At 44.7% G+C, this 137,162-nt stretch overlaps 1 protein-coding gene across 1 annotated transcript; it reads left to right on the forward strand.

Annotated features, from left to right (window-relative positions):
• The first annotated feature begins 14,501 nt into the window (after positions 1-14,501).
• Slco2a1 (solute carrier organic anion transporter family member 2A1) lies at positions 14,502-101,818 on the forward strand. Its single transcript, XM_076867724.2, has 14 exons — positions 14,502-14,951; positions 55,473-55,610; positions 59,039-59,201; positions 82,892-83,119; positions 83,795-83,893; positions 86,037-86,173; positions 87,735-87,813; positions 88,190-88,354; positions 88,974-89,163; positions 90,750-90,915; positions 92,873-93,036; positions 96,383-96,447; positions 98,927-99,050; positions 99,787-101,818. Exons 1-14 carry the CDS (start codon positions 14,856-14,858, stop codon positions 99,908-99,910), a joined length of 1,938 nt encoding a protein of 645 aa, XP_076723839.2. The 5' UTR covers positions 14,502-14,855; the 3' UTR covers positions 99,911-101,818.
• The last annotated feature ends 35,344 nt before the right edge of the window (positions 101,819-137,162 follow it).

A 137,162-nucleotide genomic window follows, 5' to 3' on the forward strand; every position in this document is an offset into this window, starting at 1 on the left:
GGTTCAAGGTGAGGCCCTTTCTTCTAAACCAATGACTCTCAAAATGTGGTTGCTGGACCAGCAGCAGCAGCAGCAGCAGCAGCAGCGTCGCCATGGAGCTTGTTAGGCATGCAGAATTTGGGACTCTATCCCAAGCCTTCAATCAGAAACCCCAGGCAGGACTCAGCAATAAGTGCTCAGAAAAGCTCTGGGTGCTTCTGGTGCACACTGAAGTGTGGGAAGCACAGATGTCTGTAGACCTCCCTGTGCCAAGCCCCTGAGTGTTACTGCACAGACTCCGCAGGCCAGAATACTCAGGTCCCCAGATTGAGCCACTGCAACAGCCCAGGCCCTTGCTGATGCCCCCTGTCCTCTCTCTTCCCCTCTTTCACTGAAGTCCCACAGTGTGTGGAAGGCAGAGGTGACTGGAACCTGAGATACGCTCCACAGAGACCTGATGAGCCAACCTCTTCTATGACCCAGGATGCTTCCTCTCAGGAACAGGTAGAAGCAAGAAAGTTCTGCAAGGTAAATTGAAGTCAGGGAATGGATAGATGGCCTCCTTGAATGGTTAGAACAAAGTTAGGCTAGCTAAGAGGGACAAATCTCATACAACTGGGAAGGGATTACCTTTGGCACATGAGCTATGTCTAAGTTATTTTAGGTCTTCAGGTACATCAAAAGGGCGAGAAGTGAATTGCAGCTGGAACGGAGGACATCCTGACAGTTGTCCGACCTCCTCCACCATCAGGAGTCTGGAACTCCCTCCCATGCCACACACACACCATAGTGAAGCTTCTACATAAAGAGGGAATGGCCTTGCCAGGCATGGTGGCACATGCTTGTAACCCCAGGGGCTCTGGAGGCTGAGGCAGGAGGATGGCGAGTTCAAAAGCGAGGTGCTAAGCAACTCAGGGAGACCCTGTCTCTAAATAAAATACAAAATAGGGCTGGGGACGTGGGTCAATGGTCAAGTGCTCTGAGTTCAATCCCTGTTACCCCTCCCCTCCCCACCCCCACACACACATACACAAAAAAGAGGGAATGGCCAAGACTCCCATCTCATGGCGGAGTCGGCGCAAGTTCAACAGGAGCAGAAAAAACATGGACATGCTAATTTCTAGAAGTAAGGACTTCAATAAAATGAGTTTTTAAAAAAATAGAAAGAAAGTGATTAATGGCAGCATGAGGTCTAGGAGGTCCCATATGGCCTACCCTTCTTCACGTCACTCAGTACCCTTCAGGAACATCACAGTGTGGACAGTGAGACCACATTCTCAATGTGCTAGACAAGTTCCAGAGAATGAGTTATGTTCGCCCACATTGACAATACCAGCTTCATTACTGCTGTTTGCCGCTACAAAGATCCCCTGAAACTGCAAAACGTACTGAACACTTAGACGATATTATTCCTACACGTACATGCCCACGATAAAGTTCAACTTGGAAGCTAAGCACAGCAAGAGACGAGCTAATATTAAAATGGAACAGTTATAACTGTAGACTGCAATAAAATTATGTGAATGTGTTCTCTCTCTTTCTTTCTCTCATATTCTCTCTGAAGCCGGGCTCACAGCAGCTTAGTGAGGCCTGAAGCAACTTCATGAGACCCTGTCTCAAAATAAAATATAAAAAAGGGCTGAAAATGTGGCTCAGTGGTTGAGCACCCCTGGGTTCAATCCCTGGTACCAAAACAAACAAACAAACAAAATCTTACCATGCTGTAGTCATTCCTCTCATGATGGTTTGAGAAGTGAGGTCTTCTGACCACACATCAGGAGGACGGTCACGATGCTGGTTGCCTGCAGGTAACTAAACCCTAGGAAAGTGAAGACCTCCAGGGAAGCCGCAGGTCTGTGTTGCGACTTCCTGGCTGCGGGGGATGGGGTGGTGTCAGGTGAGACATCCAGCTCTATGCCTTGGAGCTGTTGGTAGGAAAGACGTGAGCAGGAGGATGCACAGATGTGGGAGAAAGGAGAATGCACTCAGCTTGAGTTCCAGGCACCTGTGGGCTGTCCAGGTGGGAGGTCCAGAGGCCTCTGGGTATATAAGGTTTAGAAGGCAGAGAGAACCTGGGTTGGAGAAAGATGCATGTGAGTCATTAGCAGTAGTAGCCAAGGTCATGGGATGTGGAAAAGAAGGATCAGAGATTTATCATATATGTTTTATGTGGATGTTACTATAGTAGTATGTTAGGTTATACATATAAATGAACATATAGATGCATATATATGTATATATATATATATATATGCTCTACAATTTATAAAAAGAGGAATTTAACAAAATGTCCATACTACCAAAAGTGCTATACAGATTTAATGCAATTCCTATTAAAATTCCAATGATGTTCTTCATAGAAATAGAAAAAGCAGTCGAGAAATTCATTTGGAAAAACATCAGGCCTAGAATAGTCAAAGAAATCCTTAGTGAGAAAAGCGAAGCCAGAGTATCAACACTCGACCTTAAATTATACTACAGGTCTATAGTAATAAAAACTGCATGATATTGGCACAAAAACAGACATGAAGACCAATGAAATAGAATAGAAGACACAGAGACAAACCCATATAAATATAGTTATCTTGTATTGGACAAAGGCACCGTAAACACACATTGGAGAAAAGATAGCCTCTTCAACAAATGGTGCTGGGAAAATTAAAAATCCATATGTCAAAGAATGAAATTGAATCCCTATCTCTCACCCTGCACAAAACTCAACTCAAAGTAGATCAAGGACCTAGGCATTAGGCCAGAGAGAAAAAATGGGGCTAATTCTTCATTATGTCAGTCCAGGAACCGACTCTCTCAATAAGACTCCTAAAGTACAAGAAGTAAAACCAAGAATCAATAAATGGGATGGTATCAAACTAAAAAGTTTCTCCACAGCAAAGGAAACAATCAAGAATGTGAAGAGAGAGTCTACAGAATGGGAGAAATTCTTTGCCACTTGCACCTCAGATAGAACATTAATCTCCAGTACATATAAAGAACTCAAAAAACTTAACACCAAAAACAACAATAACAACAACAACAACAACAACAACAAAAACGAATAACCTAACCAATCAATGGGCAAAGGAACTGAACAGAAGAAGAAATATGATTAGTCAATACATAAATGAAAAAATGTTTGACATATCTACCAATTAAAGAAATGAACACTACACTGAGAGTCCATCTCATTCTGGTCGGAATGGCAATTATCAAGAATAGAAGTGACAATAAATGTTGGTGAGGATATAGACATAAAGGCACACTCATACATTGCTGGTAGGACTGGTCATCTGTGCAATCACTCTAGAAAGCAGTATAGAGATTTCTCAGGAAACTTGGAATGGAACCACCATTTGATCCAGTGATACTACTCATTGGTATATACCCAAAGGGCTTAAAATCAGCATACTACAGTGACTCAGCCACATCAATGTTTATAGCAGCTCAATTCACAATAGGCTAAGCTATGGAACCAACCTAGATGCCCTTCAACAGATGGATCAATAAAGAAAATGTGGTACATATACACAATGGAATATAACTCAGCCATAAAGAGAAATGAAAGTCTGGCATTTATTGGTAAATAAACGGAGCTGGAGACTATCATGCTAAGTGAAGCCACTTCTAAAAAACCTAAGTCTGAATATTCTCTCTGATATGTGGATGCTAACACAATAAGTGGGGAGGGGGGGATAGAATTTCATTGGATTAGACAAAGGGAAAAGAAAGGAAGGGAAGGGAGTGGGAATAGGAAAGACAGTAGAATGAACTGGACATAACTTTCCTATGTTCATATATGAATATATGACCAGTGTAACTCCACACAGTGTATAATGACAAAAAAAAGGCAAATTAAACTCCATGTATGTATGTCAAAATGCACTCCACTGTCACATATATCTAAAAAGAAGGAATAAAACAAAGGAGGGATTTAAAATTACAAGATAGAAAAGAGCTACAAAAAGAAACTGACGTTCTCTGCCCACTGCTCATGGATGGTCCTGTGTCCCTACCGGGTGCACACGCTCCCCTTTGGGAACTGCTGAGATGAGCTGGTGTCTCAGGTTTCCTGGTGTCTCTTGTGTAAACAAGAGGCTTGCTATGTGCATAGCGAGTGTTCAGTAAATATTTGTGAAAGGGACAAATAAACAAGTCAACCCAGGAATGTTCTGGAGCAGAGGCAATTCACAGTGTGGCTAATAGCTTGGACTTTGGAATTGGAAGGACTGCAGCTCACGTTCCAGCCCTGTTCCGCACTAGTCCTGTGATGGACAAGTGGTTTTCTCCCTGAACCTCGGGGCATAAGGACCAGATCTCCCCCGCCCCCGACCCCTGCAGGCTGTTAATGCAAGCTTCCTGCAATGAGCAGAGCCTGGAACACAGGCAGGAGTCATAAAGATGAGCTGTGTTCCCCGCGAGGGGAATAACCCCAGAGCAGCAGCGTTTTCTGGTTTTTTAATGAGTGCTGCAAGCAGCTGAGCTCTCTTGAGGGCAGAGAGTAAGTGTGAATTTTGGCAGAGGCAGTGACTGGGACGTCAGTCGGGACTGGAGGCCGCCCACGTGCCCTCGCCTTGTGCAGAGAAGCAACAGACAGGGAAAAGCAGTGACTCCCCCCAAGTTCATGAAGGTCAAGGCAGGGCAGGACCAGGAGCATCTTCCCTGACGCTCTACCAGCCATGGGATTTATAGTGATTTGCTTCCATTCTCCAATTGACATTCATGGAAAACTACCGTGGGAACAGTCCGTTTTTCCTTTCTTTTATTTTTTTTTATAAAGATAATTGCATTTGTTTCTTTATAAAGGAATATTTATCATAAAAATTAAAATGTTAAAAAAAATTAAAATGTAAAAGACCACATTCCCACCATGGAAAGATAACCTTTTATTACTCTTTTGCTCTGTTTTATTCTGGCCTTAAGTTCTATGTAACAGCATTTTGAAAGCCATTATGGCAATTATTATATATGTTGTGTAATATGGACATCTGTCTTTTTTATTTGAGGTCTTGATATAGGTCTTTTCCTTGTTATCACAAGTCCTTCGTGGGCATAACCGAGTAGCTGTTTTCTGCACGTCTGAAACCCTATGCAGCTCAGCCTCTCCCTGAGGAACTGGGCAGTCCTGTATCTGCCCTGCAGCCACAACACGCCCCCCCAGGGCCTGATCCCCACAGGGGCTAGTTGCTCCTTGACACCTGAGACCCAGCAGGCCAAAGCTTGTGTTCGGAAGACCTGGGTGCCGGATCACCCTATTTTCTTCAACTCCAGCTTTCAGTTTCCCTTCTATGAAACAAGAATCAGACCTGCCACTCATGGCAGCTGTCAGGCTAAGTGAGGTGCCTTCACCGAGGCTGCTGGGTGAACTTCCCAGTGCTCTCCAGACCTTGGTTTGTTGGACGGATCCGAACTCTTCAGATGCTAGCAACAGGAAATCCAGCTCAACAAAACTTACACCATAAAGGGAATTTATGGGCTCACAAAAGTGCAAGGCCCAGATGCAACTGCCCAGTGAAACCAGAGCCCGAAGGACACGGCCACCGGTCTCGGTGACCTCCTTCCCACATTCCCATTTCATCCTGGGGCAGATTCTCCCCAAGACTCCCTAGAGCCTGACACTGAGGGAGGTGCCCCAACCCTGGCAGCCTTAGGAGACAGCACATGGTCCTAATGGCTCCAGGAGAGGGTCAGGCAGCCAGGCCTGGCCCAGGTCCTTGTACCCCGATTGGCATCAGCTCACTTAGGCCACCTAACCTGAGTGTGGCACCCGGACAGAGAGTCTAAGTGCTGTCACCAGAAGAGGGGCAGGTTGGGGGAAGAGCAAACAGCAGCGGTCCACCTCAGTGACCATCATTCTACTGCTGGGGCAGGAGGGAGGTTCTCAGAGCTGGTGAGGCCAGGAGCCCGCGGGCTTGGTCTCCGCAGCCTGCTGCAGTCTGGTTGAAATCCCTGGTCACTCTCCTCGACCTCCCCTCCTGTCAGTCCTGCAGGGAATCAATGAGCATTCTCTTCCCGAATCCCCTGCAACGAGGCCACACCCCCAGGCGCTCCCTCCCTGTGACCATGAACTGGGAGGAGGCCTGACTCCCAGTGACCTCATCAGGTGACTCAGCGCACCGTGTGCAGCCCAGGCCCAGGGTGTGTTAGGGTCCCCAGGCCCAGCGGAAGGGCCCCATGGAACGTTTATAGGCCTGGTGTTTACAGCTCAGAAGGCAGAGCTGATGTTCCCTGGGAGAGCCAGGCTGGGGTGAGGGTGGAGATCCTGCACAGGGAGAGGACAGCGCAGCACAACAGGTGGGGGCTGAGGCTCAGAGCTGGGAGCTGTTGTCTGTTCCCAGTGCTTGGGCCTTAGTTTTGTTCAGCTGGGAAAAAAAAAAAAAAAAAAACCTACGTGATAACCTCATCCCATGAGCCCCTCGTGCCTGAGAGGCTGGGCGAAGCAGGCTTGCTCCACAGATCAGTCCAGCTGTGTCTCCTGCAGTGGCATCCTGCTATCTACACTTGTGTTTGTGCTTGGTCCCTGCCCTGAAGGCTCACAAGCCACCTGATATGGGATCAATCCAAACAGGGCGTGTGCAGGGCAAGGCAGGGCACAGACTCCCTTCTGCAGGCGAGAAACAGGACCCAGTACCCATGGGGGCCATGGCAAGGGTGCAGAGGGAGCAGGAGGGCAGAGAACAGGGTAGTGAGGAGGGCACAGATCTGGACAAATAAGGAGCTAGACCAAGGAACAAGAGTCAGGGGGAAGCAGGAGCCCAGACCTCCATTCATTCCAGTTCACTCCTCGGAACAGCTACAAACAGAGGGTAAGTGGCCTGCCTAAGGTCACCCCGCTGGTAAGCTAACAGTGCTGGGGTAGAGCAAGAGGAAAAGCCCGTTTGAACCATGAAGTTCAAAACCTTGGTCTTGTGGTAAGACTCTCAGTGGGATGTGGGTGGCACACATCCTCTCTGATCTGCTGTCCCCGGTGCTGAGCTCTCTCTGGAGATGAGGTGAGGGTGGGGGTCTGGAGCAGCCACTACCCATCATATTCTTGGTCAGCCTCAGGTGGCAGGGGAGGGAGGGAGGGGGATTAGCCAGGCATGCTGAGCTCCAGAGCTTGGACTGCTGAGGCTCAGAAGGCCCAAGAAGGCCCTAGGGCCTGAGAGAGAGAGGAACTCTACAGCTGGTGTAGTCAGGCCACACCCCCTGGACTGCTGGCCTTCCTCTATAGAGGCCAGCAGGGAGGGAGGCACTGGGAAGAAGAGGGACCTAGGTGGTGAAATCTGCATGAGAAGTGAGTTTGAGTATTAGAGAGAAAAGTGTCTAGAACCTCTAAAGCATTCAAACTCACTGAACTTCTTTACATTTAGTTTTGGTAGGGGAGGTACTAGAGTTTGAACCTAGGAATGCTTTACCACTAAACTACTTCTCCATTCATTTTTCTTTTTTTATTCTGAGACAGGTTTCATTAAGTTGCTGAGGCTGGCCTTGAGCTTGTGATCCTCCTGCCTCAGCCTCCCAAGTCACTGGGACTATAGGCATATGTCATTGTACCCAGCTTTGAACTTGATTACTGAATCCAGTAATTAGACTGCTGGAGACCAGTTCTAAGACAATGGACTTTTTGCACAAAATTATCCATCAAGTCACTATTTGTAAGATGATAGTTATATACACCCTTACCATTCAACACCAGTGGATAGTTATTTATAATTCCTAGCTGCATGCAGTCACACATGAGATGGTAAAGAAGAGCTCCTCTCTTGTGGAATGACACATATTGGAAAAAGTAGAATAACTTACTGTAATTTTTAAGTAAAACCATGCTTATGAGAAAGAATTAGCAAAAGTAGAAAATTCAGCAAAGTTTAAACCCATTAGGCCCAAGCTTTCAATTCTGTGAATATTTCAATGAAACAGCACAAGTTCATTAAGATAGGTTAGAAATCAATATCCAGAGTTTGTATATGTTAATATATTAATGTCACTGTAATTATCATGTTATAATTATATTTTCATCATTACTATTTTGTGTGTGTGTGTGTGTGTGTGTGTGTGTGTGTGTGGTACTGGGGATTGAACTCAGGGGCACTCAACCACTGAGCCACATTTTGTATTTAATTTAGAGACAGGGTCTCACTGAGTTGCTTAGTGCTGGGTCTCTGTTCTCGCAACTAAAAGGCTCAGGGGTCACTCCATTTGAACTGGGCTAATTGGGCTGCACAAAATAATCACATAAGAGAGCAAGAGCACACGCTGACCCCTTTTATTGCGTTTCAAATGAGGCAAGGGGTCAGGTTTCAGGGGCTGAGTCTATCTTCATGATGTCCACTGTCCGTAGGTTGACTGACATCTGGGTAGGCCATACCCAAAGGCACAGTAAGAGAAGGGGACCCACACAAGGCACTTCCATGGAAGATTCTATCCTAAACAGAGCAAAGGGTTATATTACAAAGGAACAGGTGAGCACAGCTTCACCCATGGGGCTTTGCAAGACACACCCATGCATGAGACACCCACCCTCGAACCCAAGAAGGGTGGGGAAAGCTCTGCCACATTTCTGTGACTGAGCATCTCAGCACCCAGCCGGGGAGTGTGACTCAGTCAAGTGCAAGGTTGGTCTCCCACCGCTTAGTATCTCACTTTTGCTGAGTCTGGCTTTGTACTCGCAATCCTCCTGCCTCAGCCTCCAGAGCTGCTGGTATTACAGGCGTGTGCCACTGCGACCAGTTCATCATTATTATTATATCATTGTTACAGATTATATTATTTATATATACATATGTGTGTGTGTGTGTGTATATATAATCTTTTTTTTTTTATACTGAACCTAGGGGCACTTTACCACTAAGCTACATTCCCAGGCCTTTTTTACTTTTTTAAAAATTTGAGGCAGGGTCTCATTAAATAGTTGCTCAGGGCCTCGCTGAGTTGTTAAGGTGGGCCTCAAACTTGCCATCCTCCTGTCTCAGCCTTCCAAGCCTCTGGGATTACAGTCACGTGCCACTGTGCCTGCCTTCTACTGTATATCATGTCTAGCATTTTTTAGGTGTTTCACATCTAGGATGAGGGGCCAAAATGGGTTAAATAGTGATGTGGAATGGTAGGTGAATTCAAGAAAAATTTAACTCTCCCACTAGAGTTGTAACACAGTAAATTATTTTTTGAAAAGGTATAATATAAAAGTTATCAATCAGTTTAAAAACAAGCATCATGGCAGAGATAAACTGTGGTTCCTGTTGGCTGGCTCAGCAATCTGGAGATGGCAGGACACACAGGAGCAGCATGGGACTGAGGACAGGTTAGGTGCATGCTGAATGTGGGTTGAGTGACAGCAGAGATGAGATCCTGCTCAGATCCTGCTGAGTATCACCTAGGAGTGGTGATGAGCTGGGACACCCGAGTTGCAGGCTGGGAATATCACCTGTACCCAAGTGGGTGCAGTGCAGATGGGGCCAGGCTGGGGCTCCTACCCCCTGGGGGAGGTGTTGGCTGGGGGAGTGGACATCAGTGGGGTGTGGGATAGGTCTGTTGGAGTTTCTTCTTTTCCTACCAAAGCAGCAAGTGACCTCTACTGAGTAATACCAGGAACTGGACCAGCAGCGCCAGGCCTTGGGGAAGTCATCATGGACACTGTGGGAACCCCGTTAGCTGTACCAGGCCCTGGGCCAAGCCCAGAGAGAATGCAGAGCATCTGGGGCTCTAGGAGGCAGGACATCCTGATGCTCCAGTGCCCCTCCCTTGTCACACATCATTTTCTTGGTGGCTGGGAAGGGGGAGCTGGAGGGAAAATTCTGCCTGGATTCTGAGAGGGCAGATTGGGGTGGAGGAGAGAACAGCAGGCAGGAAGTGCTGCAGAAACCCATGCTACAGGGAAGAAATGCACAGAGAAGGGAACAGGAAAATGGGGTTCTTGGAGCTGGGCTAGGGAGGGCCTGCCAGTGGCCCCCAGCCTTCATTTAAGGAGGATCTCCCAGATCAGGCATGGTTGTGGTTCTGACAGCAAAGCCTACACCTCTCCTGCCGCTTCAGCCGGCGAGGAGGGAGGCAAGGCTTCCTAAGGGTACAGTAGAGGTCAAGGCACCAAGGTGGACTTCTAACCCGTGAAGGGTCATTGTGTGGGTGGGCATTGGACTTGATCTGCTTGCACCCAGTGTGCAGCTAAGGCCCTTTGATCAGAAACTTAGATTCTGTTCCTGTGTTGCCTGGGTTTGAATGCGTGCTCTGTCATTTACTAGCCATGTGGCTCACCTAATTATTGTACCTTTCTGGACCCTCCATGTCACCAAATGTAAAACACAGTAGAAAAGGAACCTCTCCTGATGGGTTGTTTTAAAGATTAAATAAGTCACATTCCACCAGTCCCTGGCACAGACTGTTAGCACTGTGTGCTTGTTAAATAAAAACATACTTTTTTTTTTAACTTATCAGGAATATATTTATAAGGTCAGGGTCATGGTCAGGGTGGCCCACAAAGGGAGCAGGCTGCCCTACCACTGACAGTGACAATGAGGTGGGGCTCTTGGCTTCAGAGATGTCCTCCAACTCGGGGAGAGGCAGTTATTGGGGAGTTCCCTGACCCCAATTCTTGTCGGTGGATGACTCACAAGGAGCTGGTCACCAGAGTTCATCCACGATACTACTTGGGTATCCAAAGTGCTCAAGAGACTCACACCCACTGCTGCAGCAGTGGGCAGTATGGACTGATGGGCCCACCACCAAGTTCATGGCCAGTCACCAGTGAGGACAGACAAGGCTGAGCCTGGAGACGGTCAGAGGCTTCCAGAAATGGGTTTTGACAGAGAGAGCCATGGCCCTAAGGCCTCAGACCAACGAGGTCTTCCCCAATCACTGGGGTCTTTTTGGAATTCATTTCAGCTTGATATCGTTTACTGAACAGTTTTAAGCAATGAAATAAACCGGGCCAAAAACAAGGAGAACTGACCCAGAAACTATGACCTCAAGTAGCTTATGACTGACTGAGAGGAAGAGACATGGGGTGCAGTTCTGGCATCAATACCACCAATCACCACTGCAAAGACAGCTGTGTGGTGCTGAGCCCTTACTGGGCACCGGGCACTCGCATCTTCTCATACACGCTTTATAACAAACACTAATATTTTCATCTTAAATCAGGCCTCAAGGATCTGAGAGGTTAGCAAGCTATCCGCAGCCTCCATAACCACAGTAGAAACTTGTCTTGGAGTGAGATGGTCCCATCACATTATCCCTTGTCTTGCAGGAAACTAGCAATCATTGTCCCCATTTTACTGAGGAGTAAACTGAGGCCCGGGGCTCTTCCCTTTATCACCCCAGGTCACAGTTGAGGCCATATGCATGGTGGCAAAGGGCACAAACCTTTAGTCAGACAAAGATCCTGGCTTCCCTTCACTGAGGCCACCCCTGCTGTTGCTGTGGTCCATCCTGGATGTACCCCTCAAGACACTCTCCCTGGGAGACTCATTCCTTCTCGAAGTTTACCCACCTCCACGTGGAATCCCCAAGCCACATCTCCAGCCCAGCATCCAGCCTGGCACTGCACCTGTACAGTCACCTGCCTGGGGCACATTTTGGCTTGTGTGGCTCCCCGCAACAGCTGCTGGTCCTTCTAGATTCCCTGTGTCAGGGATGGGCATCGTCCATACTGGTTGCACAAGTCAGATTCGGGGAGTCTTCACTCCTTCTCTGACAGGTGGATGCCATCTCCTTTTGACATTTCTTAAGTCTATCTCTCCTCCCCACCACCATCCCACCACAGCAGTCCAGGCCCGCCTACTAGCTCCTGTGTATCCTTCCTGATGACCTCATTCTTCTCTTACCTGGCTGCCAGAGAGGTTCAGAGAAATGCAAATCAGCCCAGGTCACTCTCTGTATCTAGCTCCCCATTTGTGCTGGGGGCAGGCCTTCATTCTTAGCATGCCACTCAAGGTTCTAGCCTCTTACACATTCCCACCGTCCCTAGTCTCCTGTTCCAGTCAAAATGACACCAGGCAACAGCATGACCCTCTGTCACCCCAATCCTAATCCTCCTAGTTCTTGGACACCTTTTCCAGGGAGCCTTCCCGTTATCCCAGAAGGTTTGAAGGATCTCTTCTCCTGCTCCCAACACAGCTCTGTACATCACGATGCTTTCTCTTCTCTCTTTCCACCTTGAGACCAGAAAGGCTTTGAAGTTAGGGGCTGCTCTTATGCTTTATTATTTTATTTTTTAGTGTTAGGAAATATTTGCTGAAATAGAAAGATGGAAACTCTGGGAGACAGACCCAGGGAGGGTGCTCTTTTAAGGAAATGGGTTACTCTGTGTATAGACACTGAATGGTGAAGATACAATGTCCTTTCTCCTCCTTTCCCTTGAGCCTCAATTTTGCTCAGGAGACAGCATTGGTGTTAAATAGATTTCTTAGCATCCTTTGCAAAGGATGGCTAGGGTGGACATCAAGGTATAAGGAAAAGTGGCTGTGCATGTGCGTAAGATTTGCCCCTTTCATTTCCTGTCTTGCACTTCTAGAATTAGAAAAGGAGCCTGGAGTTGGAGCAACCTTCTTGTGACTGTGAGCAAACCAGGGGGATGAGAACTACACATTAAAGAATTCTGAAGGGGTCTAGGTCATGACCTCTGCACTACCTACTAGCAGACCTATTGCCACCAGCAAATGAATCTCATTTAAGTCACTGATTGAATCTCCATTTAGCTGAACTCCCACCAGAACAGAAATGGAAACTCTGAATAGGCCTTTCCTATGGAGATGATGCTGATCCTGAGAGCAGCCCGAGGTCAAGGTTAACTGAGAACAATGTGAAGGCTGAAGTGGTTGGTCCTCCCTGGAATTCCACTAGAGGTTCATCCTTAGGCCGGAGATTGAAAAAGCAGCTCCAGCCATGGTGGCCTTAATGTGCCTGTGACCTTGACCTGGGCATTGTCTGGTCCCTGCTTGGTTCCACCTGTGAAATGAGGTTCCTGGACTAGACAACTTTTTAAGTACTTGGAGTCTGGGCTTCCACAGTCAGGCAGAGATGATTTCACTAATTTGCTATGTGGTTTTCAGGCAATTTTTAATCGGTCTCCAGCATTCCCATCTGTGAAGCCCAGACTGTAATAGAACCTATCACTGCACAGCTAATCTTGGGGTTAGATAGAATCATGCTTGTGGGTGCTCAGCAGAGCTTGGCACAACCAATCTACCACTGTGTTGCTGTCTGTGCCCAGCACACCTTGAGTGCTCCATGATGGGAACTGTCCTTGGGCCTTGTTCTCCAGCCAGACACAATGTGACCTGGAGTTCCTGCTTGCTCTGGGTCTGGGGCTGCTGCAGGACTCTGGAAAGGCGGTTTGGATACACCTCTCTGTGGAGGAGTGAAGTGGTCAGAGGTTACCCACTATCCAATAGCTTCTGAATCCTGCCATGTCTGAGGTCCTAATGTACTGGTGAACAGGAGAAGCCTGTGGTCACAGGCCAGGCCAGGCCAGGCCAGACCCGGCCTAAATGCATCAGGCCCTGGGTAGAAACAAACAGCCTATGTGGTTCATCATCCTGTGAGTTTGTGACAGTTGAAGTTTCCTGGATATTGAGGGGCGTCTTTTCCTGGGTGTGGGGTGGGCTCAGAGAAATCAGCTCTGTAGGGGACTACAGAAATCAGGGAGCTGGAAGAAAGCCTCTAGCATTGGATTCCTCACTGTAGCTGCTTTTGGCAGATTCTTTTTGGCCTTTGCAAAAGCCTCACCTTCTTTCCTTTTTCTGAGCTTGCAGTCCCAGAGGTTTAAAAAAAAAAAAAAAAAAAAACCTCGGGAAAAATAAACTCGCTGTTCATTCCAACCCTAAGAAGGAGGTCAGTGGGGTGCATCCCGTTTGTCCAGGCCCCCCCCCCCCCCCCCGCCTTTGTCCCTCGCAGCACTCCAGGCCAGACCTAGCCTCGCTGACACTTGACAGCGCTTGCCGTTTACCTTGGCTCAGGTCCAGAGAGTTCGGGCCCAGCCCGGGACGGCCCCCACCCCTCCACCTTGCTACCCAACCCCCTTCTCCAGCGCAAAGAGCAGTTTAAATATAAATCAGCCCGCAGCACAAACAGAGCCTCGGCGAGTCTCAGAGCCATCACCGGAACTGAGGGCCCACGTTTGCCGCGGCGAGTGCAAACAAGCAGAGACTGGCTGCGTAAATCTTCCCAAGTGCGTCGGGCGGGCGGGCGGGCGGGCGGGGAGCCGGGGCTCACCTCTCCAGGAACCCCGGGCTCCCTCCCCCACCTTGCTCCTGCTGTCCCCACCCCAGCGCCCCTTGGACGCTACTGCCCCTTCCACCCGCTGGCTGTGCACATTCCTTTCAAGATCCCCTGTAGTCACCTGCCCGCACCGGCCGCACCCACCTTTTCCCAGGCATCCCCCTACCCGCCTACAGCCTTCCGTCCCTCCTGCCACTAACTCCCTCCTTCCCCCACCCCTCCCAGCAGGCGGGACCTTCTCCCGGGACCGTGAAGCCTCGCGGGTCCGAGCCGAGGTCGAGCCCCGGCGTACCCAGAGCCTCCTGGGCTTAGGCAGCACCGACTCCCGCGTCCCGAAGACACCTGTCTAAGGAGGCGACGGCGGCGGCGCCGGGGGGCGGGGGCTTGCTGCGCTTTGGACACCGGAGGAAGAGAGGGAGGAGGGAGAGCGCGTTTCATCATCGGCGACGACGGCGGCGGCGGCGGCCACTTATAAAAACTTCTGGGCGCGCACTCTCTCGCTCAGTCTCCGCGCCGCGCGCCTCCTAAGGTCAGCGCCCCCAAGCTCGCCATCGACCCGTCCGGCTCCACCAGCCCGCGCGGTCTCTCTCCACCCAGAGCCCGGAGCCTGCAACCACCGCCCCGGCCGGGCGGTAGGGGACGCCACCCCCGTGTCGCTCTGCAGCCCGGCCCGCCGCCCCGTCACCATGGGGCTCTTGCCCAAGCCCGGCGCGCGCCAGGGCAGCAGCGCCTCCTCGGGCGGAGCCGGCCGCTGTCCCCGCTCCGTCTTTGGCAACATCAAGGTGAGCAGAGTCCGCAGACAGTCCCGCGAGGCGCCGGCGTCGGTGCTGTCGAAGGCTAGGGGGGTGCAGGGTGCTCCGACTCCCTCCTTTGCCCCCAGGGCCACTATTCCAGGTCGCATCCCTGGCGCTTGGCGTTACGGGCCAGGGCGCACCTGGACCCGCCGCGCGCGCGATCGTGTGTGAGTGTGCGCGTATTCACATGCCCGCATCAGGCTAAGAAACAGGACATCGGAAGTACCTGTTGTTGTTTGTTTGAGACAACTGTATAGAGATACGGCAGTGAAAGATTGCCATCTTTGCAAAAGAATATCTGGAGGAGCACTGTCTCCCGCAGACAGTTAACTTCGTTCATTAGACGGGCTTGGAGGTGCCCAGTGGGGCCTTGTGGGGATGGGCTGGGTGCCGGATCAGAGCACTCCTGGTCCTGGTGGCAGAAGATGTTCTTCCCCAGGGCTTTCAACTTCTGCCAACGCTGGCAGGGACCGTGCTACCTGGCTGCAGCAACCAACCCTTCTCCTAGGACCAGCTTTCCTGGTCTGAAAATCAGTGGCCCTAGTGGTCAGAAAGATCAGAGCAGGTGCCTCTGGCCAGCAAGTTATGGGGCCACAGGGAAGAGAAAATGGGGGTGTTGGCAGCTCTTAGAATGACAACACTTTCTTCGCCAAGAGTCAGAAACACTTTCTACTCTCTCACAAGTCCAGGAGGACCTAGAGTGGTTGAATCCACACTCAAGTTCTTTGGGGACTTCCTGATAGAGGGAAGCTTCCCTATGAGGAAGTGGAAGACTTCAGAGTCTCTTGAGGGCATATTGGGGTCAGGGTAGAGATTATGGCACAGAGACATTAGGTTGTTTCCCACGATCATACAATCAGATGGAAATGGGTAAAGCCTCCAGTGGTGCAGATAGGGGAACTCAGATCTCACAAAGGCAGGTTGGGACTCTCTGTGGACTGGTTACATATATCTAACAGAAACAGATCTGGAGGTCAGAGGGGATCCCACCTACATACATGTACTTAGATTGTTTCCAGGGGAATTCCCCAATCCTGTTTCTGTTCTTTCCCGCACCACAATAATAAAGGTTAAATTGATCTCATGGTGTAATATAAATAAGACAGAAATTTTGAAATAATTTAAAATAATCTCAAACCTCACCTTTTGGCCAAACCTGCATAGAACACTGTGTGCAATTTCCATTTCACCATTTCCAAGTGTTCTGGAGAAGTTTCAGCTGAGAATTGTGGAAAGTTTGCTATCTTAAAATTAGGAATTGGAAGGAAAGAGCCGGGGTCGGGGTTGGGTAGTCTGAAAGGAGTGGAGCCGTGGCAGGAAACAGGGTACAGGAAATCTAACTCCTTTACCCCCAGGAATGGTGGTAAATCCAGCACAGATTCCTGACAGTGAGGGTGAGAAGGGATAAGGCTTGGCCTGCCCTAGTCCCTAAAACAGTTTATGGCAGCAATTTCTTTGAAGATCTGTAAGAATAAGATAACTTCTCACATGCTGATTATTTGTGCCTGAGGCCTGAACTCTGAGCTCAGGCCAATTGGCCCCCTGAGGGAGTTAAAGACTCATCAGTTAAGAGGTTTTCACCAGTTCCAACAACCAGATTCTCTTAATCATCACCTCTTTGGATGAATAACAGTTTTAAGATCAGAATTTGGAAAAATCTCAACTGAGCTTCACTCAGGAGCCTAAAACTATGGAAATCTGGAATCTGGAATCCCAGATTAGTTAAGTGTCCCTCCCGGAACAGTAATAAGTAATCCAGGGCTTTGCTATTTGAGGGGAAATTTCTTCCTCCAAGTGAGAGGTTGGGCGATGGCTTTGCACTTTCTCAGTAGGATTTGGGCTGCACATGCCTTGAGATATGGAAAGGAAAGGGGACGCTCAACTTGAGGATCTGTCATTTTCCTAGGACAGACTAACCTCTTGGTCTTGTGGACATTCCTGAGAAACCCCATATCAATCACCTACTAACTGTGTGACATAGGGAAGGAAGCATTTCTCACCTTTCCTGATCCTCAGGGTCCTTACCTTGAAAAGTGGATAAAATGAACAATGCCCATGTTGGGAGTCAGCTCAGTAAGGATTAACCAGGATGAGGCATAGGAAGTGGGCTTGGTCAATCCGACATGGCTTCTTCCTTCAACAAACAGAACTGTATGTTCAAATACCATTTTGGAAATTTTGTTCTATCAATTCCATTATGGAATTATTAGTGAAGAAAAACTATAATTAATAATAATGATAATGTCCAAAATAATATTAAGAGTAGCTAACCACAATTGAGCTATATGAATATACCAGGATCTACAGAAATATTGTACCCATATTTTGTCCTCTTTACAACTCCATCAAGTGAACTATTGTCCCCTTTAATAATGAGGAAAATAAGGCTTTGGTAGGAGACCCCCCCATGTCCATGTGTGGACATATAACCAGCAAGGGATGGAGTGTAGAGAGACATGGACTCTAACCACTGTACCATCCAGCCCTCTCATCAGCTGGTTTAGCAGGTGGGGATTCCATGGGTTTCAGTTATGAGGGCTTTCTTCAGGCTCTGGTGACACACAAGTCCCAGCTGTGACCCAGGGGAGCTGCGGTGGCTGCAGGATGTGTGCTCCCAGTGGCTCGCTGGTTTCTACTCTTTCACTCATCATTCTTCACATCCAAACAGCCTGGCGACTCTTAGGGTCCATTTTTTTTTTTTAGACTCTCCTGCAGCAGTAAATATCCTGGTATTTAATTTAGAGACGGTCTCTGACCTCTGACTTTCGGGATTCTTAGGAAGTTCAGGACCTGCTGGAGAATCACTGTTGGAGGGAGTAGTCCAGCGCCCAGAACTCTAAATTAAAAACAGGTCCATTCAGCGATTATGGGGGTGGGGGCGGGTGTTGGTAGAAGGGAGACTTTGTGGCTAACTTATCCTGGCAGCCTCAAAAGATCTGTTTTTCCTTAAAATGAAGCTTTCTTTGGGGGCCAAACTGAGGTTATCTTATAGTGGGAGTGGTCATTGGATCGCTGCTGCCTACGGCTCCAGTGTAGTGAAATCATATATACTTGGTGGGGTGGGGTCCGTTTCACTGGGGGTGAAGGGTGAGGAAGAACAGTGGGAAGAAGGCAAGCTTCTAGCGTGGCCCCAGCAGCCCTGGTAACCTCTAACCTGGGAGAACCAAAAATTGGGGGAGTGTACTTGGTCCTGGCTTGTGTCCAGGCCACACTCTGAGGCCTTCCATTCTCAATCCCAGGGAGGCATTTGGGGCTTTAACTTCTCAGTTTCTAGAACAAAAGACTCTATCCCAGCAACCTGATTCATGCTCCGGAAAACACTCTCAATCGACTCTTCAGGGCCAAAGAATTCCTTCTCTGACTTTCTGAATTAAGATCCCCCAGTCCTCCCCAGGGGGTGGATTCCTCTAAGGTTTAAGATGGGGATGTGGCTCAGGCGGTAGCGCACTCGCCTGGCATGCGTGCGGCCCGGGTTTGATCCTCAGCACCACATACAAACAAAGATGTTGTGTCCGCTGAAAACTGAAAAATAAATATTAAAATTATCTCTCTTTCTCTTTCTCTCTTAAAAAAAAAAAAAAAGATAGCACCCTTTAGCTCTCAGGAATCTGTCCCCCTGAGAGGCCACCCTTGGGCACTGCTTCTGGTGGGGAACAACGTGAACTGTTGGGGTCAGGGCGTCACAGGTCACTCAGACCTTCTCCTGGGTGATGCTTAAAACCCTTCTTGGCTTTTATTTCCTCTCTAGTGATGCTGACACAGAACAAACTGGGGAGTGACTTGCCTTCCACGGCCCGGATGGCTCATCTCTTCCTGATTGTTCTCTTCTGTTCATGATAGTGACTACCTTTTTTTTTTTTTTTTTTTTTCCATTCTGGGAGACCCAGGATGGGGTGTTAGGATGGAAGTCTGGCCTCCCCTTGCCTTCTTTGGTTTTGCTCGGCCAGAAGTCATTATCGTTTATATGGCCTCACCCATTCCTCAGTCTCTCTCTTTGCAGCCTCTGCTAGGTTTTATCCTGCGCCATGCTTTCAACCACATCTGGACCTCACCTGAGCTTCTTTTCTGCCTTGGAGGCACTGGCCTGCTCAGAGCTCCAGTTTATATGCCAAAGCATGAGAGCAGGGACAGTGGACCTGAGAAGCCAGAGATATTCCGGGAGTGAAAAGGTCCTTCAGAGACCCCTGTTCTGACATTCTTAGGTTCATTGATCTTTATATGGCCATTCCGTCCTCAGTTTCTTTTGGAGAATGACATGAAGAAATAGGTGTGTGGGTTTCCATTGTCCATATCCCACGGGATCCACACAGATGGCTATCACCATGGTACTTGGGGACTCTCCTATAAGGGATCATGGGAGAAAGTCAGTTGAGTTCTTAATATAAGACAAAACTTGGTTTATTTTGAGTCTTTTTAAATTTTATTTATTTATTTATTTATTTATTTATTTATTTATTTATTTATTTTTCTGTTAGCTTTTCTTGCTATGACAAAATACCTGAGGGCATGACCCCAAGGACCCCTCCTTCCAACCAAATTATACTTCCTACAATTTCCATCCCCTCCCAATTGTCCGTGAGCTGTGAATCCCTCAATAGGTTAATACATTGATGAGGTCAGAGCCTTCATGATCCAGAAGCCCTACCTCTGAACGTTGCTGCACTGAGGACCGAGCTTTCAACACATGAGCTTTTGAGGGACGTTCCAGATCCTAACCTTAACAAGTTTGGAACAATTATAGATTCACAGGAAAATAGTACTTAAAGGTCTTGGGAATCCTTCACCCAGCTTCTCTTGGTGGTTCCATCTTATATAACTACAATAACTGTATAATCAACATCAGGAAATTGACATTGCTATCATGTGTGTACAGTTCTATGCCATTTTATCACTTGTGTCAGTTCTTGTAACCACTGGTTCACTGCTTGAAGCCACCACAAAGGGTTCTCTTACGTTAACCCATTTAGAGTCACATCCATTCCTCTTCTGACTACTGAATGGCAACTCCTGGCAACCATGAATTTTTTTTCCCCATCTCTGTAATTTAGTCATCTCTAGAATGTTACATAAAGGGAATCATACAAGTCATGACATTTTGAGATTAGCTTTTTTTTCATTTGGCACAATGTCTTGGAAATCTATCCCAATTGTTGCACATATAAAGAATTTGTTCCTTCTTATTGCTGAGTTGTATTCTATGGTATAGATGTACCATAGTTTGTTTAAATGTTCACTCATTGAAGAACATTTGGGTTGTTTCTAGTTGGGGACTATTACAAATTAGTCTTCGATGAACAACTATGTACAGGTTTTTGTGTGGATAGAAATATTCATTTCTCTAGGGTAAATGCCCAGGAGTGTGTTGGTGGGTCAGACGGTAGTTGCAGGCTGAGCTGTTTTACAAATCTGCCAAATTGTTTTTGAGATTTGCACCAGCAATGTGTGAGAATTCCAGCTACTTTGGGCCTTGTCAGCATTAGATGTTGTCACTACTTTTTATTTTAGCTATTTTAATAAACGTGTAATGACATCATATCATGATCTTAATTTTTTCATTTCCCTCATGGCTAATAACAGAACATCTTATATGAATTTCCATTTGTATCTCTTCTTCATTGAAATGTCTGTTCATGTATTTTGTCCATTTCTTTTCTTTTTAAAATATTTTTTTTAGTGGTAGCTGGACATAATATCTTTATTTATTTATTTTTATAAATTTATATATTTATTTTTATAAGTGGTGCTGAGGATTGAACCCAGTGCCTCATACATGCAAAGCAAGTGCTCTGCCACTGAGCTATAGCCCCAGCCCCATTTTGTCCATTTTCAAATTGGATTTTTTTTTTCTGTAGAGCTTTGAAAGTTCTCTCCATATATATTAGATCCAAGTCCTTTGTTGGGTATGTGGTTTGCAAATATTTTCTTCTAGTTTGTAGATTATTTTTTATCATCTTAACCAAGTATTTTATAGAAATAAAATGTTTAATTTGATGAATTCTAATTTATCAACCTTTTAGTTTTCTGGATCTTGCTTTTGAGGGCTAAGGACTCTTCACTAAATCTTAGTTTCTGAGTGCTTTTTCCTGTATTTTCTCCTAAAATTTACTTTTCTAATTTTACATTTAAATCTGTGTTCTATTTCGAGTTAATTTTTTTTATAGGTGTGAGGTTTAGGTTAAAGTTCTTCTTTTGGGGGGTGGAGAGAGCTACTGCAGGCCAGTTGTTCCTCCACCATTTACTAAAAAGACTATCTTTATTTTAGTGATTTGCCTTTGCATTTTGTCAAAAATCAGTTGGTAGACTGGGGATGTAGCTCAGTGGTAGAGTGCTTGCCTAATATGGGTGAAGCCCTAGGTTCAATAACCAGCACCATCAACAACAAAAAAACAAAACAAAAAACTCACCATTAAAAATCAGTTGACCATACTTGTGCAGGTCTATCCCGGGTTTCCTATTCTGTTCCATTGATCTGTGTGAATAGCTTTCTTGCTTGATGTTGTGTTTTGGTTTTGGTACTGGGGTTTGAACTCAGGGCACTCAACCCCTGAGCTACATCCCTAGCCATTTTTATTTACTTATTTATTTTGTTTTGAGACAAGGTCTTTTTAAGTTGTTTGGAAGCTTGCTAAGTTGCTGAGGCTGGCTTTGAACTTGCAGTCCTCTTGCCTCATTCTCCTAAGCTACTGGAATCAGAGGCATGTGCCACCAAGCCTGCTTTGTCTTGATTTTTTTGTAGGTATGGATCAAGTTTCGAAGCTGGGAGAAAGCTTGGCTTTATCCTGCAATTATATGTGTTTAGCTTATGGCTGCCAAATTTTATAACCCATTCGGTTTCCCTTCTACTTTGACTTTTATAAAGGTCTCGGGAATCTTCCTAAAATCCAAGCTTACTTTACTTTCTAAAACAAAGCTCACTTTTGGTAACAGTGTAGGATCTTGTGTATTTATGCTCCAGTTTTTCTTCTGGTTTTAGCTGATCAGTATATCCTTTCTCTTGAACTTGATCTTAGATTTGTTTCTGATTTTTTTTTTTCTTCTAATCTCAACGATAGCCCTGCATTCGAGGTAGCAACATCTTCATCTCACAGTTGGGGAAACCAAGGTTGATTCAAGGCCACATATCCAGTAACTGGCAAAGCAGGAATTTGCACCTGGGTCATCTCCCTCCCCCGTCCCTTTCTGTATCCTCTCATCCTTGACCATTTGGACCTGAACTTTGTGATCTTGGACTTTCTTTTCCATCCTCAGATTCTCATCTCATGCTCTTAAATCACTGATTGAGATGAGACTAGGAACGGGGCCAGCTGAGTCTGATCTTTGCTGGGAACTGTTATGAAACCTGGCAGAAGCCGCCAGGTTGTCCTTGATCAATCCCCAGCTCACTTGGGTTAGAGGACCTTGATTTTCTGGGTGTGCCTTATTGTTTGGGATGGATTAATATGTGCTCACGGGCAGGAAATGAAAGCCAAGCAGAAGTCTCTGAGCGGCCTTCTTCCAGGGCCCATCTTCCCAGGATCTTGGATCACTGGAGGTGAATGCTTAGGAGGTTCTCAGGGAGTCTTGGGCTCAGCCTGGGGGCATAGCCAGGAGCAGCAACCTTGGACTTGGGAACTTTGGGGGCACTCAGTTTGATCAGCAGCATCCCTCACTTCTAGAAACGTGGCCAGCTATCCCCTTGTCAGAGACTGTGTATCTGAGCCCTGGAGAAATCTGGGAGTCTGCTGGCAAGTTCCGTGTTGCTTACCCAACGCTGCTTTCCATACTGCAGACTGTTCCATCAGCACCTCTGGGAGATGCTGCTGTGGACCACCAGGGGCCTCAGTTAGAATGCAGTTGTCATCAGAGGGGACTATGTTGAGCTAGCATTTGTAATAAAAGGCCCTGAATTCTAGAAGATATCTTGGGATGTGGCCTAACCCTGAGCATGACATTTTGTAGATATATTTTTATATTTTTTGTCTGAAACTCAACTGAATTATATATTCTTCTGCTCCACAATCATCTATTTCCAATAAAAGTATTTCCCCCAAATCTTGGGGTAACCTTGATGCTCCAGGAAGCTGTGCCACGTCTAACTCATGTCTCCCAAATGCGGACTCCCAGGGGGAGTGTACCAAGTTTGGGAGGCAACACAGGCAGATGTCAAGTCAGAACTAGTTGATCTGGTGAGTGCACCCAGCTAACTTGTTGGGTGCAGAGGGACTGGCACCTAGACAGTTTGAAGGGACAGATGTGTGGGGCGTGGTGTCCTAAAGTTCCTGGGCTGAGCGCTATGGGACTTCAGGAGAGGAGCCCAGCTAGGGGAACACAGTGAGGCCCCTTTGGGCCTGGGGAAAGGGGCAGTGGTAGAGAGAACAACAGGCTTCCAGAGTCCCGCTCCTCCTGCCCTCAGACTGCCAGAGATCCCGGGATGGGATTAAACTGATCACTTTCTCAGACTATTTTATAAGTCACTCCTCACTTGGGCTCCAGGCGCTTTTGCAACTTGATGCTTTCGCTTTGGTTCACAGTGCAGTTGAGGGAAAGCTGGGAGCTGAGTGCTGGTGTAGGAGCCTGGGTTTTGCTCAGTCACTGAAAATTTATTGAGTGTCTGTAGGTCAGGCGCTTTATGATGTGTGTTGCACTTTTTCCCCCAGCCTCCCTAAGAGGCTTCCAGGTTTCCAAGAAACAATTACCTGCCAAGTTCCCAGCCTCCCAGGGTAATCAGCTTCTCCATTTGCCCAGCACTGAGTGGGTTTCAGGGACCCAGGACTCTCAGCTTTAAGATTGGGAATGTTCACAGGGTATAGTGGCACACGCCTGTAATCCCAGCAGTTTGGGAGCCTGAGACAGGAGGATCACGAGTTCAAAGCCAGCCTCAGCAACAATGAGGCACTAAGCAACTCAGTGAGACTCTGTCTCTAAATAAAATACAAAATAGAGCTGGGGATGTGGCTCAGTGGTCGAATGCCCCTGAGATCAATGCCTGATACCAAAAAAAAAAAAAAAAAAAAAAAAAGTTGGAATGTTCTAAGAAAATTGGAACAAGTAGTTACCTTGTTGCTGCTCTTGCTAAGACATTTTATAAGAACAAACTCCTGCCCCCTGAAAGGCATCCAGGAGGGTCAGAGATGGTGACCAAGATGAAAATGAACCTCAGGGATTCAGGGAGGCAGAAAGGGGTAGCTTCCTGAGAGCAGATGGGTGGGGCTGGGAGGTGGGGCTGGGAGGCAGAGTTGGGCTCTTGCAGAGTGGCAAGGCTGGGTTCTCTGTCTTGTTTCTGTCCTCCTCCTCCTCCTCCTCCTCCTCCTCCTCCTCCTCCTCCTCCTCCTCCTCAGCTTTCCTTCATTGTTGGTCATGGTTTTTATGGTTTTATGGCCTTTTGAAACTTCTCCCTGCACAGAATCTATACAAATGATGACAAAAATCAAGCTACAGAAAGATGGTGCTTCCTGGTGTCAGGAATTATTGAATTTCAGAATTGACCATGAGAAAAGAGCTCATGTGCTCCAAGATGCAGAAATGTCTTGAAGTCCCACCTCTGGTCACATAGCTCCAGGGATGGGGACATCACACTACCTCACCAAGCAGACCTATATCGAACTGAAATCTGTGCCTGTCCTTCTGTGTGTATCCCTCTCGGAGCGAAGCTGGCAGAACCCCTCACCTTCCTGTCTCCACTAGGAAGGTCTCCCCTGTCCCAGAGCTCCTCTAACTGGGGACTGCTTAGCAGGGTTGAAACAGAAATCCAGGTGGCTTGAGCCATGCTCTTCTGAAAGCCAGACCAGGCTGTGAAGGTGGGCATGGCTGGGGTGAGTGCAGTGTGACCCCTGACTCCTGTTGTCCCCGATCACAAAGGTTTCATTGCTTGTCTTATCTCTGCAAAAAGCTCCATCACTACTCATGTGGGTGCCTCAGGCTTGGGGACAGCTGCTATGAAGTGGCACATCTTATGATGGGGACCCAGAGCCCACCAGGCCCTGCAAATTTGTGATGCCCTCACCATCTCTAAGACCTGCTCTTTCCATCTCTCACTCTCTTCCTTCTCACTCCACATCCCTCTGTTCTCACACCCCAGCTCTTACTCCTTCCCAACTTTGGAAGCTTTCACGGAGTGTTCACAACAAGCCCAGAGAAGCCATGGATCAGTCATCGAGTCCAGCCTCTAGACCGACAATGGCCCTCTGGAGGAAGAAGAGAAGTGGACCATATGTCTTGGTTTCATTGCCAGAGGGCCCAACCATGTGTAAACATGTAAAATTTACCAGGAGATGGGCATTAGTCACCCCAGTTTGGGGTTGTCTTTAAATCACATATATTCAGGATTCCCACCCTGAGAATCAGCACATTCTGAGTGGCCTTTATAATTTTCTGAGATATCATCCCCCATGTGGATCTATTTTATTAGGACCCATATGCATGGGGAAACATACAAAGGGGTTTATGGATATTTAGTTGTGAATACATTTGAGCCCTCCTGCTTGGAAGCATCCACTATGTGAAAATTTAGTGACATACTTTGGGCAAGGTTAGGTCCTTTCAGAAACACTACCTGACTAAGCCCCTCTCCCAGTGCTGTGAGGTACTTATTATCCACATTTTATAAGGGAACAAATTGGGAGGCAGCCTCTGGGCATTGCCACATTACTGTGGGGCTCTCCGGGTGACACCGACTCAAGATTTTTTTCCACTATGTTTGCTTTTGTACTTCACCATAAACCCCGAGCCAGAGCGTTGCCACATACTGACAGACACAGCAGAGTTGCCTATTTCTATTTCTTGTTGTGTTTTCCAAGCCAAATTTGGCAATGGTAGTCTTGCAAGTCTTCAATCCTCAGTTTCCTTTCTTGGTGCACAGTCCCTTACCCCTGATTTTGGGCCTAGACCCCCACTTCAGCTGAGCAGCTGCCAGCATTTAGCACTGATGTGGGTGTGGGCAACCTTGAGCTTAGAAACACTTGATTTCTAAATGAAAGAATGAGTGGGAACTGGTCAGCTACACTGTATCTTATCATGTAACTCATCTGCTCAGATACATTGAAGGAGGAAAGGGTTTGTATATGTAGCAATTGGAGAATCATCCAATCAATCACAGGATGTCTATCTACAGAGTATTTACAAATCATTTTTTAAAGTTTTGCTGAAAATAGTTTAAACTTTGGAGAAGAGTCCATCCTCTACTGTGAAGTGAGAGGAAGAATTATGGACGACCGACCATATGTAGAGGTGATCCAAAAGTTTTTAAGTTATTAACATGTAAAGCAGGAAGACTTGAAGGGGGTATATCTGGATAGTGATGAGTCTCTCTGCGTGGAAAGACAGCTTCATTTTTCTTCTTTGTGGATTTCTACATTCTCCATTTTTTCCTACAGTAAATATGTCCTGTATTAAACTCAGGAAAAAACTGTCAATTGAGAAGTCCTAAAGTCTATGGTGACAGCCACCCTCCTCTACCAGGTACACCTGGCCATCTTAATTGTGGTATATGAAATGCAATGTCATTGCATTACCCTCTGGTCCCTAAGGATAGGCCAAAGATGATGCAGCTGAGACTGCAGCCAGGCGGATGTGATTGTCTGCAAGGACCATGTTTCCCAGTATTGTCACCATTCCCACAGCCTTTTTGAATCTATTATTGCATTTGAATCTCACAGTTCTCCAAGGATGGAGACAAAGATAATAATAGTTAAAACCCTTTTTAAAATTAATTTTTAAATTTATTTTAACTAGTTATGCCACAGTCTGGCTGGGCACAAAATCACGAGCCACTCAAGCAGGAACAAACTTTATTTCCAAAACTCCTGCGAATGCACTTCCCCAACCAAGGGAGTCCCGCAGGAGCTCCAAAGTAGCAGGGCAAGGCAGACAGCAGGGGTCTAATCTCCAATTGAATGCACATCTTAACATCATCATTATCATCTCAATGGCTTGCTGGTGTCACCTTTCAACCAAAAATGCCATGCCTCATTCCTACTTGGCTATGGCTCTCAGCAGAGTTACACATGACAGTAGAATTCATTTATGTACTTATCGTGAATTAGCATCCGCATATTAAAGAAAACATTTGGCCTTTGGTTTCGTGGGATTGGCTTATTTTGTTTGTATGTTATTCTCCAACTCCATCCATTTACTGGCAAATGCCATAATTTCTCTCTTCTTTAAATCTGAGTAGTATTCTATTAGTATATATACCACATTTTCTTTATCCATTCATCTATTGAGGGACACCTAGGTTGGTTCCACAGTTTAGCTATTGTGAATTGAGCTGCTATAAACATTGATGTGGCTGCATTACTGTAGTATGATGATTTTAATTCCTTTGGGTATAAACCAAGGAGTGGGATAGCTGGGTCAAATGGTGGTTCCATTCCAAGTTTTCTGAGGAATCTCCATACTGCTTTCCATAGTGGTTGCACCAATTTGCAGTCCTACCAGCAATGTAGGAGTCTACCTTTTCCCCCACATCCTCACCAACATTTATTGTTGCCTGTATTCTTGATGATTGCCACTCTGACAGGAGTGAGATGAAATCTTAGTTTTGATTTGCATTTCTCTAATTGCTAGAGATGCTGAACATTTTTCATATATTTGTTGATCGATTATATTTCTTCTGTGAAGTGTCTGTTCAGTTCCTTAGCCTATTTATTGATTGGGCTATTTGGTTTTTTGGTGTTAAAGTTTTTGAGTTCTTTATACATCCTACAGATTAATGCTTTATCAGAGGTGCATGTGGTAAAGATTTTCTCTGTAGGCTTTCTCCTCACGTTATTGATCATTTCTTTTGCTGAGAAGAAGCTTTTTTTTAAATTTGAATCCATGCCATTTATTGATTCCTGATTTTACTACTTGCACTTTATGAGTCTTGTTAAGGAAGTCAGATCCTAGGCCAACATGGTGAAGATTCGGGCCTATGTTTTCTTCTATTAGGCACAGGGTCTCTGTTCTAGTGCCTAAGTATTTGATCCACTTTGAGTTGATTTTTGTGCAGGGTGACAGATAGGGGTTTAATTCTATTTTGCTACACATGGATTTTCAGTTTCCCAGCACCATTTCTTGAATAGGCTATCTTTTCTTCAGTGAATGTTTTTGGCACCTTTGTCTAGTATGACAAAACTGTATTTATGTGGGTTTGTCTGTGTCCTCTATTCTGTACTATTGGTCTACAGGTCTATTTTGGTGCCAATACTATGCCATTTTTGTTACTGTAGCTCTGTAGTATAGTTTGAGGTCTGGTATTGTGATGCCTCCTGCTTCACTTTTCTGGCTAAGGATTGCTTTAGCTATTCTGGGTCACTTATTTTTCCAAATAAATTTCATGATTGCCTTTGCTAATTCTATGATGAATATCATTGGGACTTTAATAGGAATTGCATTAAATCTGTATAACACTTTTGGTAGTATGGCCATTTTGACAATGTTAATTCTGCCTATCCAGGAGCATGGGAGATACTTCCATCTTCTGGGGTTTTCTTCAGTTTCTTTCTTTAATGTTCTATAGTTTTCATTGTAGAGGTCTTTCACCTCTTTCGTTAGATTGAGTTCCTCCCCCCCCCCCCCCGCTTTTTTTTTAGGCTACTCTGAATGGGGTAGTTTTCCTAATTTCTCTTTCAGTGGATTCATCACTGATGTATAGGAATGCATTTGATTTATGGGTATTGATTTTATATCCTGCTACTTTGCTGAATTCATTTATCAGTTCTAGAAGTTTTCCGGTGGAATTTTTTGGATCTCCTAGATATAGAATCATGTCATCCCTAAATAGTGATCGTTTGAGTTCTTCTTTTCCTGTTTGTATCCCTTTAATTTCTTTCTTTTGCCTAATTGTTCTGGCTAGAGTTTCAAGGATGATGTTGAATAGAAGTGGTGAAAGAGGACATCCTTGCCTTGTTCCTGTTTTTAGAGGGAATGCTTCCAGTTTTTCTCCATTTAGAATGACGTTGGCCTTGCTGAGACTGCAGCCAGGCGGATGTGATTGTCTGGAAGGACCATGTCTCCCAGTACTGTCCCCATTCCCACTGCCTTTTTGTATCTTTTATTGCATTTGAGTCTCACAATTCTCCAAGGATGGAGGCCAAGTCAGATAACAATATTTGAAGTCTTGAAGAGAGGCAAGAATTCAGAACATATTCTGGGAAGATTAGGAGGTGATTCTGTCCAGGAAGTCCTCTCTGCTCTTCTTGGTGCCCACTCTCAAGGGCTGGCTCAGAGCTTAGGAATCCAGCCCTAAGGGTTAGACACACTTCTTAGAGAAATGAGTGTATCTGATTGGCTCCTTGCCCTATAGGAAGAGTGGGTCCAAGGGTGAGGCGGTAAGAACAGAAGCTAGGATAGGATCTTTGAAAGGCTGATTAGGGGTCTGGTCCTGTGCCTGGGGTTGTACACCTGGGAGGATGTGGAAAGAATTCTCAGAGTGGGCTCTCACTGAGTCATTTGGTGAGTCTTGATTGACCACCCACTGTTTGCCAGACAACTCTTTGCTGGTATTCTGAACAGCACGGATTTCTGAACTCTGAGACCACAAGTGGTATTAGGATGGATGCCCAAAAACTCATTTATTCATTCACTTATTATTACTGATCACCTGCCAACAATCATTATAGACCTAATGATGAGTAAAACAACATGGGCTATGTCCTCAAGAGTGAAATAGACAGTGGATAAGTACACAAATAATGCAAAGTTATAAAATATGTCATATAAGTAGGGAAAGAACTATATTTTAGGAGGGAGACCAGGGTGGAAACAGAACTGGATTCTGATTAATACATCTAGATTATGGGCTCTGAATTTTTTTTAAAGCTGACTTCATAGATTTTTTTTTAGATGTTGATGGACCTTTATTTTATTCATTTATTTATATGTGGTTCTGAGAATCGAACCCAGTGCCTCACACATGCTAGGCAAGTGCTCCACCACTGAGCCACAACCCCAGCCCCATGGGCTCTGAATTTTAACAAGTCACCTTTGTGGTTCTCATGTAGATCCTCTGTATGGAAGACCCACAGCCGTGAATTAGGTAAGATCCCTGCCCTCCAAAGGCTGTGGTTAGATGGATTAGGTGGACCATGAAGAGTTATAGTGAGTTATGGGTTCCATCAACATGATGGGTCCACAGAACAGGAAACTCTACTGCAAACACCTAGAGGTGCTGCATCATATAGAACAACACCAAAGGTTTAAACACTAGCTGAGCTTGCAAGAAAGGGCAAAATGAAGAATGGATTAAACACCAGAATAATAAGGGCATCAGCTGATCTTGTGACAGAGTAAAAGGGAAAAATGAAATGTGGTGTGATTAGAACAATAAAAGACTCTAAAGAAAATTCCTCGTGGGGAATGGGTTTTAGTAATCACACAGGTATGAAAGAAGAAGTGGGCAGTTGGAAGGAACTCAAACCCTTTCATAAAGCTGGGTCCCTTGGTAAAAGGGGAACTAATAAACTCATCCCACCACCCTAGGGACAGAGGAGCTTTGTTTCTAACAGGATCCCTGGGTGAAAAAAAAAAAAATTCCTCTGGGAAATTAAAACCTCAAAGCTATTCCACATAGAGTTAGTAACAGAATTTATCCTATCTGTATGGTGGATATATCTTTTACCATCTATAAAAATTAACTCACTGTTGGTCAAAGTCCTGAACGTAAGACATAAAACTCTTAGAAGAAAAGTTGGAGGTGAAGCTTGATGACATTGAATTCGGCAAATATTTCTTGGATATGACATCAAAAGCACAAGCAACACAAGTTAGATAGACAAATTGTTTTATATCAAAATTAAAAACTTCTGTGCATCAAAGGACCCAGTTGAAAGAGTGAAAAAGCAGTCTATATACAAGAAGAAAATATTTTCAAATCAGACATCTGATAAGGGACTGAAAAATTGGCAAAGGATTTGAATACACATTTCTCCAATAATGATACCTGGGTGGGTAACAAGCCCAGAAAAGACGCTCAACATCACTGATGATTAGTGAAATGCAAGTTAGATGGCCACTCTAAAAAAAATAGAACAAAAAATCAGGAAATAAATGTTGTTAAAGAGGTGGAGAAATTGGAAGTCCTGCTGCTGGTGGGAATGTGAAATGTGCAGCTACTATGGAGAACAGCATGGCAGTCCCTTGAAAAATTAAAAATAGAATCCATCAATCCCATTACTGGGGATACATACCAAAAAAAATTGAAATTAGGGTCTCAAAGGGATATTTACATGCCTGTATTCATAGCAGCATTACCAAAAGGTAGAAACAAAATAAGATTTCCACTAAGGGATAAATGAGCCAAGTATGGTATAGACATACAATGGAGGATTATTCAACCTTACAAAGGAATGAAATTCTAACCCAGGCTGTACAATTGGTGCACCAGGAGGGCATTACACTAAGTGAAATAAGTCAGTCATCAAAAGTCAAATGCTCTATGATAGCCAAATTCGTAAAGACAGAAAGTTAAATGGTTGTTGACAGGAACTGGGGGTGGGGAGAATGGGTAGTTGTATTCAACAAATATAGAGTTGTGTAAGATGAAAAGAGTTTTAGAGATGGATGGTGGTGACGGTTACACAAGTGAATGTACTTGATACCACAGAACGTATACTTAGAAATAGTGAAGGTAAATTGTACCCCAATTTTAAAAATATATGGGTAATCATTAAGACAAAAGACATTGGATGCATGTTTTCTTTCTTTTTTAAAAAATTTTTTTGTAGTTATTGATGGACATCATGCCTTTATTTTATTTGTTTATTTTTATGTGGTGCTGGAGGATTGAACCCAGTGCCTCACATGTGCAAGTCAAGGTCTCTGCCACTGAGCTACAGCCCCAGCCCGGATGCATTTTTCCAAGGTGAATAGAATTCAAGGGAGAATAAAGAAATATAACAAAAACTTAAAAAAAAATTAACCAAATAACAGAAGGCTGGAAAAAGGAGAGAGGGAAAGAAAAAAACAAACAAAACCCCTTTATTATAAATGGTAGCATAATATAATAAGCAGAGAGGAATCTAGATTTATCCAGCATTGCAGCACATGCTGATGGACTATTCTTACCATTTCAAAGCTAGAGAATCCCGGATTGGATGTTTAAAAACAGTGCCAATCTAGTCATATGCTCCTTAAAAGAGACATCTAAAATAATATGACACGGAAAGGCTGGAAATCAGGAGGCAGAAGAAGATATACCAGAAGAATGCCAGCTAAAGAAAGATGATTTATCTACTTTAATAACAGATAAAGAGTGTTTAAAGCAAAAAGAATGCCAGTCTGTGAGATGACTGCAGAGTCTAAAACTGACCAGGGACTAATATTTAGAAAATACAAGTAACTCCTGATAATCAACAGGAAGCCCAGTCGCTCAACTTGTGAAGGCTTGGGCAGGTGGGCTGGAGGGCCAGCTGGGCTCCATCTATCTTCTCTCCTTCTCCCTGAATGGCACCTGTCATTATCTTCCACTATAAACCTCTGACTTCCCCACTGCTCAATCACAGCTAGCAGCTAGAGAGTTCCTGATGTTCTTCATTTGGTTCTGATGTGAAAAAGTCCCAGGGTAGGGCTGTGATTGGCTCAGCTGGTTTCTGTGTCCCTCCCTGAGGCCAGGACGAATGCTTGAAGCATGGATAGGTCAAATAGGTATCCTTCTCCAAAACAAAAGGGGAGCTGATCTCAGAGTAGGGCTGAACAGAGAAAACAAATGAGACTTCCCTCTGGAGAAGAAGAGAAGAGAATCAGTGTCTTAAACAGGGATGATGCAAAAAAAAAAAAAAAAAAAAAAAAAAAAAGGCATGGTCCCTGTTAAAAAGGGAAAATTCCTTAGGTCAATTATATCAAGCACAGTTTATTTGAACAAAGAAGTGAAACAAAAATGATTGACAAATCCCAGCAACTCCCAGACCAGAGCAGATTTTGAGAATTCTAGCCAACAATGTGATCAGATAGTATTTATAGAAAAATGGAAGTGAGGCATAGAAAATTAATTAATAGGCTACAGATTAGTCATTCGTTTGGTTACAGCTTATTTATATAGCTATAGGGCCTTCAGCAACCAACCAATCCAGGTTCAGTTACTACAATTAAACTCTGTATTGGTTTGTTTTGTTGTGCCCAGTGCAGGTGGCCTCCTACAAATTTTATTTGTCATTCTGCTACCAGGAAAAAGAGGCAACCTGAATAAGGGCAGTGAGGTAAAGGGAAGGAATCCGCATGAATTGAGGTTTGTGTTAGTTCCTTATTTGCTGCTGTAACAAATGATTCCAAATGTAGTGGCTTCAATCAGCATGCATTTACTATCTTACAGTTTTGGAGGTCAGGAATCCTTGAGTCTTCAGGGAATAAGGAGAACTATACTTCTTCTAGAGGCTTCATTGGAGAATCTGTCTTTGCCTTTTCCACCTTCTAGAGTCATCCTCCTTCCTTGACTCATGACCCCCTTTCTCTGTCCTCAAAACTGACAGTTTAATGTCATGAATTCTCTTCATCTCACCTTTTTCTTTGACTTTTGCTTTCCTCTTATAAGGACATGTGTGATTCCATTGGGCTCACCCAGATGATCTGGATAATCTCCCAATTTAAAATTACTGATCACACCTGGAAATTTCCCTTTGGCCATGTAAGGCACCATATTGAAAGGTTCGGAGGACATTATATTGTACGACTAAGAGTTCAGTCAACTCGTGAATATATACTAACAGATTTATTACAAAGGATTAGTTTGCACCATCCTGGGTGCTGGCTAAGCAAATCCAAAATTCATAAAGTTGGCAGTCGGAAGGGACCGTGACAGGCAGGCTGGAACTCACAGGCATGGGCCAAAGCTGCTCTCCATGAGTGGGATTTCTCTTTCCTCCTGTAATCCTCACCATCTCCCTCACACTCTTAATTGTCAACCCTGCTTTTAAGGTCTTCCAGTTGACTAAATCAGACCCACCCAGATTATCTAGGAGAATTTCCCTCACTATAAGCCAAGGGATGGTACATTTTGATTACATCTTCCGACTCCCTCCCCAGCAACACCTGTGTTGTGATTAGTGTTTGAGTAGGTGGAGACGGTAGTCTAGCCAAGCTGACACATCAAAACCGCTGTCACAGAATCATGAATGACAAAGGCAATGACATTCTGGGCACATACAAGACAGAATGTGGCAGTAGCAGTCGGAGGGCCCCCGGAGTGGTGAGCACCACTTGGCCACAGGGAACACTAAAGGACAGATGCAAGGAGCCAGGGGGCCTTGCTGGAATTGCTGGTGGAAGGAAGGCATGCTTGGGTGAACTTTTGCAAGGGGTCCTGGAATGGGGCTTCCTGTCTGCTCCTCCCCACAGCTTGAAAATCCCATGTCTGGGGTAGGCTTCCCTCTTCTGCACCAACTCTTGCAGAGCCACAGAGATCAAAGGCCCAACCTATCACCAGTACCTAGATTCCCCTTCCTTACCTTGCTTGTCACTGAGGTCACAGGCCCCTGGGCTGTAGACATGAGTCAACCAGTGGTGTTGGAAAGGGGGTGAGCTCATGTCTGCAGCTCTGAGGACCTCAGCTGGTAGGCGTCAAGTATTTGCTTAGCTAATCTTTCCCCACCTAAAGATGCTTATTGATGATTTCACTCAGGAGTTTTGAAACCTACAGGTTAGAAAGTCCAGCCCAAACCAACCAGGTGTGGATGATCAAACCACCTTCCCATGCACTGCCTTCAAGAACTCCAGACCAAGCAGAGTAGTTGGCAGACAGACCAGTTGTTGGGGTGCTCCCAGCCATACCAACAGTGCAGGCCAACCCTCACCAGGATAGAGTCCTCATGCCCAGGGAAGATGGCGGAGGGGAGGAGAGAAGTCAAGGGGTTGACTCAGTTTTACCCTAGAGAAAGGTTTCTTTTTGGCTACCCCATTCACAGAATAGATTTGCACATAGAAGTTGAGGAACGAGGTGACAGGAAAGAAGGATTTAGGCTAGAGCTCAGGAATACCTTCTTGAGTCTAAGGCATGGGCTCTCAAAGTATGGTCCCTAGACCAATGGAATTGGCTCCTTTTAAAGGCAAATTCTTGAGCCCCATGTCAGACCCACTGAATGAAAAACGGGAGGGACCAAGCAAGTTGTTTCAGCAAGTCCTCTAGGTGATTCCGATGTGCCCTCCAGTTAGACAACATCTGCTCTGAGACTAGAGCATCTCGGAGCACTGATTCACATGCAGAGGCCACTGAGATACGTGTAAGATGCTTGTGGCCAAGATATTCATTCATTAAAGTGATTGGGAGGAAGTAATCAGGATTCGATCCAAACATTTGCCAAAGAACAGGAGCTTCCAATGTGGGAACCACCAGGGATGGGAGGAGCTTTGCAGGGGGGGCGGGGACATTCTAGATGGCCAGTGAAGGCTTCCCAGAACCTCCTTCCATGGCTTGGGCAAAGCCAAGGGCTGTGCACCATGAACCCTGAGATCTTCCTGAGCCGGGAGACCTGAGAGTGGGAGGGTGCTGAGATGGGGCCTTCTTACCAAGGAATGGCTGCCACATACTGGAACTCAGAGAATCTCCTGGGGTGTTTGGGGCGCACGGACTCACTGTGCTAGACTGAGTTCCATATCTACCTCTTTTTTTTTTTTTTAATTAATTTTTATTGTTGGTTGTTCAAAACATTACATAGTTCTTGATATATCATATTTCACACTTTGATTCAAGTGGGATATGAACTCCCATTTTTACCCCGTATACAGATTGCAGAATCACATCGGTTGCACATCCATTGATTTATATATTGCCATACTAGTGTCTGTTGTATTCTGCTGCCTTTCCTATCCTCTACTATCTACCTCTTTTTGCCCCCAGATAGTTTGGAAAGGACAAATGGTCTGGGAAGCTGAGGTCAGGAGGGTTCCAAAGAATATTTATAGCTTCAAGTTCAATACTGTAGGTAAACAGGGAATTTGAGAAATTGGCTTGCTTTTCTCTTTGTACCTGCTCTTGGCCTTCTTTCCCAGGCTTGGACTGGACAGCTTACATTGCAGAGAAGTGTTTGATGCCCGGGTTGACCCATCCCAAGCAATGGGTGGGAGGGCCTCACTGTGGCCTACTCCCTTGTTCTCTGGAGCCCTGGCATGGGGGCTGGGAGGGAGTAGCAGAGGGTGTGGGTACAGGGAGGCATGTTTTGGTGGCTGTTATCTAAACACGGGAAAGACGCAAGCATGCCTTTCTTGACCTTCTGCCTTGACCTCGGCATGAACCAGTTTCCTTTCCTTTCTTAACATCAGCCTGGGACATGAAGGAGACTTTCTGAGAAAGGATTTGGGCATTTTCGGTGGTACTGGTGAAAGTCACTCTCTCCTATTTTGTTCAGTTTCTTCCCCCTTCCCCTATCTAAACCTTGCAAATGTTTCTCTTTCCCCTCCTTGCTGAGCTGAGGACTGGAGGGGAGGAGGGAGGGGGAGGGGACACTTGGAGACACATAGGAGAAAGCAAGAGAGGGGAGGCTGTGGAAGCAGCAGCTCCCTGTCTGGAAAGGTCTAGAAATGAGTCAAAGTGATAGAGGAGAGCACAAGCAGAGGCTTCTTGGGGTAAGCAGGTGGCCCAGGCCATGTGCTGAGGTGGGGGTGGGGTGACCACATAAGACCAAGCAGATGGCCTGACCACCTGCTCTCCTGGTGCTGCCTTCACTGACAAAGCCGTCCACACCTGTCCTGTAGAAGGGACATGGTGGGGCCACATTGGCAGACCTCTATCATCCAAAGACCACGCCAGAAACTTGACTTGGCCCAAATTATATATGTTAGTAGGAATCAAGGACTTCCATTAGCTCTGGTTCTTCCATGTCTGAAGAGCTGGAGTTCAGATATGTTAGCGCATCTGTCAATCAATGGGGCCTTTGTCCTGGTTCTTTTGCCAGTTTAACTGGTGAGGTTCTGTCAGGAGGCATCCCTGGGGCTCTGCTTCAGCTAAGTCCTCCACTTACTAATGGGAACATGCAAACATGTGGAGTCTACCAATGAGGTTCTGTTCATGGGAGAAGAGACGAAAGAGCAGAGATGATGGACAGGACTGTTCTAAGCACAGTCTTCCTCCAGGGCACCAGCCTGGAATGAATCCAAATGTAGCTATTGGATTCCCAACTTAATGGGGTTCTTTGGGTCCCATATGGTCCAGAAAGAATCTTCCAGGGTGTGAAGTTGAATAGTTGACAAAAATGAGACTCTCTTTCCCTAGAGCCACCTGCTGGCTTGGCTGAAACCCAGGGATCCCTTCTTGATACCACCGCTAAACAGCTCCCTGCACACTCTTCCCCAGCTATGCAACTCCAGTTGACACTAGCTGTTTACAAGGCTGGAGAGAAGTGGTCTTGTGGCTCCAGGTGGGCAAGAGGTGTCCTGCCTGGCCTCCCTGGATCCGCCCCCACACTCCTCCCTGGAGATCTCCACTATTCTCCCCTCGACTCAATAGTCTCCATCTGCCCCCCCTCTTACCCAACTCCACCTGTCTTTTGAACCCCTTGATTCCCTAACATTACCCTCCCCTCTCTTGGTCATCAGGAGCCCCTCGCCACCCCTGCACCTCCTCAGTCCTCAGGCCATTGCCTTGCCTGAGTTTCTCTACCATATTTCTCCTTGGTCACTACCACCACCTGATGGAGGCTTTTCTACTTTGTCCCTGTACCTCTACCTGTCTGCTCTCTCACCTGTTGCAGGTCAAACTTTCTAAAAAGTCTGCAGCCATCATCCCTGCTCAGAAGTCTTCACTAATGCCAGACGGAGTCATACTTCACCGGAGTATGGTACCTGTAGGGTACCAACCCTCTTTTTATTTGGTTTCGTCCTCTCACCTACCCAGAACTTTCTTAGACTAACCAGATTTTTTTTTTTTTCCTGACCCGTGATTACCTTGTAATCCACTCTTTGTCTTGTGTCCTAGTTCTGGGGAAGGCCCCTCTGTTCCTCTCCACTTTCTGAAATTCGACTTGTCCTCAAAAACCCAGCTCCAACTCATTTCTTCAAGGACCTCTCCCTCATTCTCCCTTGTCATTTGACACCATCACACTGTGTCATCTCCAGTATCTGCTATGTGACCTCCAGAGTGGTTGCTGCTATAGTGTCCACCTGCCTCATCTCATTAACAAAGTGCTCCCAGGATGGGGCGGGGTCTCCTCCTGCTTGATCCTTGGTCTCTCCTGCAATGTGCTTGGCCAAGAATGATAGCCAACAAATATTTGCTCATTATATTAAATGCTCCTTCTGGGCAGAATTAGCAATCACATGCTGCCAGTAACCCTGGATAAAATCTGTCAAAGATTCAGACCCAGGGAATTAAATTTTGAACCATTACCAGAGGAGACAGCCATCAAAGGGTGAGCACTTACCTGGTACTAAGAGCAAGGCTGTGTGCTAAGCACTTTACAAACACATCATATTAGTCTCCAAATAATCCTGCATGACTATTAATGGTCATTACTATTATCATCACTTTACACATGAAGAGACCGAGGCCTCAAAGAAATATCAGTTGCCTATCATCTTAGGGTTCATATACCTGACAAAGTCAAGAATCAAATTCAGATCTCATGCAAACCTCATGCCCTTAGCCCTTGCCTTCAGACCAAAGCCCTGGCCCAGGGTATTGGTTTCTTAGAGCTTCCATAACAAAAAATATCACAAGCTGCATGGCTTAAAACAACAGAAATTTTTCTCTCACCATTCTGGAGGCTAGAAATCCAAAATTGAGGTGCTGGTTCAGTTGGTTCCTTCTGAAGGCTGAGACCTCATTCCATGCCTCTCTCCTGGTTTCTAGGGATTATTTGAAATCCTTGGCATTCACTGCTTTGGAAACACATTGCTCCAATTTCTGCCTCCATTGACACATGTATTCTTCCTCATGTGTTTCTGTATCCAAATTTCCTCTTCTTAAAAGGATATCAGCCAATGGATTAGGGTCCTCCATATATTGGTATGACTTCTCATCTTAACTTGATTATATCTGCAAAGATTATATCTCATTCAGGTCCCTGGATTAAGACTCTGACATGTTTTTTTGGGAGTATGACTCAACCCATAATGCTCATTGAGGAGACTTGGGGACATAGAAAGTCCTGCTGCAAGTTCCAGTAGGTTGGAAAGAGTTATGAAATTTGTTGTGGAGATCACAGCAAAGTATGCTGGGAGTCATGGGTGGATCTGAAGCTAAGAGGCACTTGGGAGGAAGTGGAGATCCACAGGGTGTGACGGAGATGAGCATCCAGTCCTCTGTGCCCAGAGTCATCCACAGGAGATGTGGTCCTTTGGGTCCATATCTTTGGTATTTGTTGTTGGCCAGTGGGTAAACTGACCAAGTTATATGACCCTCCTCTGATCTATAGGAGGTCTTGCTTCATGATCAGGAATGTGCTCCTAGCTTAGTGCTTAGGGAACACATTTCTTTCTGTTGAGTTGTCCAGTGGGACACAGAGATTTGAGTAGTAGACAAAAAGCCTTTTTCTCCTACTTGCCACCAGAAAAACAAGTAGGGATGCCCCCAGAAATGAGGTGTCTTTCCTACATAGGGTCAATCTGCTTTGTCACTTGCCGTATCTTCCTATTTTTTCCCCCCTAAACATCCTATTCCAGCTGCTGAGGACTTGCTTCATAGGACACCAATTTTTTAAAGCGTTGCTCATTACTTTTGGAGTGGCAGTGTCTTGCAAGGTAGAAGACACCTGTGAAGACAGCATTGTTGAGAGTCACAGCCAAAGGGGCCCCAGCAAACTTCCAGCTGCCAGCAAACTTCCAGCTGCCAGCAAACTTCCAGCTGCCAGCTGATGATTGGCTCACAGCAGCCCCAGCAAACTTCTAGCTGCCAACTGATTGGCTCCTCTGCGGTGATGCTCATTGGGTTGTTTCCCTGCCCTTTCAGACCACAGAGCTGCTCATTGGGGGACTTTTTTTGGCTCTGCCCACGCGACCCAGCCAATCGGCTTCAAGAGCAGGTGGAGGGGGGGGAGGTTGAGAGGCTTGTGGGAAGCTGGTGGTGGCAGTTGGGCTCTGAGGGTTTTTCCTGAGGAGCTGTGTGGTGCGGTGTGTGTGTGTTCTAAAAATAAAGTTCATTTCTTTTGACATGTGGCTCCTGAATTGTGCCCAGCCAGACTGCGGCACAGCATGTGGTTATGAATCTGGATCCCTGGGCAGGCAGTCAGGGAAGGAGAATCCAGGTTGGTTAGGACAGGGTGTGGGAATGGTCTTGTGTGGAAACAGATGTCTCTGTCAGTGATAGCCTGTTGCAGGGAAGCCCCTGCCTCTGGGAGTCAGGAAGGAATGGCAGCTGAGCTTGCCTATCTATCTAGGTGCAATTCTGGAATGCATAGCCTCAGGACAGACTCTGACATCTGAGGAGTCAGTGGATACAGTGTTGACCAGCAGCAGGGCTCAGGGCTGTCCCTGGGGGAAGGGCTGTCAGGCTCCTTGACCCTCCATGCCGTCTCCTCTACTGGTGGGCAGCCTGCTGGCCCTGCTCTTAAGCATCTACTACTTGGGGCTCCCATTACAGACTCTTGAAACTTTGTTCTCAGACCTCCACTGTGGCTTTGAGCAGGCTAGGTGTGCTGTGGTTTATCAGGTCTTCCTGGAGCTACTGCTGCCGCAGAGGCTGAGCTGGTGGTGGGTGGATGCAGATGCCTCAGGGCAGGGATTTCCCTGGGCAAGGGTTCCTTCCCCTTCCCGGGGGACACTGACTAGCTCCTGATGAAACTTCCCGGAGCTCCTCACTGGGTGCCTCAGGGACACAGCCTGATTCTCTCCCTTCCTCATGCTCAGAGAGTGAGTCTCCAGTCTCTTGTCTGCCAGATCAAACCTGGTAGAGCCAAAGAGGCAAAACTGGGTCCAGGGCTTCAATTCTCTAAATACAGATGATTTTCTTGGGAGCTCTGGGATGGAATGGGCCTTGGGTATTCTCAAGAAAGTGAAAGAACCTGCAAGCATTTGCTAAGTCATTTCCTATGCCTCCAGAATTTTCTCGGGAGAAAATGGACACAATAAAGGGAAGATATCTTTTTCTTCAATGAATTTACAACCCAATTTCAAAATTTTGTATTTACTCACTTTTGGCTTTTGGATACCTAGGTAACTGGTGGGGTCATTCACCAAAGTTTATTAGTTGATTTGTTCATTCATCATTATTTATAGAGAGGATTGCTTCTTCCACTTAAGATCCCTCCTTATGTCTTTTTGGTGACATATATGCTTTGGGTACCAGAATTGCCACAGGACCCAAAACACTCCTGGTGGTTGTAATTGCAATCTGAACTCAGTGCCCTGAAGGAACAATAGAGAACTGTAACAGGAGGGATTTTTTTTTTTTGCACCAGAAAGATGAGTAGACATTAACCAAAGGAGTGGGTGGGAATAAAGAGCACCCTAAGCAGAGACCATATCCCCCAGCCCCAGAGTCTCTAAGGCAAAGCACCATCTGATGTGGACTCTCAGCTACACATTTCCACTGATTATTACCAAGCCCTGCATATAGATAGATTGGAACCTGAGAGGCAGCCATTGAGGCAGGAAGCTCAGGGAAAGCAGAAGGTGGATGGGACCTGGAGTAGGAAGGACCCTTGGGCTGGATACTGTGCTTGGATTTGAATTTAAGGTGCTGGAAATCCATTGAAAGGGCTTCCACAGTCACTACAAGTTTTGATCTTCATTTTTAGAAGACAGTGCTGATGTATTATCTGATTCTTTGTCTATAAAGTAAAAAACAGATAAACCAACCTCTGCTCTTAGAAGTCAAGAAAGTCATTACCCTGGAGGTAAGGTGGGTGGTTAGAGGGGGCCCCAGGGTGCTTCTGGCAAAGCAGACAACAATCCATTTCTTGCTCTGAGTACCAATCCCTTAGGTATACCCAGCTTGTGAAAATTTTCAAGCCATACTTTTACAATTTATGCATTTTTTTGTGAATGTCATACTTGAATAAATTTTTTTTAAAAAGGTTTCTATGACTGTTGTTTAAAAAATAGATGGGAAGGGGAAGAGAGTGGGCGTAGGAAACAGCCAGGAAGTTATGGTCATGGGCCACATGAGAGCTGCTGGGGATTGGAGGGTGGCAGAGGAGGTGGATATGGCAGCTTGAAGACTTGAAGATAGTAGCACCAGGCAAAGACTGAAATCAGGAGGAGATGATACGGGGGAGCAGTGCCGGTCTGGGGCATGGATGTGAGGGGTGATTGGGAGTCAAAGCTGAAATGTAAGGGACACAATTTGCTAGGAGGGACATCTTCAGGACATAGCCCGGGACTCCCTGTGAGCAGAGGCACAGAGGCAGGGAGACAGGAGAAGCCTCTCACAGGATTACTAAGGGGGAACAGTTGGAGCTAACGAGAACACTAGGAAGTCAAGTGACATTACAAATGGCGAGTGTCAAATCCTGTAGAACTCGGGTAAAGCAACTGTTGGAGAACCTACTGGATGCAGCAACTGGCAACATTGCTGAACACAATTTCCCTGGCACTCCTTCTGCTGAACTCTCATGAGCCTGGGTGTGGTGATGGAACAGAGTGATGGGCTGACTTGGCATCTGTTGGCTGCTACCACCTACCAAATACAATAGGAGACAATTTTCCAAGCTCCCCTGAGCCTGTTTCCTCTTCCATAAACCCAAAGAGTCATTTGTACCTTTCAGGGCAGGTAGGAGGATTGACTATTTCAGCAAGTATTTATTGAGCATTTGTTATGTGCTGACAGCCAGAGGCAGAAGACAGAGTGATCAAGACTGACAAGTGGGGAGACAGAAATGCACAAGTAAATTAACAAATGCAACGACATGAAGGAAATAAGCACCATCTCCGAGAGTGTTTCCCTGTGGCTGTCACCCAGCTTCTTGGGCCTCAGGGCTCCTCCTTTCCTGGTCCACTTCCTTGGGATCAGCTCTTAAGATCCAAGGCTCTCTAAGACTGTGTCCCCAATCCTCACTTTCTCTCTCTGAAAAACTGGCTTCCCTTTCCTTGAAGGCAGGAAGGGAAGGGCTTCATCTTCAAACCCTTCCAGGATGTGAGCAAAAACATTGACATCCCATCTTGTTATGAGAACAAAGAGTAGGAAGGATATAAAATAGCAAAGTTTCCATATTCATAGGGTCTGAACGTCCTTTTCCTGCCCTGAATGGATTCAAAGCAGATCTCCTAATGAGGCCTCATTTTGTCCTAACAAATTACTCCTGAGCCAACTTCCCCAAAAGACAAGACGGCACTTGCTTTCCATAAAGGAGAGCTTTCTTGACTTAAAAAAAAAAAAAAAAAGATTTCAGGAATTTCTGAAGAAGAATTTGGACACATATTTAGATAACTGCCAGTTGATAATTTTGTTTTAAAGTGTTTATTTTTCTTGAGCCCCACATTTCTAGTTAATCTGGTAAATTCATCTAGTCTCATATGCTTATGTTTCATCTCTTGCAGAACTTTTAGTTTTTTTTGCATCTATGACTTCTAAAGCCCAGATCCCAGACCCAAGCCCTCAGGCAATCTCTCACCTTTCGCTCTTCCATTTTATCCTCTCACAAATCTCACTACAAAATCCCAGACACAAGTCCAGCTGTCTACCTCATCCACTTGTACCAAAATCCTAGCCCAGAGGTCTGACACTGGTGGTGGTGGTGGTGGTGGGGGGAGTCCTAATAAATCCTGTCTGGCCACTCGTCCCAAACACCAAGCAGAAAAGTAATCAACACGTCCATACTGGGAAGGCAAAGCAAAGTCTAGTGTCTCAGCCCTGTCTTTGGGGTGCTGACATGAATTTTAGGTTTAAATAAAAGAAGAATTGGGTGAGAACTTGAGAGAGATGCATAATTAAACAATCTTGGCCCAAACTGTGATCTGATGGCTTCTTGTCTCAGGGCTGGTTCTGTGAGATGGCTACAGAGACACCTTTGAGAGACGGCCTTATCACTTGAGGGGGCAATTCCTACAGCTTGTGAACAGCTCAGGATGTTTATCCATCAGGCCTGTGATCTTGGAAGGGGGCAGTTCAGTTCTCCTGAGACACTTACTCCTGCTTGCAGGGAGTCTCATCCTGGGGCGATGTGCCTGCCAGTCTTCCGCTGTTCCTGGAAGACATGGGGTAAGGACTGAAAACGTCTTGGGCCACTCCAGAGTTCTGGAACAGGATGCTATAAATCTTTCTGTAGATCTGGCATCTGTCTTGGAGGGGAATAAAATAGGTTAATTCAGGGCTAATAAACCTTGATTTACTAGTTTTTAGATAAACACTCCTTAAGTCATTAACATGTCTACAGGCAGAGCTGAGCAGGGGCCTGACCCAACATTTAATGTAATAAAGAAGACAGATAAAAAACTAAGGCAGAGATGCCCAGAGCTTTATCCGCTTTCAGTTACTCATAGGACATCTGCAGATCCAGGTAAAGGGTCCCTGCTGTTGGCAAAGGCAGCCCTCTGTAGATTCCTGTCACACGGTCCCACGGCCGCGTATCAGACAGGACACCACTAAGAAAAAGAACAAAACAACCACAGTAGGATTTCTGGTATTATCATGAACTAGAAAGCTTTTCAGATTCTTTTTCATGGCCAACCTTTCAAATGAGATGCCACCATGGAAATGTGCACATTTCATTTTCAGATGGTTCTGATCTTTGTCTTCTAAGGATGCCCAGGATCCTGTCTTATCAAAAGATCTTTTTTTTTTTTTTTTTTTTTTAGTTCATAATAACACAAAATAGTCAAATTCAAAATAACAACAGAAGCCACATACATATGCAGATTAGGACTTCCGGAGTCCATTTTTGTCTTGTCTTTCCTGGTGGCCCCTCAAGTGAGATTTTTGTGTAAGCTGAGGATAGGAGGCTAAAAATGGTTGGAAAACCCTGCTTGGGTCCGATTGAGTCAGGACTCGGCTCAGAGAGATGCCATTGGCTGGGGTCCCCCAGGCAATGCAAAAGGCGGGAAGAGTGTCCCTCTTGGACTCGGCTTACTGGGCCTGTTGTATTTTCCTGTGGCCTTCACTAAGGCCAGACACACCTGTCCTTCCAGAAGCTGTTCTCCAGGGCCTTAAAGGGTGGCTTTTCTAAAGGCCTATCAGGGAGCCCTGTCAGACCACAAAGTCCCTCTGGGATAGTAGAGGCTGGCCAAAAGGGACTGGAGAGAAAAGGGGGGGGGGAGATACTAGACCTTGAGAGAACTCCAAGGGACCTGACTCCCCAGGCCCCTGCCAGTCTCCCTCCTGGTCCCAGGCCCAGCTTCCCTAATGGGCTTCTTCCCTCTGAAGCAGCAAGGAGCTTATGATGGAAATTTATGTGTTTATTTTTAGATTGTCCTGATTTTTATACTTCTCAGGGCCCACGGAGCCCTGTCTTATCAAAGATCTTTGTCTCGCTTGTAATAATACTAATAAATGCTAAAGCTACCTTTTATTATTGCTGCTGTGAACACCACCAACTCTGACCCCAGGATGGCTATTTTGAATCTCTGAACTTTATCTTGTGCAGACATTCTTCCTGCGTGGGAACATACTTGATTTCCTGAATTACTTCTTGAAAGAGATATTCCCTGCTGGGGCATTGGACCACAGTTTGGATCCAAAGCCACACCCTGCTGAAGGTATGGAGAAGCAGGCAGGCTGACGGACTGAAGGAGTTTTCCATTCAAGGACACACGGATTCTTTGCTTTACTATCTTTTTCTTTTGGAAGGACAAGGGGGAAGGGGCCCCTCTGTCTCCAGCTCCCTAGTTCTTCCAGTTGAGAAGCCCACTCAGCCTCCCATTTCAAGAGCCTGCCTCTCTGATGACATCGGGAGATAGCTAGGAGTCACTCTTGTGAATTCATTTTTTGTCCTCATTGCATTAGGGACCCTTGAACCCTGAGCCTCATGCCTCAGTTCTTACCCACTGGTGAAGTGCCCATCATGACTGAGGATGAGCTATGAGAACAGAGACCCTGAAAAAAGAGAACTGTAAGTGCAGATGAGCAGACACCCAGAGCCAGTTCCGGCCACCTGACCACTTTGGAAGATTCAGTCAAATAAATGAAGTATTATTTCCAGAGTCTGAGGCCAGAGACCTATTTCTGGGGGTCCCAGCAGATCAGATTCAGCCATCCACCACCTTGAGAATCCAATCAAGAGAGATGCATGGTGTTGAAGCAAGAAAGGGATTTATAATGCCAACAATACTTGGCCAAACTGGGAAGAAGTAAGAGGACCAGTCATTGAAGCCCTGTTTTTGAGATACTGATACAAGCTTAGGGATTATACAGGGGGAAGACAAAAGCCAGGGGCCAGAAATGTACAGGAATCTACCCCAAAAGTAGCTAGCAGCAGGCCCAAGTGAAGAGTCCATGAGCTTAGTAAAAGTTTCCTTTAAGTCCTTGTTACAGTATCAGGGTACTTGAAAGTAGTGGGGGGAGAGAAAGAATTAGGGTGCACTTTTTGGTTTGATAGCTAAGTTCATAAGTGAAGATGATCCCCAACTGAGGAAAATTCAGTGTAACAACTTTTCAAATTTACCATGGTGTGAAAACAACCCATACATTCTTCAATAAATGACAGGAAATATTCAACACTTTAATATAACATAGGCTTTCTGTTAGATGATTTTGCCCATGTGTAGGCTCATGTAAGTATTCTAAGCTATGGGATTTAGTAGGTTAGGTGGATTAAATGCATTTTTTTTTTAACCTATGGTGCTTTCAATGTATGATGTATTTGTCAGAATGTAACCCCATGGGAAGTCAAGAAGCAGCTGTATATACTCCTCAGAATCTTTTTATTTTCCTCCTGAAAAAATGGGGACAGAATAATTTATCTGTTAGGTTAATGTCAGGGAATAGATTAGGTTTATTATTCAAGATGGCAGAGTGTCTGTCTCTCCTCATCTCCAGTACCCACATTATAATGAAAGTACTGAATAAAAAATAATTTTAAAAACAGTAACAGAAAAAAATTTGAACAAGGAGAGAACATATGGAAGATCTCAAGTTCATGGTGGTGTTGATGATGAAGTAGAGGGGAGGGGGCTGTTTCTAAGATGCTGGTACCCGACCTAATAATGGTAGGGATCTCTGAAGCTAGGCACAGCCCCAGAGAGGGGACAAGTGTAGAATCAGCCAGTGTAGTGCAGGACAGCACATTGCTCCCGGGCAGACTCCAGACACCTTCCCTTCATGATCCGGGGAACTATCACTAGTGTGGGTACTTCTGTCCAGGAGGAAAGCCCTGCCCCTCTTGCTCCCAACTTGTTGCCACAAAATGAAGAGATCTGATCACAATAAAAATACAGGACTATTAAAGTCGGGGAGAAGAAGAGGTGCAAGTCTAAGTGAGCTCATTTCTCTTCTCTAGTAGTAAGCGCTTTAAAGTGACAAGTCAAGAAGTTGCACAAGTATATTTGGGGATGTGTGGGTGTAATTAACAGAAAAACTAAAACTACAAAAAAAAAGAAAGAAAGAAAGAAAAAAACCCCACAGAAGTGATTGTCCCTGAGGTGTGACACTGGTGGTGGGCTGGAGCTGAGTGCAGTCCTGCTCTACTAAGCCCTGCTTGACTTTCTGAACATGTGCAGCAAGTATTACACTTATACAAGGTAAATTTAAAAAGTAAAAGTGAGAAGAAGAAATGTAAATAGATTTTAATTTCACAGGTGGGACCCAACTGGCTATGGAAAGGAATTCCTAAATGCAAATTGCTGCCCTGGGGTGTCAGCATTGCATTGGAAGTTCTCCTTCCAAAGAGATGTGTTCCTGTCCATCTGGAGTGTAGTCAGATCTGGGTCTGGGGTGGAGCCAGCTCTGGCTCAGCGAGAAGAGGGACAGATGGTCTCCGAGATCAGATTTTGACTCCTAGAGGTCAACAGAGCTAAAGCGAAGCAAATGTCACCTCCAATGTCCCCTCTGTCATGTAGAGAGCTGCAGAGTGGCCTTCAGCACAGTCCTGAGTGATCCCTGCATCCTTGTGGATGTGAGAGAAAGTTCTTCTTCTTCTATTCTTCGCCCCCTCCTTTCTTCTCTCCTTCCTTCCTTCCTTCCCTCCCTCCCTCCCTTTGAAGAAGCCGTTCTGTTTGTGAAAACAATTACCATCTAGGGCAAGAAGCGGTTGTTCCCAACTGGGAGGTCACTGGCTGTGTGACAGTCCCATCTCCTGCTCCTAAGGGCTTTCCTTCCCCTGCCTGGGCTCCCCCATCATATGGAATTGCCTCAGTGAAGTGACATCACAGGTTTCAGAAGGAATCAAGTGAACTTTCTAGAGTTGTGTCTCCCCTGAGGTCTGTGTCGACAAAATCAGAGTTGGCTGACAGCAGAGTCAGTCATTGACCAGGTGGTCCCCGTACCATTACTGAACTTAAGAATTTCTCTCCAGTGTCCCTGTGACCACAGTGAGATGCCTCTGTGGTCTAAGGTGGGTTAGATCATAGTTCCAATATTCAGTTGGGAAAAACCAGTTGTGAGCACATAGATGGAGAGGAACCATGTATGGGCTGTACTGTAGCCTTTTCCCATACTCCCTGGCTGTGGCGGTGTCCCTTCATGTCCTTATGCTTTATTTTTTATGGTCATCTTACATCACTGCAGTTCCACCTCTGCACCTTCAGTTGGTGTCTCTGCATCTCTTTAGCCATCCTTAGCTCTTTGGCTCAGGTGGTAAAAGGTTCCCTCTTTATTAGAAGAAAGATTTTCACGGCCACTCTAGTTTCTCTGATTCCTTTCTCTCCACACTCCCTCTCTGGGCTTGTTAGAATTAGAGGGAGGATGGGGTTGTGAGCGTGACCTTCACATTTAGACATCTGAGAGAGTCAGTCCCACTCCACCCTGTAGAATTGTTGTTGCCCCAACATGAGATTTCTCTGCCAGCTTCCTTCTACAAGATGTGCCTTAAGTGACATGTTAATTTTAACACGCACACATGCATGCACGCACACACCCCTCATGTAAACTTGGATGTTTAAATTAGCACTCAAACACTAACCTAGATATTTACATGGGTCTTGAACCTTTCAAAGTAGGCCCCTTGAACAAACAAGCTTACTCCAATGACGTTGCCAATGTTCATAACTTAAAAAAAAAATGTTTGTGGAATTCATACAAAGCGTCAGAAGATTAAATACCTTTGTGGTTACAAATTGTTTTTTGAAAGAGTCTTTCTTCAGTCAATATCATTGAGGTTTCATTTGCATATAATAAAATGCATAGATTTTATTTTTTAATTTTTTAAAGTTGCTTTTATTTTTTAAATACATGACAGCAGAATGCATCACAATTCTTATTATACATACAGAACACAATTTTTTATATCTCTGTATATAAAGTATGTTTGAGTTTGGGTGAGTGTAAACTATACCTATGTAAATGTCACCATTATAAAAATATAGATTATTCCCTCCACACCAGAAAGTTCCTTGGGCAAGTTGCAATTCTTCAATCTTTTATTTTGAGTTAGAAATATCCAAAAGTGAGGTTAGAATTGAACCAAGTTAAGTGTGTTGGGGATAAAACTGGCAAATGCTCTTCTGTGCCTTGGGAATTATGTGGCTTATGGAATGAAGCTGCGTCATAGGGAACGTTTTTAAATGATGGAGGAAAGGTCATTGAGAATCTGAGCCTCGCACGTAGCTTTTCTGATGGCTGAGTCCTGTGAGCGTGGGTCAACAGAATACTCTAAAGATGCTTGCCCACATAAGAAGGACTGAGCCCCCATCATGAACCAGGTACTGCTCCAAGCACTGGGAATTTTTTGTCCTAAGAAGCACCTGTCATCTTTCCTCCATGAAGTCAATATGCTGGTGGGGGCCAGAGGTGGATAAAGGACAAATCAAATACATGATGTAATCTTAGGAAGCAATGAATGCCCAGGAAAAGAAAGTAGAAGGAGGAGATGGAAAATGATAGTGTGCTATTTTAAAGCAGATAAGGCAGCCCACGTAACACACCATTTGTTTTCCTTTTGCAAGGAAATCACAGGCTGGGTTAGGGTTGTGGCTCAGTGGTAGAGCACTTGCCTCACATGTGTGAGGCACTGGGTTCAATTCTCAGCACCTCATATAAATAAATGAATAAAATAAAGTCCATCAACAACTAAAAAGAAAGAAATCACAGGATCCAAATAAGCTACTTCTAAATGGGACATATTATCTTTCCCTAAAGTAGATTCTGCAGAGTTCTAGTATCCATAATACGAGGGGAAGAGTGGTGGTGGTTGGGGCGGGGGGGTTACGTAGTTAAAGAAGTATGGGGAACCTGGGTGTCGTGGCTCATGTCTGTGGTCCTATAAGCCAGGATCTGAAACTCCAAAATCCAAACCATCAAAAATCAGAGCACTGAATTGCCTGAGTGACAGTGTAGGGGATCTTTTTCTGCTTTCTCCAATCCATCTACATTAACACTTTGAAACCTATGTCCTTGAGGGATGGGTTTCTATCTCTTCTGCCCCATGTTGAGTGTTTCTTACTCTGTCTCCGACTGGCCATATAGTGGGTATTTGATTTGAGCAGCCTGGATCATGGTCCCATGATCTAATCCACATTACACAGTTTTTGAGGTCAAATGACTGTGACCTTGAAGGGTCCTGGCCAGAAAGTTCTGTTGAACCATCCATCTACTGCCGTCTCATTTCCAGACATTCCTCCCCCCACCCACAGTCACATATCTGATCTCTGTGTCTACACCTGGGGTCCAGATCCACTCCAGCACCTCTGCTAGGCCACCCATGAGGTACACAGACTTGACAGAGCTGTAGTGACCCACCGTTGGAGATGAGGTTGGCCTGTAAGAGGGTTGGAGGTGAGTGGGGAGGAAAGATGTCAGTTGATTCTTGCTGGAGTCTTCCACCTAGCAGCTTGGGGAATTTCTATACTTACAGGAAATTTTTTAAAATCTATCTTTCAACAAAAAATATGAGATAGATATTCTCTCGCACTATCCCGTCTTCCTCTCATGAGACTGCTGAGGAGGCCAGTAGAGATTAGTAACTGCTGTTAATTCATTACTAAACTGGATGGAAGGAGAGTGGTTTTTTTCTGAGCTCAGTGCTCAGAAACTCGAGTGCTCCAAAACTGATCTCATCTCCACAGAACCTCTTCTTCCATGGTCCTGTGTCCAGCATAGCTTTGCCTCTTTCTGGCCATCATGGTAGAAACTCCATCACCTCTCTTCCTCCACCGGGAATCAGTGTCAATTCAGCCTCTGCAGGAGGCCCTGGTCTGTCCTCCCTACATGCCCACTGCCCTGGCAAGGCCTTGGCTCCAGCCATCGTTGTCTTTCCTCCGCTGTTATGATGGTCCTCACTCCTCTGCTGGATGCCACATGCTGAGTCTTCATGTGCCTCTGTGAAGTCAGCAACAGGATGCTTAGGATTGTCAGAAGCAACCTCGAACTTGTCACACAACTGAGCACTATGCTGGGTACGGGGTTTCCTAAAAGCCAGGGGGAGCAATCCAGATAACAAAGGGGAAGATAATTCTGCACAGACTGTGAGCAAAGGCTTGGACACAGTGTGTGTGCTCTGGGAACCTTTGAGAGTAGAACCTTGATGGTGTCTGAGGAGCAAAGTGGATAGCAGGTGTTGCTGGTACCCAAAGTTGCATGCCAAAGCAACCCAAAGCTTAGGGCTTCAGTCAGTGACAGCTCTTGGTTTCCTGGCAACCTACAATGGGTACAGGGCTCAGCGGGGGTAGCTCATTTCTGTTTTAATTGGCATCAGAAGCCGGGACTGGAATCATTTGAAGGCTCATTCAGTCATATGTCTGACAGTGAACTCTGACCAAGACCTGGAATCTTAGCCGGAGTTGTCAGTTGAACACCAACTTGTGGGCTCCCCACAAGTAAGGAAGACGGGGCTTCCTAACAGTGTCTGAGTTCTAAAGATCCTAAGAGAGAATGGGCCATGCATTCTCTACCCGTGTTTAAGACCAAGCCTCAGAAGTTACATAGCTCTACTCTGCTTCATTCTCCTCATTAGAAGCAAGTAGCCAGGTGGCTCATACTCAAAGAGACAGAACATATACCCTGCCTCTTTGTGGCATGTCATTGGCATGTTGTAAGAGGTGCATGTGGATGGGAGATATTGGTGTGGCCATCTTTGCAAAATATGATCAACCTCAGCAGGGTACAGAGCCAAAGAGGTAAGCAGGCAGGGGATTTTTTATTTTTGCTACCAGGGATAGAACTCAGCAGTGCTCAATACTGAACCGCATCCCCAGCCCTTTTTAAAAATTATTTTTATTTTGAGGCAGGATCTCACTAAGTTGTTTAGGGCCTTGTTAAGTTGCCGAGGCTGGCTTTGAACCTGCAATCCTCCTGCCTCAGCTTCTGGAGTCTCTGGGATTCCAGATGTGGGCCACCACACCTGCCATAGGCATTGGTTTTCATTCACAAGAAGTGGGAGCCAGTGAGACATGTTGATTTGGGTGTGACCTGCTCTTATTTGCCCTCAAGAAAGCTCTCCTGGGGTGGTTTGGTGGAAGATTTGGAGGGGTCAGACAGGTGGTGTGTGAGAGGTATTGCAGTAATGCAGGTGACATAGTGAGGGCCTGCTCTTGGCAGATATGGTGGCCCACACCTGTAATCCCAGGGACTCTGGAAGCTGAGGCAGGAGGATGGCAGGTTTCAAAGCCAACCTCAGCAACTTCACAAGGTCCTAAATGTGTCCAGGGGATTCTTGGGAAGCTAAGTGAAGGTGATGGGAAATGAAGGAAAAAGAGTAGAGGTCTGTGGGGGAAGGCCATGAGTCCATCTAGCAAGTCATTATTCTGAGGAGCCCAAGAACCTAAGGTGGAGCTGTCCAACAGATAGTAAATGGACCTGAGTACAGAGCTCTGGGGAAAGTTCTGGAATAAAAACTGAGATTTAGAGTACCATCATTCTGGTGGCAAATGGCATTGCAAAAAGGGTCCATGTCCAGAGAAGGAGACTACAGAGTTTGGGGGACATTAACCTTTAGGGGTTAGCCAGAGAAGGGCCTGGCAAGGAATTAAGGATCAGATTGCCTCTTTCCCAAGTCTTTCCTGGACCAGAGAATTGAATGTTCTTGGTGCCCTGTGCCTGTGGAAAATGATCAGACTAACAAATATCATCACCAGCACCATCACCTCTCATCAACACCACCTTCCCATCACCATCACCATCACCTTAACCTCCCCTCCCTATCATCATCACCTTCACCTTCACCATCACCATCACCTTCATCTTCACCTTCACCACCAGCATCACCATCAACTCCACATCACCATCACCTTCACCTTTACCACCAGCATCACCATCAACTCCTCATCACCATCACCATCACCATCACCTTCATATTCACCATCACCATCGCTATCACCTCCTCATCACCATCACCATCACCTTCACCTTCACCACCAGCATCACCATCAACTCCTCATCACCATCACCATCACCATCACCTTCATATTCACCATCACCATCGCTATCACCTCCTCATCACCATCACCATCACCTTCACCTTCACCACCAGCATCACCATCAACTCCTCATCACCATCACCTTCACCTTCACCTTCACCACCAGCATCACCATCAACTCCACATCACCATCACCTTCACCACCAGCATCACCATCAACTCCTCATCACCATCACCATCACCATCACCTTCACCACCAGCATCACCTTCTCTGCTCCATCACCATGACCATTGCTTTCATCATGGCTGTCACTTTCCCATTACTACCACCACCACCTCCACTGCTGCAGGGCCTAGCCTTGGGTCCTCATGGAGGAATGCTTATCTTGCTCATTGTGCAGCAGGGAAGTCCTAACTTAGAACGCTATGTTTTGGGACAAAGTGCTGTCAGAACACTGGTAAGCACAATTTCCTTGTTCCTTTGACAAGAAGTCATTCCCCTGTTGGTGCAGGGTTGGGCTACGAGGTAGTTTCTGGACTTCCATAAAATGATATGTATATATCATGTCTGGCCTATCATGACTGTTATACGTAACCTGGCACATACCTGCTATAAAAGCCATTCTTGCTGCACAATAAAACAGATGCTGTTCTCTGAAACCATTTCCGCAGTGGTTCCTCCACTCCCCTGAGCTCCCCACATTTGATGTTGGAGCATTAAGCGCCCCAGCACTTCACCATCATCAGCATTTGCTATTTTTCCATAATCTGTTCTGGGGTTCTTGTCTTTCCTTTTGCCTACAGTGGAAGCTCCTGTAGATTATGGGTTTTCTGCTTTTCACTTTCTAATCCTCCATATATCACCCTCTGCACAGATAGTCAGAGCCAGGACTTGTCCTCTAGTCCAGTGATTGTAACACATGTTGCAACAATCATAATGACACTCCACCCTTCCCTGGAGCAAAAGCATGAGCCAGAAGGGTACCTTCCACTGACCACTTAGGAACTGAGACTCCTGGCCTAGAACCCATTCATGTCTGGCCCAATAGCTGAGAACCCGAGAGGGCCTGAACTGTTAGAAATACTGGGTGTCGTGAGAAATCAGACACATACTTGGAAGTAGCTCGGCAAGGCAAAATTTACTTCTGCAGAAGGGTGTGCTACTGAACAAAGTCTGGCAAGCAAACACCTGCTTTTATCTATAACATAGCACTGCCCCTTGCTGTGATAGGAGAGACTCAGGGTTACAGTCTAAGAGATTGGCTAATTTTAAAATTGGGGAAGGCAAAGGGAAGGGTTATAGTTACAATTGGATACAGGTTTGGAAGCTTAAAATGGCTAGTTGGGTTATTTAAAGAAATCCATAGGCCATGGTGCTATTGTGTAACTTTCCATTCTGATCTCTTTCCCCTCTGGCTGTCTTTCTTACATCCCAATTTTACATTTAAGGATAAATACTATATTCTGATAATGGACCACCAGAGTTTCTATGTCTTAGCCTGGAGCTAAGAAGGCCCTCAAACCCCTCGCCTACCTGCCTGATTTACAACTGTCCCCAGGAACCATGGAATTCACATTTACTCAGTACTCGCAGGACAAGGTATATGGGATACAGTGACAAATGGCCTCAGTCCCTTCCCTAAGACCTTGATCATCCTTCCAGAAAGGAACAACTACAACCATAGACACCCCGATAAGGGGCCAAGATAGGCCTAACAAGAAGCCATAACAAGCTTGGTGAGGATGTGAATGGGACAGTCATTCAAACTGGGTGGTACATCATGGCGCCTTGTTGAAGAGGTTAGAGGTGGTCCTTGGAGACTGGGTATGGGGGATGGAAGACAGGTCAGGAGAAGTGGATCCGGAATTTGTACATGCTCCTGGGAGTGAGCTGAATTAGATGGGGTTGGGGGGTGCGGCTTTAGCCCTCACAGGGCACAGGAGGAAGTTAGTCCGGCAGCCCATGGGGCATTGGGGACAACTCAAGGTGGTAAATGCCCTGGATGTCGGGCTGATAAGTCGGGCCTTTCCCTGGGGGATGCCTTTCCTGTGGAGTGAGATACGCTATGGCGATGGAGGCATTTCACCCTCAGGACCACCCTAAGAACTAAATGGCCCCGTGTAACAGACGTGGAAACAGAGGCCTGCCCCCCGGGCCTCACCCCGGAGGCCCCAGCATGGAAGGCTGGGTGGGTGCCAGGCCTCTCTGTGTGCAGGCCTCACGGGCCGTTCGTTGTCTGCTCCCCACAGGTGTTCGTGCTCTGCCACGGCCTCCTGCAGCTCTGCCAGCTCCTGTACAGTGCCTACTTCAAGAGCAGCCTCACCACCATCGAGAAGCGCTTTGGGCTCTCCAGTTCTTCCTCGGGTCTCATTTCCAGTTTGAACGAGGTGAGCAGGAGATACCGGGCCATCAGCTCCCATTTGTACACCCCCCTGATCACAGGAAGCAGGAGGAGCAGAATAGGGGATTGGGGGGGCTGGGGGCTGGAGGCTGGGGTGTACCTAGGGCTCAGGCCTCTCTGCATCGGGACACAGAAGGTACCCGCCTAAAGTCGGCCTTTGACTTGGATAATACCCTGGCCTGTGTTGGCCTCACTCATGACAGACAGCAAGGAAAACAAGTCTCTGACATTTGTGTCACCACAGTCCTATCTGCCCTTTGGCCCTGGCACATAGTGAGTGAATAGCCCACAGGCCTCTTTCTTACTGAGTCTGGACCCTGCCTCTGAATCCTTCTCAGCACAGTGTTCTAGTTTCCCAACACCCTTCTACTAATCAGAACCAGAGCTGGCACGGAAGGCAAATTCTCTTTTTCAGTTCAGTCCCCCAAAACTGGCCAATCTATCATCTGCCATGGCTGTTTTCACCCATATTGTCCCTGAGCTTGGAAAAAAAGTGTGGGTCCAGGAACAATTAGAGTTTTCAAGGGGCAAGGAGTAGCTGGCTGGGATACAATACAGGGTCTGTTTAAGACAGCAGGCTGGTGAGGCACATTAGGGTGTCATATTGCCCCAGAGCTATCATTCATTCAATCCAGATGAAAATGTCTTAACCACTAAATCTCCCCTTCCCCAAACTGCAAGAATCTGACTTCACGTCATGCCCATGGGTACAACTCCAAACAAATACCACCAGAGTGTTTGTTGTAAAGAGTTCATTCTTCAGTCCTACTGTGTGTGTATGGGTATGTCCATATGTCTAAGTATTGTGTGTTGCTGTGTGTGTGTACATGTATGTGTCTGTTATTCTGAATATATTTGTGTCTCTGTGTGACAGTATTTGTGTGTGACTATTCAAGTATCTGCGTATATATTTGTGTGTGTGACTATATATACACAGATACTTGAATAGTCACATACAAATACTGTGTGTGACTGTATATGTCTATGTGTATCTATATCTAGTCTCTGTGTGTGACTGTATATGTCTAGTATATGGGTGTCTGAGGATTTATGTGTAACTCTGTGTCTATTTGTGCATGACAGTGTGTATGATTGTGTGTATGTCTACATCTGTGTCTGGGAGTCATGATTTATGTGTGACTATGTGTATCTGTATTTGTGTGTTTTCATGTCTTGTGTGTGACTATGTGTCTGTGTGGATATTTGTGTGTGATTGTGTGTGTGTATCTGTGTATCTGTGAATAACTGGGGATTTGTGTGGGACTATGTGTGTGGCTGTGTATTTGTGTGTGTGTGTCCAGTGTTTGCCCACATCTGTGGGTTCTGAGGATTTGTGTGTGACTAGGTGTGTGTCTTTGTGCATGTTTGTGAGGCCTGGGGGGTGGGAGAAGAAGCCAACCTGGTACAGGGGAGGGGGAGGCCATCTGTGGTGTGGCCTGTGTGGTCTGTATGAGGCTTCAGGATGCTGCTCACAGCCTCAGAAACCTTCTTGGGGCAGATGTGAAATGAAGGGGCACTGGATAGGCATGAAGTTCAGGGGCAGTAGGAGGGGCTCCTTGAACAAGAGCCACGGGAGTCTTGGCTCTGGGAAGCAGCGGCTCCTCTTGTGTCCTCTACCAGCCAGTGCTGTGGAACCAGGAGGCCCTTGCCCTTAACGCCTGTCACTAGAGCTGTGGGGGCTCTTGCGCTTGAGACACTGCAGAGCAGGATGTGCTACTAATGGGCTTTGTGACAGCTGTAGGTGGCCTCCCAGCTCCTCTTGGAGCTGTCCCAGGGGCACTCCAGGGCTGGGGGCTGAGGCCTGAGGCCCTCTTCTTGGCATGCACAGCTGCAATTTCAGGAATTTTCTAGAAGGGAAGAGTACTTCTTTCAAAGGAACTGTGCTGCTGAAGATGAGTTTGACAGCAAGGTCCTAAGCCAGCATCAGCCATAACACTTGAGGAGGTGTGCCCCGGGAGAGGCCAGAGGACTTGTGCCGCCTGGTGGCCACCACTTGTCCGTCCTCCCTGGGTCCTCTTTGGGGCCTTTGCCCACTCTCACACAGGCCTTTTCAAGTCAGCCTCAGTTAGCATAACCAAAATGACCTGACAATTGCATATTCTATGGAAAACGATGGGGAAGCAAGAAGGAAAGACCAGACATTCAAGAAGCCAAGAATAAAGCGCTCTTTCCAGAGGCATGTTGCAGAATGTTCTAGAACTCCTCCCCCCTGCAGGGGCTGGAGCAGCTTCTGCTGAGGTTGCCTCCTCGTGCACCCTCACATCCTCCTGTGGGTATCACAGCCTTGTACTCTTGGCTGTGCTATAAGCTCCACACAGCGCATCCTCTTCTTAAGGAGCCTCCATGTGCCCGTTAGTGCCTTCACTGGCTCAGCTCATATTAATGGGCACCGACTATGTGTCAGGCCTCATGCTGGGAGGTAGGAATGGACAGAGAGACAAAAATCGAAAGATTAATGTAATCTCTAGTTACAAAGATAAAGCATCTGGTAGATAAGAGTATTATAAGTGAAGAAAAATCGTTGAGGCCAGGTGCAGTGGCTCAGGCCTGTAATCCCAGCGGCTCAGGAGGCTGAGGCAGGAGGATCTCAAGTTCAAAGCCAGCTTCAGCAACTTAGCAAGGCCCTAAGCAACACAGTGAGACTCTGGCTCTAAATAAAATACAAAATGGTGCTGGGGATGTGGCTCAGTGGTTGAGCGCCCCTGAATTCAACCCCTGGTACCCTCTCCCCCCAAAAAAAGATAGTTGTAGGATCAAAGTGGTGGGTAAGAGAGGGGGCTAGGGCAGACAGCCCTTGTCCCACAAGAAGCCAACGACTCTAATGAAGCCTGGACACTTCAAAGGCAGGCCTAGTTCAAGCCACTTCCTGACCTCGTTATGGTAGGCATGGTATTAATATCCTTCTGTCATTAGTATGATGAGAGTTGTTGTGTGGTTACATGAGCTAATGCCTGCTGCTCGGTTGTCATTCTGTCTACCAAAGTCCTTGGCTCCTTTTGTTAGATCCTGATTGGGTGCTTAGTTGGGGAACACGTACTTTTGCTAGGAGTCAATCAGAATTGGAGACTCACTTAGATTTTTGCCCCAAAAGATTGGTCCTATGATGGTTGATGCTTAACCTGGGGCTCTTTGTGTCTTTGGAGAATGACTTCCCTAGCGCCGGTCTGGAAGGCGGAGGCTGGGATGGGTTTTGGACAAAAGGGAAAGCTGAGACTGAGCATGTGTGGCGGGGGGAGGGGGGGGGGTGTCGGGGAAGGCTTTCGGGACTGGCTGGGGGATCTCTGCTGGGGCTCCTGGCTGGAGTTGGAGGAGCCTCTTCCCTCTCCAGTCTTCAGAGTGAGGTGTGGTCAGGTCTCCTACGGGGTGGGTAAGGATGGGATCTGTGGCTCATCCAGTCCTTCCGTTCCTCTGCAGATCAGCAATGCCATCCTCATCATCTTCGTCAGCTACTTTGGCAGCCGGGTGCACCGTCCACGACTGATCGGCATTGGGGGTCTCCTCCTGGCTGCTGGTGCCTTCGTCCTCACCCTGCCACACTTCCTCTCGGAGCCCTACCAGTACACCTCGGTCAGCGTCGGTGAGTGGCCTCTGACCCCTGCCTCACAGGGAGGAGGAACGGAGGGATCTGCTGGAGGGGCGGTGGTGGGTACCACTGTGGACCATGAAAAGATTTGCAAATCTTATGTCCAATAAAGAACTTGTTTTCAGAGTCTGGGATGAACTCTCAAATTTAACCATCAGGAAACAAATAACCTGGGGTTGTGGCTCAGCAGTAGAGCGCTCCCCTAGCCCTCGCTAGGTTGGATCCTCAGCACCACATAAAAATAAATAAATAAGATAAAGGTATTTTATCCAAACTACAACTAAATGTACATATATTTAGTATATTATATATTTAAATAAATATATATTTAAATTTTATATATATATATATATATATATATATATATATATATATATATATAAAACACAACAAATAACCCAATTTAAAAATGGGCAGAAGGCTTGAACCAGTTTTCTTGACTTTAATTGTTTGGTTTCTCCATAATGCACATCTGAAGCTCAGAACACACCAAAGTATGTAGATATAGAGTTTTTCCCTAGATACATTGAGTAGTTGTTCCAAGCCCTGTTTGTTGAGGATGGAGCACGCAGCCCCCTCCCCCCTTCGTATGACTCCTGAGGCTCCATGCCAGAAATGACCCAAACTTCACCTGCTTGAGGACACTCGTATGTTGAGAGCTACAGCCGAGTTGGGATGGCGCCTAGCATTTTGCCAGTACTTTTGAGCTCTCACGGAGTTCCTATTGAGTTCTGGTTGAGCTCTCGCGGGGATTCCTGGAGAGTTCCCGTTGGTGGGTGAAGTTCCGGTGGAGGGAGTTCCGGTGGATGTGTGGTGTGTCCCAGAGAAAGCCACGTGGGTGGCTAGGCGAGAGTTCGGAAATAAAGTTTGTTCCTGCTTGAGTGGCTGGTGATTTGTGCCCAGCCAGACTGCAGCACGTGAACAGTGCCCATGATAATAATTGAAGGAAATAGGGTCCAAGCGCCAATCATAATGAGATATGGGCATTTCTTGATATTTAATGCCACTTCCTGACATTTGAACATGTGTCCATCATTCTTTAGATGATATTGCATTTCTACAGTGCATGCATTTGTTCCCCTGGACACTAGTGAAGAGCAGAGAAAAGGTATAAATTAAGGATTCACAGATGTCTGGTGACTTCCCCTAAGGACCAGTTGGTTAAGGAGAGAGAGAGAGAGAGAGAGAGAGAGAGAGAGGGGTTTAGGTCTCTTGACCCTTGAAGAAATGCTCCTTCTGGGATCTGCACCTCTCCTTGGTGAGATATCCGGGCAGGATGAGATGGGTAGAGTTTACATGATTCATAAACATTGTATTAAATGGTACTAAATTTGCCCAGGAACTGATCCCTTTTTAAAAAGTTTTTCTATTTTTCATATGAAAAAATTCAAAACACAGCAAAGTAAATAATGTGACACATATCTACGTATTGACCACCAAGATTTAGTGGTTTTCCTTCAGAACTTAAAAAAAAATAGCTGTATTAATATTTACTTCACATGGCATATAATTCATCCATTTTAAGTGCCTAATTTAATTAATTTTGATATACTACATTATTTTTTCTAAACTTTGATAAGATGAACATAATATAAAATTTGCTGTTTTAACCCTTCAGTATTGTTAAACACATTCTAAATGTTGTCCAAGCACCACTGAAAATATTTCCAAAATATTTTCGTGGCTCCAAATAAGAATTCTGTATCCATAAGCAATATCTCTCCACTCCCATCTCCAGAGCCTGGTCACCTCTCATCCACTTGCTGCCTTTATGCATTTGTCAAGTCTAGATATTTCAGGTAAAGGGGAGTCATACAATACTTATCCTTTGTGCCTATCTTATTTCATTTAGCATCATGTTTTCAAGATTTATCCATGTGGTAGAATAGATCAGATTTATTCCATCATGATTGAGTATATTTTGTTGATGTATATGACATATTTTATTTATGCAATCATCTGTTGATAGACACTTGGTATTTTTTGGTCAGCTTTTTCATCACTGTGACCAAAAGACCTCACAAGAACAACTTAGAGGAGAACAAGTTTATTTGGGCTCATGGTTTCAGAGGTCTCAGTCCATAGATGGCAGAATTTGTTGCTCTGGGCCCAAGGTGAGGCAGGATTTCATGGCGGAAGGTTGTGGTAGAAGACATGGAACCAGAAAGCAGAGAGAGATCGGCTCACCAGGGACAAAAAATAACCCCCAAAAGCACACCCCCAGTGACCTACCTTCTCCAGGCATACCCACCTGCCTACAGTTATCGCCCAGTTAATCCATCAGTGGATTAATCCACAAAGATTAGTCTATACCTTATAATCTAATTATTATTATTCCACCTCTGAAAATTCTTGCACTGTCTCACACATGCACTTTTGGAAGACATCTCATATGTAAACCATAACACTAGAGTTGTCAGACACCTCCTTTTAAAAAGAAAGTTAGCTGTTCCCTTCCTCCCTCACCTCTCCCCCATGGCTAGCTGCTGGCCTATAGCTGGTGTTCTTAAGCCACTGCTGATCTGTGTACCTACTGTTCCTCCTTCTAGTGTCCTACTTCTTTAGACCTGGTTTTCTTCCCTACTGGCTTATTAGTTACCTTACATTTAAATTTTTTAATAAATTTATTATGCAAGAAAATTGACTTTTTTGCTAGAGGTAGACTACACGTCTATAAATGTCAACATATTTATAGATTCAAGTAACAATCACCATAGTCAGGGTCCCACTCTACCAGTTCCATTGCCCACCCCCCACATTCCATTCTGCTATTCCTTTATACTCACTCTCCCCAGACCTACAACCTTTATTCTGCTTCTATCATTTCAGATTTATGGCTTTGAGAATATCATGTAAGTGGAAGCACCCAGCATGTAACCTTTGAAATTCATCCCAGTTGATCCATGTATCAACAGTTCCCTCCTTTTTATTCCTGACATACTTTGCATGGATGTTCCTCAGTTTATCCACTCACCTACTGAAAGACACTTGGAGTGTGTCCAGTTTGTAGCCATTATTAACTGAGTTGTTATAAATCTTTGTGTACAGGTTTTTGTAGGACTGTATGTTTATGAGGTGAAACATTGTTTCCTGTGCTGTTTGTTATCCAGATGTCATTTTTGGTGAATTGTTTATTCAAACCTTCAACCCATTGTTAAATGGGATTTTTTTTATTGTTGATCTTGAGAGTTTGTTATAAATTATGGCTACTTCTTTACTGGATATGAGATTTGCAGATATTTTCCGTATGTCCTTGGCTTTTCCTTTATATCCTTTTAATAGTATCATTTGTAGAACAAAAGTTTTAAATTTTGATGAAGTCCAATTTATCTTTTTTTCTAAATTTTATTTTATGACTGTGCCCGGGGTGCTGCCTTTAAGAACTCTGCCAACCTCAGGACTCAACATGTTTTCTAAAGGTGTTCCAGTTTTACATTTACATTTAGATCTGTGATCAATTCTCATTTAAATTTTTATAGCGTTTCTTTTTTTTTTTTTTTAGTTTTTCTTTTTAGTGTATGTCAAATTGTATCAACACCATTTGTTGAAAAATCCTCTTTCCTATATAAAATTATTTTTGGACCATTATCAAAAACAAATTGACTTGAGCCAGGGACACAGATGAGTAGCAGAGCACTTGCCTCCCATGCACAAAGTCCTGGATTTCATACACAGCAATGCCCCCCAAAAGGATCATATTCATGTGGGTCAGTTTCTGTATTTTCTATTCCACGTTATTGATCCATGTGTCTATCTTCTCCAATATTACAAGGTCTTTCTTACTGATGTTTCATGATGTATCCAACTTTGTTATTTTTCAAAATTGTTTTACCTATTTTAATTCACTTGTCTATCCATATACATTTTAAAATTAGTTCATCTGTACTTAAAAGAAAAATCCTTCTGGAATTTTTACTATAATTCCAGATCAATTAGAGGACAATTAGCATGCTTATTATGTCAGGTCTACTTACCTGTGAACACAATATACTTCACTATTTTTCTTAAATTTAACATTGACCTTGATTTAGCAAACTCCGAAGTTGATCTATTCTTTAAGAGAACAAGATAAGAATCCTAGGATATTTTGATGCCCCTGTCCTCTCCCATCTTCTATTAGTTCCATCTGTATTTAATCTCCATAGTGGTCATTAGTATTTTTATTATATTGTTACATATAAATAAGTTGATATTTATTTATATTTACCCACAAATTTGCTGGGTTTTTTGTTCAGCATTGCTTTTTGTATTTCACCCTTCCTGCTGATTCAATTCCCTTTCTCCTGAGTATGTCCTTTGATGCTTCTTTCAAGTAGGCCCATGAGTGAGAAAAATCTCCTTTTGTCTTAAAACGAGCCAATTTTATCTTTGTTCTTGAATTATAGTTTAGCTACAAACTATATAACTGTATATTAAATAAATACAAACTTTTAAATTAATGGTTATTTCTTCTGATTGCTTTGAAGATAACATACCTACCTGTCTTTTGGTATTTCTTGGTGGTGTTGGGACTGCTAATTATCATTCCTTTTTAGGTATGCCATATTTTCTATCTAGTTGTATTTAAGAGTTTTTGTCTTCTCTTTGTTGTTCTGCATGTCTACCATAAGGTATCTGAGTATGGGTTTATTTTTATTCATCTATTTGAAAGTTCATGGTGCTGTTTTTCTGGAGATTAGACTTGAAGATTAGTTTGTTTGTTTGTTTAATTCTGAAAAATGCTAAGCCAAAAATGCTCCTAATGTCACACCATTTTTTTTCCCTGTCCTTTCTTTAAATTCCTTCTACAAACGTATGTTGGTCATTTAATTTCTGGCCTTATTGTCCTTTGATCTCTCTTACATACTTTTCAGTGCTTTGTTCACCTGCACTGCATCCTGGGTGATTTCCTTCAAGCAAGTCTTTCGGATTCTTTAGCCTCTCTTTAGCTTTCTTAGTGTCAAGTCTGTCCTTTACATTGTGAATTTTAATAACTCTCTCTATTTGGCTAGTTTCTCAGAGTTCTTATGATGGTTTTGCAAATCTTTCTGTCCTGATTTCATGATTTCTTGGTGTTTTCCTTATGATTTCTAATTTTTTAAAATGTTTTCAATTATTTTAAATATGTTTATTTTACGGTCATCTTTTTCCAGTTTTGCTACTGGCTTAAGTTTGGGGAATGTTAATCCTCCTGCCGATTAGTGTCTGCTTGCTCTTGTTCATGGCAAACCATCTCTTTGTATGGTCTACAATGTTTGACCATGGAGCCATTTATAGTGGCATTTGTTTTTCCCCCCTCTGAAGAAATTGTTTGTGGCCAGGGTTGGGAAATAGTTCTACCGAGTGACTCTGTGCCTGTGTGCTCATTTCCTCAGCACCCCAGGAACATTGCGCTTTGGAGTTCATGTTATGTGACTTTGTTAGCTTGGGAGAAATTTGCACTTGTTTTAAGAGAAGTAGGGAGGAGGAAGTAGCAGTGGTTTGACAATGAACAGCAGTGATTTGCCCAGTCTGCAAATGCTCATCCTTAGTCCCCTGGAGTGGAGTTAAACGTGTCTGGGGATGAGTGAGCCACTCAGGGATGTGCTCGGGGAATAACTGATTCTGGTTTGCTTAAATACAAAGTTCTTTTAGAAGTCAGGCTTAAATACAAAGTTCTTTTAGATGTAAGGCTGGGGTTGTGACTCAGTGGTAGAATGCTTGTCTAGCACATGCAAGGCACTGGGTTTGATCCCCAGTACCACATAAAAATAAAAAATAAAAATAAACAAAATAGAGATATTGTATCCATCTACAACTAACAATGTTTTTTTTTAAGTCAGATGTATAGAACATGTTCAAGAAATGAATCACTTGGAAGGATAGATGGGATTCCTCTGTAGGTTTTGAGACCTATGCTGGAGGGAGACAGGTGGCTGGAATGGGAAAAGAATGGAGCAGAGACAGGGATGTCTCACGACAAAATGACTGATGCATTCTGGTCCTGAAACTCTGTTCTCCACCTCTCCGTAAATCACTAGTGCGCTAGTCATTTCCCTTCAGAACATTCTGGTCTTGGGTCTATTTGGACTGTTTCAAGGCTGAGTCCTTCTTCCAGTGAGCAGAGAACGACAGAACTGAGCCCATGGCTCTTGCCCCATGAGTACTTCCACCCCCTCAGTCTGGACAAGGAGTTGGAGGCCAGCTCTCGAGGAGAGACTCAGGACAGGACTTTCCCCAGAGCAAGAAGACAGGGCTAATGAAATTAGCCAGGGAGCCTAGAGCACTGGGGCCAGGCCGAGGGGAGGCTTCCTGCCAGACACTACACACCCGTAGCCTGCCCAGCCTCACAGACTGGCTCCCCGCGGCCTAGGCCCAGATCCCAGTGGTCTTTGCTTTGCAGAGCAGCCATGGGAAGGTGGTTAGAGAGGGACTCCACTCTGTTCCTTGTTAGTGATGGTCAGTTGGTTTGGGTTCAGCTCACCAAAATACCTCCAGCTCAGAAGAAAACATTCTGCCAGTTCAACCTCAAGTTCAGTGGTCTTAGCCAAAATCATCCGAGAGAGGACGGGAGTGGGTGTGAGAAGGGCCACAGCTTCTCTTGCAGGGTGGCAGGGGGTGTCCACAGGCCAGGAGAGTGGACTGTTGATCACTGTTGCTCTTTTTTTGCAAAAGTTCTAATTGCAAGAAGGGGGCACATCCGTCTTGCTCCCCAGGGCTGGGATCAGAGCAACAGCTGGAAATGCTCAGGGCTGGGCTACCTTCAGAGCATCTTCCTGGTTCCAAGCGCTAGGAATGAGCAGGACTCTGGCCCAGAAAGCACATCTGTGGGATCTAGGTGGGGCTGTGCACTGGGTGCCAGCGTGCATAATATGTGCAAATGAAAAATATTCATCAAAATTCCCTTCATGGGAAAAGTCTGACATGTGACTCTTCCTTCAAATGTATTCTTATGGGAACTTTAGTTTTGAATTGTGTGAGTTCATCAAAAATAAGCACATTTCATTAAAATGCAACACCCTGAACGTTGGTGCGAGTCTGAACTGGCTTCTGGAGCTGGGCTTTGAGATTCCCTGACGGTGTGGCTTTGGGCCACTACCCCGCTTCCTCCTTGCTGAGTCTCACTCAATTCCTCCCTGTAAGATCCCTTAGGACTGCAAAGTTGCACATCCACATGCTTAGCCAGTGGTTGGCACAGGCATAGTCGTGAATGGGTGGCTCTTGTTCCTGGTGGTGGGGGACAATGCATGTGTGCCTTGGATAAGTTAGTAACTGCTCAGGATCCCCAAATGAGAAAGCGCCCTGCTTCCTGGAAAGAGCTGAGTACAACAGTCCTAGCCCTGGGACTGGGGGCATCTGAAGGGGGCTTCTCTCTGATCCTCGGCTCTGGTCTGGAGAAAGGCCCTTCCCTGGTCATGGTCGCTGCTGCATCCTCATATGTGAAGCCATGGGATTTCTCTGTGCTCTTTTGCTCAATGCCCAGATTCTCAGGTTGGTGCAGTTTGGTGATGTTTGTTGGTAGAGCAAAAACAGGACATTCTAGTCCTAGCTCAGCCACACTCACTTGTCAACTCTCCTTCGAGGAGTCACTTTGCCTTTCTCAGTCTATTTCCTTGCCTGTAAAATGGGAACAACAATATCTTCGCTTTCACTATGATCTGAGAGTAAAATTAAAATGAGCTGGGTGTGGTGGCACACACCTTCATCCCCGTGGCTTGGGAGGCCGAGGCAGGAGGATAGAAAGTTCAAAGCCAACCTCAGCAACTTAATGAGACCCTAAGCAACTTAGCAAGACCCTGTCTCAGAATAAAATATAAGGGCTGAAGATGTGGCTCAATGCTTAAGCACCCCTGGGTTCAATCCCTGGAACCAAATAAATATATGAAACAAAGTAACATATGTGAAGTGTCTGGCTCATATTAGCTCTCCAGCACATTTCCATGTGCCAGCCCTTGTGGTATTTGAATTCTGTTCTGCATAAGTAATGGCCCACAGACCTACTATATGTGCTTACCACTGATTTCTTCCCCCTTGGAACAAAGCTGCCCCAGAAAGAAACATGGGAAATGAAGGCTAACTCCCATGTTTTAGGAAAAGAAATTAAAGAAGGGCTGAGCATTGCGGGAATCAAGGAGACCTTTAACAACTAATTGCTAATTTTTAAAAGGCCACGCAGACATTTATGGATGTTTAGATTTTCTAAATGTCAGTGGGGTCCGGAAATGTGCCCTGGCGCCTTTCTGAGAGAGACTGGTTACCCAGCCAAAGCCTCCAAGCCCACTCCTGGAAGGCTCGAAGAGGTTTTCATAGGCGGGCAACAGGCCAGTGGAGACCAGTTCTCCCAGGAGATAAGAGAAGGGTCTTCGGAAACCAGCGTCTGGTGGGAGTAGGTGTAACCTGTGAAAGATCCCAAGGCCAAGTCCAGAGGGAAGTCCACCCCCACAGACAATGGATGCTGCGAGCAGGAAGCTTCCTCCCCCTCCCTCCCCCCAGGTGCAGCAGGAAGAGGGAGTGGGGATTGTATTTTTGGAGCAGCCAAGAAAAGAAAAAGAAGAGTCACTTTCTAGTTCTTTATTCAGGAAGCTGCCAGTCCCCATGCTGTGGTCACCCATCCCAAGGCTGTCCCTGGGAAGAAGCCTGGTGGGAAGGCCTTGGGATCCTGAGTGACTAGGTCCCCTCCTTGGTGAACAGCACACAGCCCCCAGCCCCCAAAGCAGAATCCATTCCCTAAACCTTGTGAGCCATACAGGGTCCTTGAGCTGAGGGAACATGGCTTCTGGGAAATTTCAGGGGGTGAAACCCACCTGCAGGGTGAAATGAATATATTAGTAAGTCCCAGAGAAAAGTGAAGGGTACCCCCTAAGCTGGGCAGTGTGAGTGCTTTGCTGGTGCACAGGTGGGTGATGAGCGGGGCGTTTCTACAGGTAGGAAGCTGAACATGGTGGTGGTGGTGGTGGGTGGGTGGTGTACGTGAGATTCGAGGATGGGTGGACATGCACAGGATGGGCTGGGAGATGGCTGGGGGTGCATGGAGGTGGAGCCTATGTAAGGGGGAGGGAGAAGCGAGTCCCCTGCAGGATGAGCAGGTGGGTGGTCAGCGTGGGAGTTGTCCAACCCGACCAGTTGGATCTATTTAACCTGAAATGGAAGAGAAAATAAACAAAAAGGAAAAAAAAAATCACAAGACACATGGGTGTTATTAATTCAGCTGAAAGAAAAATAGCCCTGAACAGATGAGCAGAACAAAACCTAATGAGATTTGATATGGAACATTTTTTTAAAAAATGCATGGTGTAGGAAAGGGTAGAAATAAACGTGGAAAAGTGATAGAAAACAGGAGGCAGCTACGTTGAACATCAAAAGCGAAAAAAATAAGTCCTCAAGGGCTGGATGGAGACCCCGCTCATCTCCATGGTAGTGAAATAGCAGCCTCCCCACAGCCCAGGGCAGTTGATCTAGTTGACTTTCCCTTGCGCTCTTTGAATGTCTGTTTTTCTGACAAGTCACAGCCTCTCTCAGCAGGCTTGATCTCCTGGGCCTGAGACACAGTCCTAGGGGACCCCTGAGCCTCACTCCCCTCCTTTTTCTGGTCCCCCAGGTGTGTCTACTTGATTTTCTTGCTCAGGAATGAGGCAGGAAGGCAGGCCTGCTTCAGATCAAGGGTCTTAGAGCCAAGCTACAGCCCTCTCCTCCTTCTCAGGAAAGGCTGGTGGGTCTTGTGTCGTGGGCCCAGCTAAGGTAGTGAGAGCCAGCATCCGGGGTGGAAAGGGGGACAGCTCACTATGCTGGTGCCTTTCCCCTCTTTTTGGCCTGGGGCCCTGGGGAGAAGAGGTCTCAGCAGGGGAGCACCTGCCTGGACAAGACCTCTGTTTGAATCTGTTTCATGCATGATATGTCTCCAAATACTCTGATTTCAGAAAGATTTTTACTGGCTGATGTGTTTAAAACCCACTGAATCAGACCAGGAGTCGACATTTCCGGTAAAGTGCCACCAAGAATGCTGGGTAGTAAGTATTTCAGGCTTGCCCACCAAGAGATCTCTGAAACTCTTCAGCAAGGCTTTGGTGGCACGAAAGTTTCCCCTGACAGTAGTGAAATAAATGGTCTTAATGTGTTTCCACAAAACATTTGGGCACAAACAGGCTGGGGTCCAAGGTTAGCCCATAGTCATAGTTTGCCAGCCACTAGACCAGACGGTTCTCAAGATTAGGCAGGTCCGCTGCAGCTGCTGGGCAGCCAGAGCCAAATCCGAAAGGTGAAGGACCCATCAGCCTGCGTTAACGTGGCCAGTCCTGGATCATGGAGCAAGTTCCCCTCCCCCACCCCATGTGTGACTTTTTCTTAGGTCTCCTTGAATTCTCTCTCCTAACATACTCCATGGGTGCCAGGTCTGCCTCCTAGAACCATCCGGAGCAAGCCCAGCAGCCCACAGCTACAACAGCCATCATATGGTCCAGAGTTTTTTGTTTGTTTGCTTCTTTCTTTCTTTTTGCAGTACTTGGGGCCCTGTGTATGCTTGGCCAAGTGTTCTACCACTGAGCTACCTCCCCCAGCCCCTTCGATTTTTTTTTCTTTTGAGACCCCGTCTTGCTAAGTTGCCTAGACTGGCCCTGAACCTGTGATGCTCTTGCCTCGGCCTCCCCAGTTGTCAGGATCACAGGCATGAGCCACTGCACCCAGCAAGTTGGTGCTGACTTGGCTTCACTCCCTTCTCTCATCCTTATGGAATGAGGCTTCAGGCCCTTGGGGACCAGGCTGCGGGGGGAAATGGTGCCCTCAGGGTGGCCTCCCTGGGAAGAAGACAGAGTCCTAATGCAGACTGAAATTAGGAACATGTGATCAAGAGGACCAGGGACTTGTCCCCACAAACCCTTCCAATTGCTGACTAGCTGACTTCTTTGAAGTTAAAGTAAGGCTTTGTATTTTACCCCCATAAGAGTCATACTCCTTGCTTGGAGCCCCCTCCCCCCCTATTTTTTAGTGGTGCATTATAATTAAACATAATAGTGGGATTCATTATGCCTGATCATACATGCAGATAACATAATTTTCTCAATCTCATTGCCCCGTACCTCCCCTTTCCCTCCCCTCCTTCCTCCCTCCCTCCAGATGATCCCCTTCCTCTACTCTATTGGTCTTCCTTCTATGTTTGTATGATCTGCCCCCTGCCCACCTTTTTCTTATTATATATATATATTTTTTTTTCTTGAGTCCTTTTTTTTTTTTTTAATTTCTTTGTCCCACCCACTAGCTTCCTCATTAGAGAGAAAATATTTCACTGTTGACTTTCTGAGTCTGGCTTATTTCACTTAGCATGATGTTCTCGGATTCCATCCACTTACCTGCAAATGACACAATTTCATTCTTAATGGTGGAGTTAAACTCTCTTGTGTATACATACCACATTTTCTTTATCCGTTGACAGGCGCCAAGGCTGGTTCCTTAGCTTGACTCTATAAACATAGGTGCTGCTATAAACATTTGTATGCCTTATCACTGTAATGTGCTGATTTGGGTTCTCTGGGGTAAATACCAAAGAGTGGGATAGCTGGCTCACAGGGCCGCTCCATACTAGGCGCACTGTGAGCAGTTGTCCCCTGAGGACTCTGCAGCCACGTGTCCCCATCTTGTCTAGCAGGGATATCATGACAGGCTTTGTCAACAGGCTTCCTTCTGTCAATAAACACCATGTTATGGCTTCCTGCTGGTTTGGGAGCCCCACGAACAGAGGAAATGGGGGGGGGGCGGGTGTATACAAATGGCTTTTGATGAACTCACATTGGATCTGTAATAGCTTTGTTTTTTCTTCAAAGAACTCCTCACCAGCCTCCTGAATAAATCTGTGAACAGCAAGTTCTGCCTCATACTCAATGGGGGCGGGTGCTAATTAAGTGCACATTTCTTTGAATATTAAAATTAAATGGCCCTGAGTTGCCATCCTCCTGCTTAGATATGCCTCCTTCCCTGCTCTCCACTGAAGAAGTAACTCAATGATGAGCTGAGCCAGGTGCTGCCCAGGGGGTGGGCTTGTGTGCACTGGAAAGGGGGGGTTGAGGAGGCAGGTGGGGGAGCCCCTGCTCAGCAGCATGTCACCCAGCCTTCTAGGGCAGTACACAACAGGCCCACCTGCTCACGCCCGGTTCATCCATCACTCAGCCTTCTCTGTAAAAGTAGGCATTTTCCCAGGGACCCCGCCCCTGCTGCTGGGGCCAGGGTGGCAGTGTGGAAAGGAGAATCCACCCTCAGCCTCCAATCTAAGCAGAGCCACTTCTCCTTCCACCCCACTGAGCTCACTCGTTCTCTGCACAGTAGCAAACTCTTCTCGGCACTTGATCTGTGATTTCTCTATTATAATCCATCTGTTGCTGGACACCAGCTCTAATCTTGTCTCTTTTCTAAACTCAGCCCCCAAGTTCTTTTTTTTTTTTTCAGGGGTGAGGGATACCAGAGATTGAACTCAAGGGTACTTGGCCGCTGAGCCACATCCCCAGCCTTATTTTATATTTTATTTAGAGACAGGGTCTCACTGAGTTGCTTAGTGCCTCACTTTTGCTGAGGCTGGCTTTGAACTCGTAATCCTCCTGGCTCAGTCATGAGCCACTAGATTATGGGCATGTGCCACTGCACCCAGCAAGTCCCCAAGTTCTTAAAAGCCTGGGTGACACTGTCTGTCTCCAGGCTTCTGCCATTTCTCTTATCCCTCTGAGTTTCTCAACATTGCTCATCTTTTTTGGATGAAAATTGGTATTATGGTAGGATCACTACATTCGAGGTTATAACATGAATTTTTTTTTTTTAAAGATTTAGGAAGGGTACCCAGAAAACCTATGAGGGATTCCTAGAACTGGAAATTTTATATATGAGGTCATATTTTTTTAAGAGAGAGAGAGAGAGAGAGAGAGAGAGAGAGAGAATTTTTTATATTTATTTTTTAGTTCTCGGTGGACACAATATCTTTGTTTGTATGTGGTGCTGAGGATCGAACCCGGGCCACACGCATGCCAGGTGAGTGCACTACCACTTGAGCCACATCCCCAGCCCTATAACATGAATTTTTTTAAATAAAATATATTGCATTTTTAATTGACACAATGACTGTGCATATTTATAGGGTACAGTGTGACATTTCAGTACATATACACAATGTGTAATGATCAGATCAGGAAAACTGGCATATGTATCTTCTCAGATGTTTGCTATTTCTCTATGTTGGGGATACTCAAAATCATAGCTACTAGCTATTTGGAAATATTTAATTAATTGTTGTCAGCCATAATTACCCAACTTTATCATTATCTTTAATTGTCATAAGAATACTTCAAGTATCATTATATCTATTTTGAAGACAACAATACTGAGGTTCAGAAAGGTCCCTGACCCATAAGCAGTAAAACCAAGATTTGCACCCAGTCATCTGGTTTCAAAGGGTAAATTTTTTCCATTACCCCAGAATGTCCCCCAGGCTATAAACCTTGACCGATTTTTTTTCTGCTGGTACTGATTATGTTCTCCTAGTTTTCCAAGATGAGCCTCAGAATGCCTTTGCTCATGGAAATTATTTTATAAATGGGGCTTCGTTTAGTTGGAATAGAACAAATTATTACAGGAGGCATTCTGGATTAACTTGTGGACTCTGCTGGGAACCTGATCACTTTTGGTTTGCAAACAATTCAAGTTACAAATGACTTTGAGATATCAAATCATGACAGAGTTCCGGACAGTGTGTTCCAAGCCTACTGGTGGGTGTTGCCAGTTTCAGGAAGAACTGTGGAGTCGCTGAATTTAGGAGGATGAGGAAATCGGTCCTTCAGAGTAGAACATTCTGAAAGAGGGTTCCAGGGGTTGCACTGATAACCCAGGGGCTCAGCATCTTGGCCACAGCTTCCTGAGAACTTTCCAGAGACACCCCTGCACGTCTCTGTTGCTTTCTGCATCTGGGTATGGGCTTGTAAATCTTCCTCCCCATCTTACCCTGCTCACCCACAGGCTCCCCAGGCATAGCCATATCCTTACGAGAACCATTACTTGAAGGAGGATTTGCTGATACCCTTTTGGGTCCTGGTAGGATTTTCTCTCTGCTCTGCATAATGACAGATTGACCAGTCAAAGGAAGCCCACTCGACACCACCTTCTTACGTTGCTTGGTCTTCCTGAGACCCTCTTTTGGCCCCATTCCTGACCTGTGTGCAGACACTGTTATTATGCGCCCCCCAACAGCTTCCTAGCCAGCCTCAGCCTGGCCAGCTGAGGTTGTAGGAAAGAGCCTGGAACAAGGAAGTAGCCATCCCTTGCTCTGCCCTAAACCTGCCCCATCTCTGTGGGTCCCCCGCTAGGGGAAGCATCCTTTCCTGACACAGTCTCTTGTATTTCCAAACCCATGGAAAGGTCCAGAAATGAGAACTGAAATTCTGCATATTCAAATTGTGGGATGAATCAGAGGGTTGACTCACGTGCCACTGGGGTGGGGCTGGGGGAGCCAGAGGAGGGGAAAGGTCCTGGCCTGTTTCTAGTTAGCATTTCCCAGTCCCGCAAAAACTGGCAGGGTCAGGCCTCTGCAATCCTGCAGGAAAAAGAATGTGCTCTGATGAACTTGATTCTTCCAGAACATTGCTTCAGGGGAGATGAGAAACAGACTGACATCCAGCTAATGAAGGCCACTTTAAGATGGAGGTGGGCAGCCTTGGGTGGGCCGATGGATGCTGGAAGAGGGCCTCTATGGTGGCTGGCATTTCTTTGACCTTAACACTGGATTTGACAGGGTGGGAAGACTGGGATGAGCAGCCCCTGCAGGGTGGGGGTTGGGGTGGGGTGGCTACTGCTCTTCAGTAAGTTACAGGGAGATTCTCCAGGTATAGAGTGTGAAAAAGGGTGAGGTTGTTGTGTTCTCCTTACATGGGCTCAAGCTCCCGAAGAAAGAAGAGAACTTTGCTCCAGGGAGAAGGTGGGGGAATGGACCGCAGAAAGCCAAGCCCCTACCCAGTTCTGTCTGCCAGGGGCCTCTATTGTCAGTGTCCCTAGATGAGAGGCCAACTTCAGGCAGGGTCCCACTGCAAGGTCTTTTCTCCCAGTTTCTTCCTGTCCCTGCACTTCCCTATCCCGGTCCTCTTATTTTTAAGGGAAGAACCTAATGGTCGAAGTTCTAGCTGACCCTGCGTTTACTAGGGCCACTGGTTGCAGAGGGTCCCAGGCTTGAGTTCTTGGGATGGCTCTGACATAAGCACCTGTCCCCACACAAAACAGGGACCAAGGAGGAAGGGGGAGGCACGCAGTGGGTCCTATTAACACAGCTCCTACTGGCTGGCTTGCCCTGCTCCTGGCTCCAGGATGCAAAGTCTCCCCAGCCTGGGGACCACTGGCTGCTACTTCCCTGAGGGCAAACAGGGGAGAGAAGCTCGAATGTAACCCTCTGGGGCTACATTTATTTCACTGCTGTTTCTTTCCACAAATGTTGGAGCTTGCTCTAGGATAGATTTGGGCCTCATTCAGGGTTGGCAGACCTTGAATCAATATGGAATGCAGAATAGTAAAGAGGAACTCAGTAGACTTGGATGTAACTGGGGCCAACTGATTAATTTTTTTTAAAACACAGATTTTTTTTTTTTTTTTTTTTTAACCAACGCAGCGGCTGACACGTCATCTGACATTTTAAAAGTTAACAATAACAGTTAAACGATCCCTAGAGTGTTTGGCCTCCTGGACAACTTCATTAGGTTAAACTCGATGGGGATTTTTGTGGCCTTGGTGTACCACACAACGTGCCATGTGAAGACTTCATAAGACAGTCAACATTTTTATGATATTTGATGATCGTTAAACATCCCACAAGCAATGCTTTCGCCAGCCAAGTCGGCAACAATGTGCTAATAAATGTGAATTTAGTAAAATAATGAGAGTCAGCAAAATCACGAACTAGCATTCTTAAAAGGAACACTTAATTCTCTGGCCCCCGTGTTGACCCCAGGGGAGTTTCTCATGTCCCCATTCCCCTACAACAGCCTGACCTTGTGCATCTTACATACACCCGCTGTGGCCTCTGCACAACTACGGCGCCACTGCATGGCCCACCCCTCCCACCTCCCACCAGCATGGGGGAGCTCCCCTCCTTCCATGTGGAGCCTTGAAAACTGGCCTTGATCCCTCCATGTCTTCCCCACACTGTGCCTTCAGGATCTTCACCATTCTGGGGTATTCCCTAGAATACCCTTCATTCTGGGCATTCCCAGATTGCACCAGCTCTCAGGAGCAGCCACGCCTCACCCTGGCTGTATTTGCCCACCAACCATCGTGAACTTCATTCCTAGTCATGGAGTATGCTACGCCCACCTTGGAGCCCCTCTGCGTGCCTCCCCCTTCCTCCTCGGTGCCCCATTTTTCTCAGTTCAGAGGGTCCCCCTCTAGGAATTTTTCACAAACCTGGGTTTGACGTCTCTCCCATCTGCTCCCGGGCACTCTGTCTCAGCATGTGCCAGGGAGTATTTTTTTTTCCAATTGTGGTGTAATATACACGACGTGAAATGGACAATTTAACCACTTTAAGCATGAAGTTCAGTGGCGTTAAGTACATTCTCATCGTCAAGCAACTATCACCGTTTTTCCCAGTCTAAACCTCAGTGCTCATGAAACACTACCTCTTTGTTCCCTTTGCCCCCCACCCTGGTGACCATTCCACTTTCTGTTGCTATGAATTTGACCACTTTAGATACCTCGTATCGATGTAGTCATACCGTGTTGTCTTTTTGCATGTGGCTTATGTCACATCCTAGTGTCCTTGTGGCCCACCCATACTGTAGCGTGTGTCAGAATTCTCTTCCTCTTTAGGTTGAATGATATTCCATTGTACAGACCACATTTTGTTTATCCATTCATCCCTCGATGGAAATTTAGGTTATCTCTACATTTTGATTCTCATAAAAAATGGTGCTATGAAGATGGGTGTACAAATGTCTCTTCAAGTCTGCTTTCAATGATCTTGGGTATATCCAGAAGTTGAGCTGCTGGATCATATGGCAATTCTACTTTTAGTTTTTGGGGAACTAACATTCTGTTTTGCACAGTGACTGTACCATTTTACATTCCCACCAGTGGTGCACAAGTTTCTGTGCATCCTTGCCCACATTTCTTGCTTTGTGTTTGTTTGTTTGTTTCATAATAGTTATCTTGTCGGATACGAAGTGATCTCACTGTGGTTTGGGTTGCTCAAGCAATTCTGTGATTGTTTTGTTTCCCACATTTTTATTGGTACATTATAATTACACATAATGGTGGGATTCATTGTTAGATACTAGTTCATGCACCTGATACAACAATATGATTTGGTCAGTATCATTCCCCACCCCCATGGGCCCTGTCTCTTTCTACTTTACTCATCTGCTGCCTTCTGTTTTCATGAGATCTACCCCCAAACACACAAACACACACACACACACACACCTTTCTTTTCCTTTTTTCTCTCTCTAGCTTCCAAATATGAAGAAAAACAGGACCCTTTCTGAGTTTGGCTTACTTCACTTAACATAATGTTCTTCGGATCCATTCATTTTTCTACAAATGACATAATTTCATTTTTCTTTCTGACTGGATAAAACTCCATTGTGTATGTATATCACATTTTCTTTATCCATTCATCCATTGATGAACACGTAGGCCAGTTCCATACTTTGCCTATAATTGTGATTTGGGCTGCTATAAACATGGATCTCTGCATATTGCAATAGTATTCTGACCAATTCTTCAGGATAAATACTGAGGAGTAGTATAGCTGGGTCATTTGTTGGTTCCATTTCTAGTCTTTTAAGGAACCTCCATACTGATTTCCATGGTGATTGTACTAATTTCCAATTCCATCAACAGTGTTTTTCTCCACATCCTCTCCAGCAATTATTGTTGTCATTCTAACTGGAATGAGATGAAATCTCAGTGTAGTTTTGATTTGCATTTTTCTAATTCCTAAAGATGTGAACATTTTTTAATATGTGTGTGGTCATTTGTATATTTGTATTTATTCACTTGCCCGTTTAGTAATTGGGATCTTTTTTTTTTTTTTTTTTGGTGGTGTTTTTTGAGTTCTTTATAGATTCTGATATTAATCCTCTGTCAGAAAAGTAGTTAGCAAAGATTTTTCCCCCATTCTATAGGTTCTTTCTTCACAGTCTTGTTTCCTTTGCTGTGCAGAAGCTCTTTAATTTGATGTCATCCATTTTTTTAACTCTTGGCATTATTTCCTGAACTTTAGCGGTCCTATTGAGAAAGTCATTGCAGTGCCCAAAAGCTGGAGTATTGACCCTATGTTTTCTTCTAGGAGTTGCATAGTTTCTAGTCTAATTCTGAGGTCACTTGTCCATTTTTAGTTGATTTTTGTGCAGACTGAGATTCTAGCCTCATTCTTCTACATATGGATAACCAGTTGTTAAAAGGCTGTCTTTTCTCTAATGTATGTTATTGGTGCTTTGTCAAAGATCAGATTATTGTATCTGTGTGGGTTTGTCTCTGTGTCTTCTATTCTGTACCTTTGATCTATGCATCTGTTTTTTTGTGCCAATACCATGCAGTTTTTGTTACTAAAGTTCCACAGTATAATTTGAAGTCATGATTTGATGCCTCTAGCATTGCTTTTTTGGCTTAAAATTTCTTTGGCTATTCTAGGTCTTTTATTCTTCCAGATGAATTTTAGGACTATTTTTTTTTTCTATTTCTATGAAGAATGTCATTGGTATTTTGATGGGGATTGCATTGAATCTGTATACTGCTTTTGGTAATATGGCCATTTTACCAATATTAATTCTGCCTATCCATGAACATGGGAAGTCTTTCCATCTTCTTGTGTTTTCAATTTCTTTCTTCATTATAGAAGTCTTCATCTCCTTGGTTAGGTATTTTTTTTTAGGATATTGTAAATAGGATTATTTTCCTGATTTCTTTCTCAGTAGATTCATTACTGAGGTATAGGAAAGCTATTGATTTTTGTTTGTTGATTTTGTAACCTGCTACTTGGCAGAATTTGTTTATTAGCTCTAGCAGTGTTCTGGTGGAGATTTTTGGATCTTCTAAGTGTAGGATCATATCATCTGCCAACAGTGATAGTTTGATTTTTTTTTCCTTTTCTAATTTTGTCCCATGTTGTTTTTTTAAGATCTGCCTACCATAATAGACTGAAATTTTTTTTGTATGAAAAATGCCTGGGCCTCTCCATCACCTTCATATCTCCCACTCAAGCAGAGGGTCCACCCAGTCACTATTGGCAAAAATAACTAAATGACTGAAGAATGAATGGATCTTGGTCCAGGTGTTTCTTCAGGACTCAGCACTCCCCCTTTATGCCTGCGAAGCAGGCATCATCCATATTGCAGTTGAGGGGACAGGTGCTTGGACCTACGCACAGTCTTTCTTTCAGTGGCTGAGCTGGGATTCGGAGCCAATTCTTTGAACCCCTCTCTCAGTATTATCATTTGTGTTAGTCACTTTTTCATCTCTGTTGGCCAAAATACACAACTTAGAGAAGAAAAAGTTTATTTTGAGCTCACGGTTCCAGGGGTTCAGTCCATAATTGGCAGACTCCACTGCTGTGAGCCTGAGATGAGGCAGGACACTATGGCAAAAGGGTGTGGTGGAAAAAAACTGCTTAGCTTATGTCAGCTGGAAAGCAGAGAGAGAAAGAGGAGCCAAGGAACTAGATATAATCTCCAAAGGCACACCCCCAGTGACTTGCTGCTTCCAGCCATGCTCCACCTGCCTATAGTTATCAACCACCTAGTCCATTCAAATTAGGACTCACTGATTAGGTTATAGCTCTCACAAATTAACCACTTCACCTCCTACAGTAACACAGTAGCTTTGGGGGACACTTCATATTAACCTATAACATTATTTGACCTTAAACTATTCTTGAATGTAATTTAGATCTGGTCCTGACACCCCATTAGCCTCTGAGGCAACACGCCACAGAGAGCTATTGTCACACCAAGGGTGGCTCAGCGAAACACACTTGCAAGTGACAACAGCCTGAGGTTTTAGGGAACTCTGATTTTGCTCATTTCCTCATATAAAATAAACCTGAAAATTTATTTTGAATATTTGGAAGTAAATACTCATTTAAAAACTTAGCAGCAGCCTATTTATTTATAGATCCAAAGCATATATGCTGGCTCTTTAGAATTCATTGATTTGGTCAAAACTGGTGCAGGGAAGTGAGCAGAGGAGTGTTAATGCCAGCTGATTTGAGTGACCATGCAGCTGTGTTGGGCCATTTGGCTATGCTGGGTCAGGTGGGTTTGTGTGAAATACCTGAGCCCTTCCCAAGCCAGGCAGCCTGCTCGGTCCTCAGTCCTGCATATGCACATCTGGTGTTGAAAAGGGCATAGAAGCCATGGCATTTGCCATCATTCATTGTAAGGACTAGCGCAGCCTGTGATAAGGAATAACCCCTCACCTTGGGCCAGCAGCCCAGGGTGCCTGAGAGACTACTGCACCGAGGACAGCCTGTGAGAGTGAGCCTCCTCTGCCTACCTGGCTCAACAGCAGCCTCCCCCCTTCTGCTGTGCTTGGCCTCTCCCTAGAACCTTCTGAGGCCTTTCAAAGTCCAAATTGCTGGCCTATGAAGTCACAGATTCAAGACCAGAACCCACATCCCAGGCTCCCAGTACAGTCCTTCCAACATCTGTTGGCCTTGCTTGCCTACAACCACCAGGACTTCCCCCTGGGGACCTGCCAGCACCATTCCCAGATCTGGGTGTTGGATACCAGTCAGTGTTGGTGGAAGGATTCCTGAGTGGGGTGGGGGTGGATCAGACAGCCCCTGGAGCTCTGTCTCAGCAGAAGCACTTTATAATCATGTGCTTCTAGACCAAAAAGTGACTGTCCTGAGGATGGGAACCTAGCAGCATTGCTGAGCCACCCCAGCCTTCCTTCAGGGGTGCAGATACAGACACCAGGCCTGCTTACTGTCCAGCAATTTCAACTTCACATACCCAAGCCACTTTCTGGAACCATAACCTTCTAGGTCTTAATGGTCCCTTGTGCAGTCCCTCTATAGAGCTACCTTATGGTCTCTACTCCAAGGGAAACTAAGGCTCAGAGAGGTTTAGAAATTTGCTGAAGATTACCTAGCTACCTCGGTATAATCAATTTCTTAACTCCCTATGCTGTGTATTTATTGTATCTTATTGCCAAATTTCTTCCTGCCAACCCCCTTCTAGGACACCTCTGCCTGAGAGGAAGTAGGTATAAGGTTCCAGGTACTTTCAGAGGTCAACGACCTCTTATGTTTGAATGTGACCAGGGGATGAAGACTTCTCCCCAAGCCTTTTGCTCCCATCGCTGAAAAATGTGTGCTCCATCTTCAAAGCTACCTTTCAGACTTGGTTTCAGTGTGGACTTTGATTCAGATACCTGCAGAATCAAATCCCAGATCTGCCCCCCAAACCAGCCACCTTAGGTAGGTCAAGAACATCTGTGAGCAGGAGACTATGTATATCACAGACTGAGGACAGTGTCTGGCTCAGCCTGTCCAGGGAGATTTAAAAATCCTGGTGCTGGAACTTGAGTCTCTACAGTAAAGTCTGTACCAGGGGAGAAAGGCTCACTCCTCCCCCAGGGAAGAGGAGGTGATAAGTGGGGAGGATGGGTGCAGGAAGTCAGCCCACACCTGTGCAGGCCTAGGGCCAACATCAGGAAGAAGGGCAATGAAAATGACCCAAGAAATGAGGGAGCCATTGTTAAATTTGGAGCATGTTCATTTATGAAAACCTTTTTAAATTTAAAGTGTGTGTGTGTGTGCATGCATGTGCGTGCTTGATTTAAAAATCATCATGTGTTCATTGAAGAAAAATGAGAAAATAAACTGAGGCAGACCAAACAGATGGATTCATCCCATCACATAGAAGAGAGCTCATGGTCTTCCAAAGGTTTTGACTCCATATTCAGGTAGTGCACACAAGTTTTATAACTTAGGGATCATATTCTTCTTCAAACTACTACTAGTTAGTTTGGAAGCCTAACCAGATGTTGTAATGTCTTTCCAAGTTAATAAGCTATATCCTATCTCTGTGTCTACGAGGCTGTCTATTATTTTATCCTGGAGTTAGACCACTGCTTGAATTCTTCATTGGAAAGTGGGATAATGGGAATGCAATGGAGGAGGAAGGTACAGAGGAACACTAACGGATGTCTGGGGACTGGCATCTTGCCAGGGTGCTCAGTTTCCTGCCCACAGATGGTACAGGGTCTAGATGATCTTGACCAAAACAGAAGGCCTGCTCAGCTTTGCTTTTCCTGGGACTGCCCTCGATGCCCTATGGGAGACCCCTGGGCCAGCAATTTTCAAGCATGTCTTGTATACCAGGGTAGAGACAGGCAGTGGTGGGGCCACGCTGGATGAGGCATGTGTGGGAGACGGGAAGGGACAGTAAGGAGGGAAGACCCCCACAGTCCCAGTCAACATCCAGGACAGCCCTGAGCACAGGAGAATCCAATATGGAAGCAGATCTAGTCCATGCCCCTCACTTATCTTCTCCATGGGACTTTGAAGCCCTCCCAGCTCTGGACCACACCCACTCTGAGAGTGCTGCAAATGAAGATCAAGCTGAATCCCATTAGTATTATTCAGATCCATGATGTCAGTGATTTCCCTTGGCCAGAAGAGGGCAGGAATTAAAGGGGTCTTGTAGAAAGGAGCCCCTCAAAACTCTCAAGGACTTGGGGATACAATATTGATTGCTTAGTATGGGCCCAATTAAGAGCAGAGGCATAAGCTGGGCTCGATTGCACACTCCTGTAATCCCAGGGGCTCGGGAGGCTGATACAGGAGAATTGTGAGTTCAAAACCAGCCTCAGCAATGGCAAGGTGCTAAGCAACTCAGTGAGACCCTGTCTCTAAATAAAATACAAAATAGGGCTGGGGATGTGGCTCAGTGGTGGAGTGCATATGAGTTCAATCCCCGGTACCCCCCACAACCCCCCAAAAAGAACAGAGGCATAGAAGCACTGCCCAGCTTGGCCAGATCCACAGTCACAGGAACTGTAGTACCCACAGGCCACATGGAGGCCCTCCCACAAGGACCCCAAGTGCAGCCTAGCTCCTTTGGTGCAGCCTCAGCTTCCCCTTCTATGATACAAGAAATTGCACTAGAAGGCCTCACAGTCCCTTTAGCTTACAAAGGTCTGTGGTTCTTGGATTCTGCCCAGGTATGGCAAGGTCACTGAATGTCTTTGGCAGTAGGGTCCTCCAGTATGACCTGATGCTGGGCTCATTAAGGAGTGAAAGCTCTAGAGGTCCTGACCCACGCGGGACACAATCAAGGCTGAAGGGGACCCTGTCTTCTGTGGGACAGAATGACCTCTGTCCTGGTGAAGAGAATGTTGGGGACCCAGATCTGCAGGCCAACAAGCTAGAGCTTTGATCATGGGTCACCCACCCCTTTTCCAGGTGGGTGACCCTTTGGGCACTGGCCATGCTCAGCTGTTCATTACCACCCAGGGAGGAAGCATGGACATCATGAGAAGCAGCTCCCTCTTCCTCCTGGAATGGGCCCCACATTCTACCTTTCTCTCACCTTTGTCTCTAGAGTCCCTTCTGCCAGCTAAACAGAAAGAGTGATCCTTGGGAGCCATGTTCTCTCTGCCAGCACAGCCTCTGGCCCTGGTTTGGTTCTTCCCCAACGTCATGGGAGAAAGGCCAGGATTAGAGGTCAGCTGGTGGATCCAGTTGTGGTGACCAGAGCTTCTCCTTACAGGGAACAGCAGCCGCTTCCAAGCTGATCTCTGTCAGAAGCACTGGCAGGACCTGCCCCCTACTAAGTGCCAAAGCACCGTGCAGGACACTCGGAAGGAGACCAGCAGCATGTGGAGCCTGATGGTGATGGCCCAGCTGCTGGCCGGCATCGGGACAGTGCCCATTCAGCCTTTTGGGATCTCCTATGTGGATGACTTTGCAGAACCCAACAACTCACCCCTGTATATCTGTGAGTCTTGGGCCTGAAGAGGGCTGTGGGGAGAGTCAGGCCTGGCTGGAGCACTTGCCAAGGTCCTGGGACTGAAATGAGGACTGACTTTGGCCAGAACACAGCAAATGAGTGCAGACTATCGATCCTGAATCAACAGCAGCTTTATCCCTGTCCAGTCCTCCAGGCATAGTCCAGGCACATGTGTCCTCTGAGCTATCCACTTAGAGACAGGTTGACCTCAAACAAGCACATAGAAAACAGATAGCAAGTGACCCTCTGCATGCCCAGATCCTTCCCTTGGAGCAAGCCAGTGAGCTCCTGGAGGCCCGTAACCCAGACCAGACAGACCACACCCACAGGCTCCAGACCCCTCAAGCTCCTGCCAGGGTGACCAGAACTGTCACCTGCAGGGAGTGTCTCCATCAACACACCCAGGCTATCATTTTTTAAATGCTAAGACCATTTTCCTTCCTGGACAGCAGGTCTCTGGCAGTTGGCTGGAGGAGAAACCCATTTGGTTCTGTGTGTCTTGGCATCTCGAGTGGTCTGGCCTCGTCAGTGGGAGATAGTGTGGGCTTGTTAGGTCCAGAGGACAGATGGTGACATCTCAGGGATCCCCCTGGGCTTGGAAGCCTGGAGCTGCCAAACCTTCTCAGCCCTCCTCAAACTCTTTTCCTTTGCTTTCATTTCCAGCCATCTTGTTTGCCATAGCTGTATTTGGACCGGCTTTCGGGTACCTGCTGGGCTCTGTCATGCTGCAGATCTTTGTGGACTACGGCAGGGTTGACACAGGTAAGCATGTGCAGAAGACACCCATCCTCATCACCTGTTCCGTGGAGCAGCCCATCAGCCTCCCATTGATCAGGGCAGAGAATGAGGCTTCACCTCAGTTGCTCATGGCCACCCCACACTCCACTTCCCCACTCCTGAAGTCCCTCTGACAGTCAGGAGCAGAGCCTGTTCCTTTGCTCACCAGGGCCCCTGCCAGATCTTGTGGGTAATGAGCTGCCAAAGCAAACACACTTTTTGCACTCAAGTAGGAAACCTTGAACCCCAAGGCAGGACCCCACCTGTTATCACCCCACCTGCCCATCTTGGTGGTGGCATGAAAAAGACTTCTCGGGTTGTTTGATTTTCAGAAGTTGCTTTATTGCTTAAAAGCAAAATATTTGATAAGAACTCTGTTGAAGGAAAAAAGAAACATTGCCCAAGACATTCCTTATGATAATGACACACATCCAGAAGAACGTGACATGGTGTTTTACCGGTGGGCCCTAGTTTTGTGTCTCATCCTGTTTCCACCTGTTCCTAGATGAGTGATCTTGGGCAAGTAACTCCACCTTGCTGTGCTTCAGGTTATTCATCTGTAAAACTGGGCCATTAATAGTAGAGTTCTTCTAAAGATTAGAGTGAGTCTGATAGATATTAAGAGATCAGCAGATGTGAGCTTGCATTTAAAAAAAAATGGTATAGACTAAGTCACAGATACCTTAAATGAAAAAGTAAAGTCCAAAGATATGAACACCAGGACTCAGAAAGCCGGCCTCAGCATGCATTCAGCCAGGGATTCTTGCCTTTGTGGGCATGCTCTACCCCAATGAGCCTTCTGCAAGACAGGGAAGGGTGGAAGAGAGATGGGCAAAGTGCTTTCCAAGTTCAAAGGCAAGAGAGCTCCTGCATGAGACAACTGGGGAGGGCTTTCTAGGGAGATGATGCCTGCATGGAGCCATGGCGGGTGGGTGGGACATTTGCACAGTCGTCACGAGAAGGAAGGCCTTCCCAGGTGGATGAAACCCCCCATCAGAGCCAAGAGGGTGGAAAGAGTAGGGAGTACAAGGTGGGGGATGGTATGGGAAGTTCCCACTCGCCAAAGGTACTGGGAGGTAGGACCGAGTCAGATCCGCAGGAAGGTCACCCCCTGCAACATCAGGGCCCATTCACCCAGGGCAAGGCCTGTCCATCTCAGAAAGAACTGGGCAGGTGCTAAACACACCTGTGCTGCCTGAGCCTAGATGACTATCCCTAGGGGCTGTCAGACTACAGTGTCATCTGCCTGTACATCAAGAGGAAGTGGCGAACCAAGGGGAGTTTTGTGCCTCTGGATCGAGCCATCTGTGCCCTTTGCTGGCCTTTCCTGAGTTGATTGATACTTGGCTGTCCAAAGAGACCAGCAACTGAGCTCCCTGCATACCCACATCAGTGCCCAGGGATGCCTGTCATTGTGTGACTGGGAGCCATTCTGCCAGCTTCTCCTTCAGAAACACAATGGCAGACTTCTAGATGTGGAAGAGCTTCTCCCCTGGGGGCCAGGCAGGCCACGCTGTTAATGGCTGCTTCCTCTAGCTCCTAAGCATTATGGGGCCTCCTTTATTTAGGGAGTAATAAAGCTGGGGTGTGGTAGAGTTTAGTGGTTAAGATTAAGATGGCTCATGGTTAAGGTTTGTACACCTTGGTCACCAGGAAGACTTAGGTTTGAAATTGACCCATGAAATGATACTCAGTGACTTTAACCTTGGACGAGGGACTTGACCTCTCAAACTCCAGTTTTCTGATAGGTTAGAGGTGAATGGATGTAACTCCTACTTCATAGACTTGCTCAGTAAAAGACACTCCCAGATCAGCTGGAAATAAAACAGCTGGGAATAAAATCCAGTGAGGGGAAGGGGCTGCTCCCTTCAGCCTGGGGCTTTTCTGCTATTCAGCTTCATATGCAGTGTCCTCGGTTCTTCAGCAAGAGCAGAATGACCTGGAAAGGAAATCTCCAGACCCAGGTTCTACCTCTGTCTCCAGGCTTGTCCTGTGAGGAAAAAAATCTAAAATAATAAAAAGGAAAAACAAAAACAAAAAAAAAAACACTGAATAGAGTTTCTTTTTCCAGTAAGGTGAGCCTATGCATTTATTCAACAAACACCTGTATTCTTTGGTTTCTCTCCAGCTGCAGTTAACTTGAGCCCAGGTGACCCTCGATGGATTGGAGCCTGGTGGCTGGGCCTGCTCATTTCTTCAGGCTTCTTGGTTCTCACCTCTTTCCCCTTCTTTTTCTTTCCTCGAACAATGTCCAGAGGAAAAGAGGTAAGTTGTTGGAGGCCACAGCACCACCCAATAGGAGTTTAAGAAAGAGATGCAGGTGTGGAAAAAGGAAAAAAGAGATGAGAAGTAGCAGCGGGCTAAGCAAATTCTGGGTGAAACGGTAACAAGTTCAATGATGTAGAGCATCTTAGGGGCTTTGAGAGATGAAGGGACTGGTGGACGTCTAGCCTCGTCATTCATGTTCCTTTACCATGATGGCATCTCAAAAATCATGAGACTTCCAGGGTCTGGAAAACACTGAGTTCATCTATGCATCTGCTGGTCATATGTGCTGGGGACAGAAATCCAGGGAGGATGATAACAGAGGACAGGGAAGAGAAGACTAGGGGAAGGATGTGAGGCTGAGGGCCCAAAACTTGTTCTGAACTTGTCTGGGCACTTCAGTGACTGGGCGACCACTTGAGTGGCAATGTGGCAGCTAGACTGAGGCTGGGGAGTCAGGATGGAATGAAATCTGGAGACGTGAAGAGGCACAGGTGAGAGATGGAGAATGCACTGAGGATCAGGCGGTGGCCGTCAGGGCGCTGGGACAAGGGCAAGGCCAGACGTCCCTTGAGGGGTCCCGAGAAGGACTCGGCAGAGATCTGGTTGGAGAAGAAGGAGATTGTGTTTGTGCCCCGATTTTGAGCCAGATATGGAGCTCCATGTTTGGCAATGAGGCCTGTGAGATCTGGGCCCAGCTGTGGGAAGAGGGGCAGGGGAGGAGGACCTTGGCTTGGAGTGGGGAAGAATTCCTGAGGTTGGCAGCATGACCTGGTGGACTGGGGGTCAGACAGATCTGGGTTTGAGCACAACTCTGCTGCTTATAAACTGGCCAGTTGATCTTGGGCCAGTTGCTTTGTACCAAAGCTTCCTCTTCGTTAAAATACTCAAGATAATTAGACTACCTACCTGGGAAGGAAGTGGTGAGGAGCCAGACATTGCAGTGGATGGGAGCATCTGTCACTGGTGACGCAATCCCCTGCAGGACCCTAATGGTGACAGCACTCAGGGGCCTGCATCTGCAGTGGTTTGGAACTGGGGCCTCGAGTGGGGCTGCTGCATTCAGAAGAGGCAAGTTCACGGAGTTGGGTTCCCAGAAGGTGCAGGCAAAGTGCAGGGACAGAGCCAGAGCCTGGAGCAGGACTTCCCTGTGGGTCCCGGGAGGAAGCAGGGACCCCAAAGAGGAGACCAAGACCGAGATCTGAAAACAGGGGACATTCTAGATCCTAGGGTCCTAGAAGCTGACAGCCCCTGAAATCTGAGCATAGGGAAGAAGTGTAGCCATGACATACAGACAAGGGCTGGGATCCAGGAAGACACCTTTGGCATCGGTCATGGGAAAGTGAGACATGAAATAATGTGGCCATAGATATCAGGAGAGGCCTTGGCGCAGATGCACTGCGGTCAAGGCTCCAGGCTCTCTGAGGCGCAGGTGGTGTTTGCGTCAGGGGCACATGCTCTGGGTACTTTCTCAGACACACACCAGCCTTGAGCCTCTGAGACCAGGGGATCACAGGCTCTGTGAAGGGCCATTAATGCTCACCCCTTTTGCTGCCTCCAGAGGTCTCCTGCCATAGTCGATGAGGCGAGGAAGTTGGAAGAAGCCAAGTCCAGAGGCTCCCTGATGGATTTCATTAAACGTAACTGACCACCCCGCTGCCCTGGGTGGGCTGGCTCTGGGTGGTTGTGGGGGAGGTGGTCAGGTGTGTGGTAAGGGACATTAAAAGCAGGTGGTCTGTAGGCAGAGGCAGTTTGTACTGCACGGTGAAGTCTGACCCCCCCCCCCCGTCCTGTCCCTCCTCCCTGCATGTGGGGGTGGCAGTCATGGGAGGAGACAGTTTTCCGTGTTAATCCCAGATTTCTTTTAGACACAGCCTGGTTTTAGCCCTAGAGCATGTTCTGTAGGAGCCGCCGTGGCTGGGTGGCCCTAGACTGGTCCTGCACTCTTGGTTCCTCAGAGCAGGACGGTTGGCTGGTCTCAAGGTCGCCTGGGCCCTGACAGCAGTCTGCTTGCAGGGTTCCCCCGCATCTTCATGAGGCTCCTGATGAACCCGCTCTTCATGCTCGTGGTCCTGGCCCAGTGCACCTTCTCCTCCGTCATCGCCGGACTTTCCACGTTCCTCAACAAGTTCCTGGAGAAGCAGTATGGCGCTTCCGCGGCCTATGCCAACTTTCTCATTGGTTAGTCCAGAGGGGGCTGCAGGCCTGGGGCCGCTCTGGCTGAGGGAGAGACCAGACCGGACACAGACAGGAGACAGGAGGACTTGCCCAGGAGAAAGCATTTTAAGGACATTTTTCCTGGTTGGCAATCTAGAATGTTCTTGGCAGGTTTCTGGGGCTCTCATTATTCCATTCAGGAGTGGGTGGAGGCTGGGGGCTGCCTTCCTCCCTGTTCAGGGGCTGGAAGTCTGACAGCCTCCCAGCTGACATCATCAGGGACAGCAGAGAGAGAGAGAGAGAGAGAGAGAGAGAGAGAGAGAGAAGATGGACTTGGCAGTGAAGGCAAATACGGCGCCTCCTGGTTTTTTTCCTTCACAGGTAGTGGAAGGTGCTTAATAAATGCACATCCCTTGGGTTGCAAAGGTTGCACTTTATTTTTGGCACAGGCAGGATAATGCTTTAGTGAAGGTAGCTCTCTAGATATGCCTGGCAAACAATAAGTGCTTAATTAATGTCAGCAATTACTGTGATAATTTAATATGTCACCAGTGTTTCATCCTGAAGCCATGCTCCCTTCCTGGGGGTCCAGCTCAGAGCTCCCAGGCCCAGCACACAGACCAGCTCTGTCTCCCCTCTGCAGGTGCCGTAAACCTCCCCGCGGCCGCCTTAGGGATGCTGTTTGGAGGAATCCTCATGAAGCGTTTTGTTTTCTCTCTGCAAACCATCCCCCGTGTGGCTGCCACCATCATCACCATCTCCATGATCCTCTGTGCCCCTCTCTTCTTCATGGGATGCTCCACCCCCACTGTGGCCGAGGTCTACCCTCCTAGGTAAGGGGAATAAAGTGTGCAGAGAGATCCTTTGCTAAAGCCAGGGCCTGAATCTGACTGCCGTAGGGCTTCTTTTCTGCTCCCTCTCCTATCCTCTCTCCTGTTCACTTTTGATTTGATCTGTTACACAGGAACTTAGAAAATCAGGCCAGAAATACACGTTCCACTATGAGACATGATCAAAGGGTCCTAGTGGGCCACCAGCAGTCAGGGTTAGGGTTCTGCTTTTTAAGAAGCGCCCAAAACTAATTAGTTTGGTTTCAGGACCAACCTGAACCCCAGGAACCAGGAAATAAGCTATCTTTAGCATCAGAATTACAGAGTCTCATTGAACAGCTGAAGAAAGATAAGAGGAGATTTGAAAAGATCTGGAGAAGAACGATAAAAGAGATGGCACAGTTGAAAAATCAGGACAGGTGAGGAGGAGGGCAGGAGAGGCATATCTGTCAGTTTTTGTAAAGCAATATGGGTCATAGTTTGGAGTCTGGCTTCATGTTCAGGAAGGGCTTTAGAGCCCCGGGAGAGGCAGGATGCTAGGCAAGGAGAGTGTCGGTTTTGTCCTATGCCACCTGGCCTTTTCTTTTGCATTTTGCAAGATTTGAAGATGCTAAACCTTTCAGCTGCGGTGTTTCCACTTTCCCTTTGAAATTACCTCCTGTCTTTGGTAGGGGAAGGAGAGCCCCGTAAGGGATGGGAGGGTGGCTCTGGGTGGGCAATGCACTGCTTTTCTGCAGGCTGACGGTGGGTGGAGAGAAGCCCAGAAACATTTGAGTCCCTTGGGGATTTTCACTGGAAGGTTAGCACGTGGCTTTGCCATCAGACTAGCCTGAAAGCCACTCGCGGTGCCCTTTCCTAGTTGGGGAAAGTTACTGATCTCAGCTTCAGTTTCTTCATCCGTCATCAAAGGTGAGCCGTTAATGGTAGATTGACTGTCATGACTACATGAAAAGCACCCGGGCACTGTGCCCGGCACTTGAGAGATGCCTCATAAACTGTAACTATCATTAGTAGTATTATTTTAGTGAAGCTCTGGACTGTGGTTTTTCAACCCTCCCCAAAGAAGATCATGAATACCAGACCCGAGTCAGGATGGGAACATAAGATCAGACTGCCCAGGTTGACGCAGAGAACAGGCAGCCGACAAGAGCCCCAGTTGCCTCCAAGGGTCCCAGTCACTGCCGTCAGCAGGAATCCAGCTGGAAGAGGAGGAGAGCAAAAGCTACCTGCGATGTTCCTCTTATAGCTGCTGTTTCTCTCCTCCGAGTCTGAGCTCCTTGATTATTTTGACTCCTACTGTAGGGGGTTTGCTGACCAGACCTCTCCAACTGTGTAATTGTGGGTTTGGGCTCCAAATGTCAGAAGAAATAGAGATGTCGTGACCCCTCCAACAGTGGCAGATTCACTTTTGGCTCCCATAGGTATAATTTAGATCCCAGGGTGGCACTGACCCAAGACAAACAGAGACACACAGGCACACTAAGCAGGCCAGGAACTCACATTGGGCTGGAGTGTAGAGTTGTTCTTTTTTTTTTTTTCCCCCTTTGGTCTTTCTTTGTTTGATTCCTCGTTTCCTGTTTTGCTGGCAGCACATCAAGTTCTATACGTCCGCAGCCTCTGGCCTGCCGCAGGGACTGCTCGTGCCCGGATTCCATCTTCCATCCTGTCTGCGGAGACAATGGGATTGAGTACATCTCTCCTTGCCATGCCGGCTGCAGCAGCATCAACATGAGCTCTGTAGGCTCCAAGCAAGTGGTAAGGACCACTGGGGTCCCCAGGGACAGGCACAGCCCCCACAGGATCTTGGAGCTCAATGTGTTCCCTTGCAGACCCATCCTGGGCTCTGGGACTCATTGTCAGCCTCCTGGCCTCCTCTGGGCCCTGTCAGCCCTCTCTCTTCCTCCCCTGTCCTAGAGATCATGACCAGAGGCTTACAGCCCAAAGTCAGCTAAAGATGGACCCAGGTCCAACAAGGTCATTCAGCACTGTAGCTCTGGACCTTTCAGCCACAGGTACTGAAGACAAGGTCCCTGCCCTCCTGGACTTCGCATCTGTTCCATAAAGACACAAGAGCGTTTTAGACAGTAATTCATGCCGAGGAGAGACTTAGTGGGTCAGAGGGTGCCTGGGGACTTCCCTGAGAAGGTGGCATTGGTTAAAACTGAGCAGGCAGCAAAAGAGAACCTATGAAAACCTGGGAATCATGGGAGCATCGCAGGTAGGGGGAACAGCAGGTGCAAAATGGCCCCAGGCATGAATGCACTGGACGGGCTGGGCAGTAGGGGCAGAGAAAGAGCTGGGGAGTGCCGACAGAGGAATGTCATGCCCAGCTGGGCCAGGGAGCAGGAAGGGCCAGAGTTGGACAGGTCAGGCTTAGCACTTAGATGTTCTTTCTCTTAAGAGCAATGGAAGTCTCCACTGTTACAAAAGGATTCCTAAGGAAAGGAGTGGGCCTGCTCCCTTGAGGCTCTGTGGAGGGCATGGGTCTGGCAGGCCCCCCGCTTACCATGCTCTGGGGGCACAGAGTTAGGCTGCTTCCCAGCTGTCTCAATAGGCAAAGGAACATGGTTCTTAGACATAGGGAGGATGAGGGGCTTGGACAAGATGCTCCCTCACCTGCCTTCAACTTGGAGGAGTCTGCAGTGGCTTTTGTGGTTTCCTTATCTTTATTTACTTACCTCTGACTCATCTACTTCCAGAAATAATCTTGAAAAGTTTCCAATAACCGCATAAGTTACCATCAAGATAAAAAAAAAATCCGTTAGCATAGTATCAAGGGGAAAATAGCAAATTAAAAGAGGGCGGGGGTTGGGGGGAACCCTATATTTTAAAAATATACTAAAGGAAAATATTGAGAAGTATAAAGGAAAAAGTCACACGTTTTAAAAACTATTACAACATGATATATAACATATTTCTGAGCTTCCTAGGAGCCAAGGTAAAGAGGGTACATCATTTCCACTGTGCGGCGGGGAAAGCCTACCAGTTCGTTCGTTCATTCCAATAGTGGCTCCTTAACTGCTGTAACACAAGGTCAGGGGTTGGGCCATCAGCCACTGCAGGAAGGAAGGTGAAGACCATCAGACAAGTAGTGGCCACCAAAGTTGAGTTGTGTAACACGACTGAGCCCTATAGACTTGCAGACTTGGGACGAGGACCTCTTCTAGAGTCCTTGATAGGCAGAGAGAATTCCTAGCAGGCAGGAAGCTCCTGCAAAGCCCTAAGAGATGCAGAGCTCAGGCGATTCCGTGTGTTCCCACTTCCTTGCTGTTGATACCTTCCCCTGCAGTAAACACACAAACAGCAAAAGCAGTAGCTGCACAATCCGCACAGCTGGGCCTGGGGTGGCCCTGTCCCGAGGAGAGCCCTCCCAGGCCTCTGGCTCCAAGCTGCATGGGCCTTGCCTGGTGGTGGATCTTGGGCATCTGAATGTGAGTGTAATTGTGGGAGACCAGCCCACACTCAGATGCTGGTTTTGCTGAAGATGGTTCCTGTGGCCCAGACATCGAGAGAAGTGGAACTCCCTGGGGCACCTTGGAACCTTACTTGGTCTCCTCTTCAGCTTCCAAATCCAGTTCAACCTCTTCCCTGGAGGGTACAGGGGTTCAAACCAGAGGGACTCTCTGGCAAGAGCTGGTGTCGATGTTTGAAGTGCGCGGAGATGAGATCGTGACGGTAACTCTCCTCCCTGTGTCCTCCCTTTCCCTTCAAGATCTATTTGAACTGCAGCTGCGTGACGGGGGGATCTGCTTCAGCAAAGACGGGGTCCTGCCCGATCCCCTGCGCCCACTTCCTGCTCCCGACCATCTTCCTCATCTCCTTTGTGGCCCTGATAGCCTGCGTCTCCCACAACCCCCTCTACATGATGGTTCTGCGGTGAGTGGTGCTTCTGGGGCCCAGAGCTTGGTTTCTGACTTCCCACATCTCCCTTTCCTTTACACCCTGTCACCTGCTTCTCGTCTCTCCTTCCTTTGATGCCCCACAGAGTCCTTTGAATGATGATGTGCAAGGTAATAGGGGGGAATAATACTCGTGGCAGTGATGGAAGGTTCTCCGCTGGGCTCTCTGTGGCATGGCCTGGTTCAGTCCTGTGGCACCCATCTGAGGCAGGCCCTCTTAGTGCCTCCATCAATCACTGGCCCGTGGTGGCAGAGCTGGTGAATGGTTGAGTCCCAAGGGGGAGCCAGGCTGCCTGGCTTCCTGTGGTGGAAATGACTGTAGGTTCACTTATTTTAAAATCCTAAAAGCACTGAGAGAAAGGAAAATGATTCAGCTGGGAGGCACAAAATCGAAGCAGGAAAGTTCCAGAGACAGAGTGAGGGCTGTTGAGAAAAACCCAGCATGCTAGGAGCTAGGACCTTGACCCCAGATCAGAAGGGAAAGGCTGGCCAAGGTGGGAGGGGGAGAAGAGGTGTCCATCAGAATGGCCTTCTGGTGCCTCTGAGATTTATACAGTGAACGCCTGTTCCCCACCCCCTGCCCGATTCACAGAATACCCTCCCTCCTGTCCTCACTCACCCACCTTGAAAGCAGAGAGGGAGGAACACGGGATTTGGACTCTCAGTGCCAGGGTCAAAGTCCCTATGCTGCCACATACCAGCTGAGTGCCCTTGGCTATTGTCTAATCTCACTGAATCTCAGCTTCCTCATTTATGAAATGGGGATAATGACATTGACCTCAAAGTGTCAGCGTCAAAATTCGATGGTCAGTTGCTTTGTAAACATCGGGTTTTCTATACATTGGTCAATTATCACTATGAAGCAAATTACAATAATTACTATGAACAGCCAGGTACCCAGGACTTCTTTCCCCCCAGAAGACTAGAAGATAAGGACAGAGCAAAGCAGCTACTTGTCAAGATCTGGGATTTTACCCTGTTTATAACTTAGCCAATTGAGTTAGCTTGCAGCCAACAAGCTCCTAGCACGGTTGCTATTTTGAAGATGCTGACAGAAGATAGGAATCTCCTGGATCAGAGACAAAGGACTTCCATACAATACAGAAAGCAGTATGACCCTGGTGTTCTGTCAGTTATCCTTGTCCCCCACATCCTGAGGGGGCGGTAACATGGAGAGGCTCAGGTGGATGCTTTCCCTGCAGTGGGTTTCTACCACAGCTGAGGAATGCAAAGCTTGGGAGAGCCAGTCCGTGCACCCTGAGCAGTGAGCCAGCTTCTTTTTTGGTCTAGAGTCTCCCTCATGCCCCAAGTTTGCTCCCTGCAATCACAGCCCTGAGAAATGGCCCAGCATCAGAGCAGCCAGGACCACGCATGCTCAGCAAAACTCACCGAGGACACGCAGGGATCCTCAGAGCCCATGTTGCTTCCACCAACGCCACTCTCACCCTCTTCTCTACTGCTCCCCATCCTGTGCTCCAAGCACTGATGCCTTCACCTGAGGCACTTCAGTAGGAGTCCCTCCTAGCACTCTGGGTCAGATGGACCCTAGTAGATCCTCTGACCCTGGGATAAAGCTACAGGAGGCCATGAGGAGGAGAGAGATGGGGTAAGGAAATCTCACAAGTTCAAGGGAGAGAGGACAATCCCCATCAAATCATCACCCTGAGTGAGGACTTCTTCCCCACACCTCAGGGAATGGGGAAGTCATGGAGAACAGAGTGTTATTTCAACCCCAAGATGGGCTTTTCTAGAAAAATCTCTCCTTTCCAAGCCTGGTCAGGGTCTAGGGTAAAACTAGACAGGAGATCTGAGGGTCCCATGATGGTTTAAAGATAAATCCCCCCCGGGAAGGAAGACAGAATGGACGCTACTTACTGTCAGGAAGGTGAGACTCAAGGTGACCACAGGTGCCCCCAGCATTATTTCTCTTAGTCCTAGCCCCCAGCCAGGCATGTGAAAAGAGGCTTGGGGGCAAATGTGGAAGGAGAGTGTGGTCAGAAAGCCGGCACTGATTCAGGGCCAAATGGGGCAGATGTAAAGGGGGGGCGGGCACTAGGATCTCAATCAAAAGTCAAACTGGGGTTCCCAAGTCTCATAAGTTAAGAATCTGGGGGAGTCTGGCCAGGGTAGGGGACAAAGATCAAGAGGGTGCCTCTCTTATGGACTGGGCCATTTAGGGCTCTATAGGCTAAAGGGAGCGTAAATTAGATCATGGTTCGAGGTATTTTCCATTGAGGGGATCCCAGATGGTGCCTCTTTCTCCTGCCTACACCCCAGTATGTATCCCCTCCCTGGGCCACCCCTCCAGGGGTCTGGAATGAGGTCCCTTTCCCTTTGCTGGGAGAACTTTGGCAGTGGGATCAAAACAAACTGTAGAGGGATGTGGGATTCCCTGCAGATTCCCTTCCTCACTGTGTCCTCAGCCCTCCATGCTTTTCTCCCAACAAGCACCCTCCAGAAGTGTGCGCTGACCGCATAGAGAACCCAGGCAGTCAGCAGGTACCTAAGGGCCAGTTCCTGCTCCTCTCTGCCCCATCCCCCCGCTGGGATGGCAGGGCCACCCACCCTCTTTCTGAACCTCCTTCAGCCAAACGCACTTCCCCTCTGGAAGGAGTCAGGTGGGAACAGGACCAGCTATCTAATTTGCAGGACCTAGTGCAAGTGAAAATGTAATTTAAGGACAGCCACAGCCGACCATTAGAACAAGCACGGGCCTCTCTGAGGGTGGAGCACTCCTGTGCTGCACTGCAGGTCACACGCCCACAAAGCTGGCCTGGGGTAAAGAATTCTTTCAGTTGTGCACAGTAGCCAACAGCCCAGGGGCCCTAATTAGACCAGGGCTGTCTTTTCCTGGTATCAGACACTCTCCGGGAGTTGTTCAGACCTGCTGCGGTAAAATCCTCCGCCACCAATTCTTCCCTCCTAGTCTCTCCTGCTCCCATTCTCTTAAAGCGGGCGTCCCTGAAAATCACCTAGACCAGCGATTCTCAGATGGGAGCTTGCACTGGAATCTCTTGGAGGATTTGTGAAAGCACAGATCTCTCTCCCCCTTCCCCCAAGTCTCTGTCTCTTCTGGGCACATCCATACACTAGCCCTGGAGCCAAAGAACCTGCATTTCTAACAAGTGCTGATCCAGGGATATGCTCTGGGAACCACCAGTATAACAGCAGGACATTCAGCCCAGGTGAATCCAGTTGGCCAGATGGCTGCTGGGGCCACATGAGGGCAGCTTTGGACCCACTCTGAGGATAATTGCCCCTCTGACCAGGGCATGGTGCGGCCCCGAATCTTTGCACTACTAATCTCCTGTCTGCCTTTTCAGTGTGGTGAACCAGGAAGAAAAGTCATTTGCCATCGGGGTGCAGTTCTTGCTGATGCGCTTGCTGGGTGAGTATCTAAGAGCCCCCTTCCTGAGTAGTGGACCTGGGCTGTGGGCTTTCAGGGGTTATGGGGAGCGGGGAAGGATTGGGGGTAGCCCGTCTCATCCCCAGTGCACACAGAAACTGTGCATAATTAACAGCAGATGGCCAAACCCCACATGGACGTTCCCCTGATTGCTTGAGGTTAGGAAAGATTCCATCCATGGCATGAATTCCAAACCAAATTATATAAGGAAAAAGGAAAAATGGACACAGCTGAGAATACCTCCTGGAGAGTTAACAGCAGGTATTTTTAAACCTTTCTCCAAGAATTTGTCGCAGGAACAAAAACCTTACATTCCTGCCCTTCATCAAACAGCAGCTGAACCCAGCCCTGGCTTCCTTCCCATTTTAAAAAGTCACTCCTCCTACCTCTGTTCAGCCAATGTTTCTTCTGTGCAGGGTCTTTTGCCTGTGAACCCTGCCTGTCCAACAGCCCCAGAGCCCCCTGGAGGAACCCAGCTGTGTACAAGTGATCAACAGTGCCCTACGGGGAGGGCAAGCTGCCCACAGGGAGCGGGGGTACTCAACTCTCCCCGAGTGAGATTCTTTCCTGGACTGCTCACACTGGGCTGCCCCTTTTTTGACACATCCATGCACTAGATTAACACAAGGCACACAAGTGGGACCCTGGAGATACAGGTAAATAGAAGGAAAGGAACTGAGGGTCCCTTCAACTGAGGATGTATCTATTAAGGACCGGTGGGTGGAAACTGCAGGCGGGAACGTGGAGATTCCAAAGAGGGGGGACGTCATTGCTATCAAGGTGTGACACTGTGCAGTCCCCTCTGCATGCTAGCCCTGGGGGCCAGGTCCAGACCTCACCCTGCAGTGGCTGCCACTGGGCATTGGCCGTGTCCTTTTTGGGGTGGGCTGAGCAGGAGCCTTTGCAGGAATCCAGCCCAGCTGGAGATACTGATGAGAAATGAACCAGCTTTTTCAGTGGGATTTCTTGACCTCTTGTCTCATGCCACTGGTTCCTCTTGTCCTTGTGGAGTCCCTCCAGGCCCTGTGACCTGTATTATAAAGATGTAAGACACAGGGTGCCCTGTCCTCCTGGCCAAGGCTTTATGGTCTCTGCTGGGAGGGAGACCTTGATTCCTTCCAGCCAACCAGCTGCTGGGACAGGCTCCTATGAGCCCTGCCCTGATTCTTCCAGTGACCTTTAAAATAGCTACTCTTGCTGGGTACAGTGATCCATGCCTATAATCCCAGTGATTACAGAGGCTGAGGCAGGAAGATTGCAAAGTGTGAGGCCAGCCTGGGCAACTTAGTGAGATGGTATCTCAAAATATAAAAAATAAATAAATAAAAGGACTGGGGACATGGCTCAATGGTTGAGCCCCTCTGGATTCAATCTCCGGTACCACCAAGCAAGAAAAGAAAAATGACCACTCTCTCCCACTGCTCAAAGCCTTTGCTGCTTTAGTTTTTCCATCTGAGCTCAGAAAACTCGATACAGAGCCATGGTTAGCAAACCCAGACCAGGAGAGATTCCATTCATCGCTGGAGAATATAGTTCCACTCTGGGACAGACCAAAAGACTCCCTATTTGTAAACTGCAGTAGGTTTATAATTACCCACTGGGATTTGTTTGAACATTTTTTCTGGATTTCATTTCTATTTAGGAAAGGATCACTGGAGGTCAATCTTTGGGGGCAGATTCTCTCTCCCTGTTCCCTTGGAGACTGGATAGGGAGCAGGTTCTAATTAGAGAGATCACTTCTGGAAGTTTCCCACTCATGGGTGGGGCCACAAGTACATACCACCTCTTTCTTTCTCCTCCCAGGCCAGTGGCTGCTTGCACTTGACCTAATGGTACAGAGTGGGGGTGGAGTGGGGGTGGGCATCCAAAATGCTCAACACCAAAAGGCACAGCAGTAAGACACAGTGTCTGCTGCACAAGGTGCTACCATGCAGCTGCTGGGGACGTAGTGTGGCAGGTCTTCCAGGGACCCTGTCTGACCCAATAGGACAATGTAAAGTCATGGAGAAAGAACATAGGATTTGAACCTTGGTAAACAGGGATTCAAGAGTCCAGTCCTGAGCCCCTTTGGTCCTGGAACAGTGAACTGACCAAGCTCACTTTCCCTTATTTCATGAGACTATGTGAGGACCTGGGGAGTCCACGTCTTTACCTAGGACCAACCTCAGGCATGAGAACTATGTTGCATGTCTGAGCTGGCATCAAGGTGACCCTATGATTCATTCTGCCCAGAAAGGATGGCCCGGGTTCCTTTTATCTCCTAAGCCTTCTGGTGAAAGAGAAATTCAGGCTTCGCTGATAGTTATTCTGCTTTTCAAAGCCACTGTGGTCCCCATGGGTTGGGCAGAGCTGTTTACCTGGGTGAACCTTGAAGTGGGCTTAGTGCCCCACCCTGCTGGCACCTCTGCTTGTGGCTCCACCTGACCTGGGCTCTCTGAACTCTCTTCCCCGCCGCTGCCAGCCTGGCTGCCGTCTCCAGCCCTCTATGGCCTCACCATTGACTACTCCTGCATCCGGTGGAACTACCAGTGCTCAGGGAGGCGAGGGGCCTGTGCCTACTATGACAACGACGCTCTCCGGGACAGGTGAGGGCCCTGCCTGCGTGTGCATCCAGAAGGCTAGGCAGAGAGCAAAGAATGGTCATTGGTCTGGCGACTGTGGTGGGGGCTTGTCAGGCTTCCGAGGGGCCATCTCTGTAGGTCCTGCCCTGGAAAGGGAGCAGGGTCACTGTGACAGGCATTTCAGGGCCTGTAGGGAGCTGTGGAAACCATAGTCCCCGAGTATGCTGACCCTGCAGGCCCCTGAGGGGTAGGGAGGGGCAGGTAGCAATAGAAAGAAGTTGGTTAAAGGGAGAGACTGTGGCTATGGAAAGGGAGAGAAACTCCTAGCAGAGATCCGGGGTGGCGGGTTCCAATAAGCCCAGCCCAGCTACAGTGTGGCCAGCTCCCTCACCTGGAAACTCTGTGAGAGGGGCAGAGAAGGCCGGGAGAGGGACAGAGCAACTGGCAGCAAGAAGATGCCCTCTCCTTTTGACTGTTGGGAGCCAGGACTCCCTGGGATTGGCTGGCATGGCAGTGTCACCCTCTGGGGGCTCCAGTGGACTGAGGGTCACTGGAGTCCCATATCCACTCCCTTCCTACCTCCTGGGAGGTGTATGTCCTTTCAGATCAAAAGAATAAGGAAAGTGATGCCCGTCCCCGCGGCCCTGGGTGGCTGACACATTCCCTGAGCCACTGTGAGAATGACGTTGAACTGTCAAAGGTCCACTCCTTTTCTGGGTGGCCCTCTCCCTCACTAATCCTGTCTCCTCCTGTCCCACAGCTACCTGGGCCTGCAGGTGGGCTACAAGGCGCTGGGCACGCTGCTGCTCTTCTTCATCAGCTGGAGGGTAAAGAAGAACAGGGAGTACAATGTGCAGGAGAAGGCTGCTGCGGGCCTTGTCTGACCTTCGGCCCGGACCACCGCCCTCTTCCAGAGTGGACCCTGTCTCCTCCTCCACCCCTGCCTGCCTTTACTAATGTTAACATATCTTTTCCTTTTTGTTTTTTTTAAATAAGAAAGAAAACACCAGCCACCATGTGCCTTCCCTGTCTCCTCCTCCCAAAGCCTCTCCCATGGCTTCTAAGCGCTGACGTATATACCTGGGCTGGGTAGGACCACCAGGTAGGCACAGAGATGGAGGATCCATTCTCCCCCTGGTCCCCTGGAAGGAGCCCCCACATGCCCAGGTTCTCCTCAGCAATGGGTCCTCCAACAAGGATGCCCACTTAGGCAGTCCCTGCCCCTCACCAGCCCTGGGGGCAGGGGGTGTGCCTAAGCCGTCTGACTCTCCTCTGACTGCCCACACCCCACAGAGAAGCAGAATGGAAGGAAGGAGAGAGTGGCTGAGTTATTCATAACCCGAGTTAGGCCAGGGGAGGGGGAAGCTCTAACCTCCTCCACGTCTGGATTCAGCACAGTATAGAACCAGAAGGGGCCGGCTCCCTTTATCCTCACTTCCTGCCACAGAGGCCATTTGGACATGTTGGGAAGTACCATCCCTCTCCAGTGCCCGCACTCTGGCACCAGAGCAGGCAGAAGACGCCTTGAGGATGGGTCCTCCCAGTGCTGCTCACATTGAACCCTTTGTGTCCCTGGACCTGCATTGTGTTTTTCTCTGTCTTTCTGGGGTTACATTTCAAGCAAAGAAAGCCACACATGCTGAAGGCCTGAGGAGGGCCTGTGAGACGTCCTGGTCTCAATCTCAGAGTGGGGACGAGATTCCCCTCGTCTCAGAGTAACAGGAAGGCCCTCCCTACACTTGCCTGGGAGGAGGAGAAGGGATTTCACATGGACTTCCCCATCTGGACTTCAGCCCGTGGCCGAGGAGTGGAGAGAGACGCTCTGAGATGGCAGTCACGGCCAAGTAATAGAGCAGAGTGGATGTCAACCGTCACCCCACCTGAATGGCAAAAGCTGCAGGCACAAAACCGAAGCAGGCAAGGTTGACTTTCAGACCTGCTTATAATCCTCCACATGCTCTCAGCCTCTTCTCACTCACTCCAGAGGAGCGAGCGCCCTCTGTGGGCCTGGGCTGGGAGACGCTGCTGCTACGTGATGGAGGTCAGAGGTAGAGGCCAACGGAGGAGGCCTTCATCGATTGTTCTATGTATTGGAGACCGACGTTGTGCTGGGCAGTGCCAGGATATGGTTCTCCAGGGAGCTTCCCTCAGATCTTACCTCACCTCCCTCCATGTACACCAGGGCCTCCTCCCAGAGTGTGTGCTTCATGGGCAGTGTGGACAATGCATGTAGGGGACACACATGCTTGTCAAGAACAGCGAGTACCCAAGATCGGTAAGAAGGATACTGACATGACCATTGGTGCCATCCACGGCCCCTCCAGACTGACTCTGCACCTTGTCCTTTGTGTGATGGAGACCTGGATCACTATGTCCCCTGGAGCAGCTGGGTTATTGGTCATTGCCGTGCATGACCTTTGGTGCTGCTCCTCTTGGAAGACCCCCCTTCCGGCAGCATAGTGGAGGCCACCTTTGGAAAGGTCTCATGTCAGCAGTTTGTGTCAGTGGCCCAACTGCTGCGAGACTCAAGTCTTCTGGGAGCCACTATGACAGACAGCCCTCTTTCCAAAGCCACCAGCCTTATTTCCACAGATCTCACTCAGGAAAGGAGGCTCCAGGCAACCTCAGGGGCCGGTTTCAGCATTTGCAACGATTCTGCTTGGAAAAAAAACGGTTTCCTCCAACTAACCCTGGTCTTTCTCACTACAATTTAACCAAATTCCCAAGGTGCTGCCTTCACCTGAGCTCATGAACAATGAATGTCAACCTTCAGGTTCTAGATGATTGGTTTGCCCTCCTAATCCTTTATTCTATTATATTGCTATGAATATATTATAATTTGACTAGTGATGTAACATGGTCATGAATTTGTGCTGTCACATACATCTATCCAAAAACAGACAGAACCTGCACCTTCTAGACAGAGGAAGTATCCATGCCGAGGCCCTCTGAACCCATGGCCAGCAGCACGGAAGGTCCTGCTGTTCTCAACCTGTCAGTTGGTCCTGAGCGGGTACCCGTGAAGTTCTGCAGAAAACTGTTAAAGGTCCCTGAGTTTAGGCCCAGAAGTGGGGTTCGACACGAACAGCTGTGTCTGTGACGCAGGACAGAATTAATATTATAATCACAACTGATCACTTACTGCTGCCCAGCAAATCTTCCCTCTCAAATGCTAGCAGAAAACATAATGGTATCACTTTCATTTTACTCCTAGACCAAAACTTAACAAAAAAAAATCCCTTCGGTGTAAGGCGCTTATAGAGGGTGTTGTTAAAACGTGGGTCCTGAGCACCCTCCACACGGCCTGAGAGACCCCTTCTGGGGTTCTCTGGGGGACCCAGGAGTGGCACTTTCACTGGCCTCTCTCACAAGGCCAACGTGGGTGGTCCTCAAACCCTGTGTCTGGGGTCATCAGTGCATCCGAGTCTTGTCCACTGAAAAACGGATAGTCGGATAGGCCTTTGGTAAATTTAAATATGTGTGAAGGATGACAGGGTGCAGGGACACCGGGGGAGTCCCATCTCCTGGATGGCTGCAACCAGGAACAAGCAGGCCTAAAAAACAAACTCACATTTAGATCAGGCTCCTATCATTCCTGAGAGAGGGACTCTCTGTCCACAAGCTTGTTATAATTATCTCTTTAAATCAGTTGAGCCCGATGTCAAACCCCCATCCTGCTGACTGGCTGGAAGTTCAATATCAGCTACGCTTGGGACTAGCTCCCAGAGCTATCCCAAGGTCCTAGGCATTTAAGAAGGCCACTGTAGGTCTTTGGTCCCTTCCCAGTCTGAGGCCTCCTCATGGTCTTGCTTCTCCACTGAGTCTGGAAACCCTGCAGAGGCTGACCCAGGGCTAGGGTCACTCCCTGGGCACACCCACAGCTAGACCCTCTCCCCATTTCTCCTTCCCCTGCCCAGTCCTAGGAAGCCCACTCCCCTGCTCCACTCCATCTGTCTGCTCCCTACATAGTCCAGCCCCACGTGGGATGAACAAAAGAGGGATGAAAGGAAGGGTCTACAGGGGCATCTTCTTCTTTTTTTCTCTGTCCTTCTTTGACACTTCCTGGAATAAGAGAGGAAAAAATACGAGTGAGAACCAAATGTCATATCTTCATCAATTATCCTTTGGTCCAAAGCCCTCTCTGGAGGATCCTCACCATAGCCTCATTCATGATGGAAGCCAGCCTGTCTGGTCTTAAGGCCCCATTTAAATATGAGGAATCTATAATCAAGGACATAACCACTGTGACCCACTTCACACAAATAATAGCTTGCCAGTGCCGGACTCAAACCAAGCTCTCCAGCTCTCTCTGCGTGTTGCAACCTCATCTCCCCCTACTGAGTCATTCTGAAGTTGAGGGGTGCACTTAAATAAGAAAAACTGCCTCTTTTTCCCTTGAAGGTCACTGACCCATGGGAGGGAGCTGGAGGAATCTCCAGGGCCCTGTTCAATAGGAAACGGAGGTGGGGAAACCACCCACTTCCTATTCGTGCAGCACAAGAACATCATGACTATTCATCAAATAGGGCCCATTCGGCCCTGCTGCACAAGGAGTTAAGGGAGAGCCATGGAGAAAGGGGACAAAGAGGATATGGTTATGAAAAGAGAAGGCTCTGGGAACTCTGCAGGCAGGCAGACCTTCAAGGGAACACCCCCATCTGGTGACTGGTTAGCAGATTCTTGCTTACGAAACAAAGCCATATTATGATTGTCTTCAACCACTCTCAAAGATGGAGAGATAATTAAGCAGGGGCCTGAATCCAGCTAGTATCAGATTGATATTAAAATATTGTGTTACAGATTCCCAGAGAGGTTGGCAGGAGCTCTGTGCATTTGTGTATATGCATGAGAGAGAGAGAGAGAGAGAGAGAGAGAGAGAGAGAGAGAGAGAAGGAGAGAGACACCCTGCAAATTCAGGAAAAAAAAAAAAAATTCCTCTTTCACAACCACAGGAACTAAATACCTAGGAGAAATGTCCATCTCTTGCCAATAGTTCCAGATTCATTATAACCTTTCATCAGAGATTAAATATGTAAACAGGCCCTGGGCAAGCCCTTGGCAAATCATAAATGAAAGAAAGCCTTTCTCCCAGGACACACCCTGCCCGTTCATCCACTCCCTGCCCCTAGTCCCAGCCCTGCAGCGTGGCCACACGACAGAGTTCACCACCTTGCTGAAGTCCCTGCCTCCCTAGGCACCTGCCACATCTTGATCACGGTGAGAAAGGTGCACGGGTCTGTACAGTCTGCCAAGCCATCCATTCATTTTAACAGGCCCCCTTTCATCAGTGAATCAGCCAGGGGAGGTTTGGCTCTGCATCTATATAACAGACCTCACCAATCTCAGTCCCGTGACACAACACAAGTTCATATCTCTTGCTCACACGACGTCCATGGCAGGTCTGGGTGACGTTCCAGGACAAAGGTTTCCAAGGGTGACTCAGTAAAGCACGATTCTTGGACCTTGGAGGTCTCCTTTCATCATGCTGCCGGGATCCATGAGGCAGGGGAGGAGGGTCTCCTGGGTGGGTAAGCAGGCTCTTTGGTCTAGAAGGAACACACTTCACTCTGCTTCTAGTCCATTGGCCAGAGCCCGTCACATGGCTGTATCCACTGCCATGGAGGTGGGGAAGCATGATAATCCTGTGTGCTCAGAAGACAGAAAAAAAAAAAACAAAACAAACAGATGTGGATAAGCACCAGAATCCTCTACCATGGGGAGCAAACCTGGGTGGACGCAGCTGCTCACCGAGACACTTAAAGCAGCTTTAGCCGGCTATTGACGAGGGAGTGCAGCATATAGTCAGGAAAGCCTCAATGATCGGCCCCCCCAAAATGAGGGGATCATCCAGGCAAAGCCATGGCTGTCTTCAGGGGGTGGTGGGAAGAAGGGAAGATTGGATCTGAGGAGGCAGAGATGGGCGGTGGCTGAGACAGATGCAGGGTCAGGAAATGCTGGGATACAGAAACAAAGGATAGGAAGTCTGGGGAGCCCAGAGGAGGACAGCTGGTTGAACAGAGTTCATGAGGAGGAGCAGGAGGCCTGATCTGCAGTGGAGGAACCCCACCCAGCACTCTCACCAGCCCTGTGAGGTCGTGGTGACCATCAAACCTGCAGGTGGAGAAAACAGAGACCCTTCCAGTTGTCGCTCATACTTTCCTGCATTCATTGAGAACCTGATGTGTGCAAGGACAGGACATGATAAATACATGCTCCCGGCCCTTCCAGGGCTCATAAGAAATAAACACAGGGTGCTGTGAGCTATTCAGCTGAGCCATCAAGAGAAGGGGCTTGGGCTGGATTTTAAGAAGGTCAAAGGTGCAGGAGAAGACTTTCCAGTAGAAGGAACAGACAGAGGTAAGGAGGCCCATTCTGGGGACACACTGGCCAGGACACATGAAGGAGATCAATAGTAAGGCCAGAAGAGGGGTCCGGTTCAGGCGCTAGAGTGTCTTTAGGGCTGACTTACACCAAGCTTTGAGGAGTGGGACCAGTCTCTTCTGGCCTCTGGGTTGGTGTTCTGTCCATGAATGTCTGCAGAATGGCCTTAGAGTCCCAGCTGACCAGTCCCAGGAAGGCATTACTAGCTCAGAAGATCCTCCTAGAGTCCATATGGAAGAGGGTGCTGGGTGGGCCATACTACACCCAGAGAAGCCTCTTCTCAAGTACTTCAAGCACACCTACCCCTCCCCAGCACACTCCCAGGAGCCCCCACCTGTGGCACTTGGAGCACCTGCCCATTTCTGGTCTCTCTCTTCTGCACTGAGCTGCTCTATCACCCTCCTCCCCATTCTCTCCCACCTGCTTCTCTGCAGCTGAGAGAACTGGGATTCTTCAGGCATGGAACTGGAACTCAAAAAGGCTCAGACCCCGGGGGCAGAGTGGGGCAGCTAACTCAAAAGGGCTTCTCTGCAGGAACCCCCATGTGTTTACAACCCCCTCTTTTTGCTTTGTGGGCCCATCAATGTGCAAGCGTTCCCATTTAAATCCAATCACCAAATCCATGAAAAGGATGTCAGGGGTCTCAGAAAGGAATAAATATTTGTTTAAGATACAGAAATAAATATTTAAGATTTCATCCTCCTTACACTTCCCAACCACCAGCTTACAGAAGAGGAACTGGGCAGGTGGGGAGGAGGGTTCAGATGAGGCAGAAGCTTTCCCTAGGGTTCATGCTGGGAAAGAACAGATGCAATTTTCACATGGTTCCTCTTTAACCTGGACCGCCTCTCCAGACCCATGAAAATCCGGAAGGATGCTGCAGCCCTGAGTGCATTAAAAATTCAGAACACACAAATCATTTACATACATCTCCTTGAATCTTCACCACACCCCCGAGACACAATTATCATGTCATTTCACGGACGAGGAAACTGAGGCACAGCTGGCTGCGGTCGCAGCTCCCTCCCTTTGGCTTCTGCCATAAGGCACAAGTAGGGAACCACTGGCGCTGAGTTTTGCAAAGCGGCGCCTCCTAGCGGGTCCCTGCAGCTGGGTGAGCTGGACAGGGCTCCTTCCCTGCGCCCTGGAGTCGCAGTCTACCACCAGGGGGCGCCGCCCATCTGCGCGGTGGCCGGTGTTGGGACTAGCAGAGGCACCACGCCCTGCCGACCAAAAGGCCAGACCACTTGCTGGGTTGGGTACTGGCTTCCCGCCCGGCACCCCTCGGACAGCCCAGCCTCCACGCCAGGGTGCCCTCGGTCTTGCGGGCTCCCTGTGCCCACCCCACTCTCCCTACTGTGGCCACGCCAGAGGAGCCCGCGATCTGAGCCAACCAGAGCCTGCTCACTGGACATGACCTGGTCCTCTCTCCCTCTCCTGCAAATACACCTTCAGTAAAATGTAGTTGAACAACAAGGATGTCGAGAATAACGTGCCAGCACCAGGCTCCGAGCCTGGGTGCGGGCCACTCACTGCTTCTCCCGGCTCTCTGACCAGCTGTGGGCAGGGCAGTCACCCCACTGCAGCGTGGTGTCCCCGCTCCCAGATGCTGTCTGCCTCCCCACAGCGTCACCATCTGGAACTCCAGCGGCTGCCCGCGGGCGTTCAAGTAGCTTCCACCTCCTCCTTCCCCCAATTGTTGTTTACCCAAGCACCTCCTGCCGCCCAGCCTGAGACTCGAGCCAGAAAGAAATCAATGTCAGTATCCGGGGCTCTGACCACCTTGGGAAGGCACCTAGGGGCCCCTGTAGGAGACTAGGGCACTCGGGCAAATGCCGTACGCCAGGCCCGGAGAGGAGGGTGAACAAGACAAATAAAGCCCCTTCCTCCTTGGGGAGGAAAACCGACCTAGCCAGGAAAGCACACAAACTGCGCAGTTGCAATTGGCTGATCAATTGCGGGTGCAATGGTGCGTGAAGGAGAAGTGCAAGAGGACCCCTGCATCCAAATGCAGGGAAGCTCAACTCCCCATCTTTCTTTCTCCGCAAACCTCTTTGCTGGCTCTCCCATCTCAGTTAATGGTATTTCAGCCTTAGCTGATTAGACCAAAAACTTGGAGACAAGTAAGCTTTTAAAAAGCCTTATTTAAAAAAAAAAAAAAAAGAAAGAAATACTGGCAATTTACATACAATGAAAATTATTTTAAGCCTATTTACTGTTCAATGAGGTTTGAAAAATGTACACAACCATGCAACCACCGTTTTTTCCCATTTTGTATTGGTGTGTGATAATTATGCATACTAATGGGATTCATGGTGATGTTTCCATATGTGCACAATGCATAATTTTCTCCATTTGGGTCCCCTTTGCCATCCCTCCCACCTCCCCTGCTCCCTTTCTCTACTCTCCTGATCTCTTTTCTATTTTTCACTAGGTTCCTTTTCTTTCTTTTTCTTTTTCTTTCTTTCTTCCTTCCTTCCTTTCTTCTAGCTTCCACATATAAGAAAAAACATAACCCTTGACTTTCTGAGTCTGTCTTATCTCAGCACAATGGTCTCAGGTTCCATCTATTTTCCTGCAAATTATATGATTTCATTCTTCTTTGTGGCTGAGTAAAACTCCATCATATCTCTTTACCACATTTTCTTTATCTGTGGATGGACACACACCTAGTCTGTTTCAATAACTGGGCTCTTGTGAATTGTGCTGCCTTCAGCATGGGTATCCATGAATCATTGTAGTATGCTGGCTAGTTCTTTTGGATAAATACTAAGTGGTATAGCTGGATCATAGGGTGGTTCCAGTCTTTGTCTTTTGAGCAACCTCATACTGATCTCCACAGTGAGTGTACTAATTTACAATCTCAGCAACAATGCGTTGGTGTTCCTTTCTCCCACATCCTCGTCACCCTATTAATTGAAGTATAGAACATTTCTATAACTCCAAAACTGTCTTGGTACTCTTTTACATACAATACTTAATACCTACTTCCTCTCCCCAACTTTATACAAGCAACTGCTGATATGCTTTATTTCATTATCAATTAAATAAAATTGTTCTAACATTTCATATAAATGGCATGGCACTTTGCACCTCTTATGCATCTGTCACCTTTTGCTTAGCATGATGTCTTTGAGATTCATTTGCGTGGTTGTATGTATAAGTCATTCATTGCTTTTATTGCTAGGTAGTATTGCATTGAATGAATACACCGTAATTTGTTTCTCTATTCACCTAGGCAATTAAATTTTTTTTATAATTCTTTACAATTATGAATAAATCTGCTATTAAAATTCGTACATGAGTCTTTCTGTGAGCCCATACCTTTATTTCCTCTTAGGGAAATATCTAGATGCAAAAAAAAATTGCTAGATCATAGGGTAAGTATGTTTAACCTTATAAGGAACCACTTATATCCAAAGTTGTGCCAATTAGCATTTCCCACTGGCAATGTATATACCAATCCTCTTGAAAATTTGGTATTATTAGCTTTTTAAAAATCAACTGCATTGCAGTTTCATTTGCATACAGTGACATCTACACATTTTTCAGTAATTGGTTAATTCACTTTCATAAATGTATGCAGTCGTAGGACTATGTTATCCCAGTTGAGAAATAGAACACTTTCATCTCCCTAGTAACCTCCCTCCTGTCCTTTTGCAGTCAAGACTCTCCTTATTATTATGCCCATGGCCCCCAGAGAACCACGGATGTAATGTCTATCATTATAGACTAATTATTCCTGTTCTAAAGTATGATATAAGTAGAATATTAAGTATGTCCTCTCCCCATAATACTTTTGAGATTCATCCACATCGTTGCACTCATGAGTAGTTCATTCCTTTTTTATGTAGGACCTCACTAAATTGCTGAGATTGGCCTTGAACTTACAATCCATCTGCTTCATCCCCTGGAGTTGCTGGGATTACAGGTGTGAACCATCACTCCGGGCAGTATTGAACTCTTTTACTACTCCTTAAGTATTTAACAAAATATGCAGGTCTTAAAGTCATATATTTATTGAGTGCTCCTTGTCTAAACTTATACTTAAAGACCGCCTGTTGAATATACCTAATTTCCACAATACCTACGGGTGGTCTCTCAAGTGGAACAAGCTGATGACAATTGTATCACCTAGGTTTCCATGAAGGCATCAATTTAGAGTCTGCCTTTTAAATTTCACATGGAAATGCTTATATGATGGTTCAAAAAAGGCACTGTCCTAACCAACCTATGCTTGGATAATTTTTTAAGGGATAACTTAGTGGAAATTTTGATCGAGATCATTATAGATTCACAGGCAGTTGTGACATATAATGCAGAGAAATTCTTTGAATACTTTGTCTAGTTTCTACTGATTGTAACATTTTAAAAACAGGGTTATAATATAACCAGAATATCCACACTGACACGTCTATTTTATTCAGATCACCCCAGCTTATCTGTGTTCATTTGTGTTCTTGCATGTATACTATAAAATTATATATGTGCACATGTTCATGTATATTTAGCTCCATATAATTTTATCACAGTGGAGAGGCTGAATGGTCCCATCACTGGAAGAATCTCTCCTGTTACCCTTTTATAAACACATCCACCTCCCTTCCTCCTGCCTCCTCCCAACCTACCCCATTCCTCTGGCAATTACATTAATCTCTCTTGCATTTCTAAAATTTTGCCATTTAACAATGTTGGATATATATATGGAATCCTACAATATGTAATATTTATTATTCAACATAATTCATTGGGGATTATCCAGGTTGTTTGCAGGTATCAAACTACTGGGGAGTATTCCATGGTATGGACATACTGCCATTTGTTTAATCATTCACCTACTGAGCTGAATTGAGTTAGCATGAATAAATATACTGTTGATAGTACAAGTTTTTGTGTGAATGAGTTCTCATTTTCAGGGATAAATATCCAAGAGTGTAATTTCTGGGTTTGTTGTTGTTATTGTTGTTGTTTGTTTGTTTGTTTGTTTGTTGGTACTGATGATTGAACCCAGGGATGATTAACCACTGAGCCACATCCCCAGCCCTTTTAACATATTTTATTTATAGACAGAGTCTGGCTGAATTGATAAATACCTTGTTAAATTGCTAAGGCTGGCTTTGAACTCACAATCCTCCTTCCAGCCTCCGAAGCCATTGGGATTACAGGTGTGCTCCACCGCCCTGGAGAGTGTAATTTCTGAGTTAAATAATTGTGTGTTTAATTTTTAAAGAAACTGCTAAGGCATTTTCCAGAGTAGCAGGATCATTATTACATTATCACCAACAATATATGACTGCTCCAGTTTCTCTACATTCTTGCCAGCATGTGGTATAGTCATTCTTTATAAGTTTTAGGTATGCGGAGATATCTGTGGTTTTAATTTGCATTTCCTTGATGGTTAATGATGTATAATATCTTTTCATGTGCTTATTTACCATCTGTATATCCTTCTTGGCAAAGTATCTGTTCATGTCTTCTGTCTTACCTCATTTCATTATATGTTTTCTAATTGTTGAGTTTTGAAAGGGTTTTTTTTTTTTTTTGTATTCTAAATAAGTACTAGACTTTTCTTAGATAAGTGATTTCCAGATAGATTCTTCCAGTTGGTAGTTTATTTTTTCATCCTCTTCATGTAGACTTTCATGAAGCAAAAGGTTTTAGTTTTGATGAAGTCCAACTTACTAATTTTTCCTTTTATGGATTATGCTTTTAGTGTCAAAATTTATACTTTTTAATTTCTCAGCAGTTTTCCACTATATGAATATATCTCAACATTTTGTCCACTGATTTGTTGATGGGCATTTGGGTTGACTCTACTTTGGGGCCATTGGAACAAGCTACAATGAATCTTTGAATCAGAGACGTAAGTTCTCATTTCTGCAAGTGAATGCATATAAGAAATGTCACTCTGTTTACCAAAGTTATTCAGGTTACAATCAGATCACTATTAATGTACCATTTTTGTCCCTCTTTCTTCCTTCCCATATGTTCAGGTTTCCATCTGGAATCATTTTACATTAGCCCAAAGAACTTTCTTTAGTATTCCTTATATTATAATTCTCATGGCTCAAAACTGCCTCAGCTTTCGTTAAGCTAAAAATGGCTTTATTTGTCTTTCATTTTTCATGAATGTTTTTTTCACTGTATATTAAAATTCAGGTTGACCATTATTTTCTTGCAGCAACTTTAGGAAACTTTTTTCTTTTCCTCTCTTTGTCTATATGTGTGTGTGTGGTACTGGGGATTCAATCCAGGGCCTCACACATGCTGGGCAGGTGCTCCACTACTGAGATACACCCAATCCCTTTTTTATTATTTTATTTTTAGACAGGGTCTCACTAAATTGCCCAGATTTTCTATCCTCCTGCCTCAGCCTCCTTATTAGCTGGGATTACACATGTGCGCTACCATACCTGGCTTACCATTGAGCTATAGCTTACCTTTATTTTCTTGTAACTCTTTGAATTTTTTTATAATAGCAACTTAGAATTTTCCATCTGCTAAATCCAACATGTGGGCCATCTAATGATCCATTTCTCTGGGTTGCTTTTATTTCTGAATTTTGGGTCATATTTCCCTTTTTCTATTTTTTAGTATATACTAGGCATTGTGAATGACATGTTGTGGAGATTCCAAATTCTGCTATTGCCTTCTAAAGAGTGTTCATTACTTGTTTTAGTAGGAAGTTCACCTATTAGCTGATTACTTTGTATAAGCTTGGTGTAGTATACTTTTGTCAAGGCAAATCTATAAAGACCCAAGATCGTTTAAAAACACATCAAGATAGTTGGCAAGCCCCTCTAACTTAGTGGAATTGTTTCTCCAAGTTGTTTCAACTACACATCCCATTGAGTCTTGATTTGGGCCCTTTTTAATGCAGGTTTATAGTAGGCCTGGTTCTAGGATGTGTTCCTATCCCTCCTCCAATAGCACTGAGCTATAAGTTTTGCTGTTCCACCCCAACACCTTAAGGCTTTGGGTTGTATAAGAAAAGGGATAAGAGAAACAGGTGGTGTGTCAGCCACCCCAATCACCTCCTGTGTATCCACACCACCTAAGACAGCTTTCTGTGGCCTCTTGCTCTGGCCCCATTTTTCTCAAGAGAACCCAGAGAAGAGTCATAAAGAATATCTCATGAGTGTGCACAAGCTCGACTTGGGTCTGGGACTCATAGTTATTCTAGAGTGATATGCTGGACCACATTCAGCTCTCAGGAATTCATTAGAATATTAGCTGAATTCTTTTTACCCAGTTGCATGGTGGTCACTCCTTCCTCAATGTCCCACCGAGGGTGGAATAGCTTGTGTATCTCATGTGTCCTTGGTTGAGAGGACTGATGGATTCATGAAAAGTTATGCCTTTGTAGCCTATTTGAACTCGTTACTGTTGTTTTAAGAATGGAAGAAATTTCACTTGTAGCTTTCTTTCTCTTGGGTAGAAACAGAAGACCTCAGAAATGGTATCTTAGAGTACAATTAAAACTAACCATAAAAAGATAGATGAATTGAGTGATATTAAAATTAAACATTTTCAGAAAAAGCATCATTAAAAGAGTGAAACAGCTCTCTGGGGATGAAAAGGAGATTTCCAATTTATATATCAGACAAAAAAAAAATTTGTATTCCAAATCTGTTCATAAACCCCTTACATGTAAATAAGAAAGATAGACTTAATATAGAAATAGGCAAGAGACTTGAACAGATACTTCATAGAAGAGAATATCCAAATAGCCATCAAATGCATTTAGATGTACTTAATCTTAGTCATCAAGGAAGTGAAAATTAAAAGTCATTGCAGCATTTGTGTACAATACCCCAACCTGAATGGCTAAGTTAAAAAGATCGATGATACTAAGTGCTGACAAGAACAAGGAGCAATGGGAATGCTCATATGGTGCTATTGGGAATGTAAATTGGTTTAATCGGTTTGAAATCATTTTGGCATTTTCTAAGAAAGTTGAACAAATTATATGTCATCTGACCCAGAAAGTCCACTCCTAGACACAATCTCAGAAATGCATTGTGCGCGCGCGCGCACACACACACACACACACACACACACACAGGACAAGTCTTAATAACATTACTCAGAATAGCCCCAAACTGGAAACATCACCTCACCATACACAAATACACACACACATATCAATGAAATATAAATGAGTTGTACTAACCACAACATCATGGATAAATCTTACAAATATTTCATTGAGTAAACAACTACCACACAGAAGAATACACACATAGTGATTTCAAAAACAAGCAACTGCCATGTGATAAGTCAAAAAAGATGTTAAATTCTGGAAGGAGGGGAGACTTAATAATTGGAAGGGAGGGTTCTGTGATTGTGGAAATGTCTTATTTCTTGAACTGTTGGTGGGCACGTTATTTTGCCATAACTTACTGAGTTGTACATTTATGCTTTAGGTACTTCTGTGTAATGTACTTCACAGTATAAAATGATGTACTTCCATGTGCGTACCTCAGTTGGGCACTATTATAATTGCACCATCATCCTAAGGATAAAACAGAGAATCATTTTTAAAGTGAAAATCAGACCTAATATTTTTTACAGATTTATTTAATTACAGGTTTCGGATAAATTTTAGGTCAAAGTCAACAGTCATGGTTTTATTATACAATACCACCTTTTCAAATAAATGGTTTTGTCTTAAAATATCCTCCCATGAAAAGCATTTTCAATTGCAGAACATTGATTGACCTGTATGACTTTACCTATGTGAAGTTGTTTGGAATGCAAGCTGATAGGTGCCACCTGCCCTGCAACTTATTTTATCTAGCATGGCATCTAGCCAAAAATCTGATTTGTTAACTTAATTTTAAAAAAGTAAGATGACTTTTCTTCCTTCCTTTTTAGTCTGCACCAACAGAAAATAAATGATGTGGGGAGATATTGGATTATTAGTTTTCACATGACATTTTAGTCTTTACTGTTTGAAACTCATCTGAGACTGAAAACATCGTAATTGATAGAGATTTTACCCCCAAATATCTTCATCTATTTGTTATCTCTCACAATATTTACTTTATAAATAAAAGCTTAATTATTAATGCATAGTTTAATTTTATACTGACAAAGTACTTGTTCTAAGAACAAAGTCTTTGTTTTTTTTAATAAAGTATAGTTATTTACCCATGAATTTTTTTAGTGGGGAGGTACCAGGGATAGAACCCAGGGGCACTTAACCACTAAGCCACATCCCCAGCCCTTTTTATTTTATTTTTTTACTTTGAGACAGGTTCTCACTATAAGTACCTGAGGCTGGCTTTGAACCCACAATCCTGCCTCAGCCTGCTGAGCCACCAGGATTTGGATGTGTGCCACCGTGCCCAACACTACCCATGGATTTTTTAAAAAACTCATTTAATATCTAGCACACACCTTCGTTTAAAAATCATATCCCTTCACTCAGGGTTCTGAGGCTGCAAAGAGAGCCTCCACACCCCCACCTTCTCACCCACACCCTTCCCCAGGGTATAGGGACACATGGAGGGCAGGGGAAGGAACAAACTGTTCATTGGTTCTAGTTGTGTAGGCAATGAGTCATGACTCTAAAAATCACCTTAGTGTTCTTCTGAATCCAGGAATATTACTCTGCAACTTTGAATCAATAACCTCATAGGGCCATGATTCATAGTAGTGAGCAGGAAGGAATCCCAAGAGATGGGCCCTCCTCTCAGCTCCCAACTGACTGGTGTGGGTGTCCTTGGGGAGCATCATTTCACACTGATACAGTGAGAAGAGGGTCTCAATCCTGGAGGAGCTACTCCAGGTGGCTCACTTCTGTAGTGCTCATGCAGTACATGGTCTTAGTGAATCAAGGAAGGGGATTTTCCGGGTTGGAAAGCAGAAGGTAGAGCATCCTGAGGGAGTCTACTCCTTCTTGACACAGGTACAGCAAGCACCCATTTTTCTTCTGACTCATAAATTGTGGACCCTATTTAAGTACAAATGGTATTCCATGCGAATGCCCCTGAGCCATTAGGAAAGGAAAAAAAAAAAGATGCTTAGATCAGAAACAGATAGGGTCTAGTGCATGAAAGCTCCAGACCACTTGTTTGTGGATAAACACACCCACACTCCTGCCCTCTTGTCTTTTATCCAGGTCCAAGACACACTCAAACCAGCCAGCATGAGTGTATTCTCCTACTGAGGCTTTCCCCTCTAGCCACAGAGGGCCTTCTGGAACGGAGGCCTGTGCACCTGGGTATCTATGAAGTCAGCCAATAGCCTACTCTGTGGTCTGGAAACCTCTCAGGTGGGGGCTTCACAATTCAGCTCAGAGTGAACTCATTGAGTTTGTCAGCTTTTTGTTGCTGTGACCAAAATATCTTACAAGAACAACTCAGAGGAGGAAAGATTTATTTTGACTCACATAGTTTCGGGGTTCCAGTCTGTAATCAGCTGATTCCAATGCAGAAAACATTATGGCGGAAGGGTGTGATGGAGGGAAGCTTCTTAGCTCTTGCAGCTTGGAAGTAGGGAGCCATAGTGGATAAATCCTTCCAAGGCACCCTATCCGGGACCTCCTTCCTCCACGGAGGTCCCACCTCCCAGAGGTTCATTTAGCCATCGATGAATTCATACATTGATGAGATCAAAGCCTTTGTGATCTAATCATTGTCTAAGAGCCTCATCTCTGAAACTTGCTGCATTGGGTACCATGCTTGCAATACATGAGCTTTTACAAGCCATTCCAGATCCAAACCCTAATGCTCATTCCCATCTTTCAGATTGAAACCGCAATTTATATGGGTGTGAAATAGCCTCCACTTGAGGACACAGAAGTGTTTCTCTTTCTTTATCTTACCATCTTATTACCAATGGGGCTAGGCTAAATCATAGTCTCTAAAGATATGCCTGCATCCTAATCCCTGGAACCTGTGAACGTTACATTATATGGCAGAGACTGCAGATGTAATTCAATTTACGATCTTTAGTGAGGAGATTATCCTGATTATTTGGGTAGACCCTACATGCACAAGTGTTCTTATAGGAGGGAGGCAAAGGGAGATAAGACATGCAAGGGATACCTACAGCCACCAGAATCTGCAAGAGGCAGATGGACTGCAGGTGGACTCACCTCTTAGTGTCTTCCAGGGAGCAAGGTCCTGCTGACGCCTGAATCATCGTCCAGTAGTTATTAATTTCAGACTTCTGGCTTCCAGGAATGAGAGAGAATAGAAGTCTATTGTTTTAGCCGCCATGTTTGTGGCAATAGCCATAGGAAATTAATAGACCATGTCTCTGCCAGAAAACTTCCTGGTTGACAGGTTTCTAGAATCTAGATCTCTACCTACTGTGAGTGGGCATTTCCTCTCCACACATGGCTTAGTGATTGCAAAGTAAAAACAGCTCCTTATTAGCTTTGAGGTGGCCTGGGCTTGTTATTCTCCCAGCATGCCATCTCATAGAGCCCCTGCCCAGCTGGGTCTGAATCACCACTCCTTACTGGAGAGAGAGAGAGAGAGAGAGAGAGAGAGAGAGAGAGAGAGAGAGAGAAATTGATTTAATGGATCTGCTAAAAATTTTTACAAAAATCTTTTTAAGGAGAAAAGTTTCTCTCTCTCTCTCTCTCTCTCTCTCTCTCTCTCTCTCTCTTTCTCTCTCTCTCTCTCTCTCTCTCTCTCTCTCTCTTTCTTTCTTTCTTTCTTTGGTGCTGAGGATCAAATCCAGAGTCTGGCGCATGCTAGGCACAAGCACTATACCACTGAGCTACATGCCCAGCCCCATTACATTTTTTTATTCACCAAAAACTCGACTTAGTTTATAAATTCTCAGATTAATCATAACAGTACCTGAGGGGACATAGCCAGGGATTGCTTGTCAAGTGGTTGGGGAGTGAAATCAATTTCCTACCACAAATATATTTTGTAACTCTAGGTGAACAGTCACAATTTTCATAACAAACATCTTAATAGCTGCACTTTTCTCTAAGAAACACACAAAATGAAACAAGCACTACCACTTTCATGGCCTTGAGATGAGGGGTACATACCTTGGAGAATTAACAACAAAGCCTAGGGTTAAAACGGAGAAGGGTAAGAGAACATTTCTGCAAATAAATTACTCAAGGTTACGACAAGATTAGAATAAGCAGAAAATTAATTTTTTCAGCTTCCTCTTTTATGTAAAGAAAAATCAGTGTGGGTTTTGTAAAAAGAATGCATGCTTATTATAAATTATTCAAGCCCAGCATAGAGGTTAAAATAATTCAAATGTCATCACTCACGAGTAATCAGCGTTTACATTAGTGGCATAGCATTCTAGACATATTTTTGTGCATATGTTTACAAATGTGATCATTTTATATATGCTATTATTGTTATTGCATTTAATTTAATTTACATTTAAAACTTTAAAAAGAAGCCAGAGGGAGTCTGAAAGAATTATAAAATTTCAAATAAATTGTTTATTCACCTTGAGAGTTTTGTTCTCAAAGACCTTTTCATAATTACAAAAGAAGTTTTGGAGAGAGAGAGAGAGAGAGAGAGAGAGAGAGATAGATATTAATGATGTTATATTCTGCTGTAGTTTGGATCTTTAGCACCCTCCAAAGGCCTGTGGGTTACACTTGGTCTCCAAGATGGTGCTCCTAGAAGGTGGTAGGTAGAGCCTTATGGAAGTTCTTTAGATCATTGCAGGGGGAAGTACCCCTGAAGAAAATTATGGGACCCTAGCCCCTTCCCCTCTCTCTTTGCTCCTGAGCTTATCATGTCAGTGATTTTGCTATGCCACCCGTCTCCATCATGATGGGTTGCTTGCCACAAGCTCAATGCAACAGGACCAAATGATCATGGTAACTGTCAGAAAAAATATTCCTTTTCTCTTTATAAATTGGTTAACTCAGATATTTTGTTACAGTAATAGAAAGGTGACTAATTGTATGAAATTCCATATTTTATATCATTATTGTTCCATATTACAATTTATCATTGGATTCCCTGCTAAGATGAAGACATTAGATTCAAAGCCATTCTTTTTTTTCCCTCTCCCCCTTATCTTTACATATTATAATATTAATTTATATTTTATTTCATAGCTATGATTTACAAATGATTTTTTAATACTATTTCATAGTGAAATGTTTTTAAGAATTAACACTAGATATTTCCCCAGGGCTTTTCATCCCTGAAACTTTTATTTTGATTTACATAAATTTAATTTCAAATAAGACCTTTTCTACTCTCAGCTAGTGATATTCATTTTTTGATGTTTTTTATTCTCAAAATACTTATTTTCAACAAAAAAGGATATTTTTGTTTTCATTGCAAATTATGACCTTTCTTCAGATATTTAAATTTTTCTCAAGACTTAGAGAAATTGGAAGATTTTATTCAATGTCATACAGATTGTATCCTTACAAATGCAGGTCTAATTTCAGAGCTTATATTGTTACCATCTATCCATTATTCATACCAACACTCACTTAGACATTTGCTCATTATTAATAATGCCTACCTAGCTAGTTCTGCATCTATTCACTTTCATATCCATCTGTCCATCAAATATCCACTTACCTACATCCTCTTTACTCCATTTATACATAAATAAATGTAAACTTACAGACACATATAGATAAGTAGCCATTTCATCTATCCAGATGCTTCATCTATTCCATCTATCAATCCACCCATCATTTTTCTGTTTACCTATCTTTCCATTTATTCACATTCACTTACTCCAACATCCATCCATCCATTCGAACATGTGTACTAGATACACCTACTCATCCAGACTCTGATCTATCCATCCACCTATCCACCAAGTCCCTCATTCACAATTACTAAATTCATCTCCCATTCCTAATTTATCCTGTTAATTCATCTACTCAACAAGTTCATCAATTTATCCGATAATCCTGAAACCCAGATCTTCATTCTTCAGAAGAGGGAATGGTGTCCTTCTATGACTCTTCTGTTTTCATTCAAGAGAAGACCATTTTATGAGCTTGATAAGGAGATCTGTGAACTCATATGCTAATTGTCTCTCACTCAAACATTCTTGCAAGAAAGAGTGTGGGTCTTATGGCATCCTATTTAACACTGAGCCTTCTATCATCAATCTCCCCAATAATCGCATCTTCTAATCTTACAGTAACAAGTCTTCACAAATTGAACATAATGTGTGCCACAGGAAAATCTACGGTGGAAAATAAGTATAATAAATGAGAGAATGTATTAGTAAAATGAAGAATGAACAAGAATCCACACAAAAGAAGTCTTTCTTCTTTTGACAGAATAGGTAATTCATTCAGAACATCAAAACAAACTAGGCACCATTTTTTGTTTTGTTTTGTTTTTTTAATGTATATACATTCTTGAAGATACTAATATGATAACAAGGTAGCAATGACATAGGGGGTCTTGATCTTGGGGGGGAAATTGGAATCCAGACTGAGGTCAACATATGGACTTCTTCTACTTGGGGACCATTTACTGATGGTTGAGAGCTTTAGCAATGTTTTAAACAGCCTCAAAGGAATGTGTTTAAAATGTCAGGGTCCAGCATTCACCAAGGGCACAATCAGTGTTGGGACAAAAACCCAAAGAACAGCAGCACAGTCAGAAGATTGGATTGCAGGTAGACTGGGTCTCACAGAGAATAAACAAATGTAAATCTTCCCTAGAGAAAGACTACATTATCCTAGGCCAGGTCATTTTTACAGAAGCAGATTTTCAAATGCAATGTCTGTCACATAATAAAAAATAACTAGACACTTGAGGACACATGATAACATGAATTAGAGAACAACCAAAAAAAATTCTCTCTCTCTCGCTCTCTCTCTCTCTCTCTCTCTCTCTCTCACACACACACACACACACACACACACACACACACACACACACACATCCACAAACATACACCTCATAAACACATACAAAAAAGTACAAAAAAATCTAGATAATGAAGATATTAGAGTCAGAGTTTAAATCAATGCTTGCTCAATTCAAAGATACCTTTAAAAAATACATTTGAAATTTTGGGAGGGAAGAGAAAAATCATAAAAGGGATATGTGTTTAAAAGAATACAGAAGATTTTAAAAATATAAATCTGGACATCAAAGCATATCAATAAAAATTAGGAGCTCATTGGATGAATTTTGAAAGATAAAAGAGCTGAAAAGAAAACAAATACATTGGAAGGATAAGCAGACTAAAATACTTACAATGAAGCATGAAATGGCAGAAGAATAAAAAATAAGAGATATATATATATAGGACACAGTAAGTTCTAATCATCAATACTAGTAGTTCCAGAAAGAGAAAAAGGTGAAATAAATATTTTAATGGTTAAGAATTTCCCCAAACTGATGAAAAAGAATCAAGTCACAGATTCAAACAGTTGAAAGAACTGAATCCTGGGGAATAGAGAGAAAAGCACACCCAAACACACCAAATTCCTGAAACCAAACTAAAAAGAAAATACTAGAGCAGTCAGAGCAGATTTCCCCTTACAGAAACAGCAGAGTTCATGCTAACTTCTCAATAGAAACTACGAGAGTCAGAAAACCAAGGAATATTTACAGAATAATGAATGCAAATAACTGCCTAGAATTTTTTGGCCAGCAAAAAAACTCTTACAAACATAAAGGCAAAATAAAGATACTTTTTTAAAACTTGAGGAAATTCATCCCTGGCAGCTCCATAGTAATACTTAAGAACTTCTCAGACAAAAAGAAAATGATCCCAGAGGGAAGTTGGAGATGGAGGCAGAAGCACAGAACGATGAACCAATGAATGTACAAATCAACCTAAATGAATATTGACTCTATAGAACAGCATTGTCTAGGAAAGACGTGATCTGTGCCAAGTATGCCAGTTTGCAACTTCTCGTAGCCACATTAAAAAGACTAAAAAGGAAATTTGAAATTAGTTTTAATAATGTACTTTACTTAACCCAATATATCCATAATATTGTGATTTCAAAACATAGTAAATACGGTCATTCACTGAGTGATGAACTCTCAGTCACAATGGACCACATCTATGACAGTGATCCATTAAGATTATATCATCTAGTGACTTCTTCTGTCTTAGCTTATGTATGTACACTCTGAGATGTTTACACAGTGATGAAATTGCCTAACAATACATTTCTCAGAACATAGCCCCATCTTTAAGCTGTTCATGATTGTGCATAAAAAATTAATAAGAAGATACTCTACATTTTTTTTTTTCATATTAAGTCTTGGAAATCCAGCATGTAATTTGCATTTATAGGACATTACAATGTGGATGCCGTATTTTCACAAAATTTATAAACGAAAGGTTAGATTCACATATTTACATTCTTTTCAAAAAACATAATAAAGCATTTTAATAACTGAATTGAGCTCCCCAATTTTTCCTTCAGTATTATAATTTTCCTTTAGTATTTGCATCTATACTAAGAAATGAGCTCATCTTTTTAGAAAGATTGATTTGACTTTAAAGAAAAAAGCATATTGTTTTACAAATTATGTCTGACTAAGGTAAGCGAATTTAATACCTTGTTTCAATTCAATATTATTAAAGACATATCAAAAAGGTAATACATAAATTAAAAAGCAATTCTAAACTGTTAAACAAAGCATTGTTCAAATTTTTCTTACAGTTTTTGTGGCCAGCTTATATATGGCAATAATCACAATAAAAGTCTTCAACTTATTGATTCATTTTAGAAAAATGGGCCAAATCATTGTTGTTGGATATATTATGAAATGTTGTACCTTCAAAATAAATTATGATTCCTCTTTAACTAGGTGGCAAATAAACTTTTTTCTTTCCTTACCATTTCAAAATTAGATCACTCACATGCAATATAACATCAGTATAAAAATATAAATCCCATTGACATATTTAACTGTTGAATCTCTGGCCAACATTTGTTTTGTTTTCAAAAATATTGATTATCGGTCTCAAGTTTTAAACTTCCAATGAGTCTGGACCCTTAACATGGCTGGAGTACCTTCTATCATGATTAAACCTAATTTTATTCTCATCTAGTTGAAATTATTTATTTACTTATCTTGTTACCAGGGATTGAACCCAGGGCACTTACCCACATTCAGTAATTAGTATTTTTTACATATATGACTTACTTAATCTAAAGTGCTAGTATTTTTACCTAATATTGAATCAATTGATCCTTGATATTATTAGAAAAGGGTTTTATTCTATAGACAATTGTCAGATGACTTAACTAAAGATCACATTTTGTAGAATATCTTTCTTTTCTTCATAATTTTTAAATGGAAATTTTCATAACTGAAACAAATGTTTAATTTACCATTTCTCCATCTAAAAATGTTGTTGCTGCTGCTACGAGAACCTCAGTTATCTGGATAGAGTTACAGCTCAGACACTATGAAATGTTGTCAAATTTTTTATTGTAAAATAAATTGATTTGGGGAAATAATTTTAGTGCTTTTTTTTAGTGCATGATGGTTATACATAGTACTTGGTTCGTTTTGACATGATCGTTCATGCATGGAATTTAATTGGTTCCATTCCAACCTCTGTTGTCTCTTCTTTCCCTTCTTTTCTTCTCCTTCCTTTACTTTGCTGATCTTCCTTCTATTTATTTATCTATTTATTTTTTTTTTTTTTTGCCTCATACATATAAAGTTGAAGTTCACTATGGTATATTTATCAATGTACCTAGTGTGATTTTGTCAAATTCATTTTGCATTTCCTCCCCTTTCCTGTTCCATTCCTCCTCCCATCCATTCAATCTCCTTCTATTCTACTGTTCTTTCTTTAATCTAATGATATTCAATCCCCTATCCACCTTTTTTGTCTTTTCCCCTTTATTTTGTTCTAGCTTATACATTTGAAAGACAACATTTGACCTTTGATTTTGAGTCTGGTTTGTTTCACTTAGCATGATGTTCCATCCATTTGCAGCAAATGCCATAATTTCATTCTTCTTAATGGCTGAGTAATACTCCGTTGTGAATATATATTTTCTTAATCCATTCATCTATTGACAGGCACCTGGACTGGTTCCAATAGCTGTCTATTAGTGCATTGCACTACAATAAACATTGATGTGGCTGTGTCACTGTAGTATGATGATATATGCCAAGGAAAGATAGCTGGGTCATATGGTGGTTCCATTCCTAGTTTTTTGAGGAATCTCCATACTGCTTTCCAGAGTGTTTGCAATAATTTGCCATCCCACCAACAATGTATGAGTGTGCCTTTCCCCATGTTCTCACCATTCTGGATGATTGTCATTCTGACTGGAATGAGATGAAATTTCAATGCAGTTTTTATTTGGATTTTGAGGGTAATAATTTTATTGCTTCTTATGTGACTATTGAAAGGGAAAGTCTTAAATTCACTATTTGCTCAAAATGTCTGTAAGTATTGTTCAATTTGTTGTCCTTAATTTTTTACTTAGTAATTTACTTTTTTGTTTTGCTCTGCTATAACAAGTTGCAGTTGCCATTCATCATAAAATATGTATAGAATTTCTGCCAGTCTCTCTTTTTTTACTGTTCTTGTCATAATATTAACGTCTCCGCTACATTCTGAGTTTATGTTTTCATTTTAAACTTAAAATTTTGTTTATAGTTATTTTCTAAGCTAGGAGAACTGTTGCATTACCAATTACAACTTACATAGCTAGGTCTCACTGTAACCATGTTATCTATATAGAATATTAAGGTGTTATTTCAATATATAGAAAAAATTCATACTGAGTCAGTCTGTTGACACCAGCTAGAAACCTAATGTGCTTATGTGTCTACAAACTGTTGTCGACCACACGATACAATAATATATAACGCAACAGTTAAATACAGTCCTATTGGCTTGAATAAATTGTGTTTATTTTCTAAATTTTAAATTGCCACCTTTGCCACATTTGTTTGGAAAACACACTGAAAACAGTTTGGCAGCTTCTTAAATCTGGTTAAAAACATAACCACATTGAAAGGGTGGGGAGCCAAGGAGGTGACTTAAGGAAACTTGGAAGTGCACTGAATGGATATTACGAGGCTCATCATGAGAGGAACTCTACACAAACACTAGGCTGTGATCGACTCTCTTAGGGCTATGAGTAGATAATTCCAAACTGGTTTATATGTACACCAAGTATGAACAGAAAAGCAATAGTATAGATAATGACAGCCCCTTTTCGGTCAGAAGAAGTGACAAATAAGCCCCAGTAGGTAGTGTTGGAATAAACTCAGTGATGTCAGATTAGAGCTGGGAACAGGTGTGAACTCATGTTGCTATCCAGATGGGTAGAGATAGATAGATACACAGATAGGTACATAGATACATACATAGATACATAGATACAAAAATAGAGACATAGGTAAATACATAGATAGATACACACATATACAGACACATAGATATGTAGATACAAAGATAGATACATAGATAGATACATACATACACAGATACATAGATATATATAGAAACAGATACATAGATACATAGAAACCTAGATACACACATACATAGATACATGGATACAAAAATAGGCACATACATACATACAAAGATAGATAACATAAATACATAGATACATACATACGCAGATACATAGATAAATATATATATATACACACACATAGATACATACATACATAGGTACATACAAAGATAGAAACAGATACATAGAATGTAGATAGACACATAAACACAAACATAGAAACACAGATACATAAATACATAACGTAGATGCATAGACATATACATAGATACATACAGAGGTAGTTAGATACATAGAGACACAGATGTATACATAGGTACATATCTACATGCATAGATACATAAATAGATACATGGATACATAGATACATACATACATATAAAGCCAGAATTAGACAGGGAGTCAGTACAGATAGGTAAATTGAGTCAGATTGGATCAAGGAGGCCAATTTGAGCAAGTTCTGGAAGTTGGAGACTGCCCCCTGAGAGATTGAAATGTTCAGAGCCTTCCTCTACCCTTACCAAGAACCTGCCCCTGCTCCAACCTGTGGCTCAGGTAACCTGTCCCAGGAATTGCCCCTCCCTACAGGGAGTTATAAAATTGTTAATTAATGTGTCCTGAGCTGCTCCATCCAGCCCTTCCCCCATCCATCTGCTTCTCATCTTTTGGCCATCCTGCCTTCTGGGCCTAGTCACATACACAGGAAGGAAAGAGATAAGGGGAAGAGAGCCGGAGAACAAAGGAAGCCTAAGATCTATAGAAAAGGCAGAACTCCTTGCTTCTTGGAATTCCAGGATACCAGCTCTGGCTCCCTTCCCTCCAGGAGAAGTCTATGTTACCCCTTTTTAAGTAAACCCAGCTTTATCTGCTTGCCTTGGCGTGCTTCTCCAATGTTACACTTCAATATGTGAGGGAGCAGGACTCCTCACCAGTAGCTGGTGGTATCACATACGTAATAGATACATGCATGATAGATAGATAGATATACACAGATAGATAGATAGATCCACATACATGGGTTAGTACACATGCACCCAGTTTCTTGCTCTGTCCTCTTGGAGAGTGCTACGGTTTGGATGACTGTCCCTGAAAGGCCCCTGTGTCCTGGGCTTGGTCCCTGGGTGGCACTGCTGGGAGGTGCTGCCTTTATGAGGCAGGGGAGGTCCTTAAGTCACCAGGCGAGTGCTCTTGAAGGCATGGTGGATTCCCAGTCTCTCCGTGTCTTTCTATCTCCCAGCTCATAAGATGAGAAGTTGCCCACCACCCCTCTCCATTTTACTAGCTGAGCCCTCACCAGAGGTCCAAAGCAACGGGCTTTCTGGTCTTGGATGGGAAACTTCAGAACCTGAGCTGAATGCATGTTTACTCTTTATAAGCTGATTGCCTCCAGTGTTCTAATACAGTGACATGAAGCTGAGCAAGACAGAGGGCTTAGAAGCAGTGATCTGTCAATAACAGTAAGAACACTTGGAGAGCCCAGAACCAGGATACAGAGAACCAGGGCCCTTGGAGAGATGCTTGATACCAGGACTCAGGTAGGGAATATATAAGATCCAACAAGATCTGGAGTAGAGATCGAGAAAATGGGGCTGGGACATAATTCAGTGATAGAGTGCATGCCCAGTATGGACAAGACTCTGGGCTCAGTCCTGGCTCAAAAACAAATGAACAAATAAACTGAACAAATAAACAAAAACAAAGCGGTGGGGGGGGGGAGGAAGGAAGGAAGGGGAAAGAAAGAAAGAAAGAAGCAAAGATAAAAGAGAAAGTATAGGCATACAGAACAAAGAAGTGAGTCTGAAAAAACATACAAGCAAACAAAACTCTCTATGGTCAAAGTTGAAGCAATTTGAATAGAATGAAAAATAATACTATTGGAACAAAAGCCAAAGAATTAAATAAATGTCCACAAATCTATACTGAAAAAAATAGATGGGAGAATACTTAATAGCTGGTAAGGAAGGAATAATACTTCTTTAACATAATGTCAATGAACGAATGTAGAAGAAATAAGGGGAACGGAAAAATCACCATTAGCACAACACACTAATCAGCAATTTCAACTCCCAGTACAAGAAAAATAAAAGCCACAGAAATAGTAGTTGCAATCAAGATTCAAAGATGAATGCTAAAATTTAGGTAGGAAAAATACTTGCATAGACTTAAAAAGTTTCTCCCCCCAGGTAGTTACTAAATACAAATGGAAAAATAATGAATTTACAGAAGAGAAACCTCACCAAAACAACTTCGAGCAAATGATCAAAGTTCACATTACCAGTTAAAAGACATATTGACATACAGGGACACTGTATTATCTTTGCAATGTTTTTATAATTATAAAGTTATTTCAAAATAAAGTTTTTTTAAAAAAAATTAAATGCAGGTCTTTAAGATAAATGAATAATATATCACAACATGTAGAAGTACAAAGGTATACAGGGAGGGAATAGAGGTGAATTATCACATGGATCTTGAATCGTAGGTAAATCACATCATCTTACATGATAGACTATGCTAAATCTAAGATGCCTACTGAACCCTGATGTAACCCCCAAAATCAAGCAAGAAAGAAGATAAAATGGAATCAGAAAAAAATACTCAATCCAAAAAAAAAAAAAAGTAGAAATCTAGGGGAAAAGGAGCAAAGAACAGATGAGACAAATAGTAAGAGTGCAATTGATAGATTTTAAGTGGAATCATATTAATGATTACATTAGATGTAAACTTGTCCAAATGCCCTAACAGAAGGCAGAGAATGTCCATGTTGATAAAGAAATACAATTTCAGTCAAAAGGATACAAATTGTAACAGCTTAAGAAAAGAAAGTATGAAAAATATACTGTACTAAAATGAATTAAATAAAAGCTGAAGTGGTTCTATTTATATCAGACAAAGTAGAAATTAAAGCAAATAATACTGCCTGAGATAGGGAAGGTCCTTCCATAATGGTGTATGGGTCAGTTCATTAAGAGGATGTGAACATTCTACGTGTTAACTAACATGCCTTGTGCCAGAGTTTCAAGACACATGAAGCAACGATAGGTAGAACTCCAGGGAGAAATAAAGAGGTCCACAATGACAACTGCTGATTTCCACACCCCTCTCTTTGTAGTTGACAGAAGTAGAAGATCAGTAGGAATATACGAGACATGAACAGAACAGCCAACCAGTTGATCCAATGGACGACTGACTATATTACACTTCACCTAACAACAGCAGAACAGGCCATCTTGTCAAGGGTATACAGAAAATTTGCAAAGACCAACCATATACGAGGACATAACATAAGGGACTTTTGTTTGTTTCTTTTGGTTTAGGTACCAGGAATTGAACCCACAGGCACTTTACCAATGAGCCCTATCCCCAGCTCTTTTTCAATTTTTAAAATTTTGAGGCAGGGTCTTGCTAAATTGCTTAGGGCCTCACTAAGTTGCTGAGGCTGGCTTTGCACTTGGAATCCTCTGGCTTCAGCCTCCCAAACTGCTGGGATTACAGGTGTGTGCCACCGTACCCAGAAAACAGAAATTTTAATACTAGAAAATTTGGTGTTTGATTCCAAAGAAATTAAATTAGAAATTATAACCAACTATTTCCTGAACATCCTCAAATATTTGTAAAGTAAATAACACTATTCTAAAACTAACCCTAGGTAAACAATAAATCAAAAGGAAAATTAGAAAATATGTTGAACTGAACTAAAATGAAAACATGTTAAAATTGGTGGAATGACTTCTTTCATTTGGAGTGAAATTTATAGCAATAAATGCTTATATTAAAAAATAAGAAATTTCAAATCAACACATCATTCTTCACTTTAAGAAAACAGAAAAAGAAGAGCTAATCAGACTCAGACTACAGAAAATAAAGAAAGTAATATAAATAAAACAGAAATCAATTTTTTAAAAAAGAAAGCAACAGAGGAGATCCATACAATCAAATGCTTTTTCTTTGAGGTAAACAGTAAAATCAATAAACTTCTAGACAGAATGGTGAGGAAAAAAAAAGAAGAACAAAACACAAACTACCAATATCTGAGTGAGACAACTGGTACCACTAGAGGTTTAAAAATAATTAGGCAATATTATGAATAGCTTTATACCAATAAATTGTATATCCTAAATTAAATGAAATATTCCTTGAAAGACACAAACTACCACAGTTCCCTCAAGAAAAAAGAAACCCAGAAAACTTTGCTATCCAACAAATATTACAAGTCACAGGTCAGCATTATGTACAAACATAAATAAAAAATATTCTTCACAAAATTTCATTTATTTATTTTTGGTACCAGGAGTTGAACCCAGCAATATTTAACAAGTGAGCCACATCCGTAGCCCTTTTCCTTTTTTATTTTGAGACAGGGTCTTGCTAAGTTGTTAGGGACTTGCTAAATTGCCGAGGCTGGATTTTTCAACTTGCAATCCTCCTGACTCAGAATATTGAACTTGTGGGATTACAGTTGCATGTCACCATACCCAGATTCAAAAAATGATGGTCTCAATAAATATTTAGAACTGGCAGTAACAAAACCAAACATTCTTTTCTGACTAAAAATCCTCAGCAAGCTATAAATAGGAAAGACTTTCTTCAACTGATAAAGGCTATCTACAAAACAAAACCTTTAAAACTAAACTAATGAAATTATCATTTCTACTGGTGAAAAACTTAATGCTTACCCAAAAGATCAGGAAGAAAAACAGAATGTTAACCCTCATCACTTCTGTTCAATGTTGTATTAGTGTTCTAACCACTGCAATAAGACAAGGAAAAAAAATCTGGATTACAAAGGAAGAAGTAAAATTGTCTATATGAACAGATGACATAATGTTATATGTAGAAAATCTTATGGAATCTACAAACAAGGACTTCTAGAACTAGTAAGTAAATTCATCAAGATTACAGGAAACAAAAGAAATACACTCATTAATTATATTTTTATTCAGCTGCACAATTAGAGATTGAAACAAAAAAATACTATTTGCAATAATATTTTAAAAGGGGAATACTTAAGGATAACGTGATAAAATATCTGCAAGTCCTTTATGCTGAAAATCATAATACTGTGCTATGAGAAATTAAAGAAATAAGTAAATGGTGAGAGATGTCATGTTCATATATCAGAAGACTCAGTGTTTCTAAGAAGCCAGTTGTCTTCATATTGAACTGTAGTTTCAGCACAACTCCTATTTTGAAAAAGATAGCCAGTTTGTAGAAATTGAGAAGCTTATACTGAAGTTTATTTGGAAATTGAAGGGTCTTGAAATAGGTTTCTTTTTTTGAAAGAGAAAAGAGTTGAAACATTTACATATTTAAGACCTGTCATGGATCTATAATAAAGACAGTGCATCATTGGCATAAAGACAAATAGATCAATTGAACAGAATAGAATCCAGAAATAGACTCACATATAAATAGTTGATTGATTTGAGACAATGATGCCAGGACAATTCAGTGAAGATGAAGTAGTCTTTTCAAGAAATTGTGCCAAAGCAATTAGATACCATATACCATTAAAAAATAAAAAATTATACCTCACACTACATACAAAACTGAACTCAGAATATATTGTAGAACTAACCAGAAAACCTAAAATTGTAAAATTTCTAGAAGAAAATGGGAGAAAACTTTGGGGCAACCTTGTGTTAGACGAAATTTCTATTATATATCACATTCATAATTTAAAACTGGCAAATTATATTTCATCAAAATTAATTAGTAATGTTGACTCTGAAAATCCTGGTTAAGAGAATAAAAAGACAAGCCATAGACAGAAAGAATATTTATAAGTCATATATTTTTTAAATATTTATTTTTTAGGTTGAAACAATATCTTTATTTTGTTTTTATATGGTGCTGAGGATGAAACACAGTGCCTCACGCATGCTAGGCAAGCGCTCTACCACGGAGCCACAACCCCAGCCCATATTGACGAAAGACATGAGAGTGTGCTGTGCTTGGTGGTGCATCCCTGTAATCGCAGCAACATGGGAGGCTGAGGCTGGAGGATCCCAAGTTGAAAGCCAGCCTCAGCAACTTAGTGAGACCCTGTCTCAAAATACAAAATAAAAAGGATTGGGGATATAGTTCAGTGGTAAAGTGCCCGTGGGTTCAATCCCCAGCACCAATTAAAAAAAAAAAAAAAAGAAGAAAAGAAAAGACTCAAGAGTATAATGTATTAAGAAATCTCAAAACCTAAACAATAGGGAAATGAACCATCCAAAACTTCAGTCAAATAAAATATACGAATGTCTAACAAGTACATGAAAAGTACATACCACCATATGTATATAGCATGGTTAAAATTAAAAACACCAACCAACTGACTATGTAACATGATTGTATTTATAGGAAATCCAAAAAGAAGCTATAGATAACCTATTACATTAAATAAGTGAAGTCATCATGATGACTGGATATAAGGTCAATTATGAAAATCATTTGTATTTCTATACTTTAGTAGTATAAAATCATTCATTGAAATTTATTAAATTATACCTATTATAATACTATCAGAAAACAATAAATGCCTATCAATAAATCCAATAAAAGAGGTACAAGTTCTCTACATCACTGAAGAAAAGGAAATCATATTGTGTTCATGGATTAAAACATGTAAAGATGTCAGTTTCCCCAAACTGATCTGAAGATTCATTGAAATTCCAATCAAAATCCTCTCAGAGGGGTTTGTGGTATGAGTGTGTATGAGCATGTGTACACACATGCATATCCAGGAATTGGGAATCTGTTTCCCAAAGGTATTTGGAAAAGATAAAAGTAAACAAGTTGATTTCTGAAGAAGGAATTACATTGTTTGTTTTACAGCTACCGTGATTTAGAGAGTGTGGTGTTGGCCCAAGGAAAGACAAATGGATCAATGGAGAAGAGAAGCAGGTCTTACAAGAGTCACTCGGCTTACAAAAGAGGTAAACTTGAGTACTATGTGGAAAGGAAGGTCTTTTCCATAAAGTTGGTTTCTGTACCAACTAGATATCTTTATGGGGAAAACAGGATTCCCACAAAAATCAATTTTGGGTGTTTTATAGACCTCAAAATGAAAGGTAACATAATGTAACATCTACAAGACTCATATCTTAGAGTGGATAAGGATTTTGTTAAACAGGACACAGAAAATCTTAACAATAAGGAGACAGCATATTTGACTGCATTAGAAATAAGGTCATCTATTCATTGAAAGATATTATCATTAAGAAAATAAAAAGGCAATCCACAGACTATGAGAAGATTCCATAATACACCTAATTAACAAATACAAAAAATATATACTCCCACAAGTCAATAATAATAATAATAATAAAAGAAAGGCCAGAAAATCAAGTAGAAACGGGAGAAAACACTTGGACAGACACTTCTTTTGTGACATTATCTAAATGTTTAAACATGAAGCAAGATGGTCAATGCTTAGTCATCAGAGACATACAAATTAAAACTACTAACAGATGTCTCTACAAATATACCAAATAAATAAAATTAAAAGATTGATAAAACCAAGGGTTTGCAAGGCTGTGAAATGTTGGAACTCTCATAAATCACTGGTGCTGGGATAAACATTTTGGAAAGTTGGGAAGATCTACTAAAAATAAATCTAAACTCTATGGGGTATATACTTCAGTATATACCCAGAAGACATAAGTATATATGTTCAACAAAAACCACATAACCAGTTTTCATTACAGCAATATTTGTAGTAACCAAACACTGGAAGGAATCTAAATGTCCCTCTATAGTGGAATAGATGAATAACTGTGATATAATCATACAACACTATTATATAGCTGTGAAAATGAATCAACTACAACCACACAGCCCTTGGGGGGGTGGGTCTTACAAACCCAATATTCAATGAAAGAGTCACTTGCAAAAGAATACACGCTGATTTTGACTCAACTTATATAAAATTCAAATATGAGCAAAACCAATCCATGCTGACATATGTGAATGTTTATTTCCTTTGTGGGCAATAAAGTGTAATGACTGGGAGGGGTATGAGGGAAACTTCTGGGGGTACTGATAATATTTGTTTTCTTGGTCTGGGTGGTGGCCATATGGATATAACCATTCTTCATAAATTCACTAAGCCATATACTTGTGTTTTTGTTTTTTTTTTTTTTTACTTTTATGAATGTGTAATACATTTCAATGAGTTTATATTAAAATATGTATGTGGAAAGATGACATAGATGTACTTTTCTCTGTTTCTCCTGCTAAATACAATGGACTCTTTGGATACTGTATACAAAGAAAACTCTGAAAGGTGGGTAAAAGAATGTAGATCAGGTAGAGTCCTTGAGAGCCAAGGAACAACATTGGTGATGGGCTCCTTGGGTTTTCTTTTTATCTCATATGTCCAAGATTTGGAGCTGAAGAAGCAAGAACCCTAGAAATGCCTACAAGCACAGACAAAAATGAATACCCAGTGAAAGTTTGATCTTTAGTCAAAGGACCAGGAAAGGGGTAATCCAGAAAGACAGAAAACTTAGTAACTGCTCTATTCCAGCCAAACACCACAGAAAAACTTCCTACGCAGCAAAGTGGTGAGTACAGACTTCCACCATTACCAGCCTTTACCATTATGTCTGTCTTGGTCTGTTTTCCATTGCATTTACAAAATACCTGAAGCTTGGTAATTCATAAAGAATTCAGGTTTATGTAGCTCAGGGTTCTGCAAAGTCTAAGAGCATAGCACCCTTATCTTCCTGGCATCTGGCAAGGGCCCTCTTGCTATATCATAACGTGGCAGAGGGTATCACGCGGCAAGACAGAACAAGTTTGCAGGAGAGAGCTCACTGTTACAACAAAACCACTCCCTTGTTAATTCATGAATCTAGTAATTCACAAATAGATTCATCCATTCATTCACAAATAGGATCCTCCTGACTTGAAGACCTCCCAGTGATCGACCTCCAGATGCCATTAACATATGAATTTGGGAATTAAGTTTCTGAAATCTGGAGACACGGTCAAATCACAGCAATGCCCTAACCCCTTGGCTAGGATGGGAGTGTCAGAACCAGAATTTTCGCCTATGCTGTGTAGGACTGCCTTGTCCCATCTGCAGTGTCAGCAGAAACCATGTCGGGAGTCTGGATTTCCACACCTCCCACAGTAATAAGACCCAAAAGATTTCTGACAAAGGTTCAAGAGCAATTCAAGGATGAATATACAGCATTTCAACAAGTTGTGCTAAAGCAACTAGGTATTTGGGCATTCATAGGCAAAAAACAAACAAAAAATGACCTCCATCCCAAGTCTTACAACTCATAAATTTAACTCAGAATGGACCCATGGTCTTAAATATAAAACATAAAACTATTTTTAAAACAAAATTTTGGGTAAACACAAGAGTAAACCTTTGGGATTTAAGGCTTTGTAATGAGTTCTTAGACATGATACCAAAAACACGCTTCATAAAGGAAAAAAAAAGAATAAGTAAGTTGTATTTTATTGAAATGAAAAATCTTTTTGCTCTGCAAAAATCCTTGTAAAGACGATGAAAGGACAAGTTGCAGAGTGGGAGAAAATATTTGCAAACCACAAAGCTAACAAAGGAGTAGTTTCTCGAACACATGAAGAAAAAAGTCAATTAAAAATGGAGGAAGGAAATAAACAGACATTTCACCAAGAGAATATGCAGATGGCAAAAAAAAAAGAAGAAGAAGAGATGTTAAGTATCATTAACCATCAGGGAAATGTAAATTAAAAACTGCAAGGATATATCACTACATACATCTCTGGGTGGCTTAAAAAATAAATATTGACACAACCAAATCCTGGTGAGGGTGCGAAGAAGCTGGATCACTCATACATTGCTGGCAAGAGTATAAAGTGGTAGAGCCATTCTGGAAAAGTTTGGCAGTTTCTTTAAAAAACACACATACATACATATGGCCCAGTATTATTTTATAGGGAAAAAAAAAAAACCCTTATGTTCACTCAAAAACCTGTACATGAATGTTCAAAGCAGTTTTATTTTTAATGGCTCCAAATTGTAATTAATCCAGATGTTCTTCACAGGTGAATTAAAAAAAAAATACTATGAAATACTACTTGGCACTAAAAGGGAACCAACCACTGATATAAACGATAATTCTGATGAATCTCCATAGAATTTTCCTGGGTGAAAAAAGTCAATCTCCAAAAGTTACATACTGTGTGATTCCACTTACATAAGATTCTTGAAATGACAAATTCATTGGAATGAAACGCAGATTAGGGGTTGACAGAGGTTAGGAAGGGACAGAAGTGGGAGGAAAGTGGGCGTGGCTATAAAAGGGGAAATAGGAGGGACCCACCTCAGGGAAATGCTTCAGTGCCTTGACTGTCTTAATGTCAATATCTAGGTGGGATATTGAACTACAGGACCTCGTCTTGCAAGATGTTACCATTGGGGAAACCAGATAAGGGATACAGAAGAGCTGTCTTATTTCTTACAACTGCTTGTCAATCTATAATGATCTCAAAGTTAAAACCCAGACTTTAATAAAATAGCCAAGTCCTTCTCAAAGAAGAAAGAAAGAAAGAAAGAAAGAAAGAAAGAAAGAGAGAGAGATAAGCTATATGACCTGACAACTCTCTTTAGAAAGCAGTGTGCCATAAAATTAAACATACACTTTGTTCTATGCTGTAATTTATCTCCTCAATACAGATCTTAAGGAAACTTTTCACTGATGCATCAGGAGAAGTGTAAAGAATATTCCTAGCAGCATTATTTGTAATAGCAGAAAGAAAGCTGGGTGTGTTTTCCAATGTTAATTTCCTGGCTTTGCTAATGCACTGTGGTTATATAAGATGTTATCATGGGGCAGCAGGGCAAAGACACACACAAACTTCCTGTGATTTTTTTTTTTCTTTTTGGCAACCTCTATGCCATTCTAAAATTATTTGGAGTTTTAAAAACTGGACACACATTTTATGGAAAATGATTTAAAAATTGGGGCAGACAGTGGAATACTAAACAGCAATGGAAATGTAAGCACTGCTGCTGTGCGCAGCAACAGAGGAATCTCAGGGACAAAATGGGAAGAAAATGCAAGTCATAGAACAGAACATACACTTTGATACCTTACATAAATTTCAAAAGATGAAAACCAAAACAATGTATAATTGAAGGACATTTTCAAATGTGATAAAATGCAAAGAAAAGCCAGGGTTCTAGATTTTCAAGTTGCTGGGGAAGGAAGGAGAGCACCTAAGGACATCAAAAGTGTTGCAACGTTTGGCTTCTCCAGCTGGGTGGAGAACAAATGGGCATTCACAGTGACAGGTTTTCTTTATAACTTCGCTATATATAGTGTACACTCAATAGGAAGCTTTGCAGACTTCTTAAAGATGGGACACAAAGATGATATGTCGAAGAAACTCTCTCTAGTGGGATTGTCAGATATGGTTCAGAGTGGACATATTTTCTGCAACCCAGAGAAAGGCTGATGGCTCTAGAGCAGGTCAAGGGCAAGGCCCAGAGTAAGAAGAAAAAGCAACGGTGGCTAGAGAAGGAGGGAGAGTAGACTTGGAATCTCTAAGGCTCTAATTCCCACAGTGTGATGATGACATTTTGTGAGCATCATTAGTAACCTGCCCCAACTACAACAGCTCAGAGGTTGGAACTGGGTTTTTGTCATTTGAACTGGAAGAATCTTGCCAGGGTCCAGCAAGGCATTCTGGCCTCATCAGTCCAGCTGCATCTGACAAGCATCTGGGTTGATACAGAGGCTTAGAAATGCCCAAAGGGCCCATCTCTTTCTCCCCTACCACCATTTCACCTTGTGTGTGAAGGTCCAGATGATCAGGGAAGGTACTGGACTTCCTTACACTTACCCAAAGGATGATGCTTTTTCTGTCACTACTGAACTGCTTTGTCTTGCCACAGATGATCAGAGCGCAGCATAGAGGGTGCAGGAAGACAGCACCAGGTATTTGGAGAAGGTGCAGTTGGAGGATGGTTGCCTGGTTGGATGCCTTGACCAGCAGGCACCCTGGCCCTTCGGTGGAGGGACCACTCACAGAGGCAGGAAAAGTGGTGGCTTGGGAGTCTCCTCTCTCTCTCTGGAGCTCCCTTCAGCCCCATGCTGAATGCAATTTCCTTAGAGAGAAGAACCCCAGAGCCAAGGTAGGGTGGAAGTTGGGAAGGTTGCCCTGACTCTGATGTCAAGCACAGTCAAGCTGATATCTCAGAGTGTTGATCTACAACCCCTAGGGCTCCAAAATGTAAGAACGGTTTTTCGGATTTGGGGTCTAGACATTTATTAGAGCATTCAACAAGTATTATTTTAAGCCCTGAGCTTGGT

The sequence above is a fragment of the Callospermophilus lateralis genome, chromosome 10, assembly GCF_048772815.1.
Source record: "Callospermophilus lateralis isolate mCalLat2 chromosome 10, mCalLat2.hap1, whole genome shotgun sequence".
Lineage (NCBI taxonomy): Eukaryota > Metazoa > Chordata > Mammalia > Rodentia > Sciuridae > Callospermophilus > Callospermophilus lateralis.

Bases quoted from the DNA above. Each gene is read 5' to 3' on its own strand.
- Slco2a1 (XM_076867724.2), top strand. From the start codon at position 14,856: ATGGGGCTCTTGCCCAAGCCCGGCGCGCGCCAGGGCAGCAGCGCCTCC. The intron at 59,202-82,891 runs GTGAGTGGCCTC...TTCTCCTTACAG, and splicing joins GTACACCTCGGTCAGCGTCG to GGAACAGCAGCCGCTTCCAA. The intron at 88,355-88,973 runs GTTAGTCCAGAG...TCCCCTCTGCAG, and splicing joins CTATGCCAACTTTCTCATTG to GTGCCGTAAACCTCCCCGCG.